At 37.1% G+C, this 144,179-nt stretch overlaps 5 protein-coding genes and 7 pseudogenes across 5 annotated transcripts; 2 read left to right on the top strand and 10 right to left on the bottom strand.

Moving 5' to 3' along the window:
- Nucleotides 1–2,186: 2,186 nt before the first annotated feature.
- On the bottom strand, nt 2,187–3,125 carry LOC101672826 (olfactory receptor 6C75). The gene has a single exon (XM_004782497.1). It carries the CDS (start codon nt 3,123–3,125, stop codon nt 2,187–2,189), a length of 939 nt encoding a protein of 312 aa, XP_004782554.1.
- Nucleotides 3,126–24,098: 20,973 nt separating this feature from the next.
- Nucleotides 24,099–24,763, top strand: LOC101682900 (annotated as a pseudogene).
- Nucleotides 24,764–27,740: 2,977 nt separating this feature from the next.
- Nucleotides 27,741–28,680, bottom strand: LOC101683184 (olfactory receptor 6C3-like). Its single transcript, XM_004781550.2, has one exon. The coding sequence runs from the start codon at nt 28,678–28,680 to the stop codon at nt 27,742–27,744; it is 939 nt and encodes a 312-aa protein (XP_004781607.2). The 3' UTR covers nt 27,741.
- Nucleotides 28,681–34,348: 5,668 nt separating this feature from the next.
- Nucleotides 34,349–35,276, bottom strand: LOC101683492 (annotated as a pseudogene).
- A 10,358-nt stretch (nt 35,277–45,634) lies between these two features.
- On the bottom strand, nt 45,635–46,570 carry LOC101678172 (olfactory receptor 6C3). The gene has a single exon (XM_004781540.2). The coding sequence runs from the start codon at nt 46,568–46,570 to the stop codon at nt 45,635–45,637; it is 936 nt and encodes a 311-aa protein (XP_004781597.1).
- A 15,025-nt stretch (nt 46,571–61,595) lies between these two features.
- On the bottom strand, nt 61,596–77,866 carry LOC101683791 (annotated as a pseudogene).
- Nucleotides 77,867–78,140: 274 nt separating this feature from the next.
- Nucleotides 78,141–80,079, top strand: LOC101684059 (annotated as a pseudogene).
- A 3,030-nt stretch (nt 80,080–83,109) lies between these two features.
- Nucleotides 83,110–84,048, bottom strand: LOC101678482 (olfactory receptor 6C3-like). The gene has a single exon (XM_004781541.2). The coding sequence runs from the start codon at nt 84,046–84,048 to the stop codon at nt 83,110–83,112; it is 939 nt and encodes a 312-aa protein (XP_004781598.1).
- A 6,344-nt stretch (nt 84,049–90,392) lies between these two features.
- On the bottom strand, nt 90,393–91,736 carry LOC123386905 (olfactory receptor 6C1-like). The gene is made up of 2 exons (XM_045071797.1): nt 91,080–91,736; nt 90,393–91,030 (listed from the first exon to the last, which is right to left on the bottom strand). Exons 1-2 carry the CDS (start codon nt 91,381–91,383, stop codon nt 90,393–90,395), a joined length of 942 nt encoding a protein of 313 aa, XP_044927732.1. The 5' UTR covers nt 91,384–91,736.
- A 15,347-nt stretch (nt 91,737–107,083) lies between these two features.
- Nucleotides 107,084–107,702, bottom strand: LOC106004566 (annotated as a pseudogene).
- Nucleotides 107,703–110,135: 2,433 nt separating this feature from the next.
- On the bottom strand, nt 110,136–111,074 carry LOC101679089 (annotated as a pseudogene).
- A 23,825-nt stretch (nt 111,075–134,899) lies between these two features.
- Nucleotides 134,900–135,851, bottom strand: LOC101679380 (annotated as a pseudogene).
- Between the last annotated feature and the right edge of the window lie 8,328 nt (nt 135,852–144,179).

Genomic DNA, 144,179 nt, shown 5'->3' with positions numbered 1-144,179 from the left:
TATCAGAATCAACTTTCAAGATGATAATTCACCAAGGGAAATAAATTACTATTTATGTTTTCCATAACCATGAAACAAGAAAGTGACAGTAATTGCCATTTGAATTTTTAAAAGATTATGATACAGGTGTGCTCTGTGTGGTCATTACATACATGTAATTTTCCCTATTGTTAAAGGGAAAGTATTTTAGAATATTAGTATGAACAATAATAGGAATTTAAATACTTTTGAAAGCCTCTAAGAACATGACCTCTAGCATTTATCTGATACATTTCCCCAACCATCACATTTGCAATAGAAATTTCATTATTTTGCAATACTTTACAATAGTATTTCAACTTACACCTACTAACAAGGTGAATATTAGAAACAACATCTTCAGAGAAGTTTCTGTTGATTAAGAGGATCAACTTTCCCTTACTCTTATTTTCCTTCCCCTCTCTCTTTACTTCTCTGTCTACCTGCATACCTATCTATTATATATGCCATATATACAGTATATATTTATTTACTTAACATTTTCATATCATTTGTATACTCTCCTAATTTTTACTTTTGCATTTCTGCTTTCTTGTTACATTCTTACAAAAGCAAACCTATATAATTTCATTTTTTACAAATTATCTAATAAAGAATTTAAATTGAGTAAAATTATCATTTAATTTTCATTTTGTAGTAATATATTAAATCTGTTTTTAAAAAAATGTAACCGATTCCATGGAAAGACAATGGTAAGAAGTGAGTAAGTGCTCATGGACACTCTTGTCTGGCCATAAGAAATAAGAAAAGTTAATTCTATCTTGGACTTACAAACTGTGTAGAGCTCTTTACCTCAACCTATGTATCAGGCTAATCTGGAGATCAAAAAGCCAAAGTCAAATCCACTTACCCGGTATTGAGTTAGATTCACAACTACTGTTGTCAACCAATTTTCTTACTAATACCTTGGAGTCAAGGGGCTCATTAACTATAGGAACCAGGCTTGGGCACATTTTTTTACATTCTCTGACACCTACAAGAGTCATTTTCTTGGATTTGGGTGAGGGAGAGAGAACCTGTTGTGAAAGAGACAATAGAAAGATAGAGACAGTATGTAGATTTGCTGCTAAAGGAAAACTAAAGCCTAAGGAACTCACATATCATTTCCAAGATATTCTCTGGAGTCTACCTCTCACACTGTTCTAGATTCTGAATTTGTCATTTTCATGTCAGTAGAAAAGACCATTTTGGTATCAGTTGGAAGAGTCTGAACATAAATACGGAATCTATTAGGATAGCTTAATTTACTTTTATAGACCATTCTTTTCCCTCTCAAATATTCTTGTCAGAAACAGAGAAATATTCAGTTAACCTATATTTTTAGAACATAAAGTAAATTTCATCTTTTCTTTTACACTGAAACTGCTATTATTTTTCTCAAAATTTTTTTTTTCTCAAAAAATTAATACAAAATGGATACAACCTCATTCAAATGGCAAAGATAAACCTGACAGCAGATTTTTGTCTTAAATTTATATTTAATTTTTCAACATGTTTTAATCACATTTTATTGGTAAATTCATGGAGGCATTTTAATAATTCTTTTAATTTTTAAACATGTTTTCTTGAGACCCCTTGGTGGCTTAGCTGGTTAAGTGCTGCCTTCAGCTCAGGTCGTGATCCCAGGGTCCTGGAATTGATCTTGCCTAGGCTCTTTGCTCAGCAGGAAGCCTGCTTTTGCCTCTGCCTCCTACTCCCCTTGCTTGTGCTCTCTCTCTTTCTGACAAATACATAAAATCTCTAAGACTGTTTTCTTAGTGATACAGAAGAAATTTGAGAAATATTAATTGATGCATATTTTTATTTGACATAAAATATGTTATATATTTGTATGTGGTTTTTAGTAGCTTCTTACAGTATAGCAACCTGTATCTTTTCTATGAACATATAAGCAGCTTTGCTTTGATGTGAGAAACAATGTAGATTATTGACATCTGAAATTTAGTTACACAGGAAGAGATTGACTGTTTCCTATTTAGAAAACCAGTCAAGACTTGGTTTTTAGGCTCATAAGGAAAAGAGGCATTGATGATGTATATATGCCGGTCTGAAAGAATGAATTAAGGTGTTTAGAGAATTTAGGTAGAAAAAGACAGAATTCTTCATTCAACTTTGTTTTCAGGGATTTACTTTCTGCATGACCACATTCATTTATTTGAAGAGAAGAACATTCTCTGGACCATGTTTTTGAAGGCTTGCTTTACCTGCTGATTTCTTAGTGTATATATGAAAGGATTCAAGAGAGGAGCCACTGAGGTATTAAGCACAGCTACTCCTTTATTTAAAGTCACCCTTTCCCTTGCAGAAGGCTTAATGTACATGAAGATACAGCTACCATAAGAGAGGGAGACCACTATCATGTGGGAGGAACAAGTGGAAAAGGCTTTTTTCCTTTGACTCGTGGAAGGAATTTTCAGAATTGTCCGGATGATGTATGTGTAAGAGAGAATAACTAGTGTTAAGGTGACCATAAGTGTTACCACCGCTAAAAAAAATGCCATGAGTTCTAGAAAGTGAGTATTTGTGCAAGAAAGCTGTAGAATTGGAGAGGAGTCACAGATAAAATGATTGATTATATTGGAGTCACAGAAATCCAACTTCAGCAGCAGCATTACTGGTGGAAAGATGACCAAGAATCCTGCAAGCCATGAGCTAAAGACAAGAAGGAAGCACACTCTGCTGCTCATGATGGTCATGTAATGTAGAGGTTTGCAGATTGCCACGTAGCGGTCATAGGACATGGCAGCCAGAAGGTAAAACTCTGTCACCCCCAAGAAAATAAAGAAAAATAGCTGAGTCACACAACCATTGTAGGTAATGGTTCTGTCCCGCGTCATGATAGTGACAAGGAATCTGGGAATGCAGACAGATGTGAATGATATTTCTAGGAATGAGAAATTTCGAAGGAAGAAATACATTGGAATCTGCAGGTGAGGATCTGTAAGGGTGAGGGTGATAATGATCAGGTTCCCAGTCACGCTGAGCATGTAGGTAACAAGAAGAAATATGAAAAGTACAACCTGCCACTGTGGGTCATCTGTCAACCCGAGAAGAATAAACTCTGTCACTGTTGTGTGATTTCTCATTATTTTCCTTCTTTATGATTGTATTCTTTGTTTCAGCTGAAAAATAGATGAAAAAATAAGAAAGTTATGACACCAGAAAAGAAACACGCACACACACACACACAGGAATATAGACATGCTTTTAAAAAAAAATCATTGTTGTCTTATGTTTTTAGAGAGAAATGATTTTGTGGTATGTAGAAACAAAATACTTATTAAAACTGACTGACATATTATTATGTAATGTATCAATTAATTATTCCTATATTTCTTTCATTGTATTCTCATATATCTCATTATAAATCCTTGTCTTCTGAATGTTTTGATATATTCCTGAAAACAAAACAAAAAAAGAGACCTCTGAGACAAAAATCTAAAACTCAGAGCTTACTCCCAACATATTGCAAAATTTTGAAGGTTTTTTTTGTTGCTTTCTTCTTCATATATTTTTAACATTTCTATTTTGAATACATATTTCTGTTTTCTTTTCCCATTCAACTTTTCGCAATCTACAGAGACCATTTGCCCATCTGGTAATGCGCATCTGATAACAGTATATAGACGTAGTAAACGTTCAAGGTAAGCTTTTGGAAGGCAAAGATTATTTCCTATTACTCTTTTTTTTTTTTTTTTTTTTTTTTTACTTTTAGCTTTAGCACAACTCTTGATGCTTTACAGGATTTACAGGATTTGTTTAATGTTTTTCCTGTTTAAAATTATTATTTTCTATAAAAGCTTTAGAAGTGCCATCATCTAAAATTATTTTAAGAAAGTTTTAAGAACTTTCCAGACAGCCTGCTACGTCTGTAATGTCTCAGTTGTTCTCTGTATCTTTCAGAGCCTTCAAAAGGAATAATATTTACTCACAATTAGCCAATTAACTTAACATATTAATGAACTTATTAAATTCTTTACCTACAAAATTCCTGGGAGGAAATTATTTCTATTTTCCATCATCGTCCTCTTTGGTCATAAGATATGCATTTTTGGGGGTTCTGTCCCATTATGATGGATGATAACCTTCAGTCTATAAAATTCATATTGTGCAAAACTAAAACATAAAGTAGATCTGCTCAGTGTTAAGACATACAGAATAAATTACTTTGACTCATATAAAAATGATTACAAGTTATTCTAATATTGATTATATTAAAAATAATTATTGAAAGATACTTAGATAAGAACACAAAACCATCATGTAGTCCTAACGGTCACAAAATATTTATGTTATAATGAACATAAATGGTTGCATAAAACTCTTAAATTATAACAGTTTTAAAAATGTCTTCATTTATATATTTCATATAAATTGTGTGGCTTAAATTTATTCACATATACCATTGTGCATAATTGAGAGTACTTGTATAAAGCATAAATTTATCCTATTAAGGCAAAGTTATTTCTAAAACTACTAAAGACATACTTACTTATTGGTATATATGACTGGTTTAGACAATGTCATTTCTAATGGCTTCTTTAGTTTGTTTAAACACAAGTGCTTTGAGATTTTTTTTCAAAATTCTTTGCAATTGGTTTCTTCTATGTCAACTTATATTTGTAACCAGATCCTCAAAACACTGATAGTAAAGAATAATTCCAGGAACTCCTCTAAAACTTTTCATAAAGGGTATACATCAACCCAAATTTCTCTAAGGATCTGTCGTCCCAAGATGCCCTATGTGTTGCTACTTTAAGGGTTTAACTTGATATTTGAAATAAATTATAGTTGAAATTCAGGCAAATATAATATCTTCCTGTTTGGTGGGCAAGATGACATGATTTTAATAATGTCATTAGACTAGCCATATTATCTGCTCCATTCACAATGGACTCAGGGGGATTAGTTGAAAGAATAAACAAAAGGTGCCATGGAGATTGGTGTTCTCAAGACACCAGCATTAAACTATAGTCCAAATTAGTACACAATTTAGAATAGAATATTTTGGTGACAGTGGACTAAATTCAGAACAGAAAAATATCAAACAAGATTTAAATTTTTATAATAATCCATAACTTTATAAGGAGAAGAAACTTAATGGAGTAAGAGATAAGCAATTTTTCAATGGCAATAGATTTAGGTTGTGAATAGTGGGTTTTTCTCCAATCTTAGGGAAATATTAAGAATTCACTGTGATGATTTAGACAGGGGTTGAGGTCTCTATCACTCTACACCATAAGAGATGTCAGGCTTGCCCTTAAGGTTTTATATCTTTTCCTTGAATGATGACTTAGAAAGTCTGACCATGATTAAATCATTCCATTTACTCATTCAATTATTATTTTTAGATGCTTATTATGTCTTGGGCTCAAGCTTAGGTTCTGAGCACGCAAATGCTAGAGATATCTGTGTGCATAATTTTCACTTCTTGCAGCAAAGTGTGAGAATTCTATATTATTTTAGAAATGTCAGATTCCTTTTCTTGTGTCCAATACAAGCAATATTTCCCTCATCCCATGCATCATTTTATTTGTAAAGCCATCTATACTATCCCATTTACATTCATCATTTGAGACCTATATTTAGTTGCTATTTAATCCTGGAATTCCATAAAGCATATAAATAATTTACATTCAGTGAAAATTGGGATTATTTGATGATCTTAAAATGCCAGGCACTTCCTGAAGAAAGATTTTAAGATATTGCTGTGTGTTTTTGAGACATGAAGTTGTTCAAGGTATATGACTAAGGAATACAGAGTGTGCATTGAAGGAGACTGTAAAAGCAGAGCAGATATTTTAAACTCAAAATATTTAATCTATTCATGATAAAAATCAAGAACTTGAATGTGTCATAAATATGCTCATGTTTCATTACAAACATTGTCACAATAATATTTATATGATGTTTATTTGTGGGCCAAAATATTTTTAAAAGATTTTATTTATTTATTTGTCAGAAAGAGCACAAGCAGGGGGAGCAGCAGAGGGAGAAGGAGAAGCAGGCTCCCTGCTGAGCAAGGTGCTCCATGTGAGACACCATCCCAGGACCTGGGATCATGACCTGAGCTGAAAGCAGACAAGCAAACAACTCGACTGAGCCACCCAGGTGTCTATGTGGGCCAAAAATATTTAAAATTATACATTATGGGGAAACTCTTATTACTTCCAGAGACATGGAAAATTGCTTTAATGTGTATGACCTCATTTTCATTTGATTATGTAGGGGTGGAAAGACAACTTCCCCTCTACTCTTTTAGATTTTTGGCTGAGACCATGTTGTAACAAAAGACAGATTAATAGGAGAAAAATGAAGTTTAATAGCACAAATACCTCCTGTACACAGGGCAGAGACCCAGGAAAACTGAGTAACATGTCAAAATGGCCCAAGGCCACCACCTTAAATAATATCTTCCCCTAAAGCTAAAGGAAGATGTTGTGGGGTGGAGAGAGAGCCAGTTACAGGAAGTAATCAGGGGAAAGAACTGTGAAGGAGGGTATAGTTGTTATGCAGATTTGAGTAGCCACCTTCTCCTTTGATAAGAGTCTCTAGAGATTTGATTATCCTCCACTTTGCTGTACAGAGAGGGAGACAACCTTAAAAATGGAGCTTCCTCATATAAAAGTGTCTTTTTTTAATGATATAGGAAATGTTTATATTCATCAAGATAATATATTAAACATATGGTATTTAATATGAAATGTCTATGAAAAGTGAACAACAATCTGTAGATAGGAGAAAGAACAGAAGAAAAATACATTAGAAATTTGGCAAGTTTTTTTTGGGGGGGTGGTGGACTGAGTAATTTTTTTCTCTTCCTTTAAATATTTTCTCTCTCTCTCTCTCTCTCTCTCTCTCTCTCTTTTTTTTTTTTACAGTAGCTAACTGAACATAAAAAAAAAAAAATGTGTCTTCCAAAGAAGTAACTTCTCAGTTTTCAGAGCTTTTCCTTTGTTATTTTTTAAGAGTAACCAGCTCAAAATAATCCTATGCCAAAAAGGCATATTTTGGAATGTTATTCTGCTCCCCTTCAGTTACCTCTGCAAAGATCCTATTTCCAAATAAGCTCATATCTGTAGGTTCTAGGTAGAGATGAATTTTGAAGCATACTATGCAACACAGTACAGTACCCAAACAGATATTTCTTTTTTTTTTAAGCTTTTAATTATTTATTTCAGAGAGAGAGTGAGAGTTCAAACAGGAGGAGAGGCAGAGAGAGAGGAGAGAAGCAGTCTCCCCACTGAGCAGGAAGCAAGGGAGAGGCTCAATCCCATGACCATGAGATCATGACCTGAGCTGAAGGCAGAGGCTTAACCTAACTGAGCCACCCAGGTGCTCCCAAACAAATACTTCTAAAAACAATTTTAAACAAAAACACATTTCCAGTGAGCATAGTAACTTATTTACTTTCAAACATTTTAGTAGAATCTGCTTTTATATCAATATCTTCAATAATAGATTGTAGGACAATATATAAAGATTGACAGAATATAAGTAATAAATCTGTTAAATTAAGAATAACCATATAAATAATGACATAACAATCTTTTACGCATTAAAGACAAATCCATCAAAGACTGAAGATTGTGTTAAGTCTATGGTATGCCATATCATTTTACTGATGATAAGACTTGTTTGTATTTTAGCTTTAGTTTACTTTTTTAAAAAAAAATTTATTTCTTTTCAGTGTAACAGTATTCATTGTTTTTGCACCACACCCAGTGCTCCATGCAATCCATGCCCTCCCTGATACCCACCACCTGGTTCCCCCAACCTCCCACCCCCTGCCCCTTAGAAACCCTCAGGTTCTTTTTCAGAGTCCATAGTCTCTCATGGTTTACCTCCCCTTCCAATTTCCCTCAACTCCCTTCTCCTCTCCATCTCCCCTTGTCCTCCATGCTATTTCTTATGCTCCACAAATAAGTGAAACCATATGATAATTGACTCTCTCTGCTTGACTTATTTCACTCAGCATCATCTCTTCCAGTCCCGTCCATGTTGCTACAAAAGTTGGGTATTCGTCCTTTCTGATGGAGGCATAATGTCCATAGTGTATATGGACCACATCTTCCTTATCCATTCATCCATTGAAGGGCATCTTGGTTCTTTCCACAGTTTGGCGACCATGGCCATTGCTGCTATAAACATTGGGGTACAGATGGCCCTTCTTTTCACTACATCTGTATCTTTGGGGTAAATACCCAATAGTGCAATTGCAGGGCCATAGGGAAGCTCTATTTTTAATTTCTTGAGGAATCTGCACACTGTTCTCCAAAGAGGCTGCACCAACCTGCTTTCCCACCAACAGCGTAAAAGGGTTCCCCTTTCTCCACATCCTCTCCAACACATGTTGTTTCCTGTCTTGCTAATTTTGGCCATTCTAAGTGGTGTAAGGTGGTATCTCAATGTGGTTTTAATTTAGTTTACTTTTAAATTTACACCTGACACCATATTTTTTACCCCAGTGATAGACATGGTACTATTCAGCAATTAGTTATCCAGTATGCACAATTAAAAAAAATATATGAATGTCTAGTATTTTCCTTCATTTTATAAAGTTGAAAATGAAATTAAAAAATAAATAAATGAAAATTAATGAGTATATATAAAATTATAAATAAGCAAAAGACAGGTAAAAAAAATGGTCAGATCTATAGATGGCATATTAATAAACTCCTTTCTGCTTGTGAGATTTACCTTGTTGATTGTATCTTCTGTTGTAAACAAAGCAATGCTTCTTAGCATGTCCTAAGAGCTTCTCCCCAAGTCAGAAAAAAAGATGTCTTAAATGATATTTTCTTAATTTTATCATTATGTAGTGTATATATATACATTTTTTTTTTCAGTCAGCACCTTGCTTGGCTATTGGTATGGTGACCTAAACCTCATTTCTGAGAAACCAAAATGTCTTACCTACATGAATGCTTCCTGTATCTCTCATGTACATTCCATTTTAATTTACCCCTTAAATGGTGATGCTAGTAAGACCCCTGCAGATACTTGGCACCTAGACATTTTCCACAAACCCCAGTTACTGGGTTAATACTCATAATTTTCATGAATGACCACAATTTATCATCATAGCTATTTTGTGTTTGTCATTTCTAGATGATATAGTACCTAGTAATATGTATACATGTCACTGCCTCACTTCTTTTACTCTCAAATGAGTTCATTTTCAGAACCAATTTTCTTTAGGTCATTGTGACTTGGGATAAAATATTTAGCACCCTACAGATGGTATTTCAGGAAGAAGACTTGTGGGAAACAGAAGCAATATTCAGAAAAAGTTTTTCTTCCAGTGAGTACAAATTGGAGTCCCCTCAATGAAGAAAGGGGTGTAAACTTATCAATTTTTTGTCAGGTAGCTGGTTGTTCCCTCTAGCATATGAGCTATATCAAAAGCTCAGCATGATCCTGGGTACTGGCAGGTTTGACATCCAGGTAACTTCTACATAAATTTAATCATCGCCTTCATGGCCATATTTTTCATTAACTTAGTAATGAAGTATTCAAATAAAAGATTCAGGAAAAGTGAATGGCTTCTGTAAAATGGGTCATCTTATCCTCTTATTATAAATCTCCTTTTCAGATGAGTTTTTGTTGAAAAGTCACATGGCTCACAAACACCTAAATATTCTGGTTCCATTATGAGAGTCTCATTCAAGTACCAATTTCCTAACTCTCTTTGTTTTGATATTCCAATATTTCTTCTAAGCCTCTTGCTACCCAATATATCATCAACTAATGTTAATGAAACAGTACAAAATCCTAACATCTGACTATCTGTAAGCTTCTGGAAATGAGTCTACTGGAAAAACATCCTATCCTATGATTTAGGGCCATTCCTGAGTGAGATTCATTGACTCAGTATATTATTTATTGCATTTATATTATATGATGCAGAATTGTCTGTCAACCAGTTTTTCTTCCTCTGGTAACTAGCCAGTATAAATTGACAATGAAATTCATTGTATGTATGTTGTGAATCTGCAGGGTCTTTCTTAAGTTGTAACAGAACACTTTCTGCTGCACAGAAGATTTCTGGAAATTGATTAAGATTTGCATTGGATGAAAGTTCGTGATTAACCATGGTAATTCAGGTCAGGCTTTCACAAAAAATTATGTTTATTGTGGTTGCTGCTATTGTAATTGAATAAGAGTTTCCTCAGTGGGTTGGCCATTTATTTCTCTCTTAGACTTTCATGAAGAATCTCCTATAGCAAGGTCGATTTTGTCAATTATCATTTTTATTACCAATCTAGACATCCTTGGGTATTGGATAATACCTTGCTTACATCATTTGAAGATTTAAAGGAGACATTAGTGGGGATGCTCAATTGCTCCTTCACTAAAAGTACCTCCCACTTTAGTCATTACCCCTTCTTCCATTTTTCCTGGTTTTTTTTTTTTTAAGATTTTATTTATTTTAGAGAGGAAGAGAGAGAACATGAGCAGGGGAAGGACAGACGGAGAGGAAGAGAATTCTCAAGCAGACTCCCTGCTGAGTGTGGAACATGACAGGAAGCTTTATCTCATGGCCCTGATCATGACCACAGCTGAAATCAAGATTCAAATGCTCAACAGACTGAGCACCTATGTGCTCCTTTACTCAGTTTTTAATTTTTTAATTGTTTAGATTTTGTTTATTTATTTGAGAGAGAGAAAGTGAGAGTGAGAGAAAGCATGAGATGGAAGAAGTTCAGAGGGAGAAGCAGACTCACAATGGAGCTGGAACCCAATGTGGGACTCGATCCCAGGACTCCAGGATCAAACCTGAGTAGAAGGCAGTTGCCCAGCCAACTGAACCATCTAGGTGCCCTCCTCAGTTTTTTAAAAAAGAAAGTGATTGTATTTGTATCAATTCTTGGTGTCTTAGGGAATAGAGTTTGGAGGTAAGTGAATAGCTTAAACATGCTGAATGCTTTCCAAACTATATCACCAATCTACTGATTATAATTATATTAAGGAATTTATAATATTTCAACTTTTTTGTTATAATTTAACTCGAATTATCAGCTCAGTGATCTCTTGAGAATCCACTAGAACTTCTTTTTTCTTTTTAAAGATTTTATTTATTTATTTGACAGAGATCACAAATTGGCAGAGACAGAAGTGGGGGTGGGGAGAAGCAAGGTCTGCACTGAGCAGAGAGCCTGATTCAGGGCTCAATACCAGGACCCTGGGATCATGAATGAGCCAAAGGCAGAGGCTTTCACCCACTGAGCCACCCAGGTACCCCTCCACTGGAACTTCTATCTATTCAAGATGGCTTAGCAAACCCAGAATTTTTTTTCTTTTTTGAAATTTTTAAATTTTTTTATTTTTTATAAACATATATTTTTATCCCCAGGGGTACAGGTCTGTGAATTGCCAGGTTTACACACTTCACAGCACTCACCAAAGCACATGCCCTCCCCAGTGTCCATAACCCGACCCCTTCTCCCAACCCCCCTCCCCCCAGCAATCCTCAGTTTGTTTTGTGAGATTAAGAGTCACTTATGTTTTGTCTCCCTCCCAATCCCATCTTGTTTCATTTATTCTTCTCCTACCCACTTAAGCCCCCATGTTGCATCACCACTTCCTCATATCAGGGAGATCATATGATAGTTGTCTTTCTCCACTTGACTTATTTCGCTAAGCATGATACGCTCTATTTCCATCCACGTTGGCGCAAATGGCAAGACTTCATTTCTTTTGATGGCTGCATAGTATTCTATTGTGTATATATACCACCTCTTCTTTATCCATTCATCTGTTGATGGACATCTAGGTTCTTTCCATAGTTTGTCTATTGTGGACATTGCTGCTATAAACATTCGGGTGCACGTGCCCCTTTGGATCACTACGTTTGTATTTTAGGGTAAATACCCAATAGTGCAATTGCTGGGTCATAGGGCAGTTCTATTTTCAACATTTTGAGGAACCTCCATGCAGTTTTCCAGAGTGGCTGCACCAGCTTGCATTCCCACCAACAGTGGAGGAGGGTTCCCCTTTCTCCGCATCCTCACCAGCATCTGTCATTTCCTGATTTGTTGATTTTAGCCATTCTGACTGGTGTGAGGTGATATCTCATTGTGGTTTTGATTTGTATTTCCCTGATGCCCAGTGATATGGAGCACTTTTTCATGTGTCTGTTGGCCATCTGGATGTCTTCTTTGCAGAAATATCTGTTCCTGTCCTCTGCCAATTTCTGATTGGATTATTTGTTCTTTGGGTGTTGAGTTTGCTAAGTTCTTTATAGATTTTGGACACTAGTCCTTTATCTGATAGGTCGATTGCAAATATCTTCTCCCATTCTGTCAGTTGTCTTTTCATTTTGTTAACTGTTTCCTTTGCTGTGTGAAAGCTTTTGATTTTGAATAAATCCCAATAGTTTATTTTTGCCCTTGCTTCCCTTGCCTTTGGCGTTGTTCCTAGGAAGATGTTGCTGTGGTTGAGGTCGAAGAAGTTGCTGCCTGTGTTCTCCTCAAGGATTTTGATGGATCCCTTTCTCACATTGAGGTCCTTCATTCATTTTGAGTCTATTTTTGTGTGTGGTGTAAGGAAATGGTCCAATTTCATTTTTCTGCATGTGGCTGTCCAATTTTCTCAGCACCATTTATTGAAGAGGCAGTCTTTTTTCCATTGGACATTCTTTGCTGCTTTGTCGAAGATTAGTTGACCATAGAGTTGAGGGTCTATTTCTGGGCTCTCTATTCTGTTCCATTGATCTATGTGTCTGTTTTTGTGCCAGTACCATGTTGTCTTGATGATGACAGCTTTGTAATAGAGCTTGAAGTATGGAATTGTGATGCCACCAACTTTGGCTTTCTTTTTCAATATCCCTTTGGCTATTCGAGGTCTTTTCTGGTTCCATATAAATTTTAGGATTATTTGTTCCATTTCTTTGAAAAAGATGGATGGTACTTTGATAGGAATTGCATTAAATGTGTAGATTGCTTTAGGTAGCATGGACATTTTCACAATATTTATTCTTCCAATCCAGGAACATGGAACATTTTTCCATTTCTTTGTGTCTTCCTCAGTTTCTTTCATGAGTACTTTATAGTTTTCTGAGTATAGATTCTTAGCCTTTTTGGTTAGGTTTATTCCTAGGTATCTTATGGTTTGGGGTGCTATTGTAAATGGGATTGACTCCTTATTTCCTCTTTCTTCTGTCTTGTTGTTGGTGTAGAGAAATGCAACTGATTTCTGTGCATTGATATTATATCCTGACACTTTACTGAATTCCTGTACCAGTTCTAGCAGTTTTGGAGTGGAGTCTTTTGGGTTTTCCACATATAGTATCATATCATCTGTCAAGAGTGATAATTTGACACCTCTTTGCCGATTTGGATGCCTTTAATTTCCTTTTGTTGTCTGATTGCTGAGGCTAGGACTTCTATTACTATGTGAATAGTAGTGGTGATAATGGACATCCCTGCCATGTTCCAGACCTTTGCGGAACAGCTTTCAGTATTTCTCCATTGAGTATGATATCTGCGGTGGGTTTTTCATAGATGGCACTGATAATATTGAGGTATGTGCAATAATATTGAGGTATGTGTATCTCCCTACACTTTGAAGAGTTTTTATCAGGAAGGGATGCTGTACTTTGTCAAATGCTTTTTCAGCATCTAAGGAGAGTATCATATGGTTCTTGTACTTTATTTTATTGATGTGTTGTATCACACTGACTGATTTGCGGATGTTGAACCAACCTTGCAGTCCTGGGATAAATCCCACGTGGTCGTGGTGAATAATCCTTTTAATGTACTGTTGAATCCCTTTGGCTAGTATTTTGGTGAGAATTTTTGCATCTGTGTTCATCAAGGATATTGGTCTATAGCTCTCTTTTTTGATGGGATTCTTCTCTGGTTTTGGGGTCAAGGTGATGCTGGCCTCATAAAATGAGTTTGGAAGTTTTCCATCCATTTCTATTTTTGGAACAGTTTCAGGAGAATCAGAATTAGTTCTTCTTTAAATATTTGGTAGAACTCCCCTAGGAAGCTGTCTGGCTCTGGGCTTTTGTTTGTTTGGAGAATTTTAATGACTGTTTCAATCTCCTTACTGGTTATGGGTCTGTTCAGGCTTTCTATTTCTTCCTGGTTCAGTTGTGGTAGTTTATATGTTTCTAGAAATGCATTCATTTCTTCCAGATTGTCAAATTTGTTGGCGTAGACTTGCTCATAGTATGTTCTTATAATAGTTTGTATTTCTTTGGTGTTAGTTGTGATCTCTCCTCTTTCATTCATGATTTTATTTATTTGGGTCCTTTCTCTTTTCTTTTTGATAAGTTGGGCCAGGGGTTTATCAAGTTTATTAATTCTTTCAAAGAACCAGCTCCTAGTTTCCTTGATTTGCTCTATTGTTTTTTTGGTTTCTATTTCATTGATTTCTTCTCTAATCTTTATGATTTCTCTTCTCCTGCTGGGCTTAGGGTTTCTTTCTTGCTCTTTCTCCAGCTCCTTTAGGTGTAGGGTTAGGTTGTGTACCTGAGACCTTTCTTGTTTCTTGAGAAAGGCTTGTACCGCTATATATTTTCCTCTCAGGACTGCCTTTGTTGTGTCCCACAGATTTTGAACCGTTGTATTTTCATTATCATTTGTTTCCATGATTTTTTTCAATTCTTCTTTAATTTCCCTGTTGACCCATTCATTCTTTAGAAGGATGCTGTTTAGTCTCCATGTATTTGGGTTCTTTCCAAACTTCCTTTTGTGATTGAGTTCTAGCTTTAGAGCATTGTGGTCTGAAAATATGCAGGGAATGATCACAATTTTTGATACCGTTTGAGTCCTGATTTAGGACCGAGGATGTGATCTATTCTGGAGAATGTTCCATGTGCACTAGAGAAGAAAGTGTATTCTGTTGCTTTGGGATGAAATGTTCTGAATATATCTGTGATGTCCATCTGGTCCAGTGTGTCATTTAAGACCTTTATTTCCTTGTTTATCTTTTGCTTGGATGATCTGTCCATTTCTGTGAGGGGATTGTTAAAGTCCCCTACTATTATATTATTATTGTTGATGTGTTTCTTTGATTTTGTTATTAATTGGTTTATATAGTTGGCTGCTCCCACGTTGGGGGCATAGATATTTAAAATTGTTAGATCTTCTTGTTGGACAGACCCTTTGAGTATGATATAGTGTCCTTCCTCATCTCTTATTATAGTCTTTGGCTTAAAATCTAATTGATCTGATATAAGGATTGCCACTCCTGCTTTCTTCTGATGTCCATTAGCATGGTAAATTCTTTTCCACCCCCTCACTTTAAATCTGGAGGTGTCTTCGGGCTTAAAATGAGTTTCTTGGAGGCAACATATAGATGGGTTTTGTTTTTTTATCCATTCTGATAGCCTGTGTCTTTTGACAGGGGCATTTAGCCCATTAACATCAGGGTAACTATTGAGAGCTATGAATTTACGGCCATTGTATTGCCTGTAAGGTGACTGTTACTATATATGGTCTCTGTTCCTTTCTGATCTACCACTTGTAGGTTCTCTCTTTGCTTAGAAGACCCCTTTCAATATTTCCTGTAGAGCTCGTTTGGCATTTGCAAATTCTTTCAGTTTTTGTTTGTCCTGGAAGCTTTTAATCTCTCGTATTTTCAATGGTAGCCTATCAATGGTAGCCTATCTGGATGTAGTATTCTTGGCTGCATGTTTTTCTCGTTTAGTGCTCTGAAAATATCATGCCAGCTCTTTCTGACCTTCCAGGTCTCTGTGGATAAGTCAGCTGCCAATCTCATATTTTTACCATTGTATGTTACAGACTTCTTTTCCCGGGCTGTTTTCAGGATTTTCTCTTTGTCACTGAGACTTGTAAATTTTACTATTAGGTGACGAGGTGTGGGCCTATTCTTATTGATTTTTAGGGGCATTCTCTGAACCTCCTGAATTTTGATGCTCGTTCCCTTTGCCATATTGGGGAAATTCTCCCCAATAATTCTCTCCAGTATACCTTCTGCTCCCCTCTCTCTTTCTTCTTCTTCTGGAATCACAATTATTCTAATGTTGATTCGTCTTATGGTGTCACTTATCTCTCGAATTCTCCCCTCGTGGTCCAGTAGCTGTTTGTCCCTCTTTTGCTCAGCTTCTTTATTCTCTGTCATTTGGTCTTCTATATCACTAATTCTTTCTTCTGCCTCATTTATCCTAGCAGTGAGAGCCTCCATTTTTGATTTCACCTCATTAATAGCGTTTTTGATTTCAACTTGGTTAGATTTTAGTTCTTTTATTTCTCCAGAAAGGGCTTTTATATCTCCCGAGAGGGTTTCTCTAATATCTTCCATGCCTTTTTCAAGCCCGGCTAGAACCTTGAGAATTGTCATTCTGAACTCTAGATCTGACATATTACCAATGTCTGTATTGATTAGGTCCCTAGCCTTCGGTACTGCCTCTTGTTCTTTTTTTTGTGTTGAATTTTTCCGTCTTGTCATTTTGTCCAGATAAGGGTATATGAAGGAGTAAGTAAAATACTAAAAGGGTGGCAACAATCCCAGGAAAATATGCTTGAACCAAATTAGAAGAGATCCCAAATTGTGAGGGGGGAGAAAGGGGATAAAAAGAGGTTCAAAAAGGATGAAAAAAAAAAAAAAAGAAAAGAAAGGAATTAAAAAAAAATAAAACAAATACAGAAAAATATAAAAAAGAAAAAATATATATATTAGATAAACTAGTTAAAAAACGTTAAAAAAGAAACAGGTAAAAGTTAAAAAAAAATTTACCAGAAGGTGAGAAAAAAAAAACAAAAAATGAAAAAGAAAAAACTTAAATTAACTGCAAGACCAAAAATAATCACAGGGAAAAAGCCATGAGTTCCATGCTTTGCTTTTTCCTCTTCTGGAATTCTGATGCTCTCCTTGGTATTGAAACCGCTCTCCTTGGTAGGTGAACTTGGTCTCGGCTGGATTTCTTGTTGATCTTCTGGGGGAGGGGCTTGGTGTAGTGATTCTCAAGTGTCTTTGCTCCAGGCGGAATTGCACCGCCCTTACCAGGAGCCGGGTTGAGTAATCCGCTCAGGTTTGCTTTCAGGAGCTTTTGTTCCCTGAGCGCTTTCCATAGAGTTCTGGAGGACGGGAATACAAATGGTGGCCTCCTGGTCTCCGGCCCGGAGGAGCCGAGAGCCCATGGTCCCACTCCTCAGTGCGCCCTCAGAGAAGAGCGCCCAGTTACTCCCGTCTGCCTGATCTCCGGCCACGCTCGGATTCACGGAGCCTGCGACCGTTTCAAGGTAACACCAAGCTGCGAGCTCACTGTCAGCTCTGTCTCTGTAGCCGGCTTTCCCGTTCCAATACCTGCAAGCTCTGCGACACTCAGACACCCCCGATCCTTCTGTGACCCTGCGGGACCTGAGGCCACGCTGATCCCGCATGGGCTTCGCCCCGGTTTAGCCTCTGGAGCGAGGTCCCTCAGTGGAACAAACTTTTAAAAGTCCTGATTTTGTGCTCCGTTGCTCTGTCGCTTGCCCAGAGCCGGCCCCTCCCCCCGGGGTCTATCTTCCCGTAGCTTTGGATTCACTTCTCCGCAGGTCCTACCTTTCAGAAAGTGGTTGTTTTACTGTTTCCAGAATTGCTGTTCTTCTTCTCTTTGATCTGCCGATGGATTTTCAGGTGTTTGCAATCTTTAGATAAGCTATCTAGCTGCTCTCCTTCTAGCTGAAGTAGTCTCAGCCTGCTACTTCTCTGCCATCTTGACTCCTCCCCCAGGGTAACTTTTGAGAGATATGAATTTAGTGCTATTGTATCGCCTGTCAGGTGACTGTTACTGTATATTGCCTCTGTTCCTTTCTGATCTACCACTTGTAGGCTCTCTGTTTGTCTAGAGGATCCCTTTCAATATTTCCTATAGAGCTGGTTTGGTGTTTGCAAATTCTTTCAGTTTTTGTTTGTCCTGGAAGCTTTTAATCTATCCTTCTATTTTCAATGATAGCCTAGCTGGATAGTATTCTTGGCTGCATGTTTTTCTCGTTTAGTGCTCTGAAAATATCATGCCAGCTATTTCTGGCCTGCCAGGTCTCTGTGGATAAGTCAGCTGCCAATCTCATATTTTTACCATTGTATGTTACAGACTTCTTTTCCCGGGCTGTTTTCAGGATTTTCTCTTTGTCACTAAGACTTGTAAATTTTACTATTAAGTGACGGGGTGTGGGCCTATTCTTATTGATTTTTAGGGGCATTCTCTGAACCTCCTGAATTTTGATGCTCGTTCCCTTTGCCATATTGGGGAAATTCTCCCCAATAATTCTCTCCAGTATACCTTCTGCTCCCCTCTCTCTTTCTTCTTCTTCTGGAATCCCAATTATTCTAATGTTGTTTCATCTTATGGTGTCACTTATCTCTCGAATTCTCCCCTCGTGGTCCAGTAGCTGTTTGTCCCTCTTTTGCTCAGCTTCTTTATTCTCTGTCATTTGGTCTTCTATATCGCTAATTCTTTCTTCTGCCTCATTTATCCTAGCAGTGAGAGCTCCATTTTTTATTGCACCTCATTAATAGCGTTTTTGATTTCAACTTGGTTAGATTTTAGTTCTTTTATTTCTCCAGAAAGGGCTTTTATATCTCCCGAGAGAGTTTCTCTAATATCTTCCATGCCTTTTTCAAGCCCGGCTAGAACCTTGAGAATTGTCATTCTGAACTCTAGATCTGACATATTACCAATGTCTGTATTGATTAGGTCCCTAGCCTTCGGTACTGCCTCTTGTTCTGTTTTTTGTGGTGAATTTTTCTGCCTTGTCATTTTGTCCAGATAAGAGTATATGAAGGAGCAAGCAAAATACTAAAAGGGTGGCAACAACCCCAGGAAAATATGCTTTAACCAAATCAGAAGAGATCCCAAATCATGAGGGGGGGGAAAGGGGATAAAAAGAGGTTCAAAATGAAAGAAAGAAAGTAAAAATAATTAAAAAAAAGAAAACGAATAAAGAAAAGTATAAAAATGAAAAAAATATATAGTGAAAAAACATAGGGTAAAAGTTAAAAAAAATTTAGAGGAAGAAGAGAAAAAAATGAAAAAGAAAAAAAATTAAATTAACTGCAAGACTAAAAAATCACAGGGAGAAAGCCATGAGTTTCGTGCTTTGCTTTCTCCTCCTCTGGACTTCTGCTCTCCTTGATATTGAAACCACACTCCTTGGTAGGTGAACTTGGTTTTGGCTGGATTTCTTGTTGATCTTCTGAGGGAGGGGCCTGTTGTAGTGATTCTCAAGTGTCTTTGCCCGAGGCGGAATTGCACCGCCCTTACCAGGGGCCTAATCCAATCGGCTTTGCTTTCAGGAGCTTGTTCCCTGAGCGCTTTCCGTAGAGTTCCCAAGGACGGAATACAAATGGTGGCCTCCTGTTTTCTGGCCCGGAGGAGCTGAGAGCCCAGGGCCCTACTCCTTGGTGCCCCCTCAGGGAACAGCGTCCAGTAACTCCTGTCTGCCTGACCTCCGGCCACCCTCTGAGCTCACCAAGGCTGCGACCGGTTCAAGGTAATCCCAAACTGTGATCTTACTGTTGGCTCTGTCTCTGTAGCTGGCTTTCCTGTTCCAATACCTGCAAGCTCTGCGACACTCAGATACCCCCAATCGTTCTGTAACCCTGCGGAACCTGAGGCCACGCTGACCCCGCGTGGGCTTCGCCCCGGTTTCGTCTCTGGAGTGATGTCCCTCAGCAGAACAGACTTTTATTTTTTTAACTTATTTATTTATTTATTTATTTGTTTGTTTTTTAAAGATTTTATTTATTTATTTGACAGAGAGAGATCCCAGCAGGCAGAGAGGCAGGCAGAGAGAGGGGAAGGGAAGGTAGCAGGCCCCTGCTGAGCAGAGAGCCCAATATGGGACTCGATCCCAGGACCCTGAGATCATGACGTGAGCCGAAGGCAGCGGCTTAACCCACTGAGCCAATCAGGCGCCCCGGAACAGACTTTTAAAAGTCTGATTTTGTACTCCGTTGCTCCATGCCTTGCCGGGAGCTGGCCCTTCCCCCCAGGGTCTATCTTCCCGTCGCTTTGGATTCACTTCTCCGCAGGTCCTACCTTTCAGAAAGTGGTTGTTTTTCTGTTTCTAGAATTGCTGTTCTTCTTCTCTTCGATTTGCTGATGGATTTGCAGGTGTTTGCAATCTTTAGATAAGCTATCTAGCTGCTCTCCTGCTAGCTGAAGTAGTCTCAGCCTGCTACTTCTCTGCCATCTTGACTCCTCCAAACCCAGAATTTCTGATAGAGGCACTTATTTCAATGAATTTGGCATAATATAAAATTCTGTTTCTTCTCTCCTGGATATGTGCCATGAGAATCCATCCAAACATAAGTTCCCATATTTAATTTTGATAAATTTTCAAAATCAGGGAAAATTTTTCAATGTAATTATGCCTTCTCCTGAGTTTGTGCTTGCCTACTACTTACTGGTAAGGCTAAATTCTGATACATATTATAGGCCATAAAATAGGCATGGTGACTGTACACATAAGGAAAAATTTAAAGCTAATTCCTTCATGTGTGGTAACTACAGAGGTTCTATAGTTTCAGAGGAAGATAAATATAGTTCCTTCTGTTGGCAAGGGAGTCTAGGTGGTGCTTTCACTTTCAGGTACTCTGAGTCATCTGAATCCACAGAGATACCTTCATTCCATTGATCAGTCCCCATTCTTTCCCAATCAGTGTCTTAGCATTCACATAAGACATGTGAAGAAGTTGTGAATTAAATAAGCTTTATAACTAAGGAACCTGTAGGATAAGGATTTAATACTGGCTATATCATCTCTTCAGTTATGACATAATTGAAACCTTAAAGTTACATTTTCTTTTTTTGAACTGTCTTATGTATTTGGAAGCAGCTAGCTCCTAAATAAGTGTTGTTTTCATTGTTCAGTTTTATTCAACCTTGCTTTTAGTAGGCTTTTAATTCTAGATGAACTCTCCCTTATAAATGTGTCAATGTAGACTATCAGTGTTTATGTGTCTAATGGAATCATTGCTGATATCAGACAAAACCAGGTTAATAAATTGGCCCCAGATTCTTACTGGTTTAAGAGTCTGTTCCTGGGATAGGTTCTCTATATATCAACTACAGCTGCAGAGAGCAGTATTTAAGGAAGTTAATTAAAAATAAATCTATTTAGTATCAAGTAATTGTTGGTTTAAGGAATTATTAAGAGAGCTGAAGGCAGATTATTTTTTTAAGATTTTATTTATTTATTTGACAGACAGAGATCACAAGTAGGCAGAGAGGCAGGCAGAGAGAGAGAGAGGGAAGCAGGCTCCCTGCTGAGTAGAGAGCCTGATGCGGGACTCAATCCCAGGAGCCTGAGATCATGACCTGAGCTGAAGGCAGCGGCTTAACCCATTGAGCCACCCAGGTGCCCTGAAGGCAGATTTTTAAAAAGATTTTTTTTTTTTAATTCTTTGAGAGAAAGAGAGCAGGGAAAGCAGCAGGCAGAGGGGGAAGTAGGACCCCACTGAGCAAGAAGCCTGATGCGGGACACGATCCTAGGGCACTGGGACAATGACCTGAGCCAAAAGCAGGCACTTAACTGACTGAGCCATCCAGGCATCCCTGAAGGCAGATTTTAAGATGAGCCTCGTGGAATAACCTCAAAGCTGCTTCACAAAATTAAGTCCCCATGATAACTCTTCCTCAGGAATCTAGTGCTATTGCTATAAAATTTAGGGTCATTTGAATCTGCTATGATCTACACCAGCAATGTAGATGCTTAACTATAACAATTTTTTAAAAGATTTTATTTATTTATTTGAGAGAGAGAGAGCATGAGAGGGGAGAAGGTCAGAGGGAGAAGCAGACTCCCAATGGAGCTGGGAGCCCGATGTGGGACTTGATCCTGGGACTCCAGGATCATGACCTGAGCTGAAGGCAGTCGCTTAACCAACTGAGTCACCCAGGCGCCCCTATAACAATGTTTAAAGTTTGTATCTTTTATGAAGTTATCTGAATTGCAGAACTGAAATGATGTTTAGAATCCTAGCTTCAAAGACAACTGAAAATGTAGCTTTTGCAGTCCTTGCATATAGATAAACATATGTGATGGAATTTAGAAGATACAAAATGTATACATTCATAATAAAACACTAGTAGAGTAATGAAATGTAAAAGAGTCATCTAAATTACTCATCAATAAATGAAGTAAACATTATTGTCATCCTCAATTTACAGACGAAGGAATACCACATAAGGTACTCTACAAGGACAGTTGTCTTACAGACACTGTTGTGATTCATAAAGGCAAATTATTTTTTAGTAAATTGCATGTTGCTGGCTTTATGACATTTAATTAAAACTAACAGTACTTAAAATAATAGTAATAGTTTTAATTTATTAAGCACTGGGAGGTACCAGGCATGTTTGTTAGCCATTTCTAAAGAAATATTTAAACTACTCTCTGAGGTAATTCCCATTATTCTCTTTAATTTTTATATCAATAAGTAACTCACTGAGAGTTTCACTAATTTTTCCAAGATTGCACAAATGGAGACTTAGTGGAGTGAATGATGGAGTATATGAGCTGCTCCTGAGACCTGAAGGAATCCATGTCAAGAAAGACATTGATGTGCTAAGTGAATAATATTGTTGAGTACCATTGTGATTTTCACTATTGTCTTTATGAAAACATATCAAGTTAAGAAAACATTAAAATTGTAATACTCATGGAAGTCTAACCATAGAGTTCCATCTGGTACCATGATTAAAAGATATAGTTTTGCCCTGTATGTGTCCCCAGTGGAGATCCTGGGAGGTAGACCTAAAAAGAAAAGAGAGTTTCTGCCTATTGAGTAATGAGTTTAAGAGGAGCTGCTGTTCAACAACTGTATTGTTGAAGGGGTATAGTGATTTCTGTCCATGGTTTTGAAAAACAAGGCATCCTAGAAAACCGAGTCATAAAAAATTATTCAAACAGGATATCAGAGCAGAGCAATGATAATTTTAAGGCAGGAGGTATTAATAGTTTATATAGGAATAGGCTTTTTGAGACCTCCATCCTTTTGTTGATTAACAAATATTTTAAATGCCATCATTTTAAATGATGGCACTATGGTAAGCCCTTTGGTAGGCAATAATGAACAAAGTATCCCTTTTTCTACAAAATGTTCATAGTCTGTGAAGATCTAGCATCGAGAAAGATGACATTCCAGTATATAGTGAAAATTTCTAATCATACTGATAAACATACTGTATCATGGGGCTCATGTAATCCTATTTGACTATGAATTACAGCAATACAAAGCCAAGTTTATAGATGGAGCAAAGAGGGCAATGCGAATTTGAGGACTTTAGCGCTGGAGATCTACCATCAGACAGAGTGGTACAGGGCATGATGAACACCAAAGAGATCTGATTATTTAAGTATACAAAGACTTACTGTGACTCAAATCATACTGATGGAGAACGACAAAGTATTATCTATCAGTGAGAGAATCAGTTGTTAGTCCCATAATCTATGATTATGGCTGCAGTTGAAGGGGTGCTCAATCCAAAAATGTCTCAATCCAAAAATGACAGAAACTCTTTCCAACGAGAAATGGTAGTATCATACAGGCATATGTTATATTTGAGATTACCAGTGGAAGAGTTTGGGATCTAAGCTTCTTTAGTGAAAGCAATATTCTGCATGTAAGCTTAGGGATTTAAGTTTAATTCCAAAAGAGTAGTTGTCTTCTGAATTTTTAATTTTCTAAGATACGTTATTTTGGAAAGAAATCCCCATAAGCCAAACCTGGCATTTTAGATGAGCTTATTTAGTAGTCCTGTGAAAGAAAGTGCTTTTGTGGAAGAAATAGAATCCTATTCTGAAAAATCTAAGATTTCTTTGTGTATGTTCATGTTGCAAAATTTCTTACCTCCCCTAGTAATTGGCACAATTGCTTCTTTGGGGGACACAGTTGTGATCTGAATCATTTTTCAGGTACATATTGGTGATATATACATTATTTGTTTCCTATGAATATCTGCCTTTTACTTTAAAAGGAGGAAAAAAGTATACCCACTTAAAGGGGTATATCTTGTGGGGGGTAGGTAAAATGTTAAAAAGAGTTTAAAACATATAATGTTGCTCTTTCATCTGGTTATTGTGTCATGAGGCACCATGAGCAGCAAAGTATCTAAGCGACACCCTGTACTGGTGGTGTGGGAAGTCCTGAATGGGAATCAGTGCCAGTGTCAGAAGTTTCTGGAGATGGTGGAGCTGCAGATCAGCTTGAAGGCCTACAACCCACAGAAGGACAAATGCTTCTCAGGCACATTAAGGCTCAAGTCCACTCCCTGCCCCAAGTTTTGGGGGAACAGCAGCACTGTGATGAGTCCAAGATTGTGGATATTCCCCACATGGACACTAAGACACTGAAGAAACTCAACAAGAAAAAAGAGTTAGTCAAGAATATGACCAAGAAGTGTGATGCCTTTTTGGCTTCAGAATCTCTGATCAAGCAGATTCCACAAGTTTTGGGTCCAGGCCTGAATAAAGTTGGCAATTTCCCTTTCATGCTGACCCACAATGAGAACATGGGGATCAAAGTGGATAAAATGAAGTCCACAGTCCAATTCCAGATGAAGTTGCTATGTCTGTCAGTGGCTGTTGGCCACATGAAGATGACAGATGATGAGTTTGTATGCAACATCCACTTAGCTGTCAACTTGCAGGTGTTGTTGCTCAAGAAGGATTGGCAGGAGGTTTGCGCTTTATGCAACAAAAGATCATGGGCAAGTCCCAGCACCTGTACTAAGGCATACCTCAAAAAACCCTTGTACTAACATTAGAAAAAAAAAAAAGAAAGAAATATATACTATCCATATGAGGATCACTAGTATTGGTTTTATAACATAACTTTTTTCTGTGCATAATAAATTGAATCAATAAAATCAGCTTTTCATAGAAAGCATAAAAGAGAAGTAATGACTACTTGCTGTTTTCTGTTTCTCATTCTCATTCACTTCACTCACTTTGACAGCTGCAATTTGCAATCATTATTATTTTTGTCCAGGATATCCATTTAATTATATTTCTTACCTTTACTTGGAATTCTTACTGCATTGCTGGAAATGTTGTGAGAAGTCCTATATTTTATATTCATATGGCCCCGGGTATATGTTTTTATAAAAGATTAATTCCATACTGAAAAGTCTCCCTTTTTATCTGTTGCTCAAAATCTTATAAGGTGGAAATGATCTGTTCTATTAATCCAAATGGTTAGTGCATGCCTGCAATGTAGTTGCTTTGAAAGTCTTTTCAGAAATAACATCTGAATGATTTTCAATATAAGAATTAGGAAGAAATTAAAAGAGACCCTTAATCTCAGGAAACAAACTGAAGATTGCTGGGGAGTGGGGAGGGAGGCATAGGGTGGCTGGGTGATGGACATTGGAGAGGGTATGTGCTATGGTGAGTCCTGTGAATTGTGTTAGACTGATGATTCACAGAACTGTACCCCTGAAGCAAATAATGCATTATATGTTTAAAAAAATGCAACAGCAAAGGCAAAGGAAGACACAGAATTTGGAGAGCTAAAAAAATTTTTCATCCTTTGCTGCTATAAAGCATTAAGAAGTACAATAGGTAAGAAAAAAAAAGGAGGAAGAAATTATATTTGTGAGTTTCCTAATCTGCTTATAGTAAGCTGTTAATATCCACATAATAGGTATTAAATATAGTTAAATATTTAAATTAAATAAATATTTACCTAGTTTGTGCATGGACTTAATTTATCAAATATATCTCAGTGTTTCCTAATGTACATTGATAAATGCCTGAAAAAGTCTTAGAAATCTTGACTATGGTCATTGATATAAATTCTTTCAAAATAGATCTGAGATAGTAATAGATAGAGTGTGGTACCGGGTTAACTGAGTGTAAGATGAATAAATGAGCCACAATGCCATTTGAGGGTAAAGGGAGGCTTGCTGGAGAGTCTTGGAGTGTATCATATCCTATTCTCAAAAACTTTTCTTACTGGGTGACCTGGGTGGCTCCATTGCTAAGTGTCTGCTTTCCACTCAGGTCATGATCCCAGGGTCCTGAGATGGAGCCCTGCATTGAGCCCTGCATCGGATTCCTTGCTTGGCGGGAAGCTGGCTTCTCCTTCTCCCACTCCCCCTTGTGTTCCCTCTCTCACTGTGTCTCTCTCTGTCAAATAAATAAATAAACATTTTTAAAAAACCCGTATTACTGAGGGAAGAACATGACTTTTTTTTAAACATATGTGATTATGACCAAGAAATAAAGGTGAAAACTGAGATAACAGTCAAAGCAGACAAGGTTTGTCTTACGCATGTGACTTTGGGTTAAAAAGAATCAACCCTTAGCAATTATAGTGAAACTGACACTAATTGTGCTAAGGCAGGAAAACTGACATTTTCTTTGACAATGATAACATTACCTGACCAATAGGCTTCTCATGCTTAAGTTACTGCATTGATCAAATTAAATTTTAATTTCATGTAGTTTCTCTCCCCCACTAGAATCTGAGATAAGTTAGAGCAAGAATCCTCTTTCTCATCACTGAATCCCCAAAGCTTGCCATAAGTAAGAAAAGCCTGAATGAGTTCATTAAACATTACAAAGTCCTTTAATGTAACAATCCTAATATTGAACATTAGCTTTTATTCATAATTTATTGCAAGTGAAAGTCAGGGTGAAGATGAAAGTAACCCAACTAGTCTGGGTTTTGAGGTGAAAGGAAAGTGACTGAAATGCCAGTTCTGAAAGCTGCAGTCTCTGTACATTGAACTTTCTACCTCAATTTCATCATGTTCATTCACCTATAAATTGGAAGAAATAATGTTCACTTTCTAAGAAGTTTTGTAAAATAAATACTGCATGTGATTTGCTTAATACAGAGTAGAGCGTGTAGAATATTATCAGTAGATGTTATTTCTCTTCCGTACTTCCAAAACCCTAAAGTCAGCTCTAGATGCCACAAATAAAGCTCGATTCTCCAGAAAGGTGAACTTCCAGTGGTTTATCATAGTTTCATCCATTTTATACGTTTGGTTTATTTTTACATTGTCTGTTCTTCACCTATTTTTTAATTTTTGGAGACATTTGATCTGCCTAAGGAAAAATACTTCTAAGAGAGATTAGTAATGAATAACACCCCATAAAGTCGTTGGCAGGATTAAATGAGTCAATACAAAGAAAACAATAGCTCTAGAAGGTAGGAATTGCTGAAAATTTTTATGTTATCTTCCACCCCCTTCTACCTCCTTTCTCTTCCTCCTCATTAGCATCTTAATTATGATAAACAGTGTAAATATTTTTTAGTACGTGTGAGTCTCTAATCTTTTAATATCTTAAAGTAGATATTTATATTTTATTCCCAGTCCTCTGGTGATTGTGTTTACTTGATTTCATGGAAATGACAAAGAGAATCAAAGTTTTCTAATAACACTATCTATTACTGGGTAAGAATGAAAAGTTCAGAAATCCACATCAATCCTGACACTCTTTCCATCAAACTAAATGCCCAGTGTCTCTTCAAAGGTAAACTATTATCATTCAGAATCATAATTATTAACCCAGATGTTCTACTGCATTGAAAAAAAACACTTGAATTTACAGAAAATTCTGAAACAATATTCAGTTCATCAAATGTTTGAGTTCAATGATTAGGAACTTTAATATGGGAGTGGAAAAAAGGGGAAAATACATAACTCTAGTAAAGGAAAAGGAATTTCGAGAAAGTATGAATAATAGTATTTACAAGAACGTCATCCTTTTAGTGCTCCTTACACTTTCATTTACTGGAGAAAATCATAACCTTTTGGATAGTATCCTTAAAGGCTTGCTTTACTTGCTGGTTCCTGAGGGTATATATAAATGGATTCATCATAGGAGCGACAGAAGTATTCAGAATAGCCACTCCTTTGGTCAATGATGCCTTTTCTTTTGCAGAAGGGTTGGCATACATGAATATGCAGCTTCCATAAGAGATGGAAATGACAATCATGTGTGAGGAACATGTAGAAAATGCCTTTTTTCTCTGACTGGCAGAGGGTAGTTTCAGAATTGTTCTAATGATGAACATGTAGGACAAAATTATTAGTGCCAAAGTGAAAAGCAGAATCACTATGGCAGAGTAAAAACCGATCACTTCTAAGAGCCATGTGTCTGAGCAAGATAATTGCAAGAGGGGAAAATAATCACAAGCAAAGTGATCAATGACATTGGAACCACAGTAATCTAACTGGAGAAAGAGAAGAACTGGTGGGAAGATATTTAAGAATCCTGTCAGCCAAGCACAAAAGACAAGTAAAATGCAGACTCTTTTGTTCATGATGGTTGTATAATGCAAGGGTTTACAGATGGCAACATAGCGGTCATAGGACATGGCAGTTAGAAGGTAAAACTCAGTTATTCCCATGAAGATGAAGAAAAACAACTGAGCTGTACAATTATTGTATGAGATCGTCTTGTCTCTGGTGATAATTGTGCCCAGAAATCTAGGAATACAGACAGTTGTAAAGGATATTTCTAATACAGAGAAGTTCCTGAGGAAGAAATACATGGGGGTCTGCAGATGGGAGTCAGTCAAGGTGAGAGTGATGATGGTCAAATTACCAGTGACGCTTAATATATATGTGATAATTAAGAAGAGAAAAATCATAATCTGAAGCTCTGGGTCATCTGATAGCCCTAGAAGAATGAATTCTGTGGGTACTGTGCGGTTTTTCATTGCTGATCCTTTCTTCCCCCCTTTAGAGCGGAAACTGTATGTTCCCCTATAGGACATAAAAATTTAAAACAAGATTGAGGTTAGAGTACAGAATCTTAAAAATATCCACAGTGATGAATAATCTATGAAACCCCAAAAGAAATGTTTTCCTTCAGCAACTCTCCAATTTCTACTGGACCTCACATTCAAGTAATACATATTATTTGAAGTTAAATACTGATTTCTTTTTGTTGAAAATGCGCTGTCAGGGGCCATGGGTAAAAAAAAAAAAAAAAATCTTGTGATAACATTTAAGCAGATGCTATTTATTCTAATGTTTTTTTTTAAATATTAAGATTCTAATTATTCTTGAAAATATTAGCTCCTTTTTAAAAAATCATGAATATATTCTGATTGTTATTTTTCTTTTCCTCAATATTATAAAAACTAGTCTGCATTATGGCTCATCTAAAGACAGGGTTTCAAATCTCACAGTGGTGATTTAGGCCTGCCTCCACAATGAGAACTACATAGTTTAGGAAGCTTTCACAAGGTTGCAAAATTCGTCATCTAATTTGTGAGTAATCATCTCACTGTACAATGTGCATGTTTATGCATGGGAATGTTTTGTTGACATTCTTTCATGAATTACTTTAAGAGTTTGGTTGATGCTATCACACTCTTATATATATTTTTTTGCCTTGTTGATAAATAGGCTAGAAGTACAATAAGGTAACATTCTATTACTAAATTAAATAGTTGCCTAGAAGTAGTTGAATTCACTCAATGCATAATCATTCTCTTTTCTTTTCCTTTTTTTTTTTTAAAATAATACTTCTATGGAAAATGAACAAGTAGATGGTCAAAATAATACCAACTGGGAAGCAGATATTTTTTCCCATAGGGAATTTTAATAATAATCTTGTGTATGTAACAGAATACATTTTCAAATTAGTAAAAACTGAACAATCCAAGATTAATTTCTGTGTTCCTGCTTTAGGATTTTATTAACAGTCTCTTGGTAGTAAACAGTTATTTAATTTTTAATATTGAAATGGTTGTAAATCCACAAACATATATGCAAACACGATTTTAAAACATTTATGTAAAATGAAGATTCCATATCTTATATTGAAGAATAAAAATTTTACTTACTTCCTGATTCTTCTTGATGATCTTGTCTCAAATTTTATCATCTGATTTGCTTAAATATTTACACAATTTCAGAGCTGGTAAATTGAGTTAGCAAAATATTTGGTTTCTATTGTGCTCTCAAAACAAGTGTGTTGATTTAACTTTTTTATGGTTCTTAGGGATTATAATTCTCTTCAACTCATGATATCCTTCATTCCTGATACTTTAAAATGCTGACAACATTTTATTATAATTCAACTCATTCTTGCTTTTCATCTGTCAAACTCCACATACAAATTCAATTACACCTAGGTTGACTACTACTTTTCCACTTGCCTCTTTTCATATACTACAAAACAGTAATTTATCCAATCATTTTTCTTTCTACTCATGCAAACATTTAAAATAAATATCTTGTAATTCTATGATTATACATCTGTGAAACCTAAGTAATATTTTCCTCAAGTTCATGGACTGCTATATTTTCCTGCAAACACTGTTTTGAGAAACAGAACATATGGAATATTCTTCTCTATGTCTGACATACAAATGGAACTGGACTTATTTTATCTGTGTCTTTTTGTTGACCCGGGGGAATTCATTAAGTAAATAGAGTGCCAAGGAGAAGAATCATTAGACAGAGGTGAATCAGTTTTATAAATATTGATTAAAAAGTACAAAAAGTAAAATGATTCAGGAAAATAGACAAATGTACAAGTGGCGAGATGCTAAGTATGGGAAAGCTTGATTTAGAATTTCACACTTCCATTGCTTCTCGGCCTTTTGGCTAAGATCAAGTGTAGAATTTCACTCTTCTGTGACTGCATAAGGAATGCACATTTTTCTTCCACAAACTGGACTTGTCTTCAGTAGAATTAGTGTGCTGATATCTTCTGAATTTTGGCAACCTAGAGAAGAATTCTTTATCAGGATGAAACGGTGGAAAACACTGCTGTGGATTTCTATTTTGACTGATTGTCATCTGAAATGGACAACCTCTTAAAGACTGACAAGAAGGTTTATAACTATACTGACCCTTTGAATTTAGGAAAGCCATTCCCAAGCCCCTCCCTAATGTGGCTTTTATTGCCTTTTGACGACTTTCTTCACTGTGTTATTTACTTCCATTAAACAGTTATTTATATTTGTGCATATGACATCTTCTCATATTGAGAATACTTATGAATCAATAAAATAAATATATGGAAATCTGGCATTGGATATTTTGAACTTGTTTAATCCACAATTCCTTCAATGAGAGATGTCGTTTTTATTCCTAGAAGGGTAATATATTATAGACATATAGGGGCGCATTGGTGGCTCAGTGGCTTGGGCCTCTACCTTCAGCTCAGGTCATGATCTCAGGGTTCTGGAATCAAGCCCCATATCAGGCTGTCTGCTCAGCAGGGAGCCTGCTTTCCCCTCTCTCTCTGCTTGCCTCTCTGCCTACTTGTGATCTCTCTCTCTGTGTCAAATAAAAAAATAAAATAAAAAAATAAAATAAATACATATGAATGCCATATGTACACATATGTGTAATATAATTTTATATTTAATGAGTTATCTTTATTTTCTTTGCAGTTATAGATGTGGACATAAAACATGTGTGCATTTGATACCAGTAGTGCAGATTAACACTATTTGTGGGGCGGCAGGGTGTGGATTATTTACAGGATTGAAAGATGAGAGTATTTGAAAGACAAAAGAAAGAAGTGGGAAAGGATGAACAAATCACTGGCTCACACATAGGACAATACGTAGATGCTGAGATGTGTAGAATTTATAACTGCTACACATTAAAATAGGCATTGAAAATATTTATTCAAGATATTTCAGTGGAGATGGTGAAACTACTTCTCTACTTATGAATATTCTATTCCTTTGCTTTTAGTTTTGTATCCAAATAGCAATTCTTTTTGTATTTTATTCAGAGCTTTTATTGATTACCAGGCACTGACCATAAAATTATCTCATTTTTTCAAACAAGCAGACAATACAAAACCGTCTGAGGTCAGTGCTATTATTATTCAGGTAAAGAAAGAGTCTGAGGCAGAAAGAAGTTAAAGTATCTGATATCCACCATTTGTGTGTTTGTGAGCAACACAATCTTTAGTGACTCACAGGGAAAGGGAATGAATTTCTATCTCACAAAGCACTGTACTTCATGAAATATCCTATTAGACATGTTTCTTCTCCATGTTTTTTCTCAAGCTCCTAGATACTGGATTGTCTCTCTCTTTCCTCCTTAATCACCCTCTCATTCTCTAACTTTCTACCCTTACTGCTTTACTCCTGGTTTCTAATAGCTGTCTAGCTTTTCTCTAGGCCTCAGAATAATTTACTTTTAATGAAGACTGATTACATCTGTTACCCTCCTATCCACAAGCTAGTAGGCATCTGCTTTTTAATAATGTGTCAATTACTACCATGTATTCTGAGGTTGATGAGTGACTATGTTTTAGGTCAATGAAACATCGTTCAAGCTACCAGGTTTCACTCTCCTCAAAGAATGGAGGATGGATTTTAATTACAAGTAATGGTTTGCTGTAACATGTTCTAAATCAAAAGACAAAATTTGTTAAATCAAATGGTTAAAGGATCCAACTCTTTTAAGACTTTCTCTAAAACCTGTACTGGCATCGTATTACTGAATATTTCCAGTATGTATTACTAATCATTTTCAGTGATATATTATCATGCTCTTGTGGAGGTAAGCCACTCCACAAGATGTTGGTTGGCCTCCTACTTACTGACTACCATCATTTAATTGAGCTACTATTCTATAAATTGAATTTTTAATCTCAGAAGTGTAATGATTGACAGATGATGTTGGATCTGATAAGTTACTTGGTGTAACCCATATAGTTAAGAGAATCTTTTTGTGTGTGAAATAAATAAGGGTTTGCATCATAGGAGTTCCTACCATTAGAAAGTTCCAATGCAAACTTTAACAAGAATTGTTCTCAATAACTTCATGAAAAGTCAATACACATCAAATAAATTGATCTTTGCATAGTTGCCAAAAGGTCTAATGCAAAATAAAAGAGGAAAATGAACACCAAATGCATTAGAAAATATTGAATTAAGTATTTCTTTGTCATAAAAAAGTCTAGTTATGATAAAATGCACATTTTATTTGATCACTGTTTTAAAGCTAGCTCACTGTTACGTACATTATTACATATGTTTATGTTGGGTAAAATATTTAGTCAGAGCACTAGGGCGTTGGAAACATTCTAAATTATTCAAATGTTTTTATGTACTCAGTGTTTATTGAAAACCCACTACATGGCAGATGCAGGTTCTAAGGGAGTAGTATTAGTGACTTCTGGTAAAAGTCTAACAACTGCTTTTCAGGGGGTGGAGGTAAGGGGCTGATCTGTAGAACTGATCCTGTTCCAAGATGTGAAGTCTCTCACATGGCAGGTGTCAAGCTATTTCTGTGGGCTTTCTGAATGCAGAATTGAGAAGACAGCACAACTGGCTTTTGGGAAGCATCTAGTCAGGCCCTGCACCCTTCTGTGTGGACCACAACATTTTGCTGCAGGGGATACAGAGATCTCTGCTCTCCTGGGCTGAGGGATGTGAGAGAAAACAGACAATAAGGAATGAGCATGACTGATTCCTAAATTATAGTGTCTTTTATAAATTAGTAACTATTTTGTAAAGGAAAACTGAAAAACCTTGGAAGTAGGGGCTTACTATAATTTTATGTAGAGAAATTGGGGGGAGGCCTTATTGGGGTGACATGCAGATATCTGGGAGAGGAGTGTGTCTGGTTTAAGAACCATCTAGTGTAAATGCACTAAGGCCTTAGGAGGAAATATCATGTGATTTTCTAAGAAAGATTTGTTTTTTCCTTTCTAATATTAGTAAATGTATTGGTGCTTATCCTGTTAGTCTCCTGGTTAGACCATCCAGTATAGTACTGAATAAACACAATGATAGTGAGTTCGTAACTGATTTTTGTTAAAATGATTTTTCTATGAACAAAGTATATCATGAAACAAATAAGATTTTGCATCTTTTGGACTTAAATGAATTGTATGAATAAACTGTTATATCAAAATAGCCAGAAAAAGTAAGAGAATGTTATAACTCTAAGCCATGACTATATTTATGGTCTTTGTATAGTAAATTAAAAGTGTTAAACATGACTTAATATTTTCTGAATTTCTAGAAGGTGTGTTTCCTGATGGAATCATATAACAGTTTCTCTCTTATGCTCTTGTTCTTTTTATGTATCTTAATTTTTAAGAATTGTTGTGGAAAATTGGAATTTAAAAATATTTAGAAGAAGAAAATTAGGTCATTTTTATAGTTATGGAGTGGAAAGACTAACTCAAAGGAAGGAAAATGCATGAGAAAGTGATTGGTTTTTAAATGGAAATAATATATATTCAAATATCCTCTGTATACCGTTGGCAACAGAAATACAAACAATGAAGTAAAACTGTAGTGAGACTATGTTGATATTCATAGACATTTGAGGGACCTTGTTTTTTGTTTACTTGTTCTTTATTATGCCTCTAATTGATGACAACACTTTTATCCTTTATTTTGAATTGTTTGAGAAGAATACAATCTTCCTTGCCCTGTCCATGAAGGCTCGCTTGACTTGCTGGTTCCTTAGGCTGTAAATAAAGGGGTTCAGCATGGGGGCTACTGAGGTGTTTAGCACAGCAACACCCTTGCTCAGAGACACTCTGTCTTTTGCTGCTGGATTAATGTACATGAATATGCAGCTGCCATAGGAGATGGAGATGACAATCATGTGGGATGAGCAGGTAGAAAAGGCCTTTGTCCTCTGACTAGCGGAAGGAATCCTCAAAATTGTTCTAATGATATATATGTAGGACAGAATTATTAATGCCAAAGTGAACAGTAGAGTAAACACAGCACAGGCAAAGCCCACTATCTCTAGGAATTTTGTGTCTGAACAAGAAAGGTGTAGTAAGGGGAAATAATCACAGGTAAAATGGTCTATAACGTTGGACTTACAGTAATCAAGCTGTATGAACTGCATGAGTAATGGGAATATGATTAAGAATGAAGCCAACCAAGAGGCAAAGACAAGGAGTTTGCAGACTCTGGGATTCATGATGGTCATGTAATGCAGAGTAACGGTCATAGGACATGGCAGCCAGAAGGCAAAATTCAGTGACTCCCAAGAGGATGAAAAAAAAGAACTGAGCCATGCAGTCATTAAAGGAAATGGTTTTATCTCTTGTAATCAAGCTGCCCAGGAACTTGGGTATGCTGACAGTTGTGAATGAAACCTCTAGCAAGGAGAAATTTCTGAGGAAGAAATACATGGGAGTCTGGAGGTGGGAATCCAGCAGGGTAAGGGTGATAATGGTCAGGTTCCCAGTGATGCTGAGCATGTAGGTGATGAGCAGAAAGACAAAGATCACCCCCTGAAGCTGTGGATCATCTGACAATCCCAGGAGGATGAACTCTGTTATTTCTGTGTGGTTTTTCATTTATTTCCTCTCTTGTATAATCTAGAGGGAAAAATAAAACCAAGCAGATTGTAGAAAAGAGGATTATCCACGGATAGTTCAGGAGTTTATCTCTGGAAATAAATATATTATGCCATACCAATTTGATGTAGTAGATCTTTAAGACATCTTAATAAATAGGTGACATGTATAAGTAAGTTTTGATCATATGTTGCTCTCTATGTTTTACATAGAATGTTTCTCCATAAAATCCTTATTTCACAGATTGGAAACTGAATCTAAAAAGATTTTTAAAAATCTTATCCAGGGGCGCCTGGGTGGCTCAGTGAGTTAAAGGCTCTGCCTTCCGCTCAGGTCATGATCCCAGGGCCCTGGGATGGAGCCCCGCATCGGGCTCTCTGCTCTGCAGGGAGCCAGCTTCCCCATCTCTCTCTCTGCTGCCTCTCTGCCTGCTTGTGATCTCTGTCTGTCAAATAAATAAAATCTTAAAAAAAAAAAAAGTCTTATCCAAACCATGTATTCCAAATGAGAAGAACAGGGGTTTTAGTTAGTTTTTTTTTTTTCCTTTTTTTTGCATGTTTGATAACTGGAATAGAAATGCTGCCTGTTGATATAAATGTACTTCTTTCATGGGTCCCCTTCTTAATGGGAAACTACTTGTCTTTTTTCCAAAAATAATAAAAGTGTCTCCTTTCCTCATTTCTGTCCCTCAGTTTCCTGTACTATTACTTACTGTACTAGTGTAACATAGAAAAGATGACATGTCAGGAAAAAAGTCACTAAAATGGAGGTATCTCTAAATTTGAAATTCATTGAAGTTAAATCTTTAACAATGTAACAGATTTCTGTGTTTTCACTCTGACTCACATTCTCCTTTCAACTGCTTACTCCTGATCTTAAGCTGTAGGCAATGAATTCATTGACATACTGTCCTCAGATATTATAGAGTACAGAATATGAAAAGACAGAGAAATTTAGTAGATTGGATCTACATATTTCATTGGCTAAAGAAGCAAAATTGGATGAGCATTTAAAATAAACTCTGTCTTCTCCAGAATAGTTTTTCTTTCAAAGTTTTTTCCATCTAAATGTTGTTAGTGTATTCTCCCTATGTATGTATTCTACTTTCCATCCCATATTATATTTTTATATTTTTCCTTTTATTTACATCAGTATTCATTTATAGAAGCTTTGTTTTATCAACCCTGGAGTAATCAATGAATCATACATGAAATCCCTTTATCTTCTCTTCCTGAATAACAACAACAACAATGCATTTTAGAGTGAAGTTTAAATTCTCCTCAATAAATTGAACCAATCCATTTTCTAATCCCTTATTCTGTGCATTCTCATTAAATAGTAAAATTTTCAATTCAGAGTCATGAGAGAAATCTTGCAATAAGATATTTAGTTTCAAGATATAGAATTGTTGATTATTGGTATATAATGCCTCATAATACTATGAAATTTCTTGCTCTTTTTTCCCCTTACATGCCCGAGTTCTCTTTTCACTCACTTCACTGTTTTGCAAAAAATATTGCTGTTGATTATTTGAGGCAAATTCCAACTGAGATGGATGCTGCCAAAGCTACTGGGAAAGCATGTGAGATTCATAAGAAATGAATATTTCTTTTATTATTTCTCAGGACTGGAGAAAACAGGCTAAAGAGCACTTACAAGAGAAACAGGCATCACAATGACATTTTGCAAACAAACTTATGGCAATTCAAGTGTATGATGGATATTTCAATCATAAAAGTCATTGTTCTCAAAGAACAATTCTCTATAATTAACAGCTGTGTATAGACTCTGATCTCTCAACCATTTCTGTGATGTTTTTGGTAGAGAAATGAAACATATACCTGAGACTTGAAGATATATAATTTTAGGCTTTCCTTCCTAACTACTCATTCATGTTTCTTTTTCCCAGTCACGTATAAGTTATGGTCACAAGTTTAGTGTGTCCTTTAGTTCTTTTTGTTTCAATGAGTTCTAACCTGCCCTGATATCTTACTGTTGAATTACCTGTGTAGCCCATTGAAAGTGAAATTTAATCAATTTAATGAACAAATACTTGCTATCATGTTAAATGAAATAACAGATATGTGAATGAAATAATAAGCACAAACCAGTTATTTTATTTATTTAAGTAAGTGACTTTTAGGACTCTTCTGTTGTTTCATATGAATTTTAAGGACGGCCTTCTTGAGAAAAGAATGGTATCATCTCCTAAATTGTCCAATTTAAAAATACAACTATTTAAAAAGACCTATTAAGGATTGAGAAAGCGCTTTTTTATTTATTTATTTTTTAATAATTAGAGTAGTGGTAAAATCTCCCTACATTCCACAACTGGACATTAACTTTACCATTCTTCATTCTCTATATGTGCTGAAATCTCTCTTCTTAAATTAGAAGTCCTAAAAAAGTTGTGAATATATATATCTTCAAGGCAATTTGCACCCATAACATGAATACACAGTATTCCAATTCTCTTTCTCTCTCATTGACATTCTTTTTCTTGGTGTTAGGTCTATATGCTAGGCTAATTTTTCAGAGAAGAGTGCAAAATTTTAGTTTAATTTGATATCTTGATTAATTTCTTGGTTTATACCAAGTACCATTTTTTTTTCCTGCAATGATTCATTCCATTTTTGATGAAAAAAATATTTAGTGACAGTTAATCTCATGTAAGAACTTCATGGTGACTGAATGCAAAAAATCTCCCAAGAAACAATGTAGTTTTTTTTTTTTTTTTTTCCAGACTATTACTTTAGCAATGCCTTAGAGTAGTACCAAAATTAGTTTGGAATGCACTTTACCTGAATCCTCTGAAAAAAAGAAATGACCTTGTTTTTTTTTTTTCCTAATGGAAAGGGGAAGTTTGAATCCCAAGTCAGATCGACCAGTATGAATAGGAATAATAAAGGAGAAACAGTAATCACTTAAATCCGTTCACAATCTGTAGATTGTCATAGAGATGTTCTACTTATATCCTGATTATCTCAGTTTATTAACTAAGTATCTACATTTGCAGATGATTTTCAACTCAAAAAAAAGGAAAAGAATTCTTATAAAATTTATGGCATCAGAACTTAATGTATAATGTGTGGTATTTTTAGGGCAACTCGTGGGCTTTGCATTCAAAGCAAAATAGATTAAAAATGCAATTTAGGGGTGCCTGGATGGCACAGTTGGTTAAGAGTCTGCCTTTGAATTTGACTCAGGTCATGATCTCAGGGACATGAGATTGAGCCCTGCTTTGGAGTCTGCACTCTGCGTGGAGTCTGAAATTTTCTATTTCCCTCTTCTTCTCCCCATTGGGTTCTCCCTCTCTCCCTCTAAATATATAAATAAATATTTTTTTATTTTAAACTGTAATTTAGCTACATTATAGTATTGTGAGTTTGGACAGGTTTTTAATCTCTATTTTAGTTCTTTTTTTAAATTTTGAAATGAGAATATCATCATGGAATTAGTTAGGACTAATTTAATTACAAGCACAATTAAATTGTACCAAAATATTATAGCATGTATTCCTAGACAGTAGTTACTAATATCTTATTAGCAAATAAAATCAGTTATCACATTTGAGGAATACAGCTCCATTACAAAATCACAAAACCATTTTTGTTCTCACTCATTGAGAGACAGTGCTAATGCTGTATGCTTTTAACCTCATTTATTCTTTTTGATAACCTTATGTTAATCTGAAGAAATTGACAATGAGAGAGGTTAAGCGACATAAAAACAATCAGCTATTAAATGGTAGAATTGAAATACTAATTTCTTTGTGCTGGGAAATGGAGCATGGGCTACTTAGTAAACCTACAGTCAGTGGGAGAAACCAAAGCAAGAAAATAATTTTCTGAAAATTAATAAAAGAATCAATTATTATGACAAACAGGAAATGTAACATACTCATTTTTTATAACACTAGACATATATGGAAAGAAATAGCAACCTCAAGTTATTCTGCATGATCTGATGAAAAGTTGAGTTAAGAGTTAAGAGTTAAGAGTTAATGAATTAGTGCTAAGAAGAGGAAATTTATCATTGGTTTCAGTTTTATAATCTTACCTGTTGTTGTCATATAAATATACTGCATCAGCTGGTTGAAATTATACAAAAAGCACATTGACAACTATCTCAGTTTTAGGTTAAGAGATTCAGTATTTCTAAAAATCACTCTCAAAACATTTGGTATTACTTTATTTCTATAGCTAATTTTCTATTACACATTTTCCATTGTAGCTACAGTAACAAAAACATTTGGAATTACTTTGGGCTTTTCTGGATGAAGGTTCTATATGGATTTTCCCCTGCATGAGGCACATGTTTTATTTACTGTATATGCCTATGTCTCACAGCAAATACTCCAATGAATCAAATATGCCAACAAGGGCTTAGAGGAAAATACACTAAGGATTGTACAAATGTTATCAACAGTTGCACCAATATTGGAACAGGAAACTTTTTGGGATAAGGCCCAAAGAGATAGAAAGGGCATAAGAAGTCAGCCAAAAGCAAATGGAATATTTTGCATTGATCTAAATGAAAAAACAACTAAAGTGCAAGGTTTTTGGGAGAGATTTCCTGAATTTTCTAAATCAGGACTTCTCTTAAGATTAGATGCTCCGATTTCTTTTGCTGAGTAAAATACTGGGACAACTTAATCTTATATGAAAACATTACATTTTTATCATATACTGAAATGTCTCCATAAAAGTGGCTCTCCAAACTAGTAGGTATCAAATAAATTATACAAAAACACTGAATATAGAACAATAAAAAGAATGGGATAGAGTTCAATGCTCAGTGATTTCCCATTGAAAGACATTAAAAACTATGGATTAAATACTCATTGAACTCTTCAATCTTTTCCAAGAATCACTTGAAATTATTCTCCCATCATAGTTATGGTGCTATTTATGGAGAAGTATCTACTACCGAGAAGGTCCCTTTCTATTTGAAAGTTGTGTTGGGTTTACCCTGTAATTAATGCAAGCATAAAATCTAGGAACTTGGTAGGATTTTACAACTCTGATTTCTCTCTGTTTCATTTTAGAAATGACAAAATATCTTTCAACAAATATCTTTTGAGGATCTGCTATTTTTAAATAGTACACAAAACACTGGGGATAAAATGGAATCAAAATAGATATAATTCCCACTGACATGCAATTACTGAAGATTAAGGGCAAGCCAGTGAGAGAAAAAGACCCAAATAATGTCACATAATAATAGCCAAAGTTATGAAGCACCTGGGTGGCTGATTTGGTTAGCGTCTGACTCAACTTCAGCTCAGGTCATGATCTCAGAGTCTTAGGATTGATTATTACCTCAGGGTCTAAGCTCAGAGCAGAGTCTGTTTGGGATTCTTTCTCCCTTCTCTGCCCCTCCCCCTGCTCATGCTTTCTTTCTTGCCCTCTCTAAATAAATCAATATGATCTTTAAAAATAAATAACAGTGTCCCAAAATATGTAAGGTAACCTCTCATTTCAGAACTTTGATACTATGCCAAGGTATTTTTTTTTCATTTTTAATATAATTTTTTATTTTTTATAAACATATATTTTTATCCCCAGGGGTACAGGTCTGTGAATTGCCAGGTTTACACACTTCACAGCACTCACCAAAACACATACCCTCCCCAATGTCCATAATACCACCCCCTTCTCCCAACCCCCTCCCCCCAGCAACCCTCGGTTTGTTTTGTGAGATTAAGAGTCACTTATGGTTTGTCTCCCTCCCAATCCCATCTTCTTTCATTTATTCTTCTCGTACCCACTTAAGCCCCCATGTTGCATCACCACTTCCTCATATCAGGGAGATCATATGATAGTTGTCTTTCTCCGCTTGACTTATTTCGCTAAGCATGATACGCTCTAGTTCCATCCATGTTGTCGCAAATGGCAAGATTTCATTTCTTTTGATGGCTGCATAGTATTCCATTGTGTATATATACCACATCTTCTTGATCCATTCATCTGTTGATGGACATCTAGGTCCTTTCCATAGTTTGGCTATTGTGGACATTGCTGCTATAAACATTCGAGTACACGTGCCCCTTTGGATCACTACGTTTGAACGTAGTATGCCAAGGTATTTTTAATGAGGAAGCTTTCTCTGTTATACTAAGTAATATATATATATATATTTTATATATATATATATATATATATATATATGTCATTATATTTAGTAATTTTTTGAATATGAATGTATACCAAAATTTACTTTTAATATTTTATAGTTTTTATGTTGATTGAAATTTACCAAAAGTCCAAAACCAGTGACTTAGCTAAATACTCTAAATTATTCTTATTCAACCATAGTATTTAATAAAATTATGTGTGAGGATGACCTAATTGTTTATATCACAGTTAATCAGTATAACCTGCCTATCTGTGAAAAAAGCTATTTAAACAGGTATCTTTAATTTCTATTAAAAGTTTCATAGATACAAAATTTTGTTACTTTAGGGATCAAAAATATTTTTAGTTCGATATATAAGTGCCTATGGTATACAAGAATATCAATGGAAGACAGTATATCACAAGGATTTTTTTTTTGAAGATTTTCTTTATTTGAGAGAGAGAGAGGAAGAGAGAGCATGAGAGGGAGAAGGTCAGAGGGAGAAGCAGACTCCCCATGGAGCTGGGAACCTGATGCAAGACTCGATCCTGGGACTCTGGGATGATGACTTGAGCCGAAGGCAGTCACTTAACCAACTGAGCCACCCAGGTGCCCAAAGATCTTTTTTCTTAATGGAATTTTAGATCCAAGAGAGATAGGTTCAAATTCAAGCTTTGCTATTTACTCACATTATAAGACTGGAAAATTGTTAAAGGCCTTTCTTTCTTCATTTCTAAAACTGGTTTAACAATGCAAGTTTTTAAAAAATATTTTATTTATTTATTTGACAGAGAGAGAGAGAGAGATCATAAGCAGGCAGAGAGGTAGGCAGAGAGAGTGGGAGGAAGCAGGCTCCCTGCTGAGCAGAGGTCCCGATGCGGGACTCTATCCCAAGACCCTGAGATCATGACCTGAGCCGAAGGCAGAGGCTTTAACCCACTGAGCCACCCAGGCGCCCCCAATGCAAATTTTTAACAAATTAAGTAAAACATAATATGTGGAGCTTTCTGTTTCAAAAGAAGGAGAAGCTTGAGACAGATCAATAGTCATGCAAAGAGCATATGGAAATGTGAGATTAAACAAAAAATAATGTGCTCTAAGACATATGACACCTTCAGTTTCCAGTTCTGCATGTAAGAAGTCACAAATCACCACCTGGGTCTAATGAAAGAAAGAAGATGAACAGCCTGAAAAATCAACTCCTTTTGGATCCTTAGAGCAGGCAAATCACTGCTCTCAGGATTGAAAATCAGACAGATAAATATAAGAAGTGAAGGTTTAAGGGAGTAGAAGCTCATGAGCAGGAACTGCCATAAGGTCCAGTGCTAGAGTAGGAAAACCTCAAGTATAATGTCAGAAAAATCACCTCATGCTTCTTCATGGGAAGAGGAAAAGGGACCGTTTTGAAATACATGAGAGTGCTGTGCTCTTAAGAGAGCCAGCCCTCACAGAAATCTAGCTAACCAGAGCCTAACCTGCTGGGACACTATAGAGCTTAACTAACTCCAGACATGGAAATACCCAACTCCAGTATCCTCTAGACTTCCATGTGGGAAAAAGGAAACACCCAACTCCAGCCCACTCTAACCTTCCTGTTATACTAAAGTGGAGGGAAAAAACTGAGAAACACTTACAAAATTTACAACCCAGAGACCAAGGCTCACTAAGACACTGAGCCCTAACCGTAGGACTATAGAATCCTTCCCCTCCTCCCATGCCTGACCATCACATTTCTAAAAGTCTGCTTGCTCTGTTCCTTTTACCCAGTGCATCGTGTCTAGGTGTCAAGAAAAGAGTACAAGCATAACAAAGGTGAAAAAAAAAATATTGAAGAGTCAGAGCATGATTCAGAACCAGACATGGCAGAGGTATTAGAATATTAAGGCTGGAAATTTGAAATAAATATGATTAATATCACAAGGGATCTAGGGGGTAAAGTAGATGGAAGGCAAGAACAGAATGAAAAGACATGCACAGAGTTACAATCCAAAAACCCCATACAAACAAACAACAAAAAAAAAAAACCACCATCACCAACAACGAAAACAATTCCTGAAGAAATACAGAATTCTTAGACAAACAGAAATTAAATGTATGTGAAGTCGATATCCAGACTGGACAGAATTGTTAAGAGAAATGCTTTAAAAAGAAGGAAAATAATATAGTTCACTGCGTCAGAGATTTACATAAAGTAAGGAAGAATACTGCAGAAAGAAGAGTCAAAGGTAAAACAACAACAACAACAAAAAACATTAGTTTGTTGGGTGCCTGGGTGGCTCAGTGGGTTAAAGCCTCTGCCTTTAGCTCAGGTCATGATCCCAGGGTTCTGGGATCAAGTCCCTCATTGGGCTCTCTGCTCAGCAGTGAGCCAGCCTGCTTCCTCCTCTCTCTCTGCCTGCCTCTCTGCCTACTTGCAATCTCTATCTGTCAAATAAATAAATAAATAAATTCTTAAAAAAAAAAAACTCACAAAAAAAAGCATTAGTTTGTTAACTTAGGGCACTTGACATACCCTAGGTGACTGTAGGCTGCTGAGAACAAGAAGGATCTGGATGGCAAGATGTTGCTTCAAGGACTTGAGGTAACACAGAAACAGAGTGAGCAGGAGATTACAAACTCCATAAAATAAGAAAATAAGGAAATGGGTAAAGTCTTTGAATTGGGAAGATCCCCGTGGAAGTGTGAGAAGACACATCCTTGGAAAAGTTTTGAGAGGCCCCCAGAATTTTGTGGACTGAAGCTGGACTGAAGGGTGATGGTCTTCCTCTGTACAAATCCAGATTTATGAGACTGTGAGAAGCCATTGTTTTTTCAGATGTGTAAGTATCAACCCAAAGGTGCAAGAAGCATGAAGAAACAGAGAAAATTCTCCAATCAAATAACAAAATCTTCATTAGCAGAGTCTGGAGAAATATAGACACATCTGACAAATTATTCAAAATAACTGTCATAAGATGCTCAATGAATTAGGAAAGTGGCATGTGTTTTAGTTTTATTGCATTTGCTTCAAATCTTTAACAGGTATAAATAGTTTTTAAAAGATTTTATTTATTTATCTGACAGAACGAATGAGAATGAGAGATGGCCCAAATAGGGAGAGCGGGAGTCAGAGGGAGAGGGAGAAGTAGGCTCTCCACTGAGCAGGGCGCCTGATGCAGGATTTGATCTCAGGACCTGGGATCATGACCTGAATGGAAGGCAGATGCTTAACTGACTGAGCCACTCAGATGCCCCAAGTATAAATACTTAAAAAAAATGTTAGAGAACATGGAAATTCTATAAATAGTCCTCAAATCATGATCAATATTTACCTTGTGATATGCACTAAATTTCACAAAATAAAAGCTCTACATTTAAAGTGCAAATCACAGCTTCTTATTACTTCTAAGAATGGAATTTAATATACAATAGTTTGGGAGTGTAGCTTTTTAAAATTAACATATAATGTATTATCTGATCCAGGTGTACTGGTCTGTGAATCATCAGGCTTACACATTTCATAGCATGCACCATAGCGCATACCCTCCCAATGTCCATAACCCAACTACCCCACCCTACCACCTCACCCCCAGCAACCCTCAGTTTGTTTTGTAAGATTAAGTGTCTTTTTTTTTTAATGTTAAGAGATCATCAATGAACTACTTGAAAACACAAAAGAGATCACACACTAATTTTGAAACTATATGTGCCACTTGGGGAATTTATTAAAGAATTAATACTATTTTCTATATCGTGTATAAAGTAGGTCTTATAGAAATGTACTTCATGGGATGCCTGGGAGGCTCAGTTGGTTAAGCCGCTGCTTTCGGCTCAGGTCATGATCACAGGGCACTGGGATCGAGTCCCGCATGGGGCTCCTTGCTCGTCAGGGAGCCTGCTTCTCTCTCAGCCTCTGCCTGCCACTCTGCCTGCTTGTGCGTGCTCTCACTCTCTCTCTCTCTGACAAATAAATAAATAAATAAAATCTTAAAACAAAACAAAAAAGAAATGCACTTCATTTCGGCAAAGTTTTGTAGGAGAAATAAAGTCTACCATATTTTAAAATAAGTCAATAAACAATGCATGAAGACACTTTGGTATGGAAGTGGAAGAAATGAGGCGGGAAAATATTTAACTATAATGGGGCAAATAAGAGACTACCAGAAGTAGCATACTGATAGAGATATTTAGGAATTTCAGGATTTTACCTAGTTACTCTTTAGACTCTCCTTCCCTCCCACCCCCGCCCCAGGAGAAATATTTCATTTACTTGAAGAAAATACTACTTTATGGACCACATCTCTGAAGGCTTGTTTTACTTGCTGGTTTCTCAGAGTGTAAATGAAGGGGTTTAGCATAGGGGCAACAGAGGTATTGAGTATAGCTACTCCTTTTGTCAATGATGCCTTTTCTTTTGCAGAGGGATTAGCATACATAAATATACAGCTTCCATAAGAAATGGAAATGACAATCATATGAGAGGAACATGTGGAGAAAGCCTTTTTTCTCTGACTGGCAGATGGGATTCTCAAAATCGTTCTGATAATATACATATAAGATAAAATCACCAGTGCCAATGTGAATAGCAGAGCAACCAAAGCAAAGTAAAAACCAATCACTTCTAGGAGCCACGTATCTGAACAGGATAGTTGTAGAAGGGGAAAATAGTCACAGGCAAAGTGATCGATGACATTGGAAGCGCAGTAATCCAGCTGGAGCAGAAGCATGAGGGGTGGGAAAATGGTCAGGAACCCGCCCAGCCACGCACAGAGCACAAGCACTGTGCAGACTTTCCTGCTCATGATGGTGGTGTAATGAAGGGGCTTGCAGATGGCAACATAGCGGTCATAAGACATGGCAGTCAGAATGTAAAATTCTGTCACCCCCATGAAAATAAAGAAAAAGAGTTGGGCTGCACAGTTGTTATAGGAAATAGTCTTATCCCTGGTGATAATTGCTCCCAGGAATCTAGGAATACACACAGTTGTAAATAAGATTTCTAAGAAAGAGAAGTTTCGGAGGAAGAAATACATTGGTGTCTGCAGATGAGGGTCCACCAAGGTTAGGGTGATGATAGTCAGGTTTCCAGTGACGCTTAATAAGTATGTGATAAATAAGAAGAGAAAAATCACAATCTGAAGGTCAGGATCATCAGAAAGGCCTAGCAGGACAAACTCTGTGATCACTGTGTGGTTCATTCCTCTCTCTCTCCTTTTCTTCTTTTAAAGGTATTTATATGGCAAGAGAATTAAAGGGAGGAGATGCAAGTTATAACTCATGATGATCAATATCACCATCATTGATACCATTGTAAAATACATTCTATAGTCCTTGATGATCTTATTTTCTTTTGATCGTCTTGTTTGCATTTGGCTGTGAGTTTTGCTTTTTTAGTTTTCTTACATGATTTGAAATGTAGTAAGAGTCAAAAAAAAAAAAAAGAAATGTAGCAGGAGAAAATTGGAAACCTTTATACAATAACTCACATCATTGAAAGATGGTAAATAAAATCAGTACTTCTTCCTTTGTCCAATTTATGTATATTATTGATTTTTGTTGACAAATTAAGAGAAATAGGCATTTTTCTTTCTTTTCTGTCACATATTTGTTAATGGATACTCCCACCTGAAAAAATAGAAATGGATGATCTTAATTCCATCACAAGGTTAAAGTGAAATTTAGAAGACTAAATTTACAACCAGTATAGTTATAGGTTTTATGAGATGAGAAATCAATTAATAATTTTCCTAGCAAATGAAGCACAGTATTAATTATAAATTATTTAAATTAATTAATTACTTTATATTAATAGGTTTTAGTGTAGTTTTCTATACTGTATGTGAGCAGTCTATATATATTATATAGTAATATATATGTATTTATCGTATGATAAAATATATAACCTAAATATTTTATTTAACAGAGAACATATTCACTTACTTCTTGGTTTGTCTTACAAGTTCATTGAAATCATTAATGTTTGACATCTTCTGTGACTTGCTAGCAATGTATATATAGAAACATTTTTATATTTGAGCTTAAAGGGACATGCAATATTTATCTATTTTTTCATTTTACACTAAACTACAAATTGAAAAAATGAGTACTTGCCTCAGATCTTAGCAGCGCTGTCACCCAGATTTTTCATCTGATCTTTCTTACTTATTAGCTTTATGAGAAATGTTTGATGCTTTTGTAATTCTGTTGCACACTTACCTTTTACATGAGAAAACTTATCTATAAGGTTATTCCAGAAGCATATAGGAAAACCTCTGCCATTTCTACTAACCTATTCAGCTATTTCCCAGCTGTGCTGGATATCCAGTGCTGTAGATTTTGATTTTTAAGTTTATGACAGTCCTCCCTTTTGTTTTAGATTGTCAGATTTGTGCATGAAGAATAGAATGTAAATCATTGCTTCTCTGCCAGACTCCAGCAACACTCACTCTAATCAAATTTGATTCGCTTTGTCTCTATTTTACGATGGCTCAAAGAAAATAATTCAGGAAGTAAAAATGGAATGTCAGAAACTTTTAAAAATGTGGAAATAATACAATAGTCCTCTTCAATAAAGTTAATCTAAAAATTTAGGAAAGCATGATTTAAAGAGAAGACTGAAAGGGATATAACATTATTGGTATATTCTTAAACTAGATTGATTTCCCTTCACTTGGACTTATACCTCAATTTTTCCAAGACTACTTGTTTTGACCTTAAAATAAGGTTTTTCATGGATCTCCTGGGAACAAGACCAAGTCCAGGTCAGACTGTATATTTATAGACCATGAGGGATTTCTGGAAGCCTTTCTTGCATTTCTCAGTAGCTTTTTAACTCTTCTCTATAGTGAATCTCCCTTGAGAATGGTTGTGTTCATCCTGTATCTCACAGAAGACCTGTGATGTTGACTTCTATGGAATAATTACTTTCATTAATCACAATTACTTAATATTTCATGAATAGCAAAAACAGTTGTGAAATCTTTCTTACAAAAATAAATCATAATCTAATTTATATTTAACCTTCTTGAAATGCAAAGTTTTCAACATATACCCTTTTTTGCTGTTATTTATCCTTAGGCTTTGTTAATGTTGAGGCATCAAGAAGAAAGGCCATTTAATAATTCTAAGTCAAATAATAACTATTATAATGCACATATCATACTCACAGTCTTAAAAAATATTATTACATTGGTTAACCAATTTAGTCCTCATTACAAATAGCAATATTTAATTGCAGAGTCAATTTGATCATCTTAATTTTCATCTTGGCCTTTATCTCAAGTGGTGCCTTCTTGTGTGCTGATTTAGGGACCTCAGAAGGAGGCTTCCTGCATTCTGGTCAGGACATACATTAAACTTCAGGGGTTCTGGATCATAGCCCAAGGGACTTCATTACTCTTGAAATGAAGGACAAGAGATGGAGTCAGGATTATCATCACTCCTATAAATAGATATGATGTAATAATTACTTAATATTAAAAAAGTGTTATATGTCTAAATTAAATAACAAAACATACATTTAACATAAAATACATAATAATGAATTTATATTATCAAATAATACAGTCACCAATTCACAACTAAATCACAGGTAGGATGCAATTTGGAAATAAATTACTTACTAGAAGAAGGGAATTAGAACAGAGAATGGTGAAAAATGGAAGGAAAAGGTAGGCATAACTCAATTTAATGACTGCATACTATATTTATTAACTTACTTAAAGGAGCAGTCAGTAAAGGTAAGCATGCTGGCAGATGTGGCTTTATATCATAGAGAGTGATACCCTTGTCCACTTCATTTATATTTTTTTCAGCTTTGTTGAGCTAGAATTGATCTATATAACATTGTGTAAGTTTGAAGGGAACAATGTGTTGATTTTAGACACTTGTGCATTGTGAAATGATTACCAAGGTAGGGTTAGTTAGCCCATCTTTCACTTGTATATTTACCTTTTCTTTTTTGTGGTGAGAACATTTAAGCTTTACTCTCTCAGCAACTTTAAGTATATAATATGGTAATCTTGTAGATCAGTTCTGTTGCAAGAATGAAATGGTGTCATGTTTTTACCCTAAAAGCCCAATTAATAGGTAACAAGAAACTCTCTCATATTCTTGGGGGCCACAGGGACAGTAATGCTCATTTGACTGCATTCTCATTCCAAGGATTTCCTGTAATCATTATTTAGATTCTTAATCCAGGTTTAGATTTGGGGACTTTTTTTTAATGCAAAAATTTAGGTTTGGGATTTTTTTGCAACTATGAAGAGGAGATACATGCTTAGTCTTCTTTTTTTATTCTTAGCAGCTACTGTTGATCAATGGCTGGATCCTTTAATTCATATATGCTACAAAATGACTATGTTCTTAATCTGCTATTTATCATTTGCTTATTCATTGTTCCAGTTTACATGAAAAAGCCCTACTTCATTTTTACTCAGTAGTCAGAGTTGGTTGTCTAGGATCTTTTTGTTTGTATTTTTAGGAATACATGGCTCTATAAATTTTGTATTTGTTGTAGGTCACATTAGTGATTGACATACATATTTCAAGAGAGATTGAAATTGTCATCCCTCTCTCTTTAGAGTGCTTTAGTCAGGGGTACACCTTTCTCTTTTGGGGAGTACAATTTTCCTCTTTGGTTGTTTCCTTCACATCTTGTAGGACAAGTGTTTCCAGGCTCATGCTACATTTTTCTGTATTAGAACTGGACTGAGTCATTTCTCCAAAGAGGCCTCATTACATTGGTTAGGAAATGTGAATCAAGGTAAGAAACTGGGTAAGAAACTATGAGTTTGATCATCCTTTCTAGGTATTTTCAGCGCATAGGGCCAAAACACAGAATTTTTTAAAAAATATTTCATTTCTTTTCCCATGTCCTCTGTGTTATTTGTTATGCTCCACAAATAAGGGAAACCATATGATAATTGACTCTCTCTGTTTGACTTATTTCACTCAGCATAATCTCTTCCAGTCCCATCCATGTTGCTACAAAAGTTAGGTATTCATCCTTTCTGATGGAGGCATAATACTCCATAGTGTATATGGACCACATCTTCCTTATCCATTCATCTGTTGAAGGGCATCTTGGTTCTTTCCACAGTTTGGCGACCATGGCCATTGCTGCTATGAACCTTGGGGTACAGATGGCCCTTCTTATCACTACATCTGTATTGTTGGGGTAAATATCCAGTAGTGCAATTGCAGGGTCATAGGGAAGCTCTATGTTTAATTTCTTGAGGAATCTCCACACTGTTCTCCAAAGGGGCTGCACCGACTTGCATTCCCACTAACAGTGTAAGAGGGTTCCCCTTTCTCCACATCCCCTCCAACACATGTTGTTTCCTGTCTTGCTAATTTTGGCCATTCTAAGTGGTGTAAGGTGGTATTTCAATGTGGTTTTAATTTGAATTCCCCTGATGGCTAGTGGTGATGTATTGGAGGGAGAGATGAACCATGAGAGACAATGGACTCTGAAAAACAATCTGAAGGTTTTGAAGGGGTGGGGAGTAAGAGGTTGGGGGAGCCTGGTGGTGGGTATTATGGAGGGCACATATTGCATGGAACACTGGGTGTGATGCATAAACAATGAATTCTGTTACACTGAAAAGAAATTAAATAAAAAAAAAGTAAAAAAAAAAGATGTCATTTATTTATTTGAGAGAGAAAGAGCACAGGTTAGAGAGAAAGCATGAGTGGATGGTGGCGGGTGAATGGGGGGAGGAACAGAGGGAGAGGGAGAAGCAGACTACTCACTGAGCATGGAGCCCAAGGTGGGGCTCAATTCCAGGACCCTGGGATCATGACCTCAGCTAAAAGCAGCCACTAACCCATTGAGTCACCCAGGCACCACACACACGTATATATTTTTTAAAGTAAAATGCCTGTCAGGGCAATTTCAATCTATCATTCAAATTTAGAACTACAATATTTTTATGAAACTCCTTCTACCATATACATATATATGTTATATATTATTATATATTTATTAATAAAATAAAGATATCTATCTATCTATATATCTTTAATTTAAAGTCTTATTTATTTGAGAGAGAGAACATACCTGTGGCAGGGGGTAAGGGTGAAGGGAGAAGGAGAAGCAGACTCTCCTGCTGAGCAGGGACCTTGGTGCAGGGCTGAATCCCAGGACTCTGGGATCATGACCTGAACTGAAGGCAGATGCATAACCAACTGAACAACCCAGGCACCCCTTTATATATTTTTTATCTCATAATGAGAACCCTGGCTATGGATGGAATTAGAGAAGATTCTAATATCGTATTGATCTTCATTTGCTTCTTTTCCTCACACTGCATATAGAGCAGCATTAGAATAACAGTGACAGCACTAATATCCACCATATTATTCCTACCTAGAAACAACTTAAGATTTTTTTTAAGCTAGTGTTTTTGCTCTTAGATTAAATCCTACTTGGACGTACAGTTCAATTATAGCACTTAAGATCTCTTGGAATAATTCTGCCTCATTTGGTTATCGCACTAACTAAATATATATTTAATATATTTATTCCAGTTCAGTATAATGGCTTATGCCGGTAGGATACACATTTCCTTCCACTCCTTTCAAACAATTTTGACTTGCTTTCTAAGGATTCCTGAGACAGATTCACTGAGCCACTGAAAAGTGAAACTAGAGGGGTGCCTGGATGGCCCAGTCAGTTGAGCCACTGACTCTTTGTTTTGGTCCAGGTAATGATCTCAGGGTCATTAGATCCAGCCTTGTGATAGGTAGGCTCAGTGCTCAGTGAGGAGTCTGCTTGGGATTCTCTCTGTGACTCCCACTGGCCTCCCCCCCCCACTCTCTCTCTTTCTCTCTCACAAAAACAAATAATTTTTTAAAATATTAAATAGAATTGAAATTGAAACATAATACTGAATATTGGCTAAATAAGAAGTCTGGAAAGCATCTTCAGAGGTTTTGTTCTTAACACATCGGTATCATGGGATGCCTGGGTGGCTCAGTCAGTTGAATGACCAACCCACTCTTGGTTTTGGCTCAGATCATGATTTCAAGATTGTGGGATGCAACCCTGAGTCAGTCTCCATGCCCATGATGGAGTTTGCTTCAGATTCTTTTCCCCTCTCCCTCTCTGTCCCCTCTGTTCCGCCAGCTCATACCCACTCTCTCTCTCTGAAATTAAAAAAAAAAAAATCTTTTAAAAAAGTTGATATCTTACACTTTTGAAATTTTTACCATCAAGTAAATATGAATGGTGATTAATTAGTAACTCTGATAAGCTAGTCAATGGCAATTTCATTGATGTTCAAGGTAAGAAACTAACTCTATTTTAAAAAATACATGAGGTTGAAGTCTCAAAGGATGTCCCTTTGTCAGTCTGAGAGAAGACTTTTGACTGGTGGCACTTCATTTCAGGTATCTTAAAATTAAAAAACTTAATTCTTTATGTTGTGCTGGATGGAAGTCTCCTTTAGTAATGCATTAACTTTGTTTTTTTTTTTTAAATCTTATATATTTATTCACTTACCCTTTGTTAAAGCCCTTTAAAAGTCATTAGAAAAATATATTCAGAGAGTGCTCCAAAGAAATTTGCTTTGTTGATCATGTTACTGTGTTTCTTTTTCCTTTATTAAATTGTTCAGAATGAGTTGTTCACATTCATCTTAATATATTAGAGGAAAGAAAAAGAATTTAATTAATGTTATGGGCAATATCTAGCTCAGCTTGATAGTAACACTGAAATACTCTTCTGGCACTACTCATATATTCTTGACAAATTAACTAGGAATCATATGAAAACTCAGCCCGAATGAAACAAAATCTCCACAGTTGACTCCACTGAGTGACTGGAAGAATTATTTTATTGGAATTGTCTTTTACTGTTCTTCATAATTATTTTGGAGATCATTTTCCTGGAGAAATCACAATTATTTACATTTATTCATTTCATCAAGGATGAGAAGATCAGTTTTTATAATTCATACACTTGTGCATAGAAACAAATCAAGTAAAAAAGAAAGCACCAAATTACATTTAATAATATTTTCAGAAATGATAACTCTCATATCTTTAGGGGTTTTTGCTGAATATTAACACATAACCTTATACCTTTAGTTTATTAATCAGCCATCTATAATTTGAACAAGGAAGGAAACAATAAATTATTAATAAAATTATGACATTAGGACTTATTATTCATATTTTTGACATTATAGGGTTAGTTTATTTATTACAGAATGAATATTTTTTTGTAATTAGAAAGGCATGGATTGGTGTGCCTGGGTGGCTCAGTGGGTTAAAGCCTCTGCCTTCCACTCAGGGGCCTGGGATGGAGCCCTACATCTGGTTCTCTGCTCAGCAGGGAACCTGCTTCCCCCCTCCTCTCTGTCTGCCTCTCTGCCTACTTGTGATTTCTGTCTGTCAATTAGATGACTAAAATCTTAAAAAAAAAAAAAAAAAAAAAAGAGAGAGAGAGAGAAAGGCATAGATGAAAAAGGAAAATGAGCCACTTAGTGGATTTGTGACTTTGGATGTTACTAAGTTTTTTAAACTTCATTTTCTTCATTTGACATGGAGTTAAAATGTAAGGAGTGTTTTGAGAGCGAATTCAACCAATGTAAGTGAACACACTCTATAATTTATGTGACAATAGGATATATAAATAGCTGCTTTATTTATTTTTGTTTTAGTTGGCATTAATTTCAAACTTTGGGAAGGATGCTCATGGTCATTGTGATTTTTCAAAGACAATTTGTTTCAGTGATACTTAGGACTTTTATTATTTATCTCACTTAGTCCTTCAACACAGTTATGAAAGTTTTATTCTGTTATTCTATATTCCCATTGAAAAACTGAGGCTCATAGAGACGGTATATCTTATACAATTTCACATAGCTAGCAAGTGTCAAATATAATCTTAGACATCCTGAAATTAAAGTCTGTCCTCTTGAACACAATATCAGTAGCCTATCTCCAAATGGCAACACACATAGCCATAGTAACTTCCTGTTCTTAACTGAAAATAAATTAATTGATATAGTAAAACAAAATATACTGTCCTTTTTAATACTTTTTAATATATCCAGTTGCAAATCCTAACCCCAATATACCCCATTTAATTTGATTAAAAGTTGAACTAATGAGTCAATAATAAGGCTTGAGAGATTTTCACTGCCTTCTGTATGCCAGGCTTAGCTCTGCTTTTCATACAGGTTCACAAACACAGATTGCCTGTAATAGTAAAATATTGGCAAATCTCATCATTGTCATCTAGGGGAGCAAGCATTTCGGATAGCCTTCCCTTTGCCATTGAACAATGATGTTTTCTATCATCAATATTTTTGTCTTGTTCTTCCCATTTTTTCTGGGAGGAATATACATATTTAAATATAGAGAGTAAGAAAGACCAAATATATAAAGGACCAAAAAAAAAAAAAATCAGAAGGTGTGTTAAAACTTTTTGGCATGGTTTTTACACAGATTTAACTTGTACAGAGTAGTTAATATTTTATGAGTTCCCTGTCTCAAGGGAAATAATTCAGTAAATCAAAATTTCCAGAAAAGGGGGCAGCTGGGTGACTCAGCAGATTAAGCCTCTGCCCTTGGCTCAGGTCATGATCTCACGGTCCTGAGATTGAGCCCCACATCAGGATATCCACTCAGTGGGGAGTCTGCTTCCCCTCACCCTCTTACCACCTGCCTCTCTATCTACTTGTGATCTCTGTCTGTCAAATAAATAATTAAAATCTTAAAAAAAAATTGCCAGAACAGGAATTTGTACAAACATTGAAGAATATAAAACATAGTACACATTAGTAATGCATTTGAAACAGGAAGCTTGAGAGACTGTCCAATGAGATAGGAGAAATAAAACCCAACAGTAAGCAACAAGAACAAGCAGTAAGTGTGAAGTTTGTTTCCTTTGACATTACTTTTCAGACAGAGTTTAGCAACCAAATATCTAAATTCCTAATGCAGCTCTCTACTTGAATGCATTTCTACTCGACGGCATGTTTTTTAAACTGGTGATCAACCACCTTGTATTAAAACTATTCATTTACTCCACTTTTAAAAAAAAAAAATTCTTTTTATTTATTTATTTATTTACCTTATCCTTTTTTAAAATTTATTTTCAGTGTAACACTGTTCATTGTTTTTGCACCATGCCCAGTGCTCCATTCAATCTGTGCGCTCTCCAATACCCACCATCTAGTTCCCCCAACCTCCCACCCCCTACCCCTTCAAAACCCTCAGATTGTTTTTCAGAGTCCATAGTCTCTCATGGTTCACCTCCCCTTCCAATTTCCCTCAACTCCCTTCTCCTCTCTAACTACCCATGTCCTCCATGCTATTTCTTATGCTCCACAAATAAGTGAAACCATATGATAATTGACTCTCTCTGCTTGACATATTTCACTCAGCATAATCTCTTCCACTCCCGTCCATGTTGTTGCTACAAAAGTTGGGTATTCATCCTTTCTGATGGAGGCATAATACTCCATAGTGTATATGGACTACATCTTCCTTATCCATTCATCCGTTGAAGGGCATCTTGGTTCTTTCCACAGTTTGGCAACCGTGGCCATTGCTGCTATAAACATTGGGGCACAGATGGCCCTTCTTTTCACTACATTTATATCTTTGGGGTGAATACCCAGTAGTGCAATTGCACGGTCATAGGAAAGCTCTATTTTAATTTCTTGAGGAATCTCCACACTGTTCTCCAAAGAGGTTGCACCAACTTGCATTCCCACCAATAGTGTAAGAAGGTTCCCTATTCTCCACATCCTCTCCAACACATGTTGTATCCTGTCTTGCTAATTTTGGCCATTCTAAGTGGTATAAGGTGGTATCTCAATGTTGTTTTAATTTGAATTCCCCTGATGGCTAGTGATGATGAACATTTTTCATGTGGCTGATAGCCATTTGTATGTCTTCATTGCAGAAGTGTCTGTCCATATCTTCTGCCCATTTTTTTGATATGATTATCTCGTTTTGTGTGTGTTGAGTTTGAAGAGTTCTTTATAGATCCTGGATATCAACCTTTTGTCTGTACTGTCATTTGCAAATATCTTCTCCTATTCCATGGATTGCCTCTTTGTTTTGTTGACTGTTTCCTTTGCTGCACAGAAGCTTTTGATTTTGATGATATTTTATCCTGTTTTGTCGAAGATTATTTGACCATACAGTTGAGGGTCCATATCTGGGCTCTCTACTCTCTACTCTGTTCCACTGGTCTATGTATTTGTTTTTAAGCCAGTACCATGCTGTCTTGGTGATCACAGCTTGGTAGTAAAGCTTGAAATCAGGTAATGTGATGCCCCCAGTTTTGTTTTTGTTTTCAACACTTCCTTAGCAATTCGGGGTCTCTTCTGATTCCATACAAATTTTTGGATTATTTGCTCCAGCTCTTTGAAGAATACTGGTAGAATTTTGATCGGAATGGCATTAAAAGTATAGATTGCTCTAGGCAATATAGACATTTTAACAATATTTATTCTTCCAATCCAAGAGCATGGAATGGTCTTCCATCTTTTTGTGTCTCCAATTTCTTTCATGAGTGTTCTGTAGTTCCTCGAGTACAGATCCTTTACCTCTTTGGTTCGGTTTATTCCCAGATATCTTATGGTTCTTGTTGCTATAGTAAATGGAATCAATTCTTTAATTTCCCTTTCTGTATTTTCATTGTTAGTGTATAAGAAACTCACTGATTTCTGTACATTGACATTTTATCCTGCCACATTGCTGAATTGTTTTATGTGCTCTAGTAGTTTGGGAGGGGAGTATTTTGGATTTTCCATATAAAGAATTATGTCATCTGCGAAGAGATGGGTTTGACATCTTCTTTGACAATTTGGATACCTTTTATTTCTCTTTGTTGTCTGATTGCTGTTGCTAGGACTTCTAATACTATGTTGAACAAGAGTGGTGAGAGTGGGCATCGTTGTCTTTTTCCTGATCTCAACAGGAAGGCTGAAAGCTTTTTTCCATGGAGGATGATATTTGCTGTGGGTCTTTCATAGATAGATTTGATGAAGTTCAGGAATGTTCCCTCTATCCCTATATTTGAAGTGTTTTAATCAGGAATGGATACTGGATTTTGTCAAATGGTTTTCTGCATCAATTGAGAAGACCATATGGTTTTTCTCTCTTCTCTTATTAATTTGTTCTGTCACACTGATTGATTGTGAATGTTGAACCATCCTTGTAGCCCAGGAATGAATCCCACCTGGTCATGGTGGATAATCTTTTTAATGTGCTGTTGGATCCTGTTTGCTAGGATATTGTTGAGAATCTAAGCATCCATATTCATCAGTGATATTGGTCTGAAATTCTCCTTTCTGATAAGGTCTTTGCCTGGTTTGAGGATCAAAGTAATGCTGGCTTCATAGGAAGAGTCTGGAAGTTTTCCTTCTGCTTCAATTTTCTGAAACAGTTTCAGGAAAATAGGTGCTATTTCTCCTTTGAAAGTTTGGTAGAATTCCCCAGGGAATCCACCAGGTTCTGGGCTCTTGTTTTTTCGGAGGTTTTTGATCACTGCTTCAATCTCGTTTCTAGATATAGGTCTATTCAGGTTGTCAATTTCTTCCTGGTTCAATTTTGGGAGTTCATAGTTTTCCAGGAATGCATCCATTTCATCTAGGTTGCTTAGCTTATTGGCATATAACTGTTGATAATAACTTCTGATAATTGTTTCTACTTCCTTGGTTTTAGTTGTGATCTCTCCCTTTTCATTCATAATTTTATGAATTTGGGCTTTTTCTCTTTTCTTTTGGATTAGTGTGGTCAATGGTTTATCGAGCTTATTGATTCTTTCAAAAAACCAGCTTCTATTTTCATTGATACGTTCTACTGTATCTCTGGTTTCTACCTCATTGATCTCAGCTCTAATCTTGATTATTTCCCTTCTTATGTGTGGAGTTGTTTTGATTTCTCCAGTTCTTTAAGGTGTAGAGACAGCTGCCGTGTTCTGGATTTTTCAATTTTTTTGAGGGAGGCTTGGATGGCTATGTATTTCCCCCTTAGGATCGCCTTTGTTGTATCCCATATGTTTTTGGACTGAAGTCTCTTCATTCTCATTGATTTCCATGAATTGTTTCAGTTCTTCTTTGATCTTTTGGTTGATCCAAACATTCTTAAGCAAGGTGGTCTTTAGCTTCCAGGTGTTTGAGTTCCTTCGGAACTTTTCCTTGTGATTGAGCTCCAGTTTCAAAGCATTGGGATATGAGAATGTGCAGGGAATAATCTGTCTTTTTGTATCGGTTGAGTCCTGATTTGTGACCCAGTGTGTGGTCTATTCTTTAGAAGGTTCCATGTGCACTTGAGAAGAATGAGTATTCTATTGTTTTAGGGTGGAATGTTCTGTATATATCTATGAGGTCCATCTGGTCCAATGTGTCATGCAATGCTCTTGTTTCGTTATTGATTTTCTGCTTCGATGATCTGTCTATTTCTGACAGAGGCATGTTAAGATCTCCTACAATTAGTGTATTCATATCAATATGAGTCTTTATCTTCATTAACAGTTTTCTTATGTAATTGGCTGCTCCCATATTGGGGGCATAGATATTTACAGTTGTTAGATCATCTTGGTGGATAGTCCCTTTAAGAATGATGTGTCCTTCTGTATCTCTGACTACAGTCTTTAATGGAAAATCTAATTTGTCTGATATGAGAATTGCTACCCTGGCCTTCTTTTGAGGCCTATTGGCATAAAAGATGCTTCTCCATCCCTTCACTTTCAGTCTGGGTGTATTTTTAGGTTCATAATGGGTCTCTTGTAGATAACATATGGATGGGTCCTGTCATTTTATCCAATCTGCAACCTTGTGCTGTTTGATGGGCGCATTTAGGCCATTCACAGTGAGAGTGATTATTGATAGATATGTTTTTATTGACATTGTGTTACCTTTGAAGTCTTTCTTTCTGTAGGTTGTCTCTATATTTCTGTTCAATGCTATTCTTGGGCTTTTTCCTCTTTTATAGAACCCGCCTTAATATTTCCTTCAGTGTCGGCTTGGTGGTTGCATAGTCTCTTAGGCCTTGCCAGTCTTGGAAACTCTTTATCTCTCCATCCATTTTGAATGTCAGTCTTGTTGGATAAAGTATTCTTGGCTGCATGTTCTCCTCATTTAGTGTCCTGAATATATCTTGCCAACCCTTTCTGGCTTGCCAGGTCTCTGTGGACAGGTCTGACATTATTCTGATGGGCTTTCCTCTGTAAATAAGGGGCCTATTTGTCCTAGCGGCTTTCAAGAGATTATATCTACAATTATGATATCTCAATTTGAATATCAGGTGCCTTGATGTTTTTCTGGAATGTATAATCTTGGGTGGAGACCGTTCAGCCTCTAGTACAAGAACGCTGGTTCCATTTGCGAGATTGGGAAAATTTTCATGAAGAACTTGTTCCACTATATTTCTAGACTTCTTTCTTTCTCCTTCCCTTCAGGGATTCCAATAATTCTGACGCTAGAACATTTCACGGCATCATTTATTTCCCTGATTCTGTTTTCATGGCTTCTAAGCTGTTTATTCCAGGCTTCCTCCAGATCCTTTCTCTCTATCTGTTTGTCCTCCAGATTACTAATTCTGTCTTCTGTCTCAGTCATCCTAGCTTTGAGAGAATTTAGGTTATATTGGAACTCATTGAGAGCATTGTGAACCTCATTCCTGTTAGCTTTCAGCTCTGCCTAACATTGTGAACATGAACTCTGGTCGCTTTCAGTTCAGCCCTAATCAATTCCGTTTGATCATCCATGGCTTTCTCCAATCTAGCTATTGCCTGGATAAATGTTAGCCTGAATTCTTTTTCCAACATATTGTCTATGTTGATAGCCATTAGCTCTGTTGCAGAAGGCCCATCCTCTGTATTTTTCTTCTGTTGGGCTTTCCTCCTCCTAGTCATTTTGGTGAGAGATGGCTGAACGGATGTAGCTGGAACGCTTCTGCCCACTGGCGTCTTCTGCTCCTATAGAGATCCAGACGTGTATAATTCTGATCTCATGCTGATTTCATGGGTGATCAGAGTTCTTTGGAATGTAATCAGCTCACTTTAGGGTACAGGTTGAAAGGACGCCTCCTCCTCCTACTTCCCCGCCATCTTGTCTCTCTCTCCATTATTTTTACTTTGACTTCTAATAAGAAGATTTCGTGTCATAATACTGCTCATATTTTAGATTTTTTCTCACTCACACTATTGCTCATAACCAACAGCAGTTGAAGAAATTCCTATCTTAGTTAATGTTCTAATTTATATGCCAAGTATAGTAATAGGAGTTAGTACCATCTCTGACTAGACTATAATAATATTGTCATGTCCAAATGAGATAGTATGAGAGAAAAGCACCAGTAAAATTGTGCAGGTGCTTAGTGAAAACTATGCAAAATATGGAGGTCTTTAGTGAGTTTCAAGTGTATATATAATAAAGCAAATAATTTTTTGTCAGTTTTTTTTTTTTCTCTCAAATCAGGTTATGATACTAACTGTTATAGCTGAAGACCTCAGGCAAATTATGCAACTTTTTTGAACATCTGTTTACACACTTCTAAAGAAGAGATAATTTCTCTAATTTGCCATATAGTTGTGAAGATTAAATATGATGTGGTTTAGGATATATCTAGTTCAGTATATGGCACAATAATAATGTTCTCTATAGAAGAGTTTTTATGGAATTCCTATCAAACATCCTGGTGGCATGAGTGTAAAGATGATTGCCTAACTATTCACCAGCTATATATTTAAAAATAATACAGATAAAGAAGGAAAGTATGTAAAAAATGGCATGTCACATGTCTTAAGCATAACTAGAAAATAAGACATATGACCTTCAAATCATTTGTAGTAATAGAAACACTCCAGTCAATTAGCTGAATTGGAGAATTGGACAGAGACTGAAGATAGTGTGCAAAAAATATGGTTGTTACAGATAATTTCATATTTTTTATAATTTCAGGAAAGAAACCATGATATTAGTAACAAAAAAACTAAGAGTTGATTAAGACAGTGTATACAATATAATACAATACAATATTTTTATTATTAGAACAATCACCAAAACAACTGATATTTTATAGCCATGGGATTTCTATTTGGAACTCTAAATCATTGAGAAAGTGGAACCTACAAACAGTTTGAAGGAAAGACACAACATGGTTACTTTCAGTTTAAAGAAAGCTTCAACAAAGTGCTCAGCCTTGCAAGTATCTCTGAGATGGATATGGGAGCATATTGTAGAAGTTGATATTTTAATTTTTCTTTGTTGAATCTTCATGATGACATCCATTCATGTTAATATATATTTTCATTTCTTTCTCAATAACACTGTTAAGTAAGTTTTTGTAAACTTGTTTTACTTGCTGGTTCCCCAGGACATAAATAAAAGGATTCAACGTGGGGTGTGGCAATTGAGGTGTTGAGAATAGGTGCTCCTTTGGTTAGTGATGCTCTTTCTCTTGCTGAAGGCTTGACATACATGAATATACAGCTCCCATAAGAGATGGAAATGACAATCAAGTTAGAGGAGCACGTGGAGAAAGCCTTTTCCTCTGACTAGCAGATGGGATTCTCAGGGTCATGCTAAGGATGCACAGGTAGGAGAGAATCACTAATGCCAAAATGAAGAGCAGAGTGACAAAAGCAAAGTAAAAGCCAGTCATCTTTAAAAGCCATGTATCTGAGCACAAGAGTTGTAAGATGTGGAAATAGTCACAAGAAGCACAGACATCTAGTTGGAGGATAAATATGAGTGGTGGGAAAATAGTAAGAAATCCTCCTAGCCAGGACCTAAAGACAAGCAGGGTGCAGATTTTTTTTGCTCTTGATGGTGTACTGAAGAAATTTGCAGATGCCAATGTAACAATCAAAATACATGGTAGTGAGAAGGAAAAATTCAGAAACACTCATGAAGATGAAGAAAAATAGAGTTAAACAATTGTTATAGGAAATGGTCTTGATATTTGTAGTGATTGCCCCCCAAAATCTTGAGATAGAGACACTGGTGAATGTGATTTCTAAGAAGGAGAAATTCTGCAGGAAGTAATATATAGGAGCCTTGAGATGACAGTCTATCAAGATGAGGATGATTATGGTTAGGTTTCCAGTGACACTTGATACATAAGCCACAAATAAAAAGATAAAGCTGTGGGTCATCTGAGATGTCTAAGGGAATAAACTCTGTAATCATTGTATTATTTCTGATGCTGCTGCTTTTTATTTTCTTTAAGCAAAATCTAATCTAATTTCTGTTGAGAAATCTAAAATTTCTGTTGAGAAATCAAACAGAAAGAAAGAGTATGTGAATAGTAAAGGAATTGAGGATTTAAATGCTCATATTTCCTTCTATTTAAAAATTTTTATCTAAATTTGAGTTGGTTAACATATAATGCAATACTAGTTTCAGATGTACAACTGAGTGACTCAATATCCACATACTACATGTGGTGCAAGTTACAAATGTCCTCCTTAATGCTCATCACCTATTTCACCCATTCCCTCCACCCACCTCCCCCTGGTAACCACCAGTCTGTTTCTTGGTTTGCCTCTCTGTGGCAAGATTGTTTGTTTTGTTTTTTTAAATTCCACATATGAGTGAAATCATAAGGTATTTGTCTGTCTGTGAATGACTTATTTTACTTATTATAACAACACACACACACACGCACATTCACATGCACCCCATATTTTCTTTACCCACTCATCAGTTAATGGACATTTGGGCTCTTCCTATAATTTGGCTATTGTTGATAATGCTGCTTTAAACGTAAATGTGCTGTCTCACATTATGTCCTCCATCCATTTGGAATTTAATTTTTGTTTATGGTGTAAGAAAGCGGTTCAGTTTCATTCTTTTGCATGTTGCTGTCCAGTTTTCCTAACACCATTTTTGAAGAGACTGTCTTTTTCTCATTGGATATTCTTTCCTGTTTTGTCAAAGATTTGTTGATCATAATGCTGTGGTTTCATTTTGGGGTTTTATATTCTGTTCTACTGATCTGTCTGTTTTTGTGCTGTACTGTTTCATCACTACAGCTTTGTAATATAACTTCCAAGTCAGCATTGTGGTTCCCCAGCTCTTCTTTTTTTCAAGGTTGCTTTGGCTATTCAGGGTCTTTTGTCATTCCATACAAATTTTAGGATTGTTTATTCTAGTTCTGTGAAAAATGTTGTTGGTATTTTGATAGGAGTTGTATTAAATGGATTGATTGCTTTAGGTATTGTAGACAGTTTAACAGTATTTGTCCTTCAAATCCATGAGCATTGAAAGGCATTCCATTTCCTTGTGCTATTTTCACTTACTTTCATCAGTGTTCAATAGTTATTAGAGTACAGCTCTTTCATGTAGGTATCTTATTGTTTTTGGTGCAATTATAAATGGTATTGATTCCTCAATTTTTCTTTCTGCCACTTTTTTTGATATATAGAAATGCAACAGATTTCTGTACATTGGCTTTGTATCCTGCAATGTTACTGAATTCATTTGTCAGTTCTAGCAATTATTTGCTGGAGTCTTTTGGGTTTTCTATATAGAGTATCCTATCATCTACATATAGTGAAAGTTTGACTTGTTTACCAATTTAGATGTCTTTTACCTCTCTTTGTTGTCTGATAGCTGAGGTTATCACTTCTGCTTATATGTTAAGTAATAGTGGTGACAGTGGACATCCTGGTTCTTGCTTTTGGCCATAGAGAAAAAATGCTCAGTTTTTTCCCCATTGAGGATGATATATAATTTGGGGTTTTCATATATGGCCTTTAGTATGTTGATGTTCGCTTCCTCTCTCCCAACTTTGTTGAGAGTTTTTATATGAATGGATGTTGTATTTGTCAGATTCTTTTTCTGCATCTATTGAAAGGATCATATGGTTCTTATCCTTTCTTTTATTAATATGTTGTATCACAATGATCAATTTATGGATATTGAACCACCCTGGCAGCTCAAGAATAAATACCACTTGATTATGTTGAATGATTCTATTAGTAACTGTTTTTCAATTTACTCGTGTTTTGTTGAGAGTTTTCACATCTATTTTCATCAGGGATATTGGCCTATAGTTCTCTTTCTTAATGGAATCTTTGTCTGGTTTTGGTATAAGGGTAATACTGGCCTCAAAGAATGAATTTGGAAGTTTTCCTTCAATTTCTATTTCTGGGACTAGTTTGAGACGTATAGGTATTAACTATTCTTTGAATGTTTAGTAGAGTTCACATGGGAAGCCATCTGGACCAGGACTCTTGTATGTTGGGAGATTATTGATTATTGATTTCATTTCTCTGCTGGTTATCAGTCTGTTCAAGTTTTCTGTTATCTTCCTATTTGGCTTTTGATAATTTATATATTTCTAGGAATTTATTTATTTCTTCCAGGCTGTCCAATTTGTTGGTATATACTCTTTCATAATATTCTCTTAAAATTCTTTGTATTTCTGTGGTGTTGATAGTTATTTCTCCTCTTTCATTTATGACTTTTTAGTCCTTTTTTTGTTTTGAATGAGTCTGGCCAAAGGTTTGTCAGTTTTATTGATATTTAAATTTTTAAACTTTTATTTAATTAATTTATTTTTAAAGTTTTTATTTGTTTGATGCAGAAAGACATAGCAAGAGAGGAAATACAAGCAGGGAGGGTGGGAAAGGGAGAAACAAGCTTCCACTGAACAGGGAGTCTGATGTGGGGCTCAAACCCAGGACCCTGGGATCATGACCTGAACAGAAGGCAGATGCTTAATGACTGAGCCACCCAGGAGCTCCTATTTATGTTTTTAAAATTTTAAATTAACATATAATGCATTATTTGTTTCAGGGGTACATGTCTCTGTTTCATTAGTCTTACACAATTCATAGTACTCACCATAGGACATACCTTCTCCAATGTCCATCACACAGCTGCCCCGTCCCTCCCACCCACCTCCACTCCAACCCTCAGTTCATTTCCTGAGATTGAGTCTCTTATGGTTTGCCTCCCTCTCTGGTTTCATCTTTCCCTTCCCCTATGATTCATTGTCTTGTTTCTCAAATTTTCATATCAGTGAGATCATATGATAATGGTCTTTCTCTGATTGACTTATTTCACTTAGCATAATACCCTCTAGTTCCATTCATATCATTGCAAATGGCAAGAGTTCATTTTTTGATACTTGCATAATATTCTGTTATATATATATATATGTATATGTTATATACATATATATACACACACACACACACACACACACACACACACACACACTATCTCTTCTTTATCCATTCAACTGTTGATGGACATCTGGGCTCTTTGAATAGTTTGGCTATTGTCGACATGGCTGCTGTAAACACTCAGGTGCATGTGCCCCTTCAGATCACTACCTCTGTATCTTTGTGGTAAATACACAGTAATGTAATTGCTGGGTTGTAGGATAGCTCTATTTTCAACTTTTTGAGGAACCTCCATACTTTTTCCCAGAGTGGCTGCACCAACTTGCATTCCCACCAACATGTAGGAGGGTTCCCCTTTCTTTGCATCCTCACCAACATCTGTAGTTTCCTAACATGTTAATTTTAGACATTCTGACTGGGGTGAGGTAATATCTCCTTGAGGTTTTGATTTGTATTTCCCTGATGCTGAGTGATGTGGAGCACTTTTTCATGTGTCTGTTGGCCATTTGGGTGTGTTCTTTGCAGAAATATCTTTTCATATCTTCTGCCCATTTCTTGATTGGATTAAAATTTATTATTTGGTGTTGTTTGATAAGTTCTTTATAGATTTTGGATACTAGCCTTCTATGTGATATGTCATTTGCAAAAATCTTCTCCCATTCTGTCAGTTGTCTTTTGGATTTGTTGACTGTTTCCTTTGTTATGCAAAAGTTTTCTATCTTGAAGAAGTTCCATGAGTTAACTTTTGCCCTTGCCTCCCTTGCCTTTGGTGATGTTTCTAGGAAAAAGTTGTTGTGGTTGAAGTTGAAAAGGTTGCTCTCTGTATTCTCCTCAAGGATTTTGATGGAGTCCTGTCTCACACTGAGGTCTTTCATCCATTTTGAGTCCATTTTTGTGTGTGGGATAAAGAAATGGTCCAGTTTCATTCTTCTGCATCTGTCTCTCAAATTTTCCCAACATCATTTGTTAAAGAGATTGTCTTCTTTCCATTGGATATTCTTTTCTGCTTTGTCAAAGATTAATTGACCATAGAGTGGAAGGTTCATTTATGGGCTCTATCTCTATTCTGTTCCATTGATCAATGTGTTTGTTTTTGTGCCAGTACCATACTGTCTTGATGATCACATCTTTTTAATAGAGCTTGAAGTCCAGAATTGTGATGCTGCCAACTCTGGTTTTGTTTTCCAACATTCCTCTGGCTATTTGGGGACTTTTGTGGTTCCAAACAAGTTTTAGGATTATTTGTTCCATTTCTTTGAAAAAATTGATGGTATTTTCATAGGGATTGCTTTAAATGTGTAGATTGCTCTAGGCAGCTTTGACTTTTTCACAATATTTGTTCTTTCAATCCATGAGCATGGAATGTTTTTCCATTTCCCTATGTCCTCCTCAATTTCTTTCATGAATATTCTAGAGTTTTCTGAGTATGGGTTTTTTGCCTCATTGGTTGAATTATTCCTAGGCATCTTATGGCTTTGGGTGCCCTTATAATTGGAATTGACTTCTTAATTTCTCTTTCTTCTGTCTTGTTGTTGGTATATAGAAATTCACCTGATTTCTGTGCATTGATTTTATATCCTAACATTTTACCTGAATTCCAGTTCTAGCAGTTTTGGGGTGGAGTCTTTTGAGTTTTCCACATAAAGTATCATATCATCTGCAAAGAGTGAGGGTTTGACATCTTTGCTGAATTGGACGCTTTTTATTTCTTTTTGTTGTCTGATTGCTGAGGCTAGGACTTCTAGTACAATGTTGAATAACAGTGGTGATAGTGGACATCCCTGCCATGTTTCTGACCTTAGGGGAAAAGCTCTCAGTTTTCCCCCATTGAGAATGATATTCTCTCTGGGTTCTTCATAGATGGCTTTGATGATATTGATGTATGTACCTTATACTGTGAAGAGTTTTGATCAAGAATTGATGCCACATGCTTTTTCTACATCTATTGAGAGTATCGTTTGTTTCTTGTTCTTTCTTTTATTAATGTATTGTATCACATTAATTGCTTTGCAGATGTTAAGCCAATCTTGCAGCCTAGGAATAATTCCCATTTCTTTGTGGTGAATAATCCTTTTCATGTACTGTTGGATCCTACTGGCTTGCATTTTGGTGAGAATTTTTACATCCATGTTCATCAGGGATACTGGTCTGAAATTCTCCTTTTTGATTGGGGTCTTTTTCTGGTTTTGAGATCAAGGTAATGCTGGCCTCATAAAATGAGTTTGGAAGTTTTCCTTCCATTTATATTTTTTGGAACAATTTCAGGAGAATAAGTATTAATTTTTCTTAAATGTTTGGTAGAATTCCCCTGGGCAAACGTGTGGCCCTGGACTCTTGTTTGTTGGGAGATTTTTGGTGACTGCTTCAATCTCCTTACTCGTTTTGGGTCTGTTCAGGTTTTCTATTTTTTTTTTTCCTGGTTCAGTGGTAGTTTATATGTCTTTAGGAATGCATTCATTTCTTCCAGATTGTCAAATTTGCCCGGCGTTTAGTTGTTCATAATATGTTCTTATAATTGTTTGTATTTCTTTGGTGTTGGTTGTGATCTCTCCTCTTTCATTCATGATTTTATTTATCTGAGTCCTCTCTCTTTTTCAGAAGTCTGGCCAAGAGTTTATTAACTTCATTAATTCTTTTCAAGAACCAGCTCCTAGTTTCGTTGATCTGTTCTACTGTTCTTTTGGTTTCTATTTCATTGATTTCTGCTCGTATCTTTATTATTTCTCGTCTCCTGCTGGGTTTAGGATTTCTTTGCTGTTCTTTCTCCTTTAGGTTTGGGTTAGGCTGTGAATTTGAGACTTTTCCTTTTTTCTTTCTTTTTTCTTTCTATTTTTTTCTTTCTTTTCTTACTCTCTTTTTCTTTCTTTCTTTTTTAAAAGATTTTATTTATTTATTTGGCAGAGAGAGACACAGCGAGAGAGGGAACATAAGTGGGGGAATGGGAAAAGGAGTGGGAGAATCAGGCTTCCCTTGAAGCAGGGAGCCCAATGTGTGGCTCAATCCCAGGACCCTGGGATCATGACTTGAGCCAAAGGCAGATGCTTAACTACTGAGCCACCCAAGCACACCTCTTTTCTTATTTCTTGAGAAAGGCTTGTTTTGCTATATACTTTCCTCTTAGCACCATCTTTGTTGCGACCCAAATATTTTGAACATTTCTGTTTTCCTTTTCATTTGTTTCTATGAATTTCTTTAATTCTTCTTTAATTTCCTGGTTGATCCATTCAAGAGGATGTGTTAGGGCCAATCTAATGTTAAAACCTGTTTAACTATTAGGGCCTGCTTAGCCAGAGCAACTCCATATTGCCTAGGTAGACATATTGTTGTTTACATCCACGGACTTCATTCCAGGAATAAATGCCCCAGTAGTTCCTTGTATGGCTCCGGGTATCAATTCTGGGAGTAAACACCTTAACAATAGAAGCCACATACCTTGGGTCGCAGTTATGCCCTATAAAACAGGCCTGTGAGATCGGGAGGGGGTCTCTCTCTTCGGAGGTGGCCCTGGCCCGTCAGCCTGACTTCTAATGCTTGGCATAGAATAAGGCTTTGCATAACTTTCACTTTATCTCAGTATCCTTCCTTTGATAATGGACCCCAACTCTTTATCCTCCATTTATTTGAGTTCTTTCCAACTCTCCTCTTGTGGTTGAGTTCTAGTTTCAAAGCATTGTGGTCTGAAAATATGCAGGGAATGATCTTTACCTTTTGGTACTGATTGAGAGCTGATTCGTGACCCAGGATATGATCTATTCTGGAGTATGTTCCATGTGCACTAGAGAAGAATGTATTCTTTTGCTTTCGGATGGAATGGTCTGAATATATCTAGAAGTCCATCTAGCCCAGTGTGTCATTTAAAGCCTTTATCTCCTTGTTAATTTTTTGTTTAGGTAATTTGTCCATTTCAGTGGAGGGGTTGGTAAAATCTCCTCTATTATTGTATTATGGCTGATGTGCTTCTTTGATTTTGGTATCAATTAGCTTGTATAATTTTCTGCTCCCATGTTAGGGGCACAGATATTTAAAATTGTTAGGTATTCTTTGATAGACCCTTTATACATGAAATAGTGTCCTTCCTCACTTCTTATCATAGTCTTTGGTTTAAAATCTGATTTGTTTGATATAAGGATTGCCACCCTGGCTTTCTTTCTTTCTTTTTAAGATTTTATTTACTTATTTGACAGACAGAGATCACAAGTAGGCAGAGAGGCAGGTGAAGAGAGAGAGGGGAAGCTGGCTCCCTGTTGAACAGAGAGTCTGATGTGGGGCTCGATCCCAGGACCCAATCATGACCTGAGCCAAAGGCAGAGGCTTTAACCCACTGAGCCATCCAGGCATCCCCCCCCCCCGGCTTTTTTTGATGTCTATTAAAATGGTAATTTTTTTTCCACCTCCTCAGTTTAAATCTACAGTTGTCCTTGGGTCTAAAGTGAGTCTCTTGCAGACAGCATTTTGATGGGTCTTATTTTTTTAATCCAATCTGATACCCTGTGTCTTTAATTGGGGCCTTTAGCCCATTCACACTTAATAACTATTGAAGGATATGAATTTGGTGCCATTTTATTGCCTGTAAGGTGACTGTTATTGTATATTGTCTGTTCCTTTCTGATTTATGTTACTTTTAGAATCTCTTTTTGCTTAGAGAACCCTTTTCAATATTTCCTGTATGGCTGGTTTGGTGTTTGCAAATTCATTTAGTTTATATCTGTCCTGGGAACTTTTAATCTCTTCTTCTATTTTCAGTGACAACCTAGCTGGATATAGTACTCTTGGCTGCATCTTTTTCTCATTTAGTGCTCTGAATATATCATGCCAGTCATTCTGGCCTGCCAGGTCTCTGTGGATCAGTCTGCTGTCAATCTAGTGTTTCTACCATTGCATGTTATAGATTTCTTGTTCTGAGCTGCTTTCAGGGTTTCCTCTTTGTTTCTGACACTTGTAAGTTTTACTATTAGATGATGGGGTATGAACATATTTTTATTGATTTTAAGAGGAGAACTCTGTGTCTCATGGATTTTGATGCTTATTTCCTTCCCCAGATTATTGAGTTTCTCTGCTATAATTTGCTCCAATATACCTTCTGTCCCTCTCTTTCTTTCTTCTTCTTCTGGGATCCCAATTATTCTAATATTGTTTCATCTGATGATATTACTTATCTCTTTATCCCCTCAAGATCCAGTAGTTGTTTATCTCTCTTTTTCTCAGCTTCTTTATTTTCCATTATTTGGTCTTCTATACCACTCATTCTCTCTTTGCCTCATTTTTCCTAGCAGTTAGAGACTCCATTTATGATTGCATGTCATTAGTAGCCTTTTTGATTTTGACTTGATTAGATTTTAGTTCTTCTATTTCTCCAGAAAGGGATTATCCAGAATTTTCTAAGCTTTTTTAAAGCTCAGTTAGTATCTTCACATCCGTTCTGACATCTTAATCATGTCCATATTGATTAGGTCCCTGGCAATCGGTACTGCCTCTGGTTCTTTTTTTTTTTTTTTTTTTTGAGGTGAGTTTTTCCATTTTGTCATTTTGTCCAAAGAAGAATAGATGAATGAGAACAAGAGAACAAACTGCTAAGAGAGTAACAACAACCCCAGAAAAATATACACTGAACAAGTCAGAAGAAAAATAAAGGAGAAGGAATAGAGTATGATCAGACTGGTGAAAGAACAGAGGCACACAACTAGATTTTGGGTTCAGTTTGGTCTATTAGAAGAAATTGCCTCCCAAAATTTTAAAGAAAGAAAAACATATATATACAAAAAATAAGGTTAAATACAATGAAGGGATAGACTATGTAAAAATGAAAATTAAAAAGACTTTAAAAAAGGAATTGATAAGGAACCCCTGGGTGGCTCAGTTGGTTGGACAACTGCCTTCTGCTCAGGTCATGATCCCGGAGTCCCAGGATCGAGTCCCGCATCGGGCTTCCAGCTCCACAGGGAGTCTGCTTCTCCCTCTGACTTTCTCCTTGCTCATGCTCTCTTACTGTTTCTCTCTCTCAAATAAATAAATAAAATCTTAAAAAAAAAAGGAATTGATAAGATAAGATGTTGGTTGAAATAGGAAAGAAGAAAAATTCAAAAGAAATAGAAAAAAAAATTAAAGAAAAGAAAAAGAAAAAATGAAAATTAAAGAAATTAACTTTGAAAGACTAAAGAAACATGGGAAAATTTTCAGGTGTACAGTTAATGCCATTAAGTACATTCACATTGTTGTGCAATGATCATCACTATCCATCTCTAGAACTTTTTCATCATCCAAAACTGAAACACTGTACCCATTAAAAAATAACTCTGCATTCTTCTCTGCCCCCCAGCAGAGTTTGCTATCACTGTTCTACTTTCTCTCTGTATCAATTTGGCTATTCTAGTTTCTTCTATAAGTAGAATTGTATAATATTTGTTAAAAAAAAAAAAAGGAATCATAGGACAAAGGCCATGAATTTTATGTGCTGTATTTCTCTAGCACTGGAGTTTTGGAGTTCTCATTGATTGGTAAACTTGGTCTTGGCTGGATATTCTTTCTGATCTTCTTGGGGAAGGGCCTGTTGCAATGATTCACAAATGTGTTTGCCTCAGGCAGAATTGTACCTCCCTTGCCAGGGTCCAGGTTTAGTCTTCTGCTCTGGTTTGGTCTTGGGAGCTTTTGTTCCTTGAGAGCTTTCAATGCATCTTTGGAGGTTGAGAATGAAAATGGTGACCTCCCAATCTCTGGCCCCAGAGGAGCTGAGAAATCAGGGCCACACTCTTCAGTGAGCCCTCAGAGAAAAGCAGTCAATCACTGCTGTCTCCCTGGTCTCTGGCCACACTCCATGCTTACCTGGCCTGTGACCAAGTTTTTGTATCTCTGGCACATGGCCCTGCTTGGAGTTTCGAAACACAGCAGACACCTACCATGAGCTTCCATGCCCTTCCTCACCAGGGAGGAAGGGGAGACTCCTTGGGTCTGTTGTTTGCTGGATCCCTCCTTGAAGAATAGTGGCCCTACTGTGCTACAGATTATGGTTTAGGGTAACCCAAAGCTTACAGCCCACTTCTCAGCTCTGTCTTTGCAGCCAGCTTCCCCACTATGATACTTTGGATCTCTGTCACACTCAGGCACCCCCAGTTTTTCTGTGACCCTAAGGTTCTTGAGACCACACTGTCCCAGTGAGGTTCCATACCCCCCCTTGATCCCCGCCCCCCAACCGCTTAGCCACTGGAGTGACATCCCTCAGGGGAGTAGGATTCTATAAGTTCTGATTTTGTTCTCTGCTGGCTTGGTGTTTGCAAATTGCCTCAGATTCACTTCTCTGCACATCCTACCTTCCAGGAAGTGACTGCTTTTCTGTTCATAGGATTGCTGCTATTCTTTTCCTTGACCTACTGTTGAGTTTGTAGATGTTCAGAGTGGTTTGATAGCTATATAGCTGAATTCCAGGGACCAGAGGAAATTTAGGCCTCCTACTCTTCTGCCACCTTGCTCCCAATCAGTTTTACTAATTTTTTTTCAAAGAACGAGCTCCTGGCATCATTGATATATTTTATTGATTTTTTTTTTGGTTCTATATCATTTTTTTTCTGCTCTAATCCTTATTATTTCCTTTCTTCTACTGGCATAAGGCTCATTTGTTGTTCTTTTTCTAGATTTTTAAAGTATAAATTTAGATTGCTTATTTGAGTTTTTTCTTGCATCATAGAGTAGGCCTGGACTGGTGTATACTTTCCTCTTAGAACCACTTTTTCTTTTTCCCAAGGGTTTTGGGCTAGTGTGTTATCATTTTCATTTGTTTCCATATATATATGCATATATATACATATTTCCTCTCTAATTTCCTGGTTGACCCATTCATTCTTTAGTAGGGTGTTCTTTAGTCTCCATTCATTTGCAGTCTTTCCAAATTTGTTTTTGTGGGTGACTTCAAGTTTTATAGTGCTCTGGTTGGTCAATATGCGAGGTATTATCTCAGTATTTTTGTGCTTGTTGAGGCCCAATTGTGACCCAGTATGTGATCTATTCTGAAGAATGTCCATGTGCAATTGAAAAGAATGTATCTTCTGTTCCTTTAGGATGGAATGTTCTGAACATATCTGTTAACTCCACCTGATCCAGTGTGTCATTCAAAGCCATTGTTTCCTTTTTGATTTCTTGCTGAGACCATCTGCGGTATTAAAGTCCCCTACTATTATTGTATTATTATCAAGGAATTTCTTTATGTTTGTGAAGAATTTTTTTTATATATTTGGGTTCTCCCAAGTTCGGGGCATAAATATTTATAATTGTTTGATCTTCTTGGATAGACACCTTTATTATGATATAGGGTCCTTCTTTGTGTCTTGTTATAGTCTTTGATTTATCTGATATAAGTTTGGCTAGTTTATCTGCTATCATTATGGTTACTCTGGCTTTCTCTTGACATCTGTTTCCATGATAAATGTTACTCCATCCCCTCACTTTAAATCTGCCGGTGTCTTTAGGTCTCAAATGAGTCTCTTGTAGGCAGCATATAGATTTTTTTTTTTTTAATCCATTCGGACACTCTAAGTCTTTTGATTAGAGCATTTAGTCCATTTACATTCAGAGTAATTATTGATAGATATGAATTTAGTGCCATTTTATTACCTGTAAACTCTTTGTTTCTGAAGATTTTCTCCATTCCTTTCTAGTTTTTTGTCACTTCTGGTCTTTCTTTTCCAGTCAAAGAGTCCCCTTTAATATTTCCTTAAGAGCTGGCTTAGTCACCATGAACTCCTTTAATTTTTGTTTGTCTGGGAAACTCTTTAACTCTCCTATTCTGAATGACAGTCTTGTTGGATTGAATATTCTTGGCTGCAGATTTTCCACATAAGGTACTTTCATATACATGCCACTTTCATCTTGCCTGCCAAGTTTCTGTGGAGAGATCTGCTACTAAACTTATTGGTCTTTGTAGGTTATGGACTTCTTTTGTTTTACTACTTTCAAGATTTTTTTTTTTTATCGCTATATTTTACAAATTTGACTACAGTGTGTCTTGGTGTTGGCCTTCCTTTGTTGATTTTAATGACAATTCTCTGAGCCTCCTGAATTTGGAAGTTTGTTTCTTCTCCCAGATTAGGGAAATTTTCAGCTATAATTTCCTCAAATAAACCTTCTGCCCCTTTTCCCTCTTTTCTTCTTCTGGGACTCCTATGATATGAATGTTATTACCTTTGATGGTATCAGTGAGTTCGCGATTTCATGATCTAAATTTTTCTTTACCTCTTGTGCAGCTTCATTATTTTCCATAATTATATATCCGTTATTCATTTCTCTGCTTCTTCCATCCTTGCAGTCATTACGTCCAATGGGTTTCACATCTTAGTTTTTTTCGTTTTTCATTTAGGGCTGACTAATTTTTAGCTCTTCTATCTCTGTGGTAGTGGCCTCCCTGAAGTCTTGTATGCTTTTCTTAAGCACAATAATATCTTTATGATTATTGCTTTAAATTCTGGATCAGGCATATTACTTATATCTGTTTCAGTTTGATCCCTGGCCATGACCTTTTCTTGTTCTTTATTTTGAGATGAATTCCTTCATCTTGGCTTTTTGTCTATGTCTCTTTTTCTGTGTGTTATGAAAGCTTGTTATGTTTCCTGCTCCTGATATTAACAGATTTATGGAGAAGAGTTCATATAATGTCCATGTCCAGTGCTCCAGGATGTGTCTCTGGTTGTGTGCTGTGTGGACTCTGCTCCTATGTTATGGCAGCTCTTTTCCTCAGGTCAGTCCTCTGCAGTGTTTCTCCTTGCATCCAGTGGGGAGTGTTTGGACCTTTGCCAGAGTGTGGTTGAGTTTTAACCAAGTGTCTTCTGGTATGCTTGCTAAAAGAGACCTGAGGCTATTTCCACTAGAGCTGAAGCTTTGCAGAATTCTAGTCAGTAGGTGTGCTGTGTGCAGGGGTTTGTGCTGGCCTGGGGGCCCACTAAACTTGTCCTAAGGCACACTTGAAAAGTAGTACTAGTAGATCACAGCAGGAGAGGACTGGGCTTAAGCATGTTAGGATTCCAGTGTCGGTACTGTGCTGCTTCCTGAAGTTGGTTTATGCTAAGGGACACAAGAGGAAAATGGCACCAACCCACTCCTTTTCCCCGGAGAAGAGGGTCCATGCTTGCTTCTCCCATAGAAGCCCTTTCAGAGGAGCAAATAATTATTCCTGTTGCATCACTGACATTTTTCAGTTTGCTGAATTGATACTGTCTCTGGGTCACTTTCTTACCTGGAGTAGCACAGTGTTCATTGGCCTATATATGAGCCAGGCCTGCTGCCTTTTAAAATTTCATGGTGTGGTAGGACCTGCACTGGTTATTTGGGAAAGGGTCTTTCCACTCTGGGACTGACACTGTCATTTAAGATCATTTTAATAAATGCTTAACTGTCCAGACACCTGTCCAAGTGTGTAATGTCTCATTTGTTCTCTATATCCTTCAGAGGTTTCAGAGTTTTCAAAAGGAATAGTATTTACTCCTAATTAGACAATTAATTTTATATGTTAATGAACTTAATAAAATTATTTACCTACAAAATTTCTGGCAGGGAATTATTCCACTTTCCATCATCTGTCCTTTTTGTGGTCATAAGATATGCATTTTTTGGGCTTCTGCCTTAATATGCTGGATGCTAACTTTCACTCTATAAAATTCACATTGGGCAAAACTGAAGCATAAAGTAGATGTGCTCACTATTAAGACACATGAAATAAAGTGTTTAAAATTTTGTACAGGAATGATTACATGGTGTGCTGATATTGACCGTATTAAAATAATCATTAGAAGATATTTAGATAAGCACAGCAAAGGAAACAGTTAATAAAATCAAAAGACAACTGACAGAATGGGAGAAGATATTTGCAAACGACATATCAGATAAAGGACTAGTGTCCAAAATCTATAAAGCAAACTCAACACCCAAAGAACAAATAATCCAATCAAGAAATGGGCAGAGGACATGAACAGACATTTCTGCAAAGAAGACATCCAGATGGCCAACAGACACATGAAAAAGTGCTCCATATCACTGGGCATCAGGGAAATACAAATCAAAACCACAATGAGGTATCACCTCACACCAGTCAGAATGGCTAAAATCAACAAGTCAGGAAATGACAGATGCTGGCGAGGATGCGAAGAAAGGGGAACCCTCCTCCACTGTTGGTGGGAATGCAAGCTGGTGCAGCCACTCTGGAAAACAGCATGGAGGTTCCTCAAAATGTTGAAAATAGAACTGTCCTATGACCCAGCAATAGCACTACTGGGTATTTACCCTAAAGATACAAACGTTGTGATCCAAAGGGGCACGTGTACCCTAATGTTTATAGCAGCAATGTCCACAATAGCCAAACTATGGAAAGAACCTAGATGTCCATCAACAGATGAATGGATAAATAAGAGGTGGTATATATACAGAATGGAATACTATGCAGCCATCAAAAAAAATGAAATCTTACCATTTGCGACACCATGGATGGAACTAGAGCGTACATGCTTAGCGAAATAAGTCAAGCAGAGAAAGACAACTATCATATGATCTCCCTGATATGAGGAAGTGGTGATGCAACATGGGGGCTTAAGTGGGTGGAAGAAGAATCAATGAAACAAGATGGAATTGGGAGGGAGACAAACCATAAGTGACTCTTAATCTCACAAAACAAACTGAGGGTTGCTGGGGGGAGGGGATTTGGGAGAAAGTGGTGGGATTATGGACATTGGGGAGGGTATGTGCTTTGTTGAGTGCTGTGAAGTGTGTAAACCTGGTGATTCACAGATCTGTACCCCTGAGGATAAAAGTATGTTTATAAAAAATAAAAAATTAAAAAAAAGAAGATATTTAGATAAGAACACAAAACCATCATGTGGTCCTATTAGTCACCAATTATTTATGTTGTAATGAACAAAAATGTATGAAACTCTTACTAAATTGTAGCAGTTTTAAAAATGTCTTCATTTATGTATTTCATATAAATTGTGTGGCTTAATATTATTCACATATACCGTTGTGCATAATTGAGATTACTTGTATAAAGCATAGATTTACCCTATTAAAGCAAACATATATTCCTGAAAGAAAGTATTAAAGACACATGTCAGGCTTGCCTTTATGTTTTGTATCTTCCCACTGAACGGTGAAATAGAACACCTGACCATGATTAGAATCCTTACTATTTATTCATTCAATAATTACTTTTTAGATGTTTATTATGTGTTGGGAAAGCTTAGTTTTGGAGAATACAAAGATGCTAGTGACAGCTGTTTGTGTAATTTTCTTCTTACAGCAAAGAGTGAGAATTCTACATTATTTTAGAAATCTCAGATTCCTTTTCTCATATCTAATGCAAGGAACATACCCTCCACCCCACTCGTCTTCTGTTCACTGCAATGGTCTGAGAAGACATCTCTAATATTTAATTTATATTCATTATTTAAGACTTATATTTAGTTTCTACTGTAGCCAGGATGCAGGGGGAGTAAGTGCCCCTTGCTCTGGTGTTCCAAAGAGACCAGGTTTCGTCACTCACTGCTGACAAAACGCAAAGGCAAAGGAATGCACGGTGGTGAAACAAAAAAGGAATTTATTTCAGTTACACTAACACCAGGAAGACAGTGGACTAGCATCTCAAAGACTGTGTCCAAAGTGCCAAAGTCCTCCCAGACTTATACAAGGGAGATATGGGAAATGTGAGTTACTAGCAGCAGGCAGGCAATAAATTGAAATTCATTATTGTCTTGGAGATACTCTTGTGGAGTCTTGCTGACTGGACAGTTCTTATGGCTTGAGAGGTTAAAATCAGTTCCCATCCTAGAAAACCCAGTCACAGAAAATTATTCAAAGAAGGTATCAGAGGAGAGCAATAATAATTTCAAGCAGAAGATATCAACAATTTAGATAGGAATAGGCTTTTTGAGATCTCCATCCTTTTGTTGATTAATTTAACAAATATTTTAGTAAGTGACGGCACTACGGAAAGCCCTTTGGTAGGCAATAATGAACAAAGTATCCCATTTTCTAGCAAAGTGTTCATAATCTGTGAAAATCTAGCATCGAAAAAGATGACATTCCAGTATATGGTGAAAACTTCTAATCATATTGATAAGCATACTGTATCACAAAACTCATGTAATCCTATTTGACTATAAATTACAGCAATACAAAGCCAATTTTATAGATGGAGCAAAGACGGCAGTGCGAATTTGAGGAATTTAGTGTTGGAGATCTATCAGACAGAGTGGTACAGGGCATGATGAACACCTAAGAGATCTTATTATTTAAGTATACAAAGACTTACTGTGACTCAAATCAGACTTATGGAGAACAACTAAGTATTATCTATCAGTGAGAGAATCAGTTGTTAATCCCATATTCTATCCTTATGGCTGTGGTTGTTGTTGTTGTGGATAACTCAGTGCTCAATCCAAAAATGACAGAAACTCTTGCCAATGAGAGATGATATTATCATACAGGCATATGTTACATGTGAGATTACCAGTGGAAGAGTTTGGGATACTAAGCTTCTTTAGTGAAAGCAATTTTCTGCATCTAAATTTAGGGATTAAGTTTAATTCCGAAAGAGTAGTTGTCTTCCGAACTTTTAATTTCTTAAAATATGTTATTTTGGGGAGAAATCTCCATAAGGCAAACCTGGCATTTTAGATGAGCTTATTTAGTATTCTTGTGAAGGAAGGGCTTTCATGGAAAAACTAGCAACCTATTCTGACATTCTAAGATTTTTTGGTATATGTTCATGTTGCAAGATTTCTAACCTCCCTCAGAAATTTGTATAATGGCTTCTTTGGGGGGCACAGCATTGATCTGAATCAGTGTTCAGATGCCTATTGGCCATATATACATTATTTGTTCCCTATGAATATCTGTCTTATTCTTCAAAAGGAGACAAAAGCATATTCATTTAAAGGGATTGTTAATATCTTGTGGGGGGTAGGTAAAATGTTAAACAGAGTTTAAAACATATAATGTTGCTCTTTTCATCTGGTTATTATGTCATGAGTCACCATGAGCAGCAAAGTCTCCAAGTGACACCCTGTACTGGTGGTGTGGGAAGTTTCTGAAGATTGTGGAGCTGCAGATCAGCTTGAAGAACTACAACCCACAGAAGGACAAACGCTTCTCAGGACATTTGGGCTCAATTCCACTCCCTGCCCCAAGTTTTGGGGGACCAGCAGCACTGTGATGACTCCATGATTGTGGATATTCCCCAAATGGACACTGAGACACTGAAGAGACTCAACAGGAATAAAAAATTAGTCAAGAATATGACCAAGAAGTGTGATGCCTTTTTGGCTTCAGAATCTCTGATCAAGCAGATTCCACAAGTTTTGGGTCTAGGCCTGAATAAAGCTGGCAATTTCCCTTCCATTCTCAACCCACAAAGAGAACATGGGGCCCAAAGTGAATGAAGTAAAGTTCACATTCCAATTCCAGATGAAGAAGTTGCTATGTCTGGCCTTGGCTGTTGGCCACATGAAGATGACAGATGATGAGCATGTGTGCAACATCCACTTAGCTGTCAACTTCCAGGTGTTGTTGCTCAAGAAGAATTGACAGGAGGTCTGGGCTTTATACATCAAAAGCATCATGGACAAGCCCTAGCACCTGTACTAAGGCACACCTCTATAAACCCTAGTGCTAACATTTAAAAAAAAAAAAAAAGAAAAAATGTAATATCCATATGAGGAACACTAGTATTGGTTTTATAGCACAATTTTTTTCTGTGCATAATGAATTGAGTCAATAAAATCAGCTTCTCATGGAAAGCATAAAAGAGAAGTAATGACTCCTTTCAGTTTTCTCTTTCTATCCACACTATTCCCATTCACTTCGCTCACTTTAACAACTGTCATTTGCAATCATTATTCTCTTTGCCCAGGATATTCATTTATTAATATTTTTTACTTTTACTTGGAATTCTTACTGCATTATTGCAAATGCTGTGAGCAGTCCTATACTTTATATTCATATGGCCTGAGTATATGTTTTTATAAAAGATTAATAATTCCATACCTAAATGTCTACCTTTTTATCTGTTGCTCAAAGTTTTATAAGGTGGTGATGGTCTATTCTAATAATCCATATGGCTAGTGCATGCCTGCAATGTAGTTGCTTTGAAAGTCTTTTCAGAAATAACATCTGAATGATTTTCACCATAAGAATTAGGAAGAAATTGTAGGAGACCCTTAATCTCAGGAAACAAACTGAGGATTGCTGGCGTAGGGTGTCTGGGTGGTGGACATTGGGGAGGGTATATGCTATGGTGAGTGCTGTGAATTGTGTTAGACTGATGATTCACAGACCTGTACCCCTGAATCAAATAATACATTATATGAAAAAAATGCATTTTTTTCATATAATGAAACAGCAAAGGCAAATAAGATACAGAATGTGGAGAGCTGAAAAAAACCTTTTGATCATTTGTTCCTATAAAGCATTAAAAAGTACAATAGGTAAGAAAAAAAGAAGGAAAAATAAATTATATATGTGAGTTTCTTAATCTGCTGTTAATAATAAGCTGTTAATATACATATAGTAGGTATTAAATATTGTTATTGGTTTTTCTCTTAGTTTACATAGTTTGTGCATGGGCTTAATTTGTCAAACATATCTGTGTTTCCTAATGCACATTGATAAATGCTTGAAAAAGTCTTAGAAATCTTGACTGTGGTTTTTGATATAAATTCCTTCAAAATAGATCTGAGACAGTAATAGATATGGTTTGGTAGCAGGTTAAATGGAATGTAAGATGAATGTAGGATCGACAATGTAGTTTGAGGATAAAGGGAGGCTTGCTGGAGAGTCTTGGAGACTATCATAATCCTATTCCCAAAAACCATTCTTACTGGGACACATGGTTGGCTCAGTAGTTAAGTGTCTGCCTTCAACCCAGATCATGTTTCCAGGGTCCTGGGATTGAGCCCCACATTAGGCTCCCTGCTTGGCGGGAAGCCTGCTTCTTCCTCTTCCACTACCCCTGCTTGTGTTCCCTCTCTCACTGTGATGCTCTCTGTCAAATAAATAATAAATATATGTATTTATTTTAATTCTTACTGAGGAAATAGTGTGACATTGTTTTTTAAACATATGTGATAATGGCCAAGAAATAAAATAAAGGTGAAAATTGAGATAACACCCAAAGCAGACAAGATTTTTGTTATGCATGTGACTTTAGGGTGAAAAAAAATCAACCATTAGCAATTATAGTGAAACTGACACTAATTGTGCTAAGGCAGGAAAACTGACATTTTCTTTGACAATGATAACATTACCTGACCAATAGGCTTCTCATGCTTAAGTTACTGCATTGATCAAATTAAATTTTAATTTCATGTAGTTTCTCTCCCCCACTAGAATCTGAGATAAGTTAGAGCAAGAAACCTCCTTCTCATCACTGAATCCCCAAAGCTTGCCATAAGTAAGAAAAGCCTGAATAAGTTCATTAAACATTACAAAGTCCTTTAATGTAACAATCCTAATATTGAACATGAGCTTTTATTCATAATTTACTACAAGTGAAAGTCAGGGTGAAGATGAAAGTAACCCAACTAGTCTGGGTTTTGAGGTGAAAGGAAAGTGACTGAAATGCCAGTTCTGAAAGCTGCAGTCTCTGTACATTGAGCTTTCTACCTCAATTTCATCATGTTCATTCACCTATAAATCAGAAGCAATAATGTTCGCTTTCTAAGAAGTTTTGTAAAATAAATACTGCAAGTGATTTGCTTAATACAGAGTAGTGCGTGTAGAATATTATCAGTAGATGTTATTTCTCTTCCGTACTTCCGAAAACCCTAAAGTCAGCTCAAGATGCCACAAATAAAGCTCGATTCTCCAGAAAGGTGAACTTCCAGTGGTTTATCATAGTTTCATCCATTTTATACGTTTGGTTTATTTTTACATTGTCTGTTCTTCACCTATTTTTTAATGTTTGGAGGCATTTGATCTGCCTAAGGAAAAATACTTCTGACTAAAAGAGATTAGTAATGAATAACACCCCATAAAGTTGTTGGCAGGATTAAATGAGTCAATACAAAGAAATCAATAGCTCTAGAAGGTAGGAATTGCTGAAAATTTTTATGTTATCTTCCACCCCCTTCTACCTCCTTTCTCTTCTTCCTCATTAGCATCTTAATTATGATAAACAGTGTAAATATTTTTTAATACGTGTGAGTCTCTAATCTTTTAATATTTTAAAGTAGATATTTATATTTTATTCCCAGTCCTCTGGTGATTGTGTTTACTTGATTTCATGGACATGACAAAGAGAATCAAAGTTTTCTAATAACATTATCTATTACTGGGTAAGAATGAGAAGTTCAGAAATCCACATCAATCCTGACACTCTTTCCATCAAACTAAATGCCCAGTGTCTCTTCAAAGGCAAACCATCATTCAGAATCATAAGCATTAACCCAGATGTTTTATTGCATTGAAAAAAAAACACTTGAATTTACAGAAAATTCTGAAACAATATTCAGTTCATCAAATGTATTGAGTTCAATGATTAGGAGCTTTAATATGGGAGTGGAAAAAAGGGGATAATACATAACTCTAGTAGAGGAAATGGAGTTTTGAGTAAGTATGAATAATAGTATTTACAAGAACGTCATCCTTTTAATGCTCCTTACACTTTCATTTACTGGAGAAAATCATAACCTTTTGGATAGTATCCTTAAAGGCTTGCTTTACTTGCTGGTTCCTGAGGGTATATATAAATGGATTCATCATAGGAGCGACAGAAGTATTCAGAATAGCCACTCCTTTGATCAGTGATGCCTTTTCTTTTGCAGAAGGGTTGGCATACATGAATATGCAGCTTCCATAAGAGATGGAAATGACAATCATGTGTGAGGAACATGTAGAAAATGCCTTTTTTCTCTGACTGGCAGAGGGTAGTTTCAGAATTGTTCTAATGATGAACATGTAGGACAAAATTATTAGTGCCAAAGTGAAAAGCAGAATCACTATGGCAGAGTAAAAACCGATCACTTCTAAGAGCCATGTGTCTGAGCAAGATAATTGCAAGAGGGGAAAATAATCACAAGCAAAGTGATCAATGACATTGGAACCACAGTAATCTAACTGGAGAAAGAGAATAACTAGTGGGAAGATATTTAAAAATGCTGTCAACCAAGCACAAAAGACAAGTAAAATGCAGATTCTTTTGTTCATGATGGTTGTATAATGCAAGGGTTTACAGATGGCAACATAGCGGTCATAAGACATAGCAGTTAAAAGGTAAAATTCAGTTATACCCATGAAGATGAAGAAAAACAACTGAGCTGTACAATTATTGTATGAGATCGTCTTGTCTCTGGTGATAATTGTGCCCAGAAATCTAGGAATACAAACAGTTGTAAAGGATATTTCTAATACAGAGAAGTTCCTGAGAAAGAAATACATGGGGGTCTGCAGATGGGAGTCAGTCAAGGTGAGAGTGATGATGGTCAAATTACCAGTAACGATTAATATATATGTGATAATTAAGAAGAGAAAAATCATAATCTGAAGCTCTGGGTCATCTGATAGCCCTAGAAGAATGAATTCTGTGGGTACTGTGCGGTTTTTCATTGCTGATCCTTTCTTCCCCCCTTTAGAGCGGAAACTGTGTGTTCCCCTGTAGGACATAAAAATTTAAAACAAGATTGAGGTTAGAGTACAGAATCTTAAAAATATCCACAGTGATGAATAATCTATGAAACCCAAAAAGAAATGTTTTCCTTCAGCAACTCTCCAATTTCTACTGGACCTCACATTCAAGTAATACATATTATTTGAAGTTAAATACTGATTTCTTTTTGTTGAAAATGTGCTGTCAGGGGCCATGGATAAAAAAAATATTGTGCTAACATTTAAGCAGAAGGTATTTATTCTAATGTTTTTTTTTAAATATTAAGATTCTAATTATTCTTGAAAATATTTAGCTCCTTTTTTTAAAAAAACATTAAAATACTCTAATTGACATTTTTCTTTTCCTCAATATTATAAAAACTAGTCTGCATTTGGATAATCTAAATATAGGGTTTTAAAACTCACACAGGTTACTTAGGCCCACCTCCACATTTTATATTTGGAGACCTACATTGTTTAGGGAACTTTCACAAGGTTACACAATTAGTCACCATAGTAATCATCTCACTGTAGAATGTGCATGTTTATCCATGGGAATGTTTTGTTGGCATTCTCTCATAAATTATTTTCTTAAGGGTTTGGTTGATGCTATCACACTCTTATCTTTTTTCTTTTTTCTTTTCTTTATTGATAAAAAGTCAGAAGAATAAGAAGGTAAACTTCTATTAGTAAATTAGTTGCCTAGAGTATTTGAAATCATTCAATGCATAATCCTTTTTTTTTCTTTTTTTTTGTTTACAATACCGTTATGGAAAATGAACAAGTGGATGGTCAAAATAAATCAACTGGGAAGCAGATATTCTTTCCAGTTTTAAAAATAATCTCGTTTTTGTGACAGAGTACATTTTTAAATTAGAAAAAAATGAAAAATCCAATACTTACTTCTGTTTCTGCTTTAGGATTTCATTAATAGTCTCTTAGTAGTAAGCAAGTATTTAATTTTTTTTAAAGATTTTATTCATTTATGTGACAGACAGAGATCACAAGTAGGCAGAGAGGCAGGCAGAGAGAGGGGGAAGCAGGCTCTCCGCTGAGCAGAGAGCCCGATACGGGGCTTAATACTGGGACCCTGGGAACATGACCTGAGCCGAAGGCAGAGGCTTTAACTCACTGAGCCATCCAGGTGCCCTAGCAATTATTTAATTTTTAATATTATAATGGTTGTAAATCCACAAACATATATGCAAACATGATTTTAAAACATTTAAGTAAAATGAAGATTCCATATATTATATTGAAGAATAAAAAATTTACTTACTTCTTGATTCTTCTTGATGACCTAGTCTCAAATTTTCATAACTGATTTGCTTAAATATTTACACAATTTCAGAGCTGGTAATTAGCGAAATATTTTGTTTCTACTGTGCTCTCAAAACAAGTGTGTTGATTTAACTTTTTCATGGTTCTTTTCAGGAATTATAATTCTCTTTGAATCACAGTATCTTTCATTCCTGATACTATAAAATGCTGACAACATTTTATTATAATTCAACTCATTCTTGCTTTTCATCTCTCTCTCAAACTCCACATTCAATTCAGTTACATGTCGGTTGACTAGTGCTTTCCCATTTGCCTCTTTTCATATACTACAAGACACTTATTTATCCCATCATTTTTCTTTCTATTCATGTAAACATTTAAAACCAATATTTTGTAATTCTGTGATTATAATCTATAAAACCCAAGTAATATTTTCCTCAAGTTAATGGACTGCTATGTTTTCCTGCAAACACTGTTTTGAGAAACATATGGAATGTTCTTCTCTATGTCTGACATACAAATGGAACTGGACTTATTTTATCTGTGTCTTTTTGTTGACCTGGGGGAATTCCTTAAGTAAATAGAGTGCCAAGGAGAAGAATCATTAAAGACAGAGGTGAATCAGTTTTATAAATATTGATTAAGAAGTACAAAAAGTAAAATGATTCAGGTAAATAGACAAATATACAAACGGCGAGATCCTAAGTATGGGAAAGCTAGATTTAGAATTTCACACTTCCATTGCTTCTCGGCCTTTTGGCTAAGATCAAGTGTAGAATTTCACTCTCCTGTGATTGCATAAGAAATCCACATTTTTCTTCCAGAAACCGGACTTGTCTTCAGTAGAATTAGTGTGCTGATACCTTTTGAATTTTGGCAACCTAGAGAAGAATTATTTATCAGGATGAAATTGTGGAAAACACTGCTGTGGATTTCCAGTATGACTGATTGTCTTCTGAAATGGACAACCTTTTAAAGACTGACAAGAAGGTTTATACCTATATTGATCCTTTGAATTTAGGGAAGCCACTCCCAGGCCCCTCCCTAATGTGGCTTTTATTGCCTTTTGACGACTTTCTTCACTGTGCTATTTACTTACATTAAACAGTTATTTATATTTGTGTTTATGACATCTTCTCATATTGAGAATATTATGAATCAATAAAATAAATATCTGAAAAGCTGGCATTGGATATTTTGAACTTGTTTAATCCACAATTCCTTCAATGAGGGATGTCATTTTTATTCCTAGAAGGTTAATACAGTATAGAAATATAGGGGTCCCTTGGTGGCTTAGTGGCTTGGGCCTCTGCCTTCAGCTCAGGTAATGATCTCAGGGTTCTGGGATCAAGTTTCACATCAGGCTCTCTGCTCAACAGAGACAATACATAGATGTTGAGATGTGTTGAATTTATAATTGCTACATATTAAAATAGGCATTGAAAATATTTATTCAAGATATTTCAGTGGAGATGGTGAAACTAATTTTCTACTTGTGAAAATTCTATTCCTTTGCCTTTAGTTTTGTATCCAAATAGCAATTCTTTTTATATTTTATTCAGAGCTTTTACTGATTACTAGGCACTGACCATAAAATTATCTCATTTTTTCAAACAGGCAGATAATACAAAACCGTCTGAGGTCAGTGCTATTATTATTCAGGTAAAGAAAGAGTGAGGCAGAAAGAAGTTAAAGTGTCTGGTGTCCACCATTTGTGTGTTTGTGAGCAACACAATCTTTAGTGACTCATAGGGAAAGGGAATGAATTTCTATCTCACAAAGCACTGTACTTCATGAAATATCCTATTAGACATGTTTCTTCTCCATATCTTTTCTCGAACTCCTGGATACTGGATTATCTCTCTTTCCTCCTTGATCACCCTCTCACTCTCTAACTTTCTACCCTTACTGCTTTACTCCTGGTTTCTAATAGCTGTCTAGCTTTTCTCTAGGCCTCAGAATAATTTACTTTTAATGAAGACTGATTACATCTGTTACCCTCCTATCCACAAGCTAGTAGGCATCTGCTTTTTAATAATGTGTCAATTACCACCATGTATTCTGAGGTTGATGAGTGACTATGTTTTAGGCTAATGAAACATCGTTCAAGCTACCAGGTTTCACTCTCCTCAGAATGGAGCATGAATTTTAATTACAAATAATGGTTTGCTATAACATGTTCTAAATCAAAAGATAAAATTTGTTAAATCAAATTGTTAAGGGATCCAACTCTTTTAAGACTTTCTCTAAAACCTGCACTGGCACCATATTACTTGATACTTCCAGTATGTATTACTAATCATTTTCAGTGATATATTATCATGCTCTTGTGGAGGTCAGCCACTCCACAAGATATTGGTTGGTCTCCTATTTACTGATTACCATTATTTAATTGAGATACTAGTCTATAATTTGAATTTTTAATCTCAGAAGTGTAATGATTGGCATATGATGTTGGACCTCATAAATTACTAGGTGCAGCCCATATAGTTATAAGAATTTTTTGTGTGTGAAAAAATATAAGGGTTTGCATTACAGGAGTTCCTACCATTAGAAAGTTCCAATGCAAACCTTAAAAGACTTGTTCTCAATAACTTCATGAAAAGTGAAAACACATCAAATAAATTGATTTTGCATAGTTGTCAAAAGGCCTAATGTAAAATAAAAGAAGAAAATGACCACCAAATGCATTAGAAAATATTCAATTAATTATTCCTTTGTCATATAAAATGTCTAAAATACACATTTTATTTGATCACTGTTTTAAAAGCTAGCTCACTATTATGTACATTATTACATAGGTTTATGTTGGGTGAAATATTTAGTCAGTGCTATGACACTGAAATCATTCTAAATTATTCAAACGTATTAGTGTGTTCAAAAATATTTATCGAATTCCCACTACATGGCAGGTTTAAGTTCTAAAGGGGGAGTATTAGTGATTCTGGTAAAAGTCTAACAACTGCTTTTCAGGGCGTGGAGGTGAGGGGCTGATCTGTAGAGCTGATCCTGTTCCAAGATGTGAAGTCTCTCACATGGCAGGTTTCAAGCTACTGATGTGGGCTTTCTGAATGCAGAACTGAGAAGACACAGCACAACTGGCTTTTGGGAAGCATCTAGTCAGGTCCTGCACCCTGCTGCAGGGACCACAGCATTTTGTCTGCAGAGGAGACTGAGATCTCTGCTCTCCTAGGGTGAGGGATGTGAGAGAAAACAGGTAATAAGCAATGAACATGATAGATTCCTAAATTATAGGGTCTTTTATAAATTAATAACTATTTTGTAAAGGAAGAGAAAACTGAAAAACCTTGGAAGTGGGGGGGGGCTACTATAATTGTATGTAGAGAAATTGGGGGAGGCCTTATTGAGGTGACATGCAGATATCTGGGAGAGGAGTGTGTCTGGTTTAAGAACCTCTAATGTAAATGCACTAAGGCCTTAGGAGGAAAAATCATGTGATTTGCTAAGAAAGGTTTATTTGTTTCTTCCTTTCCAATATTAGTAAATGCATTGGTGCTTGTCCTGCTAGTCTCCTGGATAGAACATCCAGTATAGTACTGAACAAATACAATGATATTGAACTTGTAACTGAATATTGTTAAAATGATTTTTCTATGAACAAAGTATATCATGAAACAAATAAGGTTTTGCATGATTTGCACCTAAATGAATTGTATCTGTAAGGTATTATATCAAAAGAGCCAGAAAAGGTATGAGAAACTTATAATCTTCAGTACTGATTATCAAAAAGAGCAGTTTAACATCAAGCATTTAAATACACTACTAAGGGGCGCTGGGTGGTTCAGTGGGTTAAGCCTCTGCCCTCAGCTCAGGTCATGATTTCAGGGTCCTGGGATGGAGCCCCATGTTGGGCTCTCTGCTGAGCAGGGTGCCTGTTTCTTCCCAACCCCCTATCTGCCTCTCTGCCTACTTGTGACTTCTCTCTCTGTCAAATAAATAAATAAAACCTTTAAAAAATTAATACACTGCTAAGAAACAGTAAACGTACTCATATTTGTTATCTAGGAATATTTATGTCTTCAGACTTTTTTAAAGAACCGATATGGTTTATGTGTTAATTAAGGAGTTGCTAGAAATAAGGGCTACCTCATGTTTTCCATAAATAAGTGTGACTTCATAATTGTATTTTAAATTGATAAATTATATGGCACAGAAAATTTTAAACTGGATACTTGAAAAATACTTTTTGAGACTTCTCAAAAAGAGTAAATACATCACTTTCTTAATGATAGTTTTTTACATAGTTACTAAGTATGCTATCATATGGAGAGGATAGTACATGTAATATTCCAGTAAGAATGATTTATATTTACAGTTTTTGTATAGTAAAATAATAATAATGTTAAATATGACAATATTTTTGAAAGAATGTTTCCTGGGGAAATCATTAAAAAAATTTAACTCATTGATGTTTCAGTGTCTTTTTGTCTTTTTTTTTTTTTTCTTTTTTTAGAAAGAGATCACAAGTAGGCAGAGAGGCAAGCAGAGAGAGAGGAGGAAGCAGGCTCCCCACTGAGCAGAGAGGCCGATGCGGGCCTCGATCCCAGGACCCTGAGATCATGACCTGAGCCGAAGGCAGTGGCTTAACCCACTGAGCCACCCAGGCGCCCCCTTTTTGTCTTTTTTGATTTTCTTAGTTTTATTGTGAAATAATTGGTATTTAAAAATATTTATAAGAAGGAAATGAGGTCAGTCTCATAGTTACAGAGTGAAAAGACTATCTCAAATGAAAGGAAATGCATAAAAAAGTGATTGAATTTAAGTGGAAATATATATATATACTCAAATATATTTGATATTTGGACATATATCTACATATATATTTATGTATTTCACAGTATTTCTCAAATATCCTCAGTATACTGCTGGTAATAGAAATATAAGTAATGAAACAGAACTCTAATGAGACTACATGGATATTTATAGAACTTGGTGGGGCCCTGTTTCTTATTTACTTGTTCTTGATTATGTCTCTAATTTATGACAAGACTTTTATCTTTTTTTTATTTGCTTGAGAAAAATACAGTCTTCCTTGCCCTGTCCATGAAGGCTCGCTTGACTTGCTGGTTTCTTAAGCTGTAAAGAAAGGGGTTCAGTATGGGGGCTGCTACTAAGGTGTTCAGCACAGCAACACCCTTGCTCAGAGACACTCTGTATTTTGCTGCTGGATTAATATACATGAAAATGCAGCTGCCATAGGAGATGGAGATGACAATCATGTGGGATGAACAGGTGGAAAAGGACTTTGTCCTCTGACTAGCAGAAGGAAGCCTCAAAATTGTACTAATGATATATATGTAGGACAGAATTATTAACGCCAAAGTGAACAGTAGAGTAAACACAGCACAGGAAAAACCCACTGTCTCTAGGAATTTTGTGTCTGAACAAGAAAGGTGTTGTAAGGGGAAATAATCACAGGTAAAATGGTCTATAACGTTGGACTTACAGTAATCAAGCTGTATGAACAGCATGAGTGATGGGAATATGATTAAGAATGAAGCCAACCAAGAGGCAAAGAGAAGGAGTTTGCAGACTCTGGGATTCATGATGGTCATGTAATGCAGAGGTTTGCAGATGGCAATGTAATGGTCATAGGACATGGTAGCCAGAAGGCAAAATTCAGTGACTCCCAACAGAATGAGAAAAACAAAAACAAAAACAAAAACAAAACAAAACAAAACAAACAAACCAAAAAAACAACTGAGCAATGCAATCATTAAAGGAAATGGTTTTATCTCCTGTAATTAGGGTGCCCAGGAACTTGGGTATGCTGACAGTTGTGAATGAAACCTCTAGCAAGGAGAAATTTCTGAGGAAGAAATACATGGGAGTCTGGAGGTGGGAATCCAGCAGGGTAAGGGTGATAGTGGTCAGGTTCCCAGTGATGCTGAGCATGTAGGTGATGAGCAGAAAGTCAGTGGTCACCCCCTGAAGCTGTGGGTCATCTGACAATCCCAGGAGGATGAACTTTGTTATTTCTGTGTGGTTTTTCATTTCTTTTCTTCTTTTGTGTAGACTAGAGGAGAAAACACAAACAGAAGGATTAGAGAAAGGGGATTACATATGGGAAGCTGCTGGAATTGGTTTCTGGAAGTAAACTAGTTTTATTTAGTTTAATTTAATTTAATTAATTTAATGTAAGAGAACTTCAAGACAACATAATAAAAGTAGGTGACATGTTTAAAGTAAGTTTTTACCATGTGCCATACTCTGTGTTTTACACAGAATGTTTCTTCACAAAACCTTTATTTCCCTGATTGGGAACTGATTCTAAAAAGATTTTTAAAAATCTTATTTGCAATACATGCCCTACATGAGAAGAACAGGAATTTTAACCCAGGTTTTTCTGGATATTTGATAACTGAAATAGAAATGAATGCTTCCTGTTGACTCTTCAGAATAATTCCCTGAAGGATTCCCTTCCCATTGAGAAAATCTTTGTCCTCTTACCACCACAAATTGTCTCATTTCCTCATTTCTGTCACATGAATTAGGTGTATTATTACTTAGTATTATTAGTATTAGTATTAGCATTATTACTTAGAAGTATAACATAGAAAAGACGGTATGTTTGGAGGAGGGTCACTCAAATGGGGATGTGACCAAAATTTGAAAGTCAGTGAAATTCAATTTTTAACATTGTGAACAAATTCCCAAGTTTTTACTCTGGTTCACATTCTTCTTTTTCAACCTCCTATGCCTTATCTGAAGCCACAGTTAATGAATTCTTTGACACGATGTCCTCGGACTATAGAGAGCACAGAGTTGATAGAAGGCATGGGAGCAATTAGCAGGTCGATCTACACATTCATGGGCTAAAGAAACAATGTATTTATATCGAAAATTATTTTATAGAACATTTTTTCCTTCAGAGTTTCTTCTATCTAAATGTTGGTGGTATTATTCTTTATATATGAATTCTGCTTTCTATCCCATATTATAATTTTATATTTTTCCTTTTATCTACATGAGTATTCAGTTATAGAAGCTTTATTATGCCAATACCTTGGAGTATAGGATAAGACAGCCCATGAACTCCCTTTATATTCTTTTCCTGAATAATAATAACTTAAATAATACAATGCATTTTAAAGTGAAGTTAAATTTTTCTCAGTAAATCAAACCAGTCCATTATCATATCCCTCAATCTGTGTATTCTCACTAAATAGTAAAGTGTTCAATTCAGAGTCATGAAGGAAGTTTTGCAATAGGATATTTAGTTTAAGATGTAGAATTTTTTATTACTGGTATGCATCATAATACTGTGAAGTTTCTTGCTCTTTTCTTCCCCTTACATGTCTGAGCTCTCTTTTTACTCACTTCACACTGTTTAGCAAAAAAAAATATTGCTGTTGGTTATTTAAGGCAAATTCCAATGCTACCAGGAAAGCTTATGAAAGTCACAGGAAATGAACATTTCTTTTGCTATTTCTCAGGACTGGAGGAAGCAGGCTGAAGAGCTTTTAAACAGACATCACAATGACATATTTTGTAATCAAACTTATGGGAATTCTAGTGTATGATCAATATCTCAATCATAAAAGTCATTGTTCTCAATAAACAATCCTCTATAATTAACATTGTGAGTACCCTCGTTGATCTGTTAAGTTATTTCTTCTTCTGATGTTTTTGGTAGAGTGATTAAAAATATATCCAAGATTCTAAAACATCATTTCAAGTTTTCCTTCCTAACTACTTATCCATGTTTATTTTACCCAGTCACATGTAACTTATGTTCACGAGATTTGTAGTCCCATTTGCTCCTTTCTTTTCAATGAATTCCACTCTATCATGGATATCTAATTGTTGAATCAAGTGTGTCTTTCATTGAAAGTGAAAATTAACATATTGTATAAACAACTATTTGCTATTTTGTTAAATAAAATACTGGAAATGATTTTTAGGACACTTCTGCCATTCCATATACATTTTGAAAAAAGAACAATAGCATTCCCCAGATAGTCCAATTAAAAAAAAAAAGAATTTTTAAAACCTACTAAAGATAAAGAGATTGTTTACTTTTGTAACAATTAGAAGAAGTAGTAAAGAGCACCATGATTCCACAATATAATTGGAAACTAACTTTATCACCCTGCACTCTCCCCTTAATTTAAAAGGAGAGAATTCTTTAATTCTGTGTGCTAAATCCTCTCTTCATTAGTTAAAACCCCTTAAAGAAAGTTGTGAATACATATTTTCAGGAAATTTTCACCCACAAATTAGTACACAGTTTTCCAATTCTCTTTCTCTCTCACATGACACTCTTTTTTCTTGGTGTTAGATTTAGATGTGAGGCTAATTTGTCAAAGAAGAGAACAAAATATTGGTTTAATGTGGTATCTTGAGTAACAATTTGGTTTTATAGCAACCAGTTTTTTTTCTGGAACGATTCACTCCATTCCTGACCATGTTTGCTGATAGTTAATGTCATGCAAGAACTTCATGGTGACTAAATATAAAAAATCTCATGGAGAACCAATTTAGGTTTTTTTTTGTTGTTGTTGTTGTTGTTGTTTTTCAGATTATTAGTTTAGTAATGTCTCAGAATATTCCTCAAATTGGTTCAGAATTTTGTTTCCCTGAGTCAGTCCCCTGGGGGGAAAAAAAATTAAATAGAAAGGGAGAATTTGGATCCCAAATAAGATCAAAGCATCAAACAGAATGAATAGGAATAACAAAGGAAAAGCAGTAATCATATAAATTACTCTCAAAATCTGTAGGTTTTCATAGAGATATTCTACATATATCCGGATTATCTCAATTTGTTAACTAGGTATCTATATTTGGGGATAATTTTTAATGTAAAGAAGGAAAGGAATTCTTAAAAAACAAAGCATTAGCACTTAATATTTACTTAAAATAAGTGATATTGTTGGGGCATTTGTGGGCTTTGCCTTCAAAGAGAAATGGATTAAAAATGCAACTTAGTCACATTATAGTATTCTGACTTTAGACAAATTACTTAATCTCTCTTAATCTCTCTGAATTTTAGTTTTTCCTTCATTTAAAAGTGGGAATAATATGTCATGGAATAATCATGAGGGATAATTTAAGAAAAAATAAAATTAAATTATACAGAATTTTTATAAAATGTACTCCCAGACAGTGGTTAATATTATCTTTATTCTTCCAAAAATAAAGTCAATGAACATATTTGAGGAATACAGCCCCACTTTAAACACCAAAACTGGGGCACCTGGGTGGCTCAGTGGGTTAAAGCCTCTGACTTCAGCTCAGGTCATGATCCCAGGGTCCTGGGATCGAGCCCTGCATCGGGTTCTCTGCTCCGCAGGGAGCCTACCTCCCCCTTTCTCTCTACCTGCCTCTCTGCCGACTTGTGATTTCTGTCTGTCAAATAAATAAATAAACAACAGCAACAGCAAAAAAAAAAAAAAACACCAAAACTATTGCACTTATCTCATTTACTCAGTATGCATTATCTCTGTTAATTTGAAGACACTGACAATGAAAGAGATTAAGTATAATAAGCAAGATCAGACATTAGATAATAGTTGATAGTAGAATTGGAATTCTAAGTCTTTCTGCCTGAAACCAGAGCATTTACTATTTATTAAACTGTATTCAATGAGGAAGATCAAATTGAGTGACAATAGTTTTATGAAAATTAATAGAGGAATAAATTATTATGACAAGCAGGAAAGGTAACGTACTCATTTTTCATAATCTTTGATAAATACAGCTGACATAAGAAACCCAAATTATTCTATGTATTCCAATGAAAAGTTAAGGTAAACATTAATGAATCAGTGCTAAGAAAAAGAAATTTTCCATTGGCTACAACTTTACAATCTTACCTCTATTTGTCACATAAATGACAATCATCAGCTGGTTGAAATGGTTAAAAAAAAAAAGGAAATTGATAACTATTTCAGTTTTAGGTTAAGAGATTCAGTATTTTAAAAATCAGCCTTTCTCAATACATTGGAATTATTTTATTCCTATAGCCAATATTCTTTTATACATTTTTCACTGTAGCTATGGAAGCAAAAATAGTGAAGAGAAGTTAGTTTTGGAATTATTTTGGGCCTTTCTGGAAGAAGATTCTATGTGGATTTTCCCCTGCATAAAGCACATTTTATTTACCATATATGCCTATGTCTCAGAGCTAATACTTCAGTGAATTAAATGTGCCAACAAGGACCTAGGGGAAAATACAGTAAGGATTGTAAAAATGTTATCAACAGTTGCACCAATATTGGAACAAGAAACTTTTGTGATAATGCCCAAAGAGATAGAAAGGGCATAAGAAATCAGCCAGAAGCACATGAAATATTTTGCATATAATCTAAATGAGAAAATAACTAAATGTGCACAGCTTTTGGGGGATGTTTCCTGAATTTATTAAATCAGGATTTCTCTCAAGAATAGAATCTTCCATTTCTTCTTTTGCTGAGTAAAATACTGAGACAACTTAATCTTATAAGAAAACATTACATTTTTATCATATACTAAAACATCTCCATAAAAGTGGCTCTCCAAGCTAGTAGGTATCAAATAAATTATTCAAAAGAACTGAATATAGAATGATAACAAGAATGGGAAAAGAATATGCAGGGAATGATCCCAGTATTTTGGTACCAGTTGAAAACTGATTTGTGACCCAAGATGTGATCGATTCTGGAGAATGTTCCATGTTCACTAGAGAAGAATGTGTATTCTGTTGTTTTGGGATGGAATGTTCTGAATATACCTATGATGTCCATCCAGCATGTCATCCAGTGTGTTAGTAAAAGGCCTTTATTTCCTTGTTGATATTTTGCTTGGATGATCTGTCCATTTCAGGGGGGGGTGTTAATGTGCCCTTCTATTATTGTATTATTGTTGAGTTTTTCTTTGGTTTTGTTATTTTTTGGTTCATTTAGTTGGCTGCTCCCATGTTAGGGGCATAGATATTTAAAATTGTTAGATACTCTTTTTGGACAGACCTTTGAGTATGATATAAAGTCCTCCCTCATCTCTTATTGCTGTCTTTAGCTTAAAATCTAATTTATCTGATAAACTGATTGCCACCTCAGCTTTCTTTTGATATCCATTAGCATGGTACATTGTTTTTCACCCCCTCACTTTAAATATGGAGGTGTCTTTGGGTCTAAAATAAGTTTCTTGTAGAAAGCACACTGATGGGTTTGGTGTTTTTATCCATTCTGATACCCTGTGTCTTTTGATTGGGGTATTTAGGCCATTTACATTCAGGGTAACTATTGAAAGGCATGAATTTAGACATGCTATGCCATTGTATTGCCTGTAAGGTGACTGTTACTGTATATTGTCTCTGTTCCTTTCTGGTCTACTACTTTTAGTCTCTCCTTTGCTTAAAGGACCTCTTTCACTATTTCCTATAGAGACCATTTGGTGTTTACAAATTCTTTTAGTTTTTGTTTGTCCTGGAAGCTTTTTATATCTCCTTCTATTTTCAGTGATAGCCTAGCTGGATATAGTATTCTTAGCTGCATGTTTTTCTCATTTAGTGCTCTGAATATATCATGACAGTGCTTTGTGTCCTGTCAGGTCTCTGTAGATAAATCTCCTGCCAATCTAATATTTTTACCATTGTTTGTTACAGACTTCTTGTCCTAGGCTGCTTTCAGGATTTTCTCTTTGTCACTAAGACTTGTAAGTTTTACCATTAGGTGATGGGCTGTGGACCTATTCTTATTGATTTTGAGGGGTAATTTCTGTGTCTCCTGGATTTTGATGATTGTTCCCCTTGCCAAATTAAGGAAATTCTTTGCTATAATTTGTGCCAATATACCTTCTCCACCCCCCCTTTTCTTTTTCTTCTGGAAACCCAATTATTCTAGTATTGTTTCATCTTATGGTATTATTTAACTCTCGAATTCTCCCCTCATGGTCCGGTAGTTGTTTTCCTCTCTTTTTCTCAGCTTCATTATTCTCCATCACTTGGTCTTCTATGTCACTAACTCTCTCTTCTGTCTCATTTATTCTAGCAGTAAGAGTCTCTATTTTTTATTGCTCATCATTAATAGCTTTTTTAATTTCAACTTCATTAGATTTTAGTTCTTTTATTATTCCTGAAAGGGATTTTACTTCTCCAGAAAGGGATTATCTAATATTTTCCATGGTTTTTTCAAGCCCAGCTAGCACCTTGATAATCCTCAATATGCACTCTAGTTCTGACATATTGCTAACATCCGTATTGATTAGGTTCCTAGCATATGATACTGCCTCTTGTTCTTTTTTTGGGGGGGTGCATTTTTCTGCCTTATGATTTTATCCAGATAAGAATAGTTGAATGAGAGAACATGTATATATAGATACAGAAAAATAAGGGTATGCATGATGAAGGGATGGAATATGACTGTAAAGATGAAAATTTAAAAAGCTTCTAGGGGAGGAGTCAAGATGGCAGAGGATTAGCAGGCTGTTCAGGTCACAGGAGTTCAGTTAGATAGTTATCAAACCAGGTTGCGGGAGTTCAGTTGGATAGTTATCAAACCATCCAAACACCTACAAATCCAACAGGAGATCAAAGAGAAGAAGAGAAGAAATTATAGAAACAGAAAATTGACCCTTTCTGGAAAGTAAGACCTGTGGAGAAGTGAATCCAAAATGACAGGAAGATAGATCATGGTGTAAGGGGCCAGCTCCTGGCAAGCGGCAGAGCAACAGAGAACTTTTAAAAGTCTATTTCACTGAGGGACATCACTCCGGAGGCTAAGTGGGAGTGGAGCCCTCATGGGTACAGTGTTGTCTCAGGTCCCACAGGGTCACAGAAAGATCAAGGGTGTCTGACTGTAGCAGAGTGTGGAGGTGTTAGAGCAGGAAAGCCAGCTACAGAGACAGAGCCAAGGACTGAGGTCTTTGCTCAAGGTTACCTTAAACTGTGATCTGTGGCATGGTCAGGCCACTGTTCTTTGAGCAGGGCCTCCACAAATGGCAGATCCAGGGAGACACACCCCCCCAGAAGAGCAAAGTGTCAGGAATCTGCTGGGTTTGGAGACTCCAAATGGAGATGTGTGCCAGAGACAGAAACACTCGGTCACAGGTTGGGTGAGCCCTGAGATGGATGGAGACAATGGAGATGGCAGTGATTGAGTGCTTTTCTCTGAGGGCACACTGAGGAGAGGGGCCCCAAGCTCTTGGCTCCTCCAGACAGGAGACTGGTTGGCTGCCATTTTCATTCCCATCCTCCAGAGCTCTACAGAAAGCATTCAGGGAACAAAAGCTCCCAAAAGTGAACCCGAGCAGATTATTTAGCGCAGCCCCTGGCAAGGGTAATACAATTCCACCTTGGGCAAAGACACTTGAGAATCACTACAACAGGCCCCTCACCCAGAACATCAGCAAGAACATCCAGCCAAGAAAAAGCTCACTGATCAAGTAGAACAATGGATTCCAGAGAAAGGGAAAGCAATTCATGGAATTCATGGCTTTCTCCCCATGATTCTTTAGACTTGCAAAGTTAATTAAAATATTTTAATTTTATTTTTTTCTTATTCTAATTTTTAAACTTTTATTATTTCCTCTTTTAACATTTTTAACTAGTTTATCTTAACAATACCTTTCTTTAAAAAATCTTTTTGAACATTTATTATTATAGTCATATTTTATCCTTCACTGTATCTAACTTTACTTTTTGTATACATATAGAGTTTTTCTTCTAAAAAATTTTGGGATACAACTTCTTCTAATAGATCAAAATATACCCTAAATCTAGCACAGGGCTTTGTTTTAGTCTCCAGCCTGAGCAAATTCTCTCCACTTTCTTTTTCTTTCCTTTCCCAACCAACTTATCCTATGAACTCCTTTTTTCGAGTTTTTAAAAAAAATTTTATCCTTACGGTCATATTCCATCCCTTCATCATGTTTACCCTAATTTTTGTGTATACACACACACACACACACACACACACATATATATATATTTCTTTAAATTTTGGGGAGGCGATTTCTTCTAACAGACCAAAATCACCCAAAATCAAGTGTGTGGCTCTGTTTTATTCACCAGTCTAATATGTGTGTGTGTGTGTGTGTGTGTGTAAACAAATGAAAATGAAAACACGACTGTTTGAAATCTTTGAGACACAGCAAAAGTGGTCCTGAGAGGAAATCATATAGCAATACAGACCTTACTCAAGAAACAAGAAATATCTCAAGTATACAACCTAACCTTACACCTAAAGGAGCTGGAGAGAGAACAGCAAAGAAAGCATAAATACAGCAGGAGAAGAGAAATATTAAAGATCAGAGCAGAAATCAATAAAATAGAAACCAAAAAAACAATAAAACAAACAAACAAAACTAGGAGCTGGTTCTTCAAAAAAAAAAAAAAAAAAAAAAAAAAGATTGAAAAACCCCTGGCCAGAATAAATGAAATCATTAATGAAAGAGGAGAGATCACAACTAACACCAAAGAAATACAAACAATTTTAAGAAAATATTATGAGCAACTATACGCCAGCAGATTTGATAACCTGGAAGAAATGGATGCATTCCTAGAGACATATAAACTACTACAACTGAACCAGGAAGAAATAGAAAACCTAAACAGACCCATAGCCAGTAAAGAGATTGAAGCAGTCATCAAAAATCTCCCAACAAATAAGAGTCCAGGGCCAGACAGCTTCCCAGGGGAATTACACCAAGCATTTAAAGAATTAATTCCTATTCTGAAACTGTTCCAAAAAAATAGAAATAGAAGGAAAACTTCCAAACTCATTTTATGAGGCCATCATTATCTTGATCCCCAAACCAAAGACCCCATCAAAAAAGAGAATTATAGACCAATATCCTTAATGAATACAGATGCAAAAATTCTCACCAAAATATTAGCCAATAGGATCCATTAAAAGGATTACTTACCATGACTAAGTGGAATTTATTCCAGGGTTGCAAGGTTGATTCAACATCTGCAAATCAATCAATGTGATACAATACCTTAATAAAAGAAACAACAAGAACCATATGATACTCTCAATAGATGCTAAAAAAAGCATTTGACAAAGTACAGCATCATTTCTTGATCAAAACTCTTCAAAGTGTAGGGATAGAGGGTATATTCCTCAATATCATCCATGCCATCTATGAAAAACCCACAACGAATATCATTCTCAATAGAGAAAAACACAGCTTTTTTGCTAAGTTCAGGAGCATGTCAGGGATGTCCATTATCACCATATTCAACATAATACTAAAAGTCCTAGCCTCAGCAATCAGACAAGAAAAAGTAATTAAAGGCATCCAAATTAGCAAAGAAGAAGCCAAACTCTCACCCTTTGCAGATGATATGATACTTTATGTGGAAAACCCAAAAGACCACTCCGAATCTGCTAGAACTTGTATAGGAATTCAGTAAAGTGTCAGTATATAAAATCAATGAACAGAAACCAGTTGCATTTCTATACACCAACAACAGGACAGAAGAAAGAGAAATTAAGGAGTCAATCCATTTACAATTGCACCCCAAACCATAAGATACCTAGGAATAAACCTAGCCAAAGAGGCAAAGAATCTGTACTCAGAAAACTTTAAAGTACTCATGAAAGAAATTGAGAAGAGACAAAGAAATGAAAAATGTTCCATGCTCATGGATTGGAAGAACAAATATTGTGAAAATGTCTATGTTACCTAGAGTGAGCTACAAGTTTAATGCAATCCCTATCAAAATGCCATAATTTTTTTTCAAAGAAATTGAACAAATAATCCTAAAATTTGTATGGAACCACAAAGGCCTCAAATAGCTAGAGGTATGTTGAAAAAGAAAGCCAAAGTTGGTGGCATCACAATTCCAGACTTCAAGTTCTGTTACAAAGCTGTCATCATCAAGACAAAAACAGACACATTGATCAATGGAACAGAATAGAGAGCCTAGAAATAGATCTTCAACTCTACGGTCAACTAATCTTTGACAAAGCAGGAAAGAATGTCCAATGGAAAAAAGACAATCTCTTCAACAAATGGTGTTGGGAAAATTGGACAGCCACACGCGGAAAAATGAAACAGGACAATTTCCCTACACCACACACAATAATAGACTCCAAATGGATGAAAGACCTCAATGTGAGAAAGGAATCCATCAAAATCCCTGAGGAGAACACAGGCAGCAACTCTTTAACCTCAGCCACAACAACTTCTTCCTAGAAACATCACCAAAGGCAAGAAAAGGAAGGGCAACAATGAACTATTGGGACTTCATCAAGATCAAAACTTCTGCACAGCTTAGCCTCTAGAGCAATGTCCCTCAGTGGAATAGACTTATAAAATTCCAATTTTGTGTTCTGTTGCTCTCTCTCACTTGTCGGGGCCAGCCCCACCCCCCGTGGTCTATCTTCCTGTATGTTGCCTTGGATTCGCTTCTCTGCACCTCCTACCTTCTGGAAAGTGGTTGATTTTCTGTTCCTAGAACTGCTGCTCTTTTTCTCTTCTTTCTCTTATTGAGTTTGTAGGTGTTCAGAATGGTTTGGTGATTATCTACCTGAACTCATGGACCTGATGATATTTTGGTCTCTTACTCCTCCACCATCTTCTCCTCCCCTCCTATATGTCAAGTATTATATTCAGAGTTAGTACCCTCCCTGACTATACTATAATACTATAATAATATAATTATGTACAGATAAGATAAGGTTAGTAAAAACACCAGTAACACTGCGCTTATTATAGTAAAGCTATGAAAAATTTTCAAATCTTACAGCATTTCACACACACATACACACACATATCTGTATGTATGAGAGCAAACACAAAATTTTGTTTTGTTTTTCAAGTTGGACTATTATATTGACTGTTATAGTTCAAGACCTTAGGAAAATCATTCAACATATCTAACATCAATTTACACATTGGTAAAAAGGGATAATCATGTCTAATGTGTCATATAGCTGTGAAGATTAAATATGATATGTCATGGAACATACCTTGTCTTGCATTTGACACAAAATATATGTTCTCTATAGAAGAGTTGCTATTTGTGAAATTCCTATCAAACTTTCAGTTGGTGTAAGAGTGGCTGCCTTGGGGTGCCTGGGTGGGTCAATTGGTTAAGTGGCCAACTCTTGATTTCTGCTTGGGTCAAGATCTCAGAGTCTTGATTTCAAGCCCTGTGTCAGGCTCCATGTCCAGAGCAGAGTCTGCTTGTCCCTTTCCCTCTGCTCCTCTCCTCAACCATGCACATCTTCTCTCTCTGTGTCTCTTAAATAAATAAATAAATAACATTTTTTAAAAAAATAAAAAATATAGTGGCTGCCTAAATATTTATCTGTTATATATTTTTATAAAAAATAATGCAGAAAATAACAAGACCTTATAAAACAAGATTTAATACCTGACTTCATATCTAGGAAACATAGGATATATGACGTTCAGATAATTTGTAAGTCGTAACATATGTATCCAAGTTTACTAACTGAATGGGAAGAACTGGACAGACACTACAGATAGTGTGCAAAAACAATGGTGCTGTAGATACTTATTTCATGATTCAGGTAACATTTAAAAGGAAAAATAATTTTATATCAGTAAGAGAAAATAATTTAAAATAAATTGAAACAATATTGACTTTAAGTCATTACAGTATAAAATATTTTTTACTGAAGTTTATTTGACACACAGTATTACATTAGTTTCAGTTGTACAATATAACATTTCAAGAAATCCATACATTATGCTGTGCTCACCACAAGTGCAGTTGCCATCTATCACCATTCAGAGCTATTAAAATAGCACTGACTGCATTCGTTATGCAGTACCTTCTATTCCTGTGACTTATTTATTCCATAATTGAAAGTCTGTACATTTTACTCCCTTCACACATTTTGCCCATCACCCCCCCGCTCCTTCTGGCAACCATTGGTTTATTCTATGTATTTATGGATCTCTTTCAGTTTAGTTTGCTTCTTTACTCATTGCTTTGTTTTATTTTTGCAATTCCAAATATGTGAAATCATATGGTATCTGTCTTTCTCTGTCTGACTTACTTCATTTAGCAAAACACCTTCTAGATCAATCCACATTGTTGCTAGTGGCAATAAATATGAACAAAAGGTTCGTATGCTTTTTTTATGGCTGAGTAATTTTCTGTTATATATTTTGCAACATCTTTATCCTTTCCTCTGTCAATATACACTTGGATTGCTTCTGTATCTTGACTATTGTGAATAATGTGGCAAAAAATATGGGGCTATATATTTCTTGGAATTAGTGTTTTTGATAGAACATTTTGATTAATCAAAATAGTTGGCAAATGATTTACATTCCATAACTACTAGTTTTATATTCATAATCATAAATCCCTGACATGGAATTTTCGCCCTCGCCCCACAAGGACGACAAGAAGCCTGGTTCAGATGCATCTTCTCTCTTTATTTCCGCAAGTCTACACACTTATATACGCTTACATGACCAATCAGCGAGCAGGCTACAGGAGCGAGCGAATCAGGCTGTGCACCTAAACGAACAACTTCGCTAGCAACCAATGCTGTTTACTTCCTCTTTGGGTGTTCCGCTTAGTCTCACGAGGCAATCCTAACCTGGCAACTAGCCAGGTGCCATCTTTTAATGGCAGAGGCCGCCCTGGCCAGGGGCCTGCCTCCGACATCTCCCCCTTTTTTCTTTTATGGCAGGCATCGTGCCTGTCTTAGGTTGTCAGTGGCAGGAAATATCCTTACCTGTCATCAGACGGCAGATATCAATGATCTGTGTCCTGTCTTAGGTTGGTATATTTCCCCCACCAATCTTACCTGTCGTTGACTACCGATCCAGCATACTTAGCCACACTTGGGGGGATGTTCCAGCCTCGATGGCTAACAAGGCCTGCACCATGGCTTGCTGTTGCCTAGGTTGCTGTCGCCTCCAAATTTGCAGTTTCCTTACTAGCAGAATCAAGCCCACTACGAGGATTGTCATCAGACCAATTACGCTAGCCCATTCTTTCGTAAAGGTTAACACAACTTGCAATGTTTTGATTATCTCTGGGAGGGTTGCAAGCTCACCTCTGGTGTTATTTATCTTTGTTATGCCTAGTAGCAGGTGCAGAGTACAGTTTTGGAATTCTGCGGACTAATTCCCCCGCAAGTATTGGGAGAGCTGTCGGGAGACATTCTGTAAGTCACTCATATTAGTATAGGCTATGGGAGTTACACAAATTGCCAGGAAGGGTACTATACATCCCAGTCCCAATAGGGCCCCCCATATGTCCACTTGTTCTTGAACCAAATCCACTCTCTGGTTGACTATCAGGATTCCTGCTTGCAGATGTGCATTGATCTGAGTCTGTGTTTGAAGGGCAGCCGCCGTTCCTTCTGCAAGGGTGTTCACAGCTTCCGCAGTGGGTATAGTTGCAGCAAGCGAGACTGCTGCTGCCATGACAGCTGCTGTAGATATAGCCAGTGCTGTCACAACGGCGGCTGTGATACCAAAATCTCTCTTCTTTCTGGATAGCACCACCAGTAACTTGTCCTCTAGAATGGAAACTGGGATAGGAACGTGGGTAGGGATACGCATAATCACAGCCAGCTTGAAGGCCATGACATTCCAGCACAGGGAAAGATAGCAATTCTTAGTGCAATTCAATGTATCATTCAGCTCACTAGCATTTGTTACAAGGAAAAGGAATGGTGGTGAGACCCATATGGGGGTGGGCTGATAAGTAATATTATTGGGACAAGACACATTAACTGTTGTCTCAAAGGTACTAGAGTCATTTTGTTTATAAGAACAGTTGAGGAATTTGCCACCATTTAACATGGACACTGCTGAGATATCAGTACATGCTCCTAGCAAGTTACAGACCTGCCATGCATCAAAGGGAGAGGAGGGAATATAAGAGAAGAGTTAGTCACTGGTAAAGGATATAGCCATGCTTTAACCACTGCTCACAGCTCTCTGGCTTGAGTCTGCCGCAGGAGGTGTAGCATCCCCAGAGTTATCATCAGCATCTTCAGCATCATGACTGGTGTTTGGAGGCAAGGCTGCACGCACCAGCCGCTCTGGGATCCAAATTGGAGCCTCCTTTTCCTGTGGAAAAACACATACAGACCCCCTACTCCATATTAACACTGGATCTGGTCCATTCCACTTTCCTGTGAGGATTTCCTTCCAAAGTACTAAAGGCTTAGGGGAAGGAGCAGCATCACTTGCATGTTTGTCTGCAGCTGATTTACCCATTTTTTCCAACGTTAAAAAATTCAAAATAAAGAGAATGGTGTTGAGCTTATCTTTAGGGGACCTGAAGGTGTCTCCTATTCCCCCTTTTTGTTTATAAAGCGCATTTTTTATTGTAAGATGTGCACGCTCCACAACACTCTGTCCTTGTGGGTTATAGGGTATTCCATGTATCAAGTGAATGTCAAGTTGTTGTAGGAAGGCTTTAAAGGGTTGTGAGGTGTAGGCTGGACCATTATCTGTCTTTAATTGGCGTGGCTTTCCCCATGCTGCAAAAGCCTGTAGGCAATGGGCGATAACATCTCCGGATTTTTCCCCCCCATATGCACTGAGGCGAAAATTATTCCAGAGCAGGTATCTATAGAGACATGAACATATCTTAACTTTCCAAATTCTGAAACATGTGTGACATCCATTTGCCATATATGATTAGGTAACAAACCCTTAGGATTAACCCCCAAGGACGATGCAGGTAGTAAGATCACGCAATTTCTGCAGGAGACTACTATGTCCCATGCCTGTGCTTTTTCATGTTAAGTTTGAGGCAAAGAGTTAAAGCATCCTGTTTCTTCAAATCCTCCCCTAAGTGGTCCCATTGAGGTATGTTTAGCAAGCCTTCATCTAAGAACCATGGAGCCGCCTTTTCCACTGTATTCAAAAAGGCCCGAGCAGTTTTTGCTTTTAGTGGAGTTCCATTGGCTTTCAGCAGGTCTTCTAAAGACCCTTCCAAGCACACTTTAGATACTTCAGAACACACAGACAACACAGACGTAGATGTTAAAGACTCACCGCTAAATTCTGGCTCTAAGGCCGCCCCGCTTCTTATTGCAGACTTGTACAAATTTCCCACCACCTTTGTCGTGGTTTTACCCCCCTTACATGCGGACTTCTCCCTTGCAAGGTTTTTTCTATTTTTACTCCCCGCTTTACCACGGAATTTCCACTTTTGAACGTGGCTAATGTCCCCGCTTACCTGTGGACCTTTACTCCCCACTTTCCTGCGGATTACCTTGCAAGATTCCTTTATTTAGTTCCCGGGTGCCAGTGCCATTTATCGCCCTTGTCCCGCAAGGATTACAAGAAGCCTGGTTCGGATGCATCTTCTCTCTCTTTATTTCCGCAAATCTACACACTTATATACGCTTACATGACCAATCAGTAAGCAGGGTACAGGAGGGAGCGAATCAGGCTGTGCACCTAAACGAACAACTTCGCTAGCAACCAATGCTGTTTACTTCCTCTTTGGGTGTTCCGCTTAGTCTCAGGAGGCAATCCTAACCTGGCAACTAGCCAGGCGCCATCTTTTAATGGCGGAGGCTGCCCTGGCCAGGGGCCTGCCTCCAACAATGGAACATTTAGATAGTTTTAAAGGAAGACACAATTCATGTTATCATGTTAACATAATTCATTATTAACACATCTATGTTATCAAGAGTGTTTAGCAAATGAGCTCAGCATTTCCTGTAGCTGTGACATGAATATAAGAAGATAATAGAAATTAGTTTAAATTTCATTTTCTTTTATTGAATCATCATGATAACATTCATTCATACTACCCAAAACTTTGATTTGTTTGTATGAAATAGTACTTCAAGGACCACATCTTGGAAGGTCTGTGTACTTTTTGGTGTAAATAAAAGTGTGTAAATAGGGTGTAAATAAAAGTGTTCAATATGAGGGCAACAGAATTATTGAGAATAGCTACTTCTTTTGTCACTAATGCCTTTTTTTTTGCAGAAGAATTGGCATATATGGAAATAGATATGGCAATCATGTGAGTCGAACAAATAGAGAAAAACATTGTTTTTCTCTGACTAGGAGATGTGATGTATATGTAAGACAAAATCACCAATGCCAAAGTAAATAGCAAAGTACCCCAACTAAGCAAAAGCCAGTTACTACAAAGAATCATGTATCTGAATGAGACAGTTGCAAAAAGGAAAGATAGTCACATGCAAAGTGTTCAATGACATTGGAAACACAGGAATCCAGCTGAGTAATCCAGTATAAGTGGTGGGAAAATGGTCAGAAACTGGCCTAGCAATGCACATAGCATAAACAAGTTACAGAGTTTCGTGTTCTTAATGGTTGTATAATGAAGGGGCTTGCAAATGGCAATAATAGTGATCAAGGGACATGGCAATTAGAATTTGAAATTCAGTTACTTTCATGGAAAAAAAGAATAGTTGGGTGACACAACTGTTATTGGAAATGATATTATCCCTGGTGATAATTACCCCCCAGAAATCGAGGAATACATGTAATTGTAAATGAAATTTCTAAGAAAGAGAAGTTCTAGCTAAGAAATACAGAGGCCTCTGTAGATGAGAGCTCACCCAAGTTAGGGTGATGATAGTCAGGTTTCCATTGACTATCATGTTTGTGATAGTGTGACTTAACATGTTTGTGATAAATAGGCAGAGTAAAATCAGAATCAGAAATCAGGATCATCAGAAAGGCTCAACAGGACAAACTCTGATCATTGTGTGGTGGTTTCCATTTTTATTTCTTTTAAAAATGAGGGAAATTGGAAGGGGAGGTGAACCATGAGAGACTATGGACTCTGAAAAACGATCTGCGGGTTTTGAAGGGGCAGGGGGTAGGAGGTTGGGGGAACCAGGTGGTGGGTATTAGAGAGGGCACTGATTACATGGAGCACTGGGTGTGGTGCAAAAACAATGAATACTATTATGCTGAAAAGAAATTAAAAAAAAAATGAGACAACACTGATGAATCTGGAGGACATTACCCTAAGTGAAACAAGTGGAAGGACCAAAAAATGCATGATTCCACTTATATGATGTGTTAAAAGCAGTCTATCTCATGGAAATGGAGTTGAATGGCGACTGTCTTAGGATGGAGCAGGGTCAGCAATGGGGAGTTGCTATTAGCTGGTATAAAGTTCAGTTCTGTAAGAAGGATAAGTTTTCAAGATGTTGAAGATGAATACTGTTGAAGAACATTGTTTGCTGTACACATTTTGCCTACAGTTAACAATACTATATTGTGCCTTTAAAAATACAAGTGGGTAAATCTCGAGTTAAGTTAAGTGTTCTCACCACTTTATAAATATAATTTGTGCTTATTCACAACCATAGCAGTTAACTAAAGAGACCAATGTTAATAATAATAACTACTATTTATTGATAGCTAATTATGCTATGTACTTGAAAGGTTCATTCTCATCCCTATGGTACATTATATATGCCAGATTTATCTGACACCTGATTTACCTCTGGGAAAATATATGTTGAGAGGTCATAGAAACCCTAACTTTGTCAACTATTTGCCTTCTTTCACATACAAAATATACTTCAGATAGAATGAAATTGAGAAACCATTCATAAGTTGTCTATTATATTTTGAATACCCTTCAATTTTCTATTACTTATTTTATTTTCTTCTCTATAATTCCTATGCTGTATTTCTCAGTTGAATATTTTACACAGAAATCATTAGGAAAGGTACAGTATGAATTAGGATTACAGTATATTTTCTATTACTAAATAGTGGTTTATATTATTTAGAATACTTTATTGTATCCATAATTTTCTTTCATTCTCTCTCTCACACACACATACAGAAACACACTTACATCTTTCCAAAATACTTTAGGCACTTAACACCTTAAGTAGAGTGAGTGGAGGAGTAAAGTGAAATTCTAACTTTATATTAAATGGAAAATTTTGCTCTGTTATGAAGATTTTATTTTATATAAAACTTAAATGATTTTGTTTTTTAGGCATCAAATGATTTAGACACATGCCCAGTTTCAACCTAGTACAAAAGTAGAAAGGAGCTATATAAATTTCAGCATCATCAGAAAGCAAAGCTTACACCATGGAATTAGAGAAATCGAACTTATTCTACATATCTAAGACAGTATTTCTTCACTATTTTCTACAGTAGGTGTATGTGTGTGTGTGTGTGTGTGTGTGTGTGTGTGTGTGTGTATCTGCATCTACTTGTATATCTACCTATATCTAGTGAGTCATAATGGATTTTGGAAATACGGAGATGTATTTAGCAGCATAGCTACAAACATATATATGTTAAATATCTATTCTTTTTTTTAACAATAGATAAATTATATGAACACACCCTATTTAGTGGGCAATGTTTCATGGTTTTTAAATGAAAGCTTTCACATTTTTCAAAAAATAATATGGTGTTTCAAGAATTTCTTTTCCTAGAGAAACTGCAAGATGGTGAAAGGATTTCTGACAAAGATCACTGAAAATCACAAAATTATATTTTCTGTATAGAGTAAGGAAAATATCACATCAATAATTACAGTGCCTCCTCCATTCTGCGTGATAATCATTTTCCTAAACAAAATGCAAAGTAAATTACATTTACAAATTAAAAGAATTAATAATCAAGACGTTGCAACTAATCAAAGTTTCAGAAGAATGGGAACCAGAAAAACTTATGAAGTTATTTCATCTGAATGGGAAATATATTAAATGTGTTTATAAACTCTTAGAAAGAAAGAATGAATAAGGATAGCAGGAAAACCACTGTGATTTAAAAGTGGCTCAAATTTTATGTTTGTATATTTTAAATTGCCCTGTAATATGTCTAATTTGTAAAACCATAACATTTCATTTGCTTGAGAAAAATACAATCTTCCTTGCTCTGTCCATGAAGGCTCGCTTGACTTGCTGGTTCCTTAGGCTGTAAATAAAGGGGTTCAGCATGGGGGCTACTGAGGTGTTTAGCACAGCAACACCCTTGCTAAGAGACTCTCTGTCTTTTGCTGAGGGTTTAATATACATAAAAATGCAGCTGCCATAGGAGATGGAGATAACAATCATGTGGGATGAACAGGTAGAAAAAGCCTTTGTCCTCTGACTAGCAGAAGGAATCCTCAAAATTGTTCTGATGATATATATGTAGGACAGAATTATTATTACCAAGGTAAACATTAAAGTAAACAGAGACCAGGAAAATCCCATTATCTCTAGGAATTTTGTGTCTGAACAAGAAAGTTACAGCAGGGGGTAAAAATCACAGGTAAAATGGTCAATAATATTAGTCGTACAGTAATTAAGGTTTAAGAGCAACATGAGTGCAGGGAATACAATTAAGAATGAAATCAGCCATGAAGAGAAGACAAGGAGTATGCAGACTCTGGGATTCATGATGGTCATGTAATGCAGAGGTTTGCAGATGGCAATGTAACGGTCATAGGACATGGCAGCCAGGAGGTAAAATTCAGTGACTCCCAAAAGAATGAAAAAAAAGAATTGAGCAATGCAATCATTAAAGGAAATGGTTTTATCTCCCGTAATCAGAGTACTTAGGAACTTGGGTATGCTAACAGTGGTGAACGAAACCTCTAATAAGGAGAAATTTCTGAGGAAGAAATACATGGGAGTCTGGAGGTGGGAATCCAGCAGGGTTAGGGTGATAATGGTCAGGTTCCCAGTGATGCTGAGCATGTAGGTGATGAACAGAAAGACGAAGATCACTCCCTGAAGCTGCGGGTCATCTGACAATCCCAGGAGGATGAACTCTGTTAGTTCTGTGTGGTTTCTCATTCTCCAGTTGCTTATTTGTTGTTCTCCTGCCAGACTTCTAGGAGAAAACACAAGGAAGAAACTCAAAGAGAGGATTAGCAGAGGTCCAAGTTTGGAGACAGAATTTGGCAAAAAACCTACATGCTTTCATCTACAGGGGAAATTTTATGAATCTTTGACTGATTCTTCCCAAACCACAAACATCTGTGCTAAAAACCTCATGTGAACTTCCCCACTATGCTGTGCATGTCTGAAAGTTAGGAAAAGTCTGACCTTCAAAGACTTTGCAACACAGTCCAGTGCCTGGAAGTCACAGGGGGCTTAAAATAAACATTTGTCTACTTAATTCACTCATTCATTCTGAGTTTGTTCTTGCAGCACAAACACCCATCAGGTGAAGTTCTCTATTTTGTGCCCAATTCCTGGCTTCATATTACATAGGTTGTGTCTTTGTTTTATAAGATGTTTTCCCTTTCTTTTATAAGAAAGGACATGTAGAAGAAGACCCATTTTTTTGACATATAATTTAAAAAAAATTAAAAATGTCATTAAACATTATTTCAAAGTAGGTTTCATTAAATTTCTTTAGAAATTAAATTCTTTTAATTAACTTTACACTGCTCAGTAACAATACTCTTCCTTCATCAGGGTTTGCTTTTCCTATGAAGCACTAGTTTCTCATAACACCTGGGAGCCACAATATGCATTCTCATCAAATAGGCAATATTTGGTTTCATTTGAATTGAATTTCAATTCAATCCCCAAATTGAAATTTTTGCACTAAATTTACTGGCTTTGGAGATACAGTTTTAAAAAGGCATATTATTACTCTTCCATAGGTAATAATGTGTCAATACACTGCATTTTTAACCTTATTTCAAGGTGTTTTTTTTGTGTGTGTGTGTGTATTCTTTATTTTCTTAACTTCCCTACCAATTTTAACACTTTCTGAAAAAGAATAAATTGACTGAATTACACATTTTGGCTACTGATGAAACATTTGAGGGAATGTATGAAGAGCTGTTAAAGAAGGTATTAATATATATAGAAACGTTTATGTGAGCATTATTGAAAAGGAGTACTTAAAGGCCAGTTTTCTAGGATCAGTGAATATAGGCTTAAAACAATTCTACCAAGAGATGATCCAATATCACAGACCTGGGGGAAACGTACTATATTATTGTGTAAAAATATTAATGAAAATCAATGGACTATATTCATTTACCAACATCACTTAATGTTTACCAACATTGCCAACATGGATGTTTTCATTCATTCATTCAGCAGGCTTTGTGGAGAAAAAAACCTCAATATTTAACAAGGTGCATATAATTCCTCAAGCCTGAAGCCATCCCAAGGATGTACTCATGCAGAGTATGAAGGATATCTCTGAGAATTTAGCTCATCTTTTTATTTCTGAACACAGATCCATATTTCCCCTGGAAGAACATGGGTTAGATTCAACTTAAATTATTTTCCACCCATTTGGTTAAAATCAAGAACACTTTTGGCATACTCTTGGAGCTATTCAAAATGAAAGTTAGCAATAATACTTCATATTTGTTAAATAAGATGGCCACAAAGTACCTTCAAGTTTCATTCTGAAAATATCACTGTTCCATTCTCTATTTAGTCATCAATAATCAAATAAAAAAGGAAAAATATATAAACTCATAACAAGATCATGGTAGAAAAATCCTATTAATTTCTTACTTGGGGCACTCTAAGGTAAATTGCTATTACAGAAAATTTATGGGCTCTGCAGTTAGAGAAACATGGGCTAAAAATTCAAATGGGCTGTTTAATGGATTTGTGACTTTAGATGGTACTTAATTTCCCTAAACATCTGTTTTCTCAGTTTACCATGGATGTGAAATATCAAGGGCATTTTGGGAATTAATTGAAATAATATAAATGAAAATGCTGTATAAACCATGTGGCACTAAATATGCTTTAAGAAGAGCTGGTTTATTTATCTTCTTTTAGTTGGAATTGTTTTCCAACTTTGGACAGAATATTCATAGTAACTGTGATTGTACAGAGGCATTATATATTCAAATGAAATATTAAGGACTTTTATATTCTATCTCACTAAATTTCATGACACCCTGATAGAACTTTATCTTTGTTCCCAAACAAAGTACTAGGGTACTGTGGTTTTGTATCTTAGATATATTTGTGCAGCTAACAAGTGTTCAATATATCAGAGACTAACTAAAATTAAAGTCTGTTCTCTTAAAGAAAGTACTACATAACCTCCATTCAATTAGAAACACAGCCACAGAGATGATAATTTCTTCCTTTTATTTGAGACTGAATAAATTATATAATAAAGCAAAATGTACTAACATCCCTTTACATTGTTAAAAATAAATCCAGTTGAAAAATGAAATTCCAATATATCCTATTTAAACTGACTTAAAGTTGAGCTGAGAAGTAATGAAGAAATGACACAGTTTGGGAGACTCCATTGCCTTCTTTATGTCTGACTTACCTCTGATTTTCATACAGGCTCACTAACATGCAGAATGGCCAGAACATAAAAAATACTAGCAGTTGGCATTGTTGCAATTCAGGGAAACCAACATTCCTGAACAAATTTCCTCTTAGTGTACCTCTCTGCTTTCTATTGTTAATGTTTTTGTCCTAAGTTTCCTATTATTTCTTGAGTATAGAGAGTGAGAGAGGAGAAATGTATGAAAGAGAAAAAAAATCAGAAAGTATTTTAAAACTGTCTGATGTGGTTTCTACACAGATCTTATGTAGCACGACTTACGTAATGTTTTATCTGTTCTCACTGTGGGTGGCTCACAGGGAATAATTCAATGAATCAAAATTGCCAGAACAAGAGTTCACACAAAACACTAAGGAATATAAAACATAATACACATTAGAATTGAGATTTGACAAAGAAGCTTGGGGGACAGTGTGCAATGAGACAGAAAAAATAACAATGAACAAACAACCATTCTAAATATGATCTGTTTCTCTTGAGAAACAAACATACTGACAGAAATTATTTTTTTCAGACAGAGATTACCAAAAAAGTTATCTCAATTCATACTTCAGAGCTCTACCAAAAGTGCCTTTACACCATGACATTTTTAAAAATTGGTAATCTACCACATTGTACCAAGTCTTTCATTGCCTCTATTAACTTGATTTTTTAAATATTTTATTTATTTGTCAGACAGAGATCATAAGTAGGCAGAGAGGCAGGCAGAGAGAGAGAGAGGGAGAGAGAGAGAGGGAGGAGGAAGCAGGCTCCCTGCCGAACAGAGAGCCCGATGCGGAGCTTGATCTCAGGACCCTTGAATCATGACCTGAGCCAAAGGCAGAGGCTTAACCCACTGAGCCACCCAGACACCCCATCTCTATTAACTTTAATCTGCCTTCCAAGAAGAATTTTTGCTACTCTAATACTGCTAGTGCTTTATAATTTTTTCCTTCTCACTCTGGTGTTCACCAGCAATGTCAGTTGAGGAGGTTCTTGGTTTTTTTTTTTTAATTTTTTTAATTTTTTATAAACATGTATTTTTATCCCCAGGGGTACAGGTCTGTGAATCACCAGGTTTACACACTTCACAGCACTCACCAAAGCACATACCCTCCCCAATGTCCATAATCCCACCCCCTTCTCCCAAACCCCCTGCCCCCCAGCAACCCTCAGTTTGTTTTGTGAGATTAAGAGTCACTTATAGTTTGTCTCCCTCCCAATCCCATCTTGTTTCATTGACTCTTCTCCTACCCACTTAAGCCCCCATGTTGCATCACCACTTCCTCATATCAGGGAGATCATATGATAGTTGTCTTTCTCTGCTTGACTTATTTCGCTAAGCATGATATGCTCTAGTTCCATCCATGTTGTCACAAATGGCAAGATTTCATTTCTTTTGATGGCTGCATAGTATTCCATTGTGTATATATACCACATCTTCTTGATCCATTCATCTGTTGATGGACATCTAGGTTCTTTCCATAGTTTGGCTATTGTGGACATTGCTGCTATAAACATTCAGGTGCACGTGCATCTTTGGATCACTACGCTTGTATCTTTAGGGTAGATACCCAATAGAGCAATTGCTGGGTCATAGGGCAGTTCTATTTTCAACATTTTGAGGAACCTCCATGCTGTTTTCCAGAGTGGCTGCACCAGCTTGCATTCCAACCAACAGAGTAGGAGGGTTCCCCTTTCTCCGCATCCTCTGTCATTTACTGACTTGTTGATTTTAGCCATTCTGACTGGTGTGAGGTGATATCTCATTGTGGTTTTGATTTGTATTTCCCTGATGCCGAGTGATATGGAGCACTTTTTCATGTGTCTGTTGACCATCTAGATGTCTTCTTTGCAGAAATGTCTGTTCATGTCCTCTGCCCATTTCTTGATTGGATTATTTGTTCTTTGGGTGTTGAGTTTGCTAAGTTCTTTATAGATTCTGGACACTAGTCCTTTATCTGATATGTCGTTTGCAAATATCTTCTCCCATTCTGTCAGTTGTCTTTTGATTTTGTTAACTGTTTCCTTTGCTGTGCAGAGGCTTTTGATCTTGATGAAATCCCAATAGTTCATTTTTTCCCTTGCTTCCCTTGCCTTTGGCGTTGTTCCTCGGAAGATGTTGTTGCGGCTGAGGTCGAAGAGGTTGCTGCCTGTGTTCTCCTCAAGGATTTTGATGGATTCCTTTTGCACATTGAGGTCCTTCATCCATTTTGAGTCTATTTTTGTGTGTGGTGTAAGGAAATGGTCCAATTTCATTTTTCTGCATGTGGCTGTCCAATATTCCCAGCACCATTTATTGAAGAGGCTGTCTTTTTTCCATTGGACAGTATTTGCTGCTTTGTTGAAGATTAGTTGACTGTAGAGTTGAGGGTCTATTTCTGGGCTCTCTATTCTGTTCCATTGATCTATGTGTCTGTTTTTGTGCCAGTACCATGCTGTCTTGATGATGACAGCTTTGTAATAGTGCTTGAAGTATGGAATTGTGATGCCACCAACGTTGGCTTTCTTTTTCAATATCCCTTTGGCTATTCGAGGTCTTTTCTGCTTCCATATAAATTTTAGAATTATTTGTTCCATTTCTTTGAAAAAGATGGATGGTACTTTGATAGGAATTGCATTAAATGTGTAGATTGCTTTAGGTAGCATAGACATTTTCACAATATTTATTCTTCCAATCCAGGAGCATGGAACATTTTTCCATTTCTTTGTGTCTTCCTCAATTTCTTTCATGAGTACTTTATAGTTTTCTAAGTATAGATTCTGTGCCTCTTTGGTTAGGTTTATTCCTAGGTATCTTATGGTTTTGGGTGCAATTGTAAATGGGATTGACTCCTTAATTTCTTTCTCCTGTCTTGCTGTTGGTGTAGAGAAATGCAACTGAATTCTGTGCATTGATTTTATATCCTGACACTTTACTGAATTCCTGTATAAGTTCTAGCTGTTTTGGAGTGGAGTCTTTTGGGTTTCCCACATATAGTATCATATCATCTGCGAAGAGTGATAATTTGACTTCTTCTTTGCTGATTTGGATGCCTTTAATTTCCTTTTGTTGTCTGATTGCTGAGGCTAGGACCTCTAGTACGATGTTGAATAGCAGTGGTGATAATGGACATCCCTGCCGTGTTCCTGACCTTAGCGGAAAAGCTTTCAGTTTTTCTCCATTGAGAATGATATTTGCAGTGGGTTTTTCATAGATGGCTTTGATGATATTGAGGTATGTGCCCTCTATCCCTACACTTTGAAGAGTTTTGATCAGAAAGGGATGCTGTACTTTGTCAAATGCTTTTTCAGCATCTATGGAGAGTATCATATGGTTCTTGTTCTTTCTTTTATTGATGTGTTGTATCACATTGACTGATTTGCGGATGCTGAACCAACCTTGCAGCCCTGGAATAAATCCCACTTGGTCGTGGTGAAAATCCTTTTAATGTACTGTTGAATCCTATTGGCTAGTATTTTGGTGAGAATTTTCGCATCTGTGTTCATCAAGGATATTGTGTTCTGAATATATCTGTGATGTCCCTCTGGTCAAGTGTGTCATTTAAGGCCTTTATTTCCTTGCTGATCTTTTGCTTGGATGATCTGTCCATTTCAGTGAGGGGAGTGTTAAAGTCCCCTACTATTACTGTATTATTGTTGATGTGTTTCTTTGATTTTGTTATTAATTGGTTTATATATTTGGCTGCTCCCACGTTGGGGACATAGATATTTAAAATTGTTAAATCTTCTTGTTGGACAGACCCTTTGAGTATGATATAGTGTCCTTCCTCATCTCTTATTATAGTCTTTGGCTTAAAATCTAATTGATCTTATATAAGAATTGCCGCTCCTGCTTTCTTCTGATGTCCATTAGCATGGTACATTCTTTTCCACCCCCTCACTTTAAATCTGGAGGTGTCTTCGAGCTTAAAATGAGTTTCTTGGAGGCAACATATAGATGGGTTTTGTTTTTTTATCCATTCTGATACCCTGTGTCTTTTGACAGGGGCATTTATCCCATTAACATTCAGGGTAACAATTGAGAGATATGAATTTAGTGCCATTGTATTGCCTGTAAGGTGACTGTTACTGTATATGGTCTCTGCTCCTTTCTGATCTACCACTTGTAGGCTCTCTCTTTGCTTAGAGGACCCCTTTCAATATTTCCTGTTGATCTGGTTTGGTATTTGCAAATTCTTTCAGTTTTTCTTTGTCCTGGAAGCTTTTAATCTCTCCTTCTATTTTCAATGATAGCCTAGCTGGATATAGTATTCTTGGCTGCATGTTTTTCTCTTTTTGTGCTCTGAAAATATCATGTCAGCTCTTTCTGGCCTGCCAGGTCTCTGTGGATAAGTCAGCTGCCAATCTAATATTTTTACCATTGTATGTTACAGACTTCTTTTCCCGGGCTGCTTTCAGGATTTTCTCTTTGTCACTGAGACTTGTAAATTTTACTATTAGGTGACGGGGTGTGGATCTATTCTTGTTGATTTTGAGGGGCGTTCTCTGAACCTCCTGAATTTTGATGCTCGTTCCCTTTGCCATATTGGGGAAATTCTCCCCAATAATTCTCTCCAGTATACCTTCTGCTCCCCTCTCTCTTTCTTCTTCTTCTGGAATCCCAATTATTCTAATGTTGTTTCGTCTTATGGTGTCACTTATCTCTCGATTTCTCCCCTCATGGTCCAGTAGCTCTTTGTCCCTCTTTTGCTCAGCTTCTTTATTCTCTGTCATTTGATCTTCTATATCACTAATTCTTTCTTCTGCCCCATTTATCCTAGCAGTGAGAGCCTCCATTTTTGATTGCACCTCATTAATAGCTTTTTTTATTTCAACTTGGTTAGATTTTAGTTCTTTTATTTCTCCAGAAAGGGCTTTTATATCTCCCGAGAGGGTTTCTCTAATATCTTCCATGCCTTTTTCGAGCCCGGCTAGAACCTTGAGAATTGTCATTCTGAACTCTAGATCTGACATATTACTAATGTCTGCATTGATTAGGTCCCTAGCCTTCGGTACTGCCCCTTGTTCTTTTTTTTGTGTTGAATTTTTCCGTCTTGCCATTTTGTCCAGATAAGAGTATATGACAAGTAAAGAGTATATTCTAACTGGTATAACATCTCAGTGTGTTGGGCCCCAAGAGGCTAAGATGGCGCCGGGTGGCCTTCTCTTCCGGATCGGGAACCCACATGGCCCACCACAAAGGCGCCAAAGTGGCGGTTTCGGTTTCCCATCAGTTCTGTTTCCCGCGAGCCTCCGCCCCCTGCAGGGCATGTCTCTCCCAACTCCCGCTGACACAGCACATCCCCATTGGCCCCCACTTTGCTGACCTCACTTCCCTTCCCTCACCCCATATAATTCGCTGCCCTGCTCAATAAAGCGAGATCCTGCTTCGACAGACCTCCCGAGCCCGGTGTCTTCTGTGGGAGTGTTCTGGGTTCGCGACACTCGCCATCCCGCTCAGCCCCAAGGAGAGGCCTCCGGCTGGCCCAGGTGCCTCCTCCCCTCGGTGGGGAGCCCAACAACTGGTGCCCCGTGTGAGGAGTCTCTTCCGCTGACGGGCCAATCGGTCTTCGGGTGAGTGTACCCCCATAAGTTATGGGGCAGTCCTCTTCTAAAAACGACCCCCCTGTTGAACCAAAGAGGTTCTACCCCTCGCTAGACCCCTTTGACGCGGCTCCTTGGCCCCCGGACCTCCAACCCGGATCTCTGGCTGAGGGGCCCCCTGCACGCCCCCCTTCTACTAACCCCTTTATCCAACAGTCAGCACCTACCCCTCCGCCTCCATACTGCCCTCCTCCTTCGGAACACCACACCCCCGACCCCCCCGGGTTGCTCTCTTTACCCTGTTAATGTGAACCCCGGGGACAATCGACCTGCCCCCTGGTACCCATGGGAACCCGGGGACCTCAAGGAACTTAAGAAGGCAGTTCTGGAGGATGGGCCTAATGCCCCCTGGACGGAAACCATCCTCCGCGGACTTGCATATTCTTCCTGTACGGTGGCAGACTGGCGCTCGCTGGCCAGGGCCGTACTTTTGGGCGCCCTGTATATAAAGTGGACTGCCCTATACAAGGAGGAATGTCAACAAATTGCAGAAAGGAATGCCCGTGCCAATCCTGCCATCCCGATCACCATGGGAATGCTTACTGGAAGGATGGCCAATATGCCTCCGGTATTCAGCAGGCTGCCATTCCTCCCCCTTACCAAGATCAGGTGCCAGCCGCGGGGCTCACTGCCTGGAATAAACTCGAAGAAGGGCCTTCTGAGTCGCCCATCGCTGGGCTACATCAAAAGGCTAATGAGGACCTTCCCTCATTTATCGACCAGGTGGAAAAATCCATCAAAAAGAAACTCCCCCTGGGGGACCTGAGGGACCATTTTCTAAAAATGGCAGTGTGGGAAGGTATGACCCCTGACCATAGAATGGCCTGTGCAGGCTTAAAAGAAAGGTCCATGGACCGCTGGGTTATTGCAACCAAAGACATTGGCTCTACATCGCATCAAGCGAGAGTTATGGCTGCTGCCCTCAAGGAGCACCAGCAGGAGAGCCTTGAGACCCTCGTTTGCACCATTCAGCAAACATCCCTGCAGTCCCGCCCCACGGACTCACCTCGTTTATGCTTTGGTTGTGGACAAGAGGGGCATTTCAAGAGAAACTGCCCACAGGGCCATAAGCCCATCCAGCCTCAATCTTCTGTCCTGCCACAGACCCCATGCCCTAAATGTAAAAAAGGGTTCCACTGGGAAAAGGACTGCAAGTCCAGATTCGATATCCAGGGCAAGCCTTTAAACTCCAGTCGGGGCAATCCCCAGGCCCGTTAAATAAGGGGAAGGCACCTGTTCGAGCGCATTGGACCGTCCCGCTGGTCCCGGGCCTCCGCCCCAAGATGCGCCTCACAATCGGAGACAAATCTTTTAAGTGCCTCATTGACACCGGAGCTGAACGTACCGTCCTCTGACAGGAGGAGGTCCCCCCTTCATGGAAACTTGTTCCTGGCCCCCCCTTAGTGGGGGTTGGAGGCCAAGCTGGCTCCCATGAGACTGCCAACTTAATGTGCTGGGTCGATCCAGACGGCAACAGAGGACAAATTCGTCCCTTGGTAGCCTCTGGGCTCACCGCCAACCTCCTTGGTCAAGACATTCTAGGAGCCACAGAGGCCTTCATTACTACTGATCATAAGGCCTTTTTTGATGATATACTGGATGAGGAGGAATACCAGCAACAATTCCGGGAGGGAAGGAGTGCCCACTCCAACTACCGAGATGACCCCTACCTGGAGAGTATAAGGCAAAGACACCAGTCCCCCCAATCCTAAAGGCCACTGCCCTGCCTCAGGTCCCCAAAATTAATTGGAAAGAGGGTCCTCCCATTTGGGTAGAGCAGTGGCCTCTCCCTTCTCACAAATTGCAGCAACTCCACCTTCTGGTACAACAACAGCTTGACCTTGGGCATATCCGCCCATCTCTTAGCCCCTGGAATTCCCCCATTTTTGTCATCAAAAAGTCTAACAACTCATGGAGGTTGTTACAGGACTTACGACTAGTGAACAACAGGATGATCCCCTTCGGGACCCCTCAAAGGGGGCTCCCATGGATCCCTGCTATTCCATCTAACCATTTAATTACCACCGTTGATATTAAGGATTGTTTCTTCTCCATTCCCCTTCATCCCGATGACACAGAAAAATTCGCCTTTTCCCTGCCCGCTCCTAACTTCTCCGGGCCCGACCAGAGATTTGAATGGACCGTTCTCCCCCAAGGAATGGCTAATAGCCCCTCAATCTGCCAAAATATATTGGCTCGAGTCTTTGCATCATTTCTTAGGGACCCAGACATCCTTTTCTATATCTACATGGATGATATTATCCTGGGGGCCCCTGACCCATCTCAACTTGATCTCCTCACTTCTAAATGTCTCTCCATCTTGGCCCGCCATGGTTTTAAGGTTGCTCCTGAAAAGATTCAAAGAGTCCCCCCTTTTAAAATCCTTGGGTCCCTGCTCTCCCTGGACACAGTATCCCCCATTAGACCTCAATTACAGATCCAGTCCTCATATACCCTGCCTCAATTACAAAAACTCCTGGGCGAAATAAACTGGATGAGGCCATGGATCTCAATCTCTACCGAGAGACTCACCCCCCTATTTGACCTGCTCAAAGGCTCCTCCCTCTCGTCCGCCATCATTCTGAACGCTGATCACCTCCAAGCGCTTACTGAGGTTCAACAGGCCATTGACAAGTCCACCTTAAAGCGGTTCACCCCCTCTGTGCCTCTGGTTTTGTACATCTTCCCGGGGGAATCCCTGATGACTGCGTTGCTTGCCCAACAGGGGGAACCCATCCAATGGATCCACCTCTCGGTGGGGGGGCACCCCACGGGTATATGCAACAACGGACCAACTCGCTGACTGCATCACAAAGGGGAGGACCAACTCACTTCGTCTTTTTGGACAGGACCCAAGTGCTATTATTACTCCCTATAGAATTCAGGACTTTGCCTGGCTCCAGCGCAATAATGCAAGGGTAGTCATAGCTTTAGAAGGGTTCACTGGCGACATAGACTGTCATTATGGGCCCTATAAATGGATGAACTCCTTCGGTAAATTACCATGGAAGTTCCCCACATTGTTTGTCCCCCGGGCAGACCCTTCCTATCACACGGCCTTCACAGATGGAGGCAAGATAGGAGCCTCAGCAGTAATTTTCCCGCTTCATCCTAGAGACAAGGGAAGCCTTACACCTCAAGAATCCCTCACCCATGAGGTACAGGGGTCAGTACAATTCAAAGAGCTATATGCCGTGATCCTAGCTCTCTCCAGAGTTGAAGGTCCCCTCAACCTGTTTTCAGACAGCCTTTATGTGGTCAATCTCCTGCCCAATCTGATTGATGCCCACATTAGACTTGATTCTAACCCCATTACCCCACTCATGATCCAGACCCGTACCCTTCTAAAACAGAGAACCAACCCAATATACGTCCAACACCTTAGAGGACACCAGGGACTTCCAGGATTCCTTTCACAGGGAAACTCCCTGGCCGACCGACTTGCGTCTACCCCCCAATGTTACTCCGTTGAGGAGGCCACTCATTTTCATAGACTCACCCACGCCAATTGGAGGGGACTCCACCACCGTTTCCCCCTGGTCCCCGTCAAAGATCTTAAAAAGATCATTCGAACCTGCAAATCCTGCCAGCCTTTTTTGCAGGTCCCCCCACTCCAGGGACCCGGGTGCAACCCCAGAGGGCTACGCCCTAATCACCTCTGGCAAACAGACGTAACTCATTACCCCTCCTTTGGTAAACTTAAGTATGTTTTCATGTCTGCTGACACCCACTCACATGTGTGTTGGGCAACGGCCCACGCCAGTGAAAAGACTAAACATGCCATTAGCCACTTCCTACAATGTTTTGCCACACTAGGACTCCCAGAACAGATCAAGACTGATAATGGCCCCTGCTTCACTAGTCAGGCCCTCAAGGATTTCCTTACTACCTGGAATATCTCCCACTCCAGGGGAATCCCCTATAATCCCAGGGGCCAAGCAATCATAGAAAGACAAAACCGCACCCTTAAGGACCATTTACAAAAACAAAAGGGGGAATCACTCCCCCCACACGACCAGCTTATCTGCATTCCAGAGACACTGGGCCACTGCAGCCCCACATCCCGCTGTCCTGGTTAGATGGAAAGACCCCCTGACGGGCCAAGGGAGAGGGTCCAACCCCCTCCTCACAGCAGGCAGAGGATTTGGATGTGTGTTCCCACCCTCTGAAAAGAAGCCCATATGGGTGCCTGCCAGGGACCTTAAGTATCTCCCAGAGGCGAAGGAGATTGCTAACTCTGACCCAGAGGGCCTACCGCCCTCTGAGGAGCCTCCCCTTATTGATTCATAGGCCCACCAATCAGGATGTCTTGGGTGGCACCGCTTCTTCTTCTGCTGGCTCATGGACAAGTCACTCACGCTGGCCTATGCTTAAAGAATGGGCCCCTACTGGCCCAGGCTTTCCTCGCCAATGTCTCCCTGCTCCTTCCCACCACAAACTGCCCTCTTTGGCCTCCCAGAGACTATGTGTACATATCCCCCCTCTCTTCTAATGTCACCTGTCTTTGGGCGCCCCCGTTGGCGGACAATGGCTCTAATATTGACCTCAGGGCTATTGACCCCAGCTACTGTGACCAAAACACCACAGTAAACAATACTCAACTCTGCCCCCCCAATGCCACTGTATTCGTCTGTGGGGACCAGGCATTCAGCTTCCTCCCCACTAATTGGACTGGCCTTTGTGCCTTAGCTTGGCTTCTGCCAGATCTCAACATTATTCCCAACAATCAGAGCCTTCCGATTCCTGCCTTCGATCGTCTCGGAGAGCGATCCAAAAGATCCATCCAGGCCATCCCCATCATGCTGGGATTAGGGATCACTGCGGGAGTTGCAACCGGCTCTGCCGGGATAGGTACCTCTCTCTACTACTATAACACATTATCCCGACAGATGATTAATGACTTGGGTGCAGTCTTGGAGACCATCCTTGACCTCCAAACATAGATGGACTCGCTGGCTGCGGTAGTCCTCCAAAACTGGCGAGGCTCAGATCTATTAACAGCCGAAAAGGGAGGCATATGTTTGTTTTTACAGGAGGAATGTTGTTTCTTTGCCAACCGGTCGGGTATTGTACGAGACAAAATCAAGAAGCTACAGGAGGACCTAGAGAAGCGCCGACAGGGCCTGATGACCTCCCCCTTCTGGACAAGCTTTAATGGCTTACTTCCCTTTCTCCTCCCCCTCCTGGGGCCCATCCTAACCCTACTTCTCCTGCTGACCTTTGGCTCCTGTATTATCAATAAGATTGCCCAATTCGTCCAAAAAAGAATGGAGGCCATTCAACTCATGAACGTCCATGTTCAATACCAGAGACTGGCCACCCGTGACGACGAGTCCTACGAGGGGCCCCATCAATAGTTTCACGACCTATGGCGGATGGGATTCCTTGCAGGAACAACCCACGCCAGGTCAGGGACCAAACCCCCATACAGGCATGATATTCAATGACGGGTAAGACCGGCGGGGGACGCAGAGCAACCTAAGACAGGGGGTACACCAAAGCAGTGTGATTCCCCAATGACGGGTAAGCCTGAAGGACCGCCGCCGGTGACCTAAGACAGAAGTCATGCATACAAAAACAAAAGGGGGAGATGTTGGGCCCCAAGAGGCTAAGATGGCGCCGGGTGGCCTTCTCTTCCGGATCGGGAACCCACATGGCCGACCACAAAGGCGCCAAAGTGGCGGTTTCGGTTTCCCATCAGTTCTGTTTCCCGCGAGCCTCCACCCCCTGCAGGGCATGTCTCTCCCAACTCCTGCTGACACAGCACATCCCCATTGGCCCCCACTTTGCTGACCTCACTTCCCTTCCCTCACCCCATATAATTCGCTGCCCTGCTCAATAAAGCGAGATCCTGCTTCCACCGACCTCCCGAGCCCGGTGTCTTCTGTGGGTGTGTTCTGGGTTCGCGACACTCGCCATCCCGCTCAGCCCCAAGGAGAGGCCTCCGGCTGGCCCGGGCGCCTCCTCCCCTCGGCGGGGAGCCCAACATCAGTGTGGTTTTGATTTGTATTTCTCTGTTGATTCATGATGTTGAGCACCTTTTCATGTGTCTGTTGGCTACCTATATGTCTTTGGGAAATGTCTGTTCAGGTCTTCTGCCCATTTTTTAAACAGATTGTTTGCTTTTTTAGTGTAGAGTTCATAAGTTCTTTATGTATTTTGGAATTAAACCCTTATCAGATATATTGTTTGCGAACATTTTCTGTCTTTCAGTAGGTAAAGTTATTGTTTTGTTGATGGTTTCATTTTTTGTGTAAGAACTTTTTATTTTTCTGCAGTCCCAATAGTTTTTGTTTCCCTTATCTTAGGGGATATATCTAGAAAATTGTTGTTACAGTTGAATTACTGCCTGTGATTTCTTCTAAGATTACTTATGGTTCCAGGTCTCACATTTAGGTTTTTAATCCATTTTGAGGTTTTTTTTTTTTAGAATTCTTTTTTTTAATTTGAGTACATGGTATTGGAAAGTGGCCAATTTCATTCATTTACGTGTAACTATCCAGCACTGTTTATTGAAAATACTGATCTTTCTCCACAGTATTTTCCTATCTCCTTTCCATAGATTAATTGACCCTATGATCAGAGGTTTATTTCTTGGATCTGTAATCTGTTGTATTATCTTTATGTCTACTTTTGTACCATACTGTTTTGAGTGCTATACCTTTGTAATATATCTTGAAATCTGGAATTGGGATACCTCCTGCTTTGTTCTTTCTCAGGATTGCTTTGGCTATTGGGGTCTTCTGTGGTTCCATACACATTTTATGATGATCTGTTCTTCTGAAAAATGCTATTGGTATTTTGATAGGGATTGCTCACTAAGGTCTCAGGCCACTGGATGCCAAGTCTAGCCCATCTGGGCTCTTAAGGTAGATGGAAGACAGCAACACTGTAGCTCTTTTGTGTTTTTATTACATCTTTGTTGTTGTTGTTGTTGTTGTTGTTGTTGCCCAAGGGCAGAGAAGTCTATTCCCAGTCCCTCAGTACTATCCCTCCCACTTATGTTCCCAGTAAGGGGTTGGGGGCTCCCTTTGTTACTGTGTCTCCCTATTTATTCTGTGCTCTTGCCTTTGTCTTTGTCGTTGGTTGCTCAGAAACTGTTCAGTCAGCCCTAGTTCTTTGGGAGGAATCATACTACTAATAGGCATAATTTGGTGTGGTCTGTGGAGGAGGTGTGTTCAAGGTCTTCCCACCACAACATCTTCTCCTATCAAAGAAGCATTTTAAAATCTTGAAAACTCAGAAGAGTATTTGTAACTTTATCTTTTCATTTTAAATTATAAGAGTGAATTGCAGAGAATACCAGAGGAGACTTGTAGATAACTTAGCAGTTTCATTGTTGGTCAAGTTTTAGGAAATCAGTTGCTACCAATATCACATCATTAGCTGCAATGCTAAATCCATTTGCATGCATTCCCTTGCATATGTACAAATACTGGTAGAACATATATGTGAGTACTAAATTTTGATATATATTTCAAAATTTCCATCCCATACACAAGAATAAACACCATTGCAAGCCAAGCATCACAGATATTAGAAATCACTTAGATATTTTGCAAATGGAAAGATGAAACGAAGCCACAATACACTTACTACTAAAGACAGTCATGTAAAGACCAGATCACAGAGCCCAGATATTAAGGGTAAAGGGACACAATATCTTTGTAAACTTGGAAAAATTAATTAACCTTTCTGAGCATTAATTACTCTACTCATAAAATGAGAAGACTAATAGTCTTAACTCCTAGGATATCCTAAAGATTAAATGAAATAATGAATGAAAATGCTTATAGACTAGTTAGGATATAGGAAGTTCTTAACAGAAAAATGCTTACTCTTTTAATTTTATATTCCCCAATTGTTAGAGAGGTTGAGAATTCTTTTAAGAATATATTATTTATTTATTTGAGAAAAAGAGACAGAGAGGGGCACCTGGGTGGTTCAATCATTAAGCATCTGCCTTTGGCTCAGGTCATGAACCCAGGGTCCTGGGACATCGGGCTCTCTGCTGAGCAAGGTGCCTGCTTCTCCCTCTCCCACTTCCCCTGCTTGTGTTCCCTTTCTATTTGTGTCTCTATTAAATATATAAATAAAAATAAAATCTTAAGAAAAGAAAAAGGAAGAGACAAAGATAGCAAGAGAGAGCACCAGCAGGAAGTAGAGGAAGAAACAGACTCTGCTGAAAAGGAAGTCCAAGATGGGGATTTATTACAGGACCCTGAGATTATGATCTCAGCCAAACTGAGACACTTAACTGACTGAGCCACCCAGGCTCACCCAAGGTTGAACATTCTTTGTACCTAATGTAGCTTTATGAGTTAAGCACAGGGGTAATGCACATGCTCCTACAGATATGTTTACAAATACATATATTTTAATGAAAGAAGATTTTAATTGAACAATTGATTAAACATAGAGCTATTTCAATGAGTTAAGCATAAGGCAATCTCCATATGCTTCTACACTTAAGTTTACAGACACTTGTATCTTAATGAAAGACATACTACTTGAAAGAATGAGTATAGGGTGTATAATAAGCACAGGCCTATTCCCATATGTGTCTACACTTACATTTACAGACACTTATAGTATAATTAAAGAAGATGCTGCTGGAGAGAAAGGTTATAAACAGTGGAGTTTCGATGGCTAAAGCACAGCAAAATCCCCATATGCTTCTATACTTAAGTTTATAATCACACTTTTTTAAACTTTTTATTCAAATTCCAGTTAGTTAACATACAGTGTAGTTTTAGTTTCAGGTGTACACTATAGTAACTCAAAACTTCCCTACAACACCTGGTGCTCCAAGGAGTGTTCCTCTTAATCTGCATTAGCTATTTAATAGTTAATCTATTAAATAGTTAATCTGCATTAACTATTTCACCCTTCCCCTACCCACCTCTCCTTTAGTAAAATCAGTTTGTTCTTTAAAGTTTAAGAGTATCTTTCTTGGTTTGTCTCTCTCTATTTTGTTTACTTTTGCACATTTATTTTCTTTCTTAAATTCCTCTTAGGAGTTGAAATCATATAGTATTTGTCTTTCTCTGACATACTTATTTCAGTTTGTATACTTAAGAGAAATTGAACATTTTTAAAAATTCTATTTCTCATCCATGAATTGTCTATTCCTATCTCATGTTCACTTTTTGGGGATTATTTGTTATTTAATAGTAGGAGATATTTATGTACTTGGATATAAATCCATGGTGAATTTTTGTTGAATCAAGTTTTCAGAACCTCTCCTTAACTTATTTATGAGTTGCTTCTACTAAAAAAAAAAAAAAAATGTATCATGAATTCTTGGTGACCTATTCTTCTTAGAGCACCTTTTCACACATTCATGTGCTCACTGTTTCTATGGTTCGGCTGTTCCCATTTGCTTCCTAATCCATCCAGAATTTATTCATATGTAAGATATGAATCTGTCTTTTTTTTTTCTTTTTAAAATAAATGGTCAACTTCTCTAATATTATTAGGTTAGGGACAACATAGGAAGTTGGATAGTGAGTCACTTAAAGCACCAAAGCCATGGTATCCCCTGCAAATAATGTTTCTAGCTCAGAGAACGTGGATCTGAAAAATTCATACTTCTCATTTTTCAGGAAAAGAAGAAAGGCTTCTTAGTATCCTTAATATAAGTGTCTAATTTTAGCAAGGCCAAAGCACAGTAGTAGTTGGCCTTTTTCTGCAATTTCACTTCACCCCATCCACCCTCACCTTTTCCATTCCAGAATACCTGTGGTTTTATTTCCTTAATAGTTTTAATAATCTTACTTTCTCTTCTCCTTTAGGATGTTCACAGTCACATAAGGTCTTTCCCCTTTGGCACCTCATTTCACTTCTACTTGTTCATCAATGATGCTTTATTGTTTGTTTGTTTTTACTGAGTGTCGCTGACACACAATGTTACATTAGCTTCAGGTGTACAACATTGCAATTCAGCAAGTCTATACATTGTGCTATGCTCACCATAAGAGTAGTTATCACCTGTTATCATACAACAGGATTACAATAGCATTGACTATAATCCCTCCGCTGTACATTTTATTCCTGTGACTTATTTATTCCATAACTAGAAAACTGTACCTCCCACTCTTCTTCCCCCATTGTGCCCATAGCTCCAACATCTTTCATCTGGCATTTGTGATTTTGTCGTCATATGTGTTCTCTCTATTGTTCTCTGTATTGATGGGTCTGTTTCTGCTTTGTTTTCTGGTTTACTTGTTTGTTTTGCTTTTTGAATTCTACATATAAGTGAAAGCATATGGTGTTTGTCTTTCTCTATCTGGCATATTTCACTTGGCATAATATACTCTGTGTTGCTTGATGCTGTAAATGGCAAGATCTCATTCTTTTTTTTAATAGCTGAGTAATATCTCATTGTGTGTGTATGTCTATATATATGCATATGTATATGTATATATTTTTTTCTTTCTCTATTCATCTATAAACATACACTTAGGCTGCTTGCATATTTTGAGCATTTTGAATACTGTAAAAATGTGGGGGTGCTTGCTTTTGGAATTAGCATTTTGATATAATATTTTTATTATTTATAATAGCAAGCAAAATGATGTTTCATAACCATTGAATTTATATTCATAATTATAAATCACTTACATGGAACCTACGGATACTTTAAAGTAAGACACAACTCAGCCATGATGTAAAGAATGTTTAACAAATAATCTCAGCATTTCCTGTATCTTTGACATTGATATAAAAAGATAGCAGATTAGAAATTTTAAATTTCATTTTTCTCTTGTTAAATCTTCATAATAACATTATTTCATATTAATCAGAACTTTGATTATTTCTTTGTATGAGACAGTACTATAAGGGTGAAATCTTTGAAGGTTTGTATCTTTCCAGCTCCTTAGGGAGTAAATGAAGGAGGTCAGCATGGGGTCAACAGAGTTATTGAGAATAGCTACTTTTTTGGTCAATGAAGCCCCTTTTCTCCCTGCTGAGTAATTAGCATATATGGAAATGGCAATGACAATCAGGTGAGAAATATAAGTGGAATAAAACTTTTTTCTCTCACTGGCATGTATGATGTATATTAGGACAAAATCACAATGCTAAAGTAAATAGCAAGGTAACCAAAACAAGGGAAAAACAGATTACTTCTAGGAATCATGTATCTGACAAGATAGTTACACAAGCAAAAGATAAGCACAGGCAGTTATCCATGATTTTGGGTGCATACTTCTCCAGCTGGAGCAGAAAAATTACACCTGGAGAAATGGTCAGGAGCCTGCTCAACCATACATAGAGCACAAACAGGATGTATAGTTTCCTGATAATGATGGTGGTGTAATGAAGGGGTTTACAAATAGCAACAGAGGAATCAAGGGACATGGCAATTAGAATGGGAAATTCATTCACCTCCATGAAGATAAAGAAAAATTATTGGATAGTACAACTCTTATGAGAAAGTATTTTATGCTTGGTGATGATTGTCCCCAGAAATTTACAGATGCATATCATGGTAAATGAGATTTCTAAGATAGAGTAGTTTCAGCTACTCTAGGGGGCTGTAGATGGAAGTCTACCAAGTAATGATAGCCAGGTTGCCAGTGACACATAATATGTATGTGATAAATAAGAAAGGTAAAACCTCAACCAGAAGATCAGGATCATCAAAAAGGCTTAGCAGGACAATTGTTCATTATCCTCTTTCTCTTTTTTCTTTTGTAAGGATATGTGACAATATTGATGAGTATAAGCATATTGATAATATACAACAATCATAGGGAACTTTAAAACCCCACTGATTGCAATGGATAGATCATCTAGTAGGTAGCAAAGGTTTTGAATGACATATGGGGCCAGATGGACTTCACAAATATATTCAGAGCATTCCATCCTAAAACATCAGAATACACACTCTTCTTGAGTGCACATGGAACATTCTCTAGAACAGATCAGATACTGATTCACAAATCAGGGCTCAGCTGGTGGGATTTATTCTTGGGCTGCAAGGGTGGTTCAACATCCACCTATCAATCAACGTGATACACAGCATTAATAAAAGAAAAGACAAGAGCCATATGATCTTCTCAATAGATGCAGAAAAAGCAGTTGACAAAGTACAGTGTTCTTTCTTGATTAAAACTCTTCACAGTGTAGGGATAGAGGGAATATACCTCAATATCATAAAAGCCATATACGAAAAGCCCAGGCAAAAATCAATGGGGAAAAATTAAGAGATTTTCCCCTAGGGTCCGGAACATGGCAGGGATGTCCACTCTTACCACTGTTGTAAAACATACTCCTAGAAGTACTAGCCTCAGCAATCAGGCAATAAAATGAAATAAAAGACATTTATATTGAAAAGGAGTAAGTCAAACTTTCTCTCTTCACAGATGACATATACTTTACATGGAAAACCCAAAACTCTATCCTCGAATTACTAGAACTTAAATAGGAATTCAGCAAAGTGGCAGGATAGAAAATTAATGCACATAAATCAGTTGTCTTCCTATATACTAACAATGAGATAAGAAAGATAAATTAAGGAGTTGGTCCTATTTACAATTGCACCAAAAATAGTAACATATCTAGGAATAAACCAAACCAAAGAGGCAAAGTGTCAATACTCACAGAATTATAGAACACTCATGAAAGAAATTGAGGAAGACACAAAGAAATGGAAAACCGCTCTGTTAATGGAATGAAAGAGTAACTACTGTTAAAATGTCTATGCAATCTATATGTTCAATACAATCCATGTCAGAATGATAAAGTTCTAGAACCTAGGTGAGGTTCAGTGGGCTGAGGTCTGGAGCTGATGACCAAGAAAGAATTCTTGAGACATCTTTGGTGCAAAATAGTGGTTTATTAAAGCACAGGGACAGGACCCGTGGGCAGGAAGAGCTGCTACCCCGGGTTGTGAGGGTAGGCATGTTATATACCTTGCAGTTGGGGGAAGGTGAGGGGAAGGGATGGGAGGTTTCAACAGAGTTTTCACATGTTAAAGAGGGCCTACAAGGTGCCAGGGGAGAGGTCTTGCCCTTATGGCCTGATCAATGTCGTCTTTAGGTCAGGCATTAACATCAAGATAGTTGGGAGATTCTTGGTGGGGTATTATGATCCTGCTATCATTTACATTCCCTTCTACCTCAGCCTCCTCCAGTTTATGGTGGGGAGGGAGACATTAGGGCTTCAGGAATTGAGAGTTATTTGCCTCTGGAAATTTGTGCTATTGATAAGGTAACCTCCCTGTTTAGGTCTCTAGGACATCTGTAGAGCAAGGGAGATTCCTGCTCTGCAGGATTGCGATCTCTGCAAGTTAACTATTTATCTTTTTATGGCAGTCAGGGGTGCCTGAGGAATGCTACACATATTACGGAGGGGAGCAGGTGAAGAGGGGGTGCAAGGTGCCAGCTTTTGCTTTGTCCTCAGCCAGCCTCCTGCTCCCTCATCAACAATACCATCAACTTTTTTCACAGAGCTGGAACAAATAATCCTAAAATTTGTATGGCACCAGAAACGTTCTTGACTAACCAAAGGAATGTTGAAAAAGAGAACCAAAGCTGGTGATATCACAATTCCAGACTTCAAGTTTTATTACAATTCTGTACTCATCAACATGGTATGGTACTGCCACAAAAACAGACACATAGATCAAGGAACAGAATAAAGAACCCAGAACCCAGAATAGAGACTCTCAACTCTATGATCAACTAATCTTTGACAAAGCAGGAAAAAATATGCAGTGGCAAAAACAATCTTTTCAACAAATGATGTTGAGGAAATTGGACAGACATATGCAGAAGAATGAAACTCGACCATTTCCTTACATCACACATGAAAATAGACTGAAAATGGAGAAAGACCTCAATGTGAGTCAGGAATCCATCAAAATCCCAGGGAAAACACAGGCAGCAACCTCTGTGACCTTGGCCACAGCAATTTCCTGTCTTCAAAGGCAAGGGAAACAAAGGCAAAAATGAACTATTGGGGCTTCATCAAGGTAAAAAGCTTTTGCACAACAAAGGAAATATTCAACAAAACCAAAAGACAAGCAACATAATTGAAGAAGATATTTATATATGACATATCAGATAAAGGGCTAGTATTCAAAATCTATAAAGAACTTATCAAACTCAACACCCAAAGAACAAATAATCCAATTAAGAAATGGGCAGAAAATATGAACAGACACTTCTCCAAAGAAGACATACAAATGTACAAAAGGCTCATGAAAAAATGCTCAACATCCCTTGGCATCAGGGAAATACAAATGAAAACCATAATGTGATACCACTTACCCTGGTCAGAATGGCTATAATTAACCACTCAGGAAATAACAGTTGTTGGAGAGGTGGCAGAGAAAGGGGAACACTCTTACCCTCTTAGTGGGAATGCAAGGTGGTGTGGTCATTCTGGAAAGCAGTATGGAGGTTCCTTAAAAAGTTAAAAATTGCACTACTGATGACCCAGCAATTGCACTATTAGGCACTTAGCCAAAGAGACAAAGGTAGTGATCTGAAGGGACACTTAGAACCCAATGTCCACAATAGTGAAACTATGGAAAGAGCCTGGCTCAATAAGTCCTGTGCTGTATTTCTTAGTTGAATATATTGCATAATGATCATTAGGAATGGTGCAGCACTAATTAGGATTATAGTATATTTTATATTACTAAATAATAGTTTATTTAGAATAGTTCATTCTATCCATAATCTTCTTTTACTTTCTCACACACCCACACACACACACACACACACACACATACGTACACACACATCATCCAAAATACCTTAGGCACCTAATACTTTAAGCTGAATGAGTGGACGAGTATTTTCACTGCTGAAATTCTAAGTTTTGCTCTGTTATGAAGTTTTTATTTTCTACAAAACTTAAATGATTTTACTGTTTTAGCATTAAAAATTTAGATACATGCCCAGTTTCAAACTAGTCCAAAACTAAGAAAAAAGCTATACATATATATTCCGTTGTAGTCAGAAAGTAGAGCTGACATTCCATGGAAATAGAGAAAGTGTACTTATCCTACACATCTAAAACAGCTATTTCTTCACTAATCTCTACAGTATTTGTATATCTGTGGATGTATACATGCATGTATCTACCCTGTATATCTGTATATATCTACTGAGTCATTATGGGATTTGGAAGTATAGAGGTCTATTTATGTTCTTAAAGATCTATGCTTTTTTAAATTTTAGCAATAGATAGATTATATGGACATACTCTATTAGGTAAGCAATATTTTTTGTTTTTTAAATGAAAACATTCACAGTTTTCAAAAAATCATGTGGCATTTGAAAAATTTTTCCTAGAGGAACTGCAAGATGGTGAAGGGATTTCTGACAAAGATCAATGAAAATGAAAGATTTTATTGTCTGTATAGAATAAGGAATATCATATCAATAATTATACAACATCCCTTCCATTCTGGGTGATAGTTGTTTTCCCAAATAAATCTCAAAGTACACCTTTCTGAATTAAAATAATTAGTGTTCAAGAAGTTTCAACGAACAATGGTTTCAGAAGGACGAAAACCAGACCGGCATATAAAGTTATACCAATTGAATGGGAAATATATTAAATGTACTTGTAAACTGTTAGAAAGAAGTAATGAATAGGATGACAGGAAGGTTATTGTAAACTGAAGAAGTTGCTCAGACTTCATTTTTTGCATATTTTAGTATATGTGCTGCCACAACGAGCACATCATTTTTGTATATTTTAAAGTGCCTGCAATGGGTGTGTCTAATTCATGTACCATAGTATTTCATTTGCTTGAGAAAAATACAATCTTCCTTGCCCTGTCCATGAAGGCTCGCTTGACTTGCTCATTCCTTAGACTGTAGATAAAAGGGTTTAACATGGGGGCTACTGAGGTTTCTAGCACAGCAACTCCCTTGCTCAGAGACACTCTGTCTTTTGCTGAGGGTTTAATATATATAAAAATGCAGCTGCCATAGGAGATGGAGATAACAATCATGTGGGATGAGCAGGTGGAAAAGGCCTTTGTCCTCTGACTATTAGAAGGAATTCTTAAAATTGTTCTGATGATATATATGCAGGATAGAAATATTAATGCCAGAGTGAACATTAAAGTAAACACAGCACAGGTAAACCCCATTATCTCTAGGAATTTTGTGACTGAACATGAAAGTTGCAGCAGGGGAAAATAATCACAGGTAAATTGATCAATAATATTAGATGTACAGTAATTAAGGTTTAAGAGTAACATGAATGCAGGGAATACAATTAAGAATGAAATCAGCCATGAAGAGAAGACAAGGAGTATGCAGATTCTGGGATTCATGATGGTCATGTAATGCAGAGGTTTGCAGATGGCAATATGACAGTCATAGGACATGGCAGCCAGGAGGTAAAATTCAATGACTCCCAAAAGAATGAAAAAAGAAAAAAAAAAAAAAAAAGAACTGAGCAATGCAATCATTAAAGGAAATGGTTTTATCACCTATAATCAGGGTACCCAGGAACTTGGGTATGCTGATGGTGAATGAAACCTCTAACAAGGAGAAATTTCTGAGGAAGAAATACATGGGAATCTGGAGGTGGAAATCCAGCAGGGTAAGGGTGTTAATGGTCAGGTTCCCAGTGATGCTGAGCATGTAGGTGATGAACAGAAAGTTGAAGATCACTCCCTGAAGCTGTGGATCATCTGACAATCCCAGGAGGATGAACTCTGTTAGTTCTGTGTGGTTTCTCATTCTCCAGTTGCTTATTTCTTCTTCTCCTGCCAGACCTCTAGGAAACACACACACACACACACACACACACACAAGGAACAAATTTTTATTAACATATAATGTATTATTTTCTGCAGGGGTACAGGTCTGTAAGTCATCAGGTTTACAGGATTAGCAAAGGTCTAAGTGTGGAGCCAGAATTTGGCTGAAATACTACATGTTTCCATCAACAGATGAGAATTTATTAGAACTGATAATAACAAGGATCCATTAATTTCCTCTCTTTTACCAGTGAAATCTCCAGTTAAGGCAAGTTTGAAAATATTCAATATCACAGAGCTAAAAGAGCTAGAGCAAGGAGTTTTCTCAGGCTTTTCTGACTCCAAATAACACGTGGTAGCTTTCAAAGATGTGCCCATGAGGTTTATTTCTCAGCAAAGACCACCTTTGTGCTCTTGCTCTGATTGTTTACTAGTTTCCCACTCTCTGTAAGTTAAAGCTTAATTACAGTGAGAATCCTCAGAAATGGGAAAGAGCCTGTATTTTTTAATAACTTGTGAGTGTTTTGTCCTTAGACATTGTTCAACTTTTGCTAACACTCAGTTTTTCCAACTTCTCCTATTTCACCTGTCAGATATACATGTCATTGCCACCAGCAACCTTAGAAGTTAGAGATAGAGGGGAAAAAGAGGCAGGAAATAATTTAAGCTGGAGAGTTTAGAACTGAGTTTAATCCCATCTGAATCCCTTGCCATAGTTTTTGATGTTTCAGCCCATATTTAATTATTATGACCTGTATTCGTATACAAATGACTTCTTTTTCTATTGAAAATAATAATTATTACTATTATTATTGAAGTATGTCCCCCAGCTAAAGAGTTAGCTAAACTTTCCCCAATAAAACTCAGGTAAATAGTTTAATTTCTTTACTTGTATGTGGTTTTAAGATAGTACATTTTAATTTCTTTTTTTTATATTAAATGATCTTACCATAGTTTTTTCCATAAGGAAGAGTGAGGATATCTAGTCATGAGTCCAAGCTAATTACTAGGCCTGAAACCATGTCTGCATTTCTTCTATAAATATAATTTATTCTTCTGTATGCAGGCCTTTCTTTCTTTCTTCTTCTTCTTCTTCTTTTTTTTTTTTAATTAACATATAATGTATTATTTTCTGCAGGGGTACAGGTCTGTAAATCATCAGGTTTACAAACTTCTCATCTGGTTTCATTTTTTCCTTCCCTGTCCCCCACAACCTCCCTCCCTGCCTCTTAAATTCCTCATATCAAAGAGATCAAATGATAATTGTCTTTCTCTGATTGACTTATTTCGCTCAGCATAATACCCTTTAGTTCCATCCATGTCTTTGCAAATGGCAAGATTACATTTCTTTTGATGGCTCCATAGTATTCCATTGTATATATACACCATTTCTTTATCCATTCATCTGTTGATGGACATCTAGCCTCTTCCCATAGTTTGGCTATTGTGGACATTGCTGCTATAAACATTTGGGTTGCATGTGCCCCTTCAGATCACTACCTTTGTATCTTTAGGGTAAATACCCAGTAGTGCAATTGCTGGGTCATAGGGTAGCTCTATTTTTCAACTTTTTGAGGAACCTTCATACTGTTTTCTAGAGTGACTGCACTTGCATTCCCACCAACAGTGTAGGGTTCCCCTTTCTCTGCATCCTCGTCAATATATATCATTTCCTGACTTGTTAATTTTAGCCATTCTGACTGGTGTGAGATGGTATCTCATTGTGGTTTTGATTTGTATTTCCCTGATGCCAAAGTGATGCTGAGCACTTTTTCATGTGTCTGTTGGCCATCTGAATGTCTTTGCAGTAATGTCCGTTCATGTCTTCTATGTAGGCCTTTCTTATAAAGTTATTGAGAGTATTAAATGAATTAATATGTGAAGCATTTGGAAAAATGCTTTACATGGAAAAAAAAAAAAGCTACATAAGGATTAGGGCACCTGGGTGGCTCAGTCAGCTAAGCATCTGCCTTCAGCTCAGACCATGACCCAGAGTCCTGGCATCGAGCCCCACATCAGGCTCCTTGCTCAATGGGAATCCTGCCTTTCTCTCCCCCTTTGCCTCTCCCCCTGCTGTGCTCTCTCTCTCTCTCTCTCTCTGTGTGTGTTAGATATATAAAGAAAGAAATATTTTTTTAAAAAGCTATATAAGAATTGCTCAATGGAGAAATCCCTTGGTGAAAAGCTTCAGGATTAAGATGGTGTCCTGGATTAACAGCTTTGTTTTAAAGTAAGTGTAATGAATAAAGTAACAACAAGAAAATCACATAGTAGCAATGACAACAACAAAAATGTGAGGTGGAACCATCTGATTGTACAGTATCTGGAAGGCTCTAGGCAAGTGAATTTTAGCTTTGCTTTTCTACTTTGTGAACATGATGACCTCTCCTCAGCATGGTTTATCTGTCTCCTGCACTCCATCACACCCTCAGCAATTCACTGCTTTCATTCAGCTAAGATATAGTCACCACATTTGAGGCACGTTAGATATTTGTAACACTTCATCATTGTTACTAAAGGCTACTGATATCCACTTTGATTCTTTGCTGTTCCTCAGTAAGAGTAACCTTTCTGACAATGACTGGGAAACTTGCATTAAATAGAATATGTGTATGTAGGAAGCCTTGTTGGTAGCAGATTCCAGTGACACTCCAAATCATCTTCTTCCTTATTCCCACAACAACAGGTTAATTATTCTTTGTGTGAGTCTCATAAAAGTCTTTCAGTGATTCTTCCTATTCCATGACACATCTGTGCTGAAATATCCTGTGGAATACCTCCACTATGTTGTACATGTCTGAAAGTTAGGACAGAGTCTGACCTTTAAAGCCTTTGTAACACAGTCCAGTGTCTAGAAGAGTCATATCATAGGAGGCTTAAAATAAACTTTTGTCTTCATTCATTCATTCATTTTGGTTTGTTCTTGCATCATAGACAGCCATCAGGTGAAGTTCTCTATTGTATGCCCAACTCTTGGCTGTGTAGTGTGTAGGTTGAATATTTGTTTTACAATATGTGTTCATATACGCAATGAAATATTAGTCATCAGAAAGGATGAACACCCAATTTTTACATCACCATGGATGAGACTGGAGGAGATTATGGCTAAGTGAAATAAGTCGTCAGAGAAATTAAATTAAATCATCATATGGTTTCACTTATTTGTGGATCATAAAGAATAGCATGGAGGACATTAAGAGGAGGAAGGGAAAAATGAAGGGGGAGAAAATGGAATGGAGAATGAACCATGAAAGACTACGGACTCCAGGAAACAAACTAAGGTTTTAGAAGGGACAGGGGTAGGAGGATGGATGGTCCTGGTGATGGGTATTAAGGAGGGCACAGATTGCAAGGAGCACTGGGTGTTATATGAAAGTAATGAATCATGGAACACAACATCAAAACCTAATGATGTACTGTATGGTGACTAACAAAACACAATAATTAAAAAAAAAAAAAAAGATGTGTTTTCTTAGTTTACCTAGAAGGTGTATATATTCACTGGGCCTAAAATCCCCATATCAAGTAAATTATGACAAAGGACATATAGAAGAAGCCATTGTTTGATATATAATTTTTAAAAATTTATAAGACATTATTTTACAATTACTTTCATTAAGTTTCTTTAGCATTCATTCCTTTAATTAACTGTATTTTGCTTACCAGCATCTCTCTTCCTTCATCAGGGTTTTTCATTGATAGCACTAGCTTTTCATAACACCTGGAAGTCTCAAAATGTATTTTCAATAAATAAGCAGTATTTGCTTTAAATCTCAAGATTGAAATTTCTGCACTATTTTATTGAAATCGGAGATCCAAGGTAAAAAAATATATATATAAATTAATCTTCCATAGGTAATAATATAAATCTGCACTGTATTTTACCCTTATTTATTCATTTTTGCATATTCATTTTTCCTTTTAGATTTCCTATCAATTTTAAGACTGTTCTGAAAAATAATACCATGACTGACTTACATATTTTGGTTACTGATTAAACCTTTGAGGGAATATATGAAAAGCTAAGAAAGAAGGTATTAATAGATAAGGAAAGGTTCATGTGAACAACACTGAAAATCAGTATTAATAGGGCAATTTTGTAGGATCACAAAACATACTTAAACTGTCAGAGAAAATGGTCCAATATCACAGAATTGGGGGATGTATACTACACTACTTGTGTAAAAATGTTAATGTAAAAATGTCAATGAACAGTATTCATTTACCAACATCAACTAAGCCGGATGGATGTTATTCATTCATTCATTCTTTCATTCAGCAGGCTTTGGGGAGAAAAAACCTCAGTGTTGAACAAGATGCATATGATTCCTCAAGCCTGAAGCCATCCCAAGGATGTACTCATGCAGAATATGAAGGATATCTCAAAGAATTTAGTCCATCTTTTACTTCTGAACATAGATCCATATTTCCCTTGGAAGAACATGGTTTAGGTTCAGCTTAAATTATCTTCCACCCATTTGGTCAAAATCAAGAACTGCTCCTAAGGACCCCTGAGGCATACTCTTTGAGCTATTCAAAATGAAAATTAGCAATAACACTTCGTATTTGTTAAATAAGATGGCCACGAAGTACCTTCAAGGTTTCATTCTGAAAACACCACTGTTCCATTCTCTATTTAGTCATCAATAATCAAATAAAAAAGGAAAAATACATAAACTCATAATAAGAACATGGTATAAAAATCCTATTAATTTCGTATTATAACACTGTAAGGTAAATTGCTATTGCAGAAAGTATATGGGCTCTGCAGTTAGAAAAATGTGGGTTAAAAATATAAATAGGCCACTTAATAGATTTGTGATTTTTAAAAATTTTTTATTTTTTATAAACATATATTTTTATCCTCAGGGGTACAGGTCTGTGAATCACCAGGTTTACACACTTCACAGCACTCACCAAAGCACATACCCTCCACAATGTCCATAATCCCACCCCCTTCTCCCAACCCCCCTCCCCCCAGCAACCCTCAGTTTGTTTTGTGAGATTAAGAGTCACTTATAGTTTGTCTCCCTCCCAATCCCATCTTGTTTCATTGATTCTTCTCCTACCCACTTAAGCCCCCATGTTGCATCACCACTTCCTCATATCAGGGAGATCATATGATAGTTGTCTTTCTCTGCTTGACTTATTTCGCTAAGCATGATACGCTCTAGTTCCATCCATGTTGTCGCAAATGGCAAGATTTCATTTCTTTTGATGGCTGCATAGTATTCCATTGTGTATATATATCACATCTTCTTGATCCATTCACCTGTTAATGGACATCTAGGTTCTTTCCATAGTTTGGCTATTGTGGACATTGCTGCTATAAACATTCGGGTGCATGTGCCCCTTTGGATCACTACGTTTGTATCTTTAGGGTAAATACCCAATAGTGCAATTGCTGGGTCATAGGACAGTTCTATTTTCAACATTATGAGGAACCTCCATGCTGTTTTCCAGAGTGGCTGCACCAGCTTGCATTCCAACCAACAGAGTAGGAGGGTTCCCCTTTCTCCGCATCCTCTGTCATTTACTGACTTGTTGATTTTAGCCATTCTGACTGGTGTGAGGTGATATCTCATTGTGGTTTTGATTTGTATTTCCCTGATGCCGAGTGATATGGAGCACTTTTTCATGTGTCTGTTGACCATCTAGATGTCTTCTTTGCAGAAATGTCTGTTCATGTCCTCTGCCCATTTCTTGATTGGATTATTTGTTCTTTGGGTGTTGAGTTTGCTAAGTTCTTTATAGATTCTGGACACTAGTCCTTTATCTGATATGTCGTTTGCAAATATCTTCTCCCATTCTGTCAGTTGTCTTTTGATTTTGTTAACTGTTTCCTTTGCTGTGCAAAAGCTTTTGATCTTGATGAAATCCCAATAGTTCATTTTTTCCCTTGCTTCCCTTGCCTTTTGCGTTGTTCCTAGGAAGATGTTGCTGCGGCTGAGGTCGAAAAGGTTGCTGCCTGTGTTCTCCTCAAGGATTTTGATGGATTCCTTTCGCACATTGAGATCCTTCATCCATTTTGAGTATATTTTTGTGTGTGGTGTAAGAAAATGGTCCAATTTCATTTTTCTGCATGTGGCTGTCCAATTCTCCAACACCATTTATTGAAGAGGCTGTCTTTTTTCCATTGGACAGTATTTGCTGCTTTGTCGAAGATTAGTTGACTGTAGAGTTGAGGGTCTATTTCTGGGCTCTCTATTCTGTTCCATTGATCTATGTGTCTGTTTTTGTGCCAGTACCATGCTGTCTTGATGATGACAGCTTTGTAATAGAGCTTGAAGTCCGGAATTGTGATGCCACCAACGTTGGCTTTCTTTTTCAATATCCCTTTGGCTATTCGAGGTCTTTTCTGGTTCCATATAAATTTTAGAAATATTTGTTCCATTTCTTTGAAAAAGATGGATGGTACTTTGATAGGAATTGCATTAAATGTGTAGATTGCTTTAGGTAGCATAGACATTTTCACAATATTTATTCTTCCAATCCAGGAGCATGGAACATTTTTCCATTTCTTTGTGTCTTCCTCCATTTCTTTCATGAGTACTTTATAGTTTTCTGAGTATAGATTCTGTGCCTCTTTGGTTAGGTTTATTCCTAGGTCTCTTTTGGTTTGGGGTGCAATTGTAAATGGGATTGACTCCTTAATTTCTCTTTCTTCTGTCTTGCTGTTGGTGTAGAGAAATGCAACTGATTTCTGTACATTGATTTTATATCCTGACATTTTACTGAATTCCTGTACCAGTTCTTGTAGTTTTGGAGTGGTGTCTTTAGGGTTTTCCACATATACTATCATATCATCTGTGAAGAGTGATAATTTGACTTATTCTTTGCCAATTTGGATGCCTTTAATTTCCTTTTGTTGTCTGATTGCTGAGGCTAGGACCTCTAGTACGATGTTGAATAGCAGTGGTGATAATGGACATCCCTGCCGTGTTCCTGACCTTAGCGGAAAAGCTTTCAGTTTTTCTCCATTGAGAATGATATTTGCGGTGGGTTTTTCATAGATGGATTTGATGATATTGAGGTATGTGCCCTCTATCCCTACACTTTGAAGAGTTTTGATCAGGAAGGGATGCTGTACTTTGTCAAATGCTTTTTCAGCATCTATGGAGAGTATCATATGGTTCTTGTTCTTTCTTTTATTGATTTGTTGTATCACATTGACTGATTTGCGGATGTTGAACCAACCTTGCAGCCCTGGAATAAATCCCACTTGGTCGTGGTGAATAATCCTTTTAATGTACTGTTGAATCCTATTGGCTAGTATTTTGTTGTGTATTTTCGCATCTGTTTTCATCAAGGATATTGGTCTATAGCTCTCTTTTTTGATGGGATCCTTTTCTGGTTGTGGGATCAAGGTGATGCTGGCCTCATAAAATGAGTTTGGAAGTTTTCCTTCCATTTCTATTTTTTGGAACAGTTTCAGGAGAAGAGGAATTAGTTCTTCTTTAAATGTTTGGTAGAATTCCCCCGGGAAGCCGTCTGGCCCTGGGCTTTTGTTTGTTTGGAGATTTTTAATGACTGTTTCAATCTCCTTACTGGTTATCGGTCTGTTCAGGCTTTCTATTTCTTCCTGGTTCAGTTGTGGTAGATTATATGTTTCTAGGAATGCATCCATTTCTTCCAGATTGTCAAATTTGTTGGCGTACATTCGCTCATAGTATGTTCATATAATAGTTTGTATTTCTTTGGTGTTAGTTGTGATCTTTCCTCTTTCATTCATGATTTTATTTATTTGGGTCCTTTCTCTTTTCTTTTTGCTAAGTCGGGCCAGGGGTTTATCAATTTTATTAATTCTTTCAAAGAACCAGCTCCTAGTTTCGTTGATTTGTTCTATTGTTTTTTTGGTTTCTACTTCATTGATTTCTGCTCTGATCTTTATGATTTCTCTTCTCCTGCTGGGCTTAGGGTTTCTTTCTTGTTCTTTCTCCAGCTCCTTTAGGAGTAGGGTTAGGTTGTGTACCTGAGACCTTTCTTGTTTCTTGAGAAAGGCTTTTACCGCTATATATTTTCCTCTCAGGACTGCCTTTGTTGTGTCCCACATTTTGAACCGTTGTATTTTCAGTATCATTTGTTTCCATGATTTTTTTCAATTCTTTAATTTCCCGATTGACCCATTCATTCTTTAGAAGGATGCAGTTTAGTCTCCATGTATTTGGGTTCTTTCCAAACTTCCTTTTGTGGTTGAGTTCTAGCTTTAGAGCATTGTGGTCTGAAAATATGCAGGGAATGATCCCAATCTTTTGATACCGTTTGAGTCCTGATTTAGGACCGAGGATGTGATCTATTCTGGAGAATG

This window comes from Mustela putorius, unplaced genomic scaffold (assembly GCF_011764305.1).
Source record: "Mustela putorius furo isolate JIRA1106 unplaced genomic scaffold, ASM1176430v1.1 tig00003988_pilon_pilon_pilon, whole genome shotgun sequence".
NCBI lineage: Eukaryota > Metazoa > Chordata > Mammalia > Carnivora > Mustelidae > Mustela > Mustela putorius.
This window is presented reverse-complemented; position numbering and strand designations above follow the sequence as displayed.

What these genes read in the sequence shown, in the direction of transcription:
- LOC101672826 (XM_004782497.1), bottom strand. Translation starts at nt 3,125, where the DNA reads ATGAGAAATCACACAACAGTGACAGAGTTTATTCTTCTCGGGTTGACA.
- LOC101683184 (XM_004781550.2), bottom strand. Translation starts at nt 28,680, where the DNA reads ATGAAAAACCGCACAGTACCCACAGAATTCATTCTTCTAGGGCTATCA.
- LOC101678172 (XM_004781540.2), bottom strand. Translation starts at nt 46,570, where the DNA reads ATGAACCACACAGTGATCACAGAGTTTGTCCTGCTAGGCCTTTCTGAT.
- LOC101678482 (XM_004781541.2), bottom strand. Translation starts at nt 84,048, where the DNA reads ATGAAAAACCGCACAGTACCCACAGAATTCATTCTTCTAGGGCTATCA.
- LOC123386905 (XM_045071797.1), bottom strand. Translation starts at nt 91,383, where the DNA reads ATGAAAAACCACACAGAAATAACAAAGTTCATCCTCCTGGGATTGTCA. An exon ending in CATTGCTCAGTTGTTTTTTT is followed by an intron (nt 91,031 to 91,079) that starts GGTTTGTTTGTT and finishes TTTTTGTTTTTC; the next exon opens with TCATTCTGTTGGGAGTCACT.